General features: G+C 29.9%; 15 protein-coding genes across 26 annotated transcripts; 9 read left to right on the plus strand and 6 right to left on the minus strand.

The window, feature by feature from the left end:
• The first annotated feature begins 2,413 nt into the window (after nt 1-2,413).
• Nucleotides 2,414-9,211, plus strand: LOC8262039 (mitogen-activated protein kinase kinase kinase 1). The gene is made up of 9 exons (XM_015728463.2): nt 2,414-3,817; nt 4,756-4,840; nt 5,015-5,077; nt 5,931-6,088; nt 7,145-7,217; nt 7,312-7,371; nt 7,959-8,069; nt 8,290-8,540; nt 8,749-9,211. The coding sequence occupies exons 1-8, from the start codon at nt 2,652-2,654 to the stop codon at nt 8,500-8,502; spliced, it is 1,929 nt and encodes a 642-aa protein (XP_015583949.2). The 5' UTR covers nt 2,414-2,651; the 3' UTR covers nt 8,503-8,540; nt 8,749-9,211.
• Nucleotides 9,212-9,800: 589 nt separating this feature from the next.
• On the minus strand, nt 9,801-14,515 carry LOC8262040 (kinetochore protein NDC80 homolog). Its single transcript, XM_002534309.4, has 4 exons — nt 13,260-14,515; nt 12,315-12,561; nt 10,439-10,585; nt 9,801-10,202 (listed from the first exon to the last, which is right to left on the minus strand). The coding sequence occupies exons 1-4, from the start codon at nt 14,354-14,356 to the stop codon at nt 9,969-9,971; spliced, it is 1,725 nt and encodes a 574-aa protein (XP_002534355.1). The 5' UTR covers nt 14,357-14,515; the 3' UTR covers nt 9,801-9,968.
• A 1,426-nt stretch (nt 14,516-15,941) lies between these two features.
• Nucleotides 15,942-18,516, minus strand: LOC8262041 (transcription factor bHLH91). Its single transcript, XM_002534308.3, has 4 exons — nt 17,974-18,516; nt 16,931-17,839; nt 16,367-16,792; nt 15,942-16,257 (listed from the first exon to the last, which is right to left on the minus strand). Exons 2-4 carry the CDS (start codon nt 17,816-17,818, stop codon nt 16,162-16,164), a joined length of 1,410 nt encoding a protein of 469 aa, XP_002534354.1. The 5' UTR covers nt 17,819-17,839; nt 17,974-18,516; the 3' UTR covers nt 15,942-16,161.
• A 19,192-nt stretch (nt 18,517-37,708) lies between these two features.
• Nucleotides 37,709-43,424, plus strand: LOC8274868. 2 transcript variants are annotated; one of them, XM_048375791.1, is made up of 4 exons: nt 37,709-38,022; nt 38,651-38,726; nt 40,115-40,730; nt 42,031-43,424. In XM_048375791.1, the coding sequence occupies exon 4, from the start codon at nt 42,043-42,045 to the stop codon at nt 43,117-43,119; it is 1,077 nt and encodes a 358-aa protein (XP_048231748.1). In that variant the 5' UTR covers nt 37,709-38,022; nt 38,651-38,726; nt 40,115-40,730; nt 42,031-42,042; the 3' UTR covers nt 43,120-43,424. The 2 variants fall into 2 exon arrangements, with proteins under 2 accessions (XP_048231748.1, XP_002528624.2); XM_002528578.4 differs by lacking the exon at nt 40,115-40,730 and having other exon boundaries at nt 37,711-38,022.
• An 11,979-nt stretch (nt 43,425-55,403) lies between these two features.
• On the plus strand, nt 55,404-58,243 carry LOC8274866 (mRNA turnover protein 4 homolog). Its single transcript, XM_048376212.1, has 8 exons — nt 55,404-55,562; nt 55,683-55,848; nt 56,160-56,250; nt 56,353-56,411; nt 56,815-56,875; nt 57,159-57,249; nt 57,351-57,427; nt 57,916-58,243. The coding sequence occupies exons 1-8, from the start codon at nt 55,535-55,537 to the stop codon at nt 58,030-58,032; spliced, it is 690 nt and encodes a 229-aa protein (XP_048232169.1). The 5' UTR covers nt 55,404-55,534; the 3' UTR covers nt 58,033-58,243.
• Nucleotides 58,244-62,724: 4,481 nt separating this feature from the next.
• LOC8288421 (pectinesterase) lies at nt 62,725-65,082 on the minus strand. Its single transcript, XM_002528575.4, has 2 exons — nt 63,771-65,082; nt 62,725-63,624 (listed from the first exon to the last, which is right to left on the minus strand). The coding sequence occupies exons 1-2, from the start codon at nt 64,777-64,779 to the stop codon at nt 62,927-62,929; spliced, it is 1,707 nt and encodes a 568-aa protein (XP_002528621.1). The 5' UTR covers nt 64,780-65,082; the 3' UTR covers nt 62,725-62,926.
• A 1,632-nt stretch (nt 65,083-66,714) lies between these two features.
• Nucleotides 66,715-69,003, plus strand: LOC8288420 (pectinesterase). The gene is made up of 2 exons (XM_002528574.3): nt 66,715-67,880; nt 68,017-69,003. The coding sequence occupies exons 1-2, from the start codon at nt 66,905-66,907 to the stop codon at nt 68,712-68,714; spliced, it is 1,674 nt and encodes a 557-aa protein (XP_002528620.1). The 5' UTR covers nt 66,715-66,904; the 3' UTR covers nt 68,715-69,003.
• Nucleotides 69,004-74,419: 5,416 nt separating this feature from the next.
• LOC8288418 (partner of Y14 and mago) lies at nt 74,420-80,625 on the minus strand. Of its 4 annotated transcripts, none has more exons than XM_048376085.1 (4): nt 80,194-80,625; nt 79,790-79,952; nt 77,985-78,230; nt 74,420-74,984 (listed from the first exon to the last, which is right to left on the minus strand). In XM_048376085.1, the coding sequence occupies exons 1-4, from the start codon at nt 80,277-80,279 to the stop codon at nt 74,841-74,843; spliced, it is 639 nt and encodes a 212-aa protein (XP_048232042.1). In that variant the 5' UTR covers nt 80,280-80,625; the 3' UTR covers nt 74,420-74,840. The 4 variants fall into 4 exon arrangements, with proteins under 4 accessions (XP_048232042.1, XP_015580502.1, XP_015580504.1 ...); XM_015725016.3 differs by having other exon boundaries at nt 79,790-79,909; nt 80,194-80,605; XM_015725018.3 differs by having other exon boundaries at nt 77,985-78,212; nt 79,790-79,909; nt 80,194-80,604.
• A 10,117-nt stretch (nt 80,626-90,742) lies between these two features.
• Nucleotides 90,743-91,737, plus strand: LOC8288417 (Werner syndrome ATP-dependent helicase homolog). The gene has a single exon (XM_002528571.2). It carries the CDS (start codon nt 90,902-90,904, stop codon nt 91,577-91,579), a length of 678 nt encoding a protein of 225 aa, XP_002528617.1. The 5' UTR covers nt 90,743-90,901; the 3' UTR covers nt 91,580-91,737.
• A 307-nt stretch (nt 91,738-92,044) lies between these two features.
• Nucleotides 92,045-95,684, minus strand: LOC8288416 (transmembrane protein 87B). The gene is made up of 5 exons (XM_002528570.4): nt 95,281-95,684; nt 93,673-94,609; nt 93,433-93,528; nt 92,756-92,892; nt 92,045-92,473 (listed from the first exon to the last, which is right to left on the minus strand). The coding sequence occupies exons 1-5, from the start codon at nt 95,493-95,495 to the stop codon at nt 92,302-92,304; spliced, it is 1,557 nt and encodes a 518-aa protein (XP_002528616.1). The 5' UTR covers nt 95,496-95,684; the 3' UTR covers nt 92,045-92,301.
• A 147-nt stretch (nt 95,685-95,831) lies between these two features.
• On the minus strand, nt 95,832-99,331 carry LOC107262010 (GATA transcription factor 26). Its single transcript, XM_048376062.1, has 5 exons — nt 99,059-99,331; nt 98,799-98,929; nt 97,290-97,643; nt 96,497-96,815; nt 95,832-96,421 (listed from the first exon to the last, which is right to left on the minus strand). The coding sequence occupies exons 2-5, from the start codon at nt 98,836-98,838 to the stop codon at nt 96,322-96,324; spliced, it is 813 nt and encodes a 270-aa protein (XP_048232019.1). The 5' UTR covers nt 98,839-98,929; nt 99,059-99,331; the 3' UTR covers nt 95,832-96,321.
• A 12,202-nt stretch (nt 99,332-111,533) lies between these two features.
• Nucleotides 111,534-112,109, plus strand: LOC107262009 (basic proline-rich protein-like). The gene has a single exon (XM_015725023.2). The coding sequence runs from the start codon at nt 111,534-111,536 to the stop codon at nt 112,107-112,109; it is 576 nt and encodes a 191-aa protein (XP_015580509.2).
• A 1,192-nt stretch (nt 112,110-113,301) lies between these two features.
• Nucleotides 113,302-117,913, plus strand: LOC8288414 (protein SUPPRESSOR OF GENE SILENCING 3). 2 transcript variants are annotated; one of them, XM_002528568.4, is made up of 6 exons: nt 113,302-113,411; nt 114,187-115,154; nt 115,313-115,607; nt 115,986-116,230; nt 117,012-117,166; nt 117,452-117,913. In XM_002528568.4, the coding sequence occupies exons 2-6, from the start codon at nt 114,231-114,233 to the stop codon at nt 117,666-117,668; spliced, it is 1,836 nt and encodes a 611-aa protein (XP_002528614.3). In that variant the 5' UTR covers nt 113,302-113,411; nt 114,187-114,230; the 3' UTR covers nt 117,669-117,913. The 2 variants fall into 2 exon arrangements, with proteins under 2 accessions (XP_002528614.3, XP_048232098.1); XM_048376141.1 differs by lacking the exon at nt 113,302-113,411 and having other exon boundaries at nt 113,435-115,154.
• Nucleotides 117,914-120,348: 2,435 nt separating this feature from the next.
• Nucleotides 120,349-128,876, plus strand: LOC8288412 (sterol 3-beta-glucosyltransferase UGT80B1). Of its 7 annotated transcripts, XR_001535927.3 has the most exons (16): nt 120,350-120,553; nt 120,752-120,823; nt 121,990-122,083; nt 122,229-122,368; nt 122,503-122,573; nt 123,929-124,010; nt 124,198-124,299; nt 124,445-124,500; nt 124,970-125,004; nt 125,728-125,938; nt 126,152-126,364; nt 127,144-127,203; nt 127,307-127,346; nt 127,492-127,610; nt 127,770-127,833; nt 127,933-128,074. XR_001535927.3 is itself a non-coding variant. In XM_002528566.3 (15 exons), the coding sequence occupies exons 1-15, from the start codon at nt 120,470-120,472 to the stop codon at nt 128,636-128,638; spliced, it is 1,539 nt and encodes a 512-aa protein (XP_002528612.2). In that variant the 5' UTR covers nt 120,351-120,469; the 3' UTR covers nt 128,639-128,876. The 7 variants fall into 7 exon arrangements, 4 of the variants coding, with proteins under 4 accessions (XP_048231835.1, XP_048231834.1, XP_002528612.2 ...); XR_007216409.1 differs by lacking the exon at nt 127,492-127,610 and having other exon boundaries at nt 120,349-120,553; XR_001535928.3 differs by lacking the exon at nt 127,770-127,833 and having other exon boundaries at nt 127,933-128,069.
• Nucleotides 128,877-140,987: 12,111 nt separating this feature from the next.
• Nucleotides 140,988-142,650, plus strand: LOC8288411 (basic blue protein-like). The gene is made up of 2 exons (XM_048375446.1): nt 140,988-141,282; nt 142,149-142,650. Exons 1-2 carry the CDS (start codon nt 141,108-141,110, stop codon nt 142,343-142,345), a joined length of 372 nt encoding a protein of 123 aa, XP_048231403.1. The 5' UTR covers nt 140,988-141,107; the 3' UTR covers nt 142,346-142,650.
• The last annotated feature ends 1,216 nt before the right edge of the window (nt 142,651-143,866 follow it).

Here is a 143,866-nt window from a genome sequence, read left to right on the forward strand (position 1 = left end):
GATCCAAAATATTAGCTCAAAGATAGCTCGTGGAAAAGAACTTGAAGCTCATGATAGTCCAACATTGGTTAACTTGGTTCAAGCTATTATAAGTCAAGAGAGGAACTTGGTTTAAGGGGAGTATTCATTCATTTTATCTAACACATTTAGATTTAATTTTGTTAGAATTTTATTTATATCTTTAATTAGAATTTTTATTAAATTTGAGCTTTATATTAAATTTGGGCCTTATATATATTTGTTAAAAAGTATAATTATTATTTTTAACATTTTATGATGCTGGTTAAACATCGTTTAGGATTGGTAAGGCAGAAGATAGAATTATCATATTTTATGTATATATAGAATACTAATGTGCTAACAGGAAAGGAATCTGATTAGTCGTGGGTAATAGCTTTTGAGAAGACAATAATGAATTTTATGAATATATAAAGGATATCAATGTATACTGTATCTAATTTGTATCTCATTAATTGAATTTACAATTTCAATTTGTTGTTTCATTATTACACTATTCAATTTATACTTTCGTGTTTTATAAGGTATTTTACTTAATCAAAATTTGAATTTATTTGACTCTTAAATAAAAATTATGGAGTCTATTTATTAAATGGCTAAAACTTAACTCGTTTAGCCCTAATTTATAAGTTCATAAAAGTATTTAACAATTTATTTTTTAAAATTGTGTTAGACTATTTCCTTTTTAAAAATATTATTCTTAATTTTTAAAGTTTTGAATATTAATTTTAGAAATAAGCAGGTAGAATTGATTTTTAAATAAATATATTTGCTAAAAATAATTTATAAAAAATTAAATAATTAAATAAAAGTTCTGATTTATTATTTGAGGCCAAATTTTAAATAAAAATATAGTGTTTTATAATATATTAGTAGTTAATCCGTTTCTATTTATCAAAATCATTCACCTATATCAAATTTTTTTATATATTTGAACTAAGGTAAAGTAAGAAAGAAAACAAATAAAAGAAAAGCAAGAAAAAAATGATAACTTTAGAAAATAATTAATATTTTTTAGAAGTAATTACTATTTACCCTGTGTATTTTTCTATATTATACTAATTACCTTCTAACATTTAAAAAATATATTTTTTATATTTTTTATATGTTATAATTTTATACTAAGAACCTTTTTTGTCAGAATTTCCGTTAAATAACCGTTAACTAGATTTGATTTTATACTATTTGCCCTCGATCTTTGATGTAATATATAAATTTCTCCTTATATTTTATTTAGTATACTAAAACTTCCTTATCTAATTTTTATATAAAAAATAATTTTAGTATTTGTACAAAAATAATTAACTAGTATTTTTTAGTTACTCTAATTTTTAACATAATTAAATTCTAGTAAAATTTAACTTTAAATTGTTAAAATAAAATATCTTTTATTCTTACTATTAATTTTGTTACAGTAGATTTTAACTTTGATAAGAAGATTAAGGATTAATTTTTATTTTTATCAATTTAGTTATTTAATTATATTGACTTATTAAAATATAAAAAAATTTAAGTGTAATAAATAAAAAATAAAGAGCAATTTATATATTACACAGAAAAACCAAAAAGCAAATAGTATAAAACCAAACCTAATTAATGATTCATTAACAAAAGTTCTAATGGAAATAATTTTTAGTGTTAGATTATAAAATAAAATGATAAAAATATATTTTTCAAATATTAGAGATAATTAATATAATATAGAAAAAATAAAAAGTAAATAATAGTTACCCATATTTTTTATTTTTTATTTTCTTTTTATTTTAATAAATAAAAAAATAGCAGTAAAAAAATGGAAAACAGAAACAAGAATTCCTTTTCTTTATTTCCATTAACCCAAAGGAGAGAAATAGAAAAAAAAAAAAATTTTTCCTTCATAATTTCTTTTTTCTTTCTAAAAACATTTTTAATATATTCTTTTATATATATATCAAATTTTTTATTTTAAAGAGTTATGTTATAAAATAATATTTTAATACGTTATATATTTTTTAAATATAAAGTAGAGAGTCAATTTGACTCTCTATGTGTAGAGAGCCAAAATTCATTCTCTACTTTATATTTAATCTATATACATTTAATTTAAATATTATTTATAATTTTTATTTTTTATTGATAAAAATTAAAAAATTATTAATACTTATAAAAATATAAAAAAATAATATTATTTAAATAAAATATTTTATTTTTTATATATAAATATTATTTATTATAAAAATTAAATTTTTTAAAAATAAATACTACTGCTAAAATGCTCTAAAAAGTTGTCAAATTAAAGTCAAAAATTCAAAAAGACAGAGGTTTGAGTTGAAAAAGAAAAAAAAGAAAGTCAAAGAGACGCCATTTGGGTGCTGGGAGTAATAGTCTTATGCCGCGTTGAGTTTTTAACTTTATCCATTCAAACCAAACAAACATAAATTATTTCAAAAATTTAATTAGAATCGCATCACAGGCTAATTTTGAACTACACTTAGACTTCTTCTTCTTCAACCACATCCCCGCGTTGAGTTTTTTTTTTTTTTCCTCTTCCACTTGTTTTCACCACCCCGCCGTCTCTTTAAATTATCCTTCTTACGATAACACTAACCAAAACCTAAAAAACGAACAATCAGAAAAAGAAAAAGGCAGTCATAATGGACAAGCAGAAACGTAACAGATCGAAGCTCGACCGTCGAAACGCTGTCAGGAATATAGATTACGACGCTTCGTATTCACCTTCTTCATCATCAACATCTACATCTACATCGTTCTCGATGGAAGGCTCAACGACTCCCCGTACTCGGTCTCTTGATTTAGACCCCAAAACTAGCTTTAGAGTGGAGGGAATCGACGGTGAATTTGACCTGATTTGTCAGACTTTAGGGTTTTCAGGTCCTGATGATTTTGCTATTCCTACTGCTGTTTGGGAAGCTCAAAAAGCGCGGCGGTCGTCTTTCGATAATAGTGGTTTATCTTCTCCGTTTCACGGTGCTAATTATCGTGTTAATGATCATAAAGTTTCTATTTTTAAACGAGAAATTGATTATTCGAATGAGTTAAAGAATGGTGTAGATTTAGGTTTAGTCCAATTTGGTAATGGACCTAGAGTTAGTGATTTAGTTGGTGTGGAGCCAATTGGAAATGGTGTTTCTGATTTTAGTAAACGTCAATTAGTTCGTCTGAAGCCAATTGGAAATAGTGTTACTGAATTTAGTAAACTAGAAGGTGTGCTTGAGGAAGACATAGGTCAATTTGATAGTGGAACTAGGGCTAGGGTTATTGATGAAGGTAATTTAGTTAGTGCGGAAAGAACTAGAAGTGGTGTTAGAGATTTTAGTAAGAGTGTGAGGTCTGTTAGGGAAGGAGGCAGCAGTGGTGGGGGAGGAGCGCTTAAAAGTGACAGGCCACTGATTTTAGCCCCGCCACCGGTGATAGTGCAGCAAGTAGTTGATTATGAGAGCTCGACCTGGGATATGTTAAAATCCTTTGCTCCTCAGGATAATGAAGAGTCTTCAGTTCGAGGAGAGGTTAGCTCTTCGAATGAAGATGATAGAGTAATTGATGAGGATAAGAACGAGGAGGAGGAGAAAGCAGTTGGGGATAGTGATGGAAATAAAGAAACTGAAGTTCTTTCTGAACCTTGCTCCTCTCCATTGAATGATGATGGTGGGGGCAGTGGTGGAAGTGATGAGGACAATGTAGCTGCTATTAATATGCAGGCGGCACCGAATGGGAAAGTGAGAAGAAGTATTTTTTCGTGGATAAAGGGTGACGTTTTGGGAAGTGGATCTTTTGGAACAGTTTATGAAGGCTTAACTGAGTAAGCAATCTTTTCTGACACATACTATATATAGTACTCCATGCTATCATTATTTAACCATCTGGCTATAGTGGAGTTCAATTGGATATGAGTTTGAGGTAATTCTGTTTTGGGTCTGTCTATCTTACAATTTGTTATAAATTAATACAATATGGCATTCAAGTTAATGATAAAACTAGCATTTCTATCTCACTTTTATTTGCAAAAATGTGCATAAGCTCTTGAAGTATGTTTTACATTTGCATAATAGCAGAAAGTACTGAAAATGGTTCTAAGCTAGCATCATAATTAAAATATGAATAAGCATTTCTTGTGTGGGAAAAGATCAAAAGAAATTGTCCTAGCACCATAATATGGATGAAGGGTATCTGAAGTGGTGACTTAGGATCTAATGTTGGGTTCTTGCTGCTGGAAAAGACACTTTCTGCATTTTAAATTTAAACTCATGATCCGAATGAAATGAAGAGAAAGATCAGTATGCTAGTTGAGTGCAAATGATGAAAAATTTGTGTATTCATGGTCATGGGTGTTTCTGTGTCCATTGATAATCTGATCTATTCTTATAGAAAATCACAAAATTAATCCAAGCATGAAATTTTGTTGTCGAATATCTGGCGATCACGGGAACATAATTGCGCCCGTGCATGAAAATTAAAAAAAAAAATAGAAAAGGAAGAAGATATTGGGGTCATAGTACTATTGGACAACTGGGAGGTCTAGTCTTTTGTATCTAGCTGTGAATGCTGCTGTTTGTTGACTTCCTTTTCTGCTTGATAAGACTTGTGTACAACTATTTGTTGCTTTTCAGCCAAATTTGTAGAATCAGGGAAATTAGAGGGGAGAAGTGGACATGAACATGTTACTATTGAAATACCTTTCTTTATGCTTTCATTGACTTGGTTTAAATTCTCTGATGTTTCTTTTTGGTTTTCCTACAGTGATGGATTCTTTTTTGCTATAAAGGAGGTTTCTTTGTTGGATCAAGGAAGCCAAGGGAAGCAGAGCATTTTACAACTTGAGCAGGTGGGAAGAATCAATCTTCTTCATTTGGACTGCATACAGTTCAACTACTTTTCTGTACAGCAAATACTTTAAACTTACTATAGTTGTATGTTCTAGCACCACCTCTTGCAGCTTTTGCATAGATGATAATGACCATATTGTAGTCTACTTCTAATACCATGTTTATTGGTCCAGGAGATTTCCCTGTTAAGAGCATTTGAACACGAGAATATAGTTCGATATCTTGGAACAGAGAAGGTATGCTTATGATTTCTGAGTTTGATTATTTTTCTGTTGACAATGTTACAGTCATTGATATCCATTTCTTGACTGCAATAGGAATATTGACCTGAATAAGAACACTTATTTACATTATCACACATCTCACAAACTGCAGCACATCTGGATCCTTTCTGATATAGAGACATTCATGCATATGGCACAACTACCTCCAGATCCTTGTCCAGACATGTAGAGTTTTGATATAAATTCTGCTTCTTTTTGCAATTTCTATTTCCGCATAGAAGGAAATAAATACTTCAGCTTGTTATTCTTCTTGGATATTCTAGTTATGAACTTATAGCCTATCTTGACCACCTAAGGGCAGGCAACATTGCCCCTACATTGAATAATACAAATCTTTTAGACTGCAAAAGTTTCTGGCAGATACTGGGGTTTCAAATGATATATATGGCTTATGTCATCATTGTGTCTGTTTTCTCTCCCCCCCCCCCCCCCCCCCCCCCCCCCCCCGGCTGTGTTGAGCTTTCCAGTGCTTGAAAGTTGAAACTGAATTCATTGTGCGTACAGTATTTCATTGGAACAACTAATTGTTTGTCATGCACCATTCATGTTTTCTATGTTATTTTTCATAGACTATCCACTTATTCTCATGCACCTTACATTTGGCTCCTAATCCCTCAGGAACCATCTAATTGATAAAGAGTATTGTCAGTTATTTTGTTTTAGCCTGCCCCTAGGGAAAAGGGATTGAGATGTCTGCAAGTTGATAATATCCTAGCTTCTTATGTAGGTCTTATTGCTCTTCTAGAAATTGGTTTTGAACGGTTTGCTTTTAACTTGTCTGTCCTAATTTGTTAAATGGTTCCAGGATGAAGCTAAGCTTTATATCTTCCTTGAGCTAGCAACAAAAGGTTCACTTGCAAGGCTCTATCAGAAATACCATTTGAGGGATTCCCATGTCTCCGCATATACAAGACAAATCTTAAATGGTTTGAAATATCTACATGACCGGAATGTGGTTCACAGGTAATAAAAAGCGAGCTTAGTAGTACATTTATTGGATCACCCCTCTGATCGTGTTTGTTTTACTGCTTGGGAAATGTTTCCCATATTTCAATTTTCTGTTTTCTGGAACAAACAGAAATCAATTAATTGTCATCTTTCGCGCATGTTATATACACATCCCTGTCACCTTTATGTACCTAGTTCGATCTCCCTGTTCTTATGTGATACATACACGTGTATTTGCATATGCCAGAAGGTTTTGTTTCAGGAAAAATTGCACATGCTCAGTGTTGGCTGAAAAAAAAAATGTGATGTGTAAAGAAAATTTGTTCAACTTGTACTTTTTAAGTAGTTGGGAAAAGCAAGCAGCAGTATGCCCAATGCATGTAATTTCTCTTAAAGCTCAATGTTCCAAAGCTGAAAGCTTCATGCTCTTGAAGTGAGACTTATTTGAAACATAGCCCAAGTTCAGTGCAAATTCTGGTGATTTTTCATGTCCAAAACACCTTTATTTGTTATAATAGTGTTTTCATTTTATAACTTGAATTCCTTTATTAAGTCCATTTGATAGTGTCATTAGTAGCTGTAACTAGTAATAACACTGGCATTGTAATCATCTGTTTCAACCTAAAAGCTCACGCCTTCATTAGTTTCCATGTAATGTAAATAGTAATTTTCTGATTAGTACAATTGCAATTGGGTACCTGGTCTGCAGGCTTTGTGAGACCTTTGCAGTTTGCACTTTAAGTTAGCTTTGCACTTTTCGCGAAATTTAATTCATGAAATAAGCAAAAGCCTAAAGAAAATTCAGTAGCATACTAGACATGAGAAAAAGAAAATAATCCTTCCTGCTACTTACATTTATGATTTTATGAAATTTCATTATGTAAAATTGTGAATTATAGACTTCAACAAAGAAGATGCAAGAGTAAGGATAGAAGTTAATGTTCCTGGTGAATTTAATATTTCTCAAAATGAATAAATAAATCTTATCTGATGTGCATTTGAAACTTCTTCTGTATAGTTGTAAATTACTCTTTTCTAATGTTTGCCTTTTTTTAACTTTTCATTATCAAGGGATATTAAATGTGCTAATATATTGGTGGATGCAAATGGATCTGTAAAACTTGCAGACTTTGGGTTGGCAAAGGTGCCCTATTTTTACATAATCTCTCTCCTGATATAGTGTAAAAAAATCAACAATGTCTTACTTCTTACTTTATTATTTTTGGTTTGGCTCTTAGGCAACTACGATGAATGATGTTAAATCCTGCAAGGGGACTGTATTTTGGATGGCCCCAGAGGTTTGCCTCCTTTTGTTTGCCTGTATTACAGATTGTGTAGATGTTTTAAACTTTTAGCTTTTTTTTTTTTTTTCTTGCATCTTCTTTTCTTTTTTCTCCCATCTTTGTATCATGTAGTTTGTATGTTTTAATTTATAGTGTCTTGTAAAAGAACATCATGCTGGAAGTTTGAGTTAAAAAACAAATGTATTTGCATCCATGGCATTAACTGGTATTTTATGTTAACTTAATTTTAGCGGCCTTCTTTGCTTTGACATGAAATTACACACTCAATCGTGTTCATTAAATTTTTCAAAACACCTATATCAGAGTGATTGCAATGTGATCATCCTATACACAACCAATCTTTGCTAAGTAAGTTACTTATAGAGGAAAAATTTACACAATTGAATCCGGAGATTTACTTTCTCTAGAAAGTGTTGGCTTTTTTTGCTCTTTTTAAGCAGTACTGCAACAGCAATCTCACCTCAATGTTATGAAGTTTTAACTCTTCTTTCGCTTCATTTATAGCCATTGTATGCTTGGGTGTTTTTTGTGCATGAGGTGCTATAGGTTTACAACTTGACAGTTTAATCATGCAACTGTAGGTTGTTAATTTAAAGAATCGTGGCTATGGACTTGCTGCTGATATATGGAGCCTTGGATGTACTGTTCTGGAATTGTTAACTGGTCGACCGCCATACTCTCACTTGGAAGGCGTAAGTATTTGTTTGCTACTCGTCAACCTTGAAATGCTTCCTGTTGACTTTCTTGTGTAGATCACTTTTCATGTTCTTTTTTCTTTTTCCTTTTCTTTTTTCTAAAAAATATTAAGATATTCAATTTGATCGAGATGTCTGAAGTTAAAAGTTCATAAACTGTACTATTTCTGAAATTTATTGGAATTTAGAAATGTTATTTTTCTTATGTGAGTGACAGATGCAAGCACTGTTTAGGATTGGCAAGGGTGAACCTCCTCCAATTGCCGATTCTTTATCAACAGATGCCAGGGATTTCATTCTGAGATGCTTACAAGTGAATCCGACTAATCGGCCTACAGCAGCTCAGCTGTTAGACCATCCATTTGTGAAAAGGCCACATGAAACTTTCTCTACTCCTTCTTCTCCTCGATTTAGCAGCTTACAGCCTTGAAAAATTATGATCAATCTGTGAGGTACATATATGTTGAGGTAAGTTAGAAGCACTCATCCTGCTATTGACAATAGTAGATGTTCTTTTTGCTTTTTTTTTTTTTTTCGGTTGGAGTTATATCTAATTTGACATTACTAGAATGCATTTGAAGGAAACTTTTATTGTAATTACTCAAGCTATTGCATCAATTAGCTTCATTTGCTTCACTGTAGTACTGCTACTAAATTCATTGTTTTTGTTCTAAAGGAGCAATGGGACACAATGCCAGTGTTCATCCATGTCCGTATTAACTTGGGCAATATTTCCAAGAACAGCTACTGATCTCATACTATCCATGGATGCATCACCTTCATCTTACCTGTTGGACAATTCTTGGCCTAGGGAATGGAATGGTCATTGGACACGTTATCTTGAAGAATTAGTTCCATGCAAATGGTCTTTCTGGTGTGTAATTTCTAGCTCTAGTTAGTGATCAAAAGGCTAGTAATTTTTTGACCTATTTTTTTCCTCATGGGACAGATGTATAGGCACAGGGGGGCAATCAGGGTGGTGAGTAACTGTACATATAAAATATAATGTACAGATTGTACTGGGAAACAAAAAAGAAGGCAATTCTGCAATCAAAGAAATGTAAAATTTGTGCAATTATTGTATCCCAATGAAAATGTTCTTTAATGCATGTTTTCTGATGATTATGTTTGTTCTTTCATTGTTCATTTTTTGGGCAAAAGGTTAAAAAAGAAAAATATTTCATTAGAGAGTCGATTAAGCTTGTTATTTATTTCGTCTCAATTTTTATCAAAATTATACAATTAAACGTAAATTGATAACATTGCTAACTTCTCCATTACTGGTACAATTTAATTTCGAATTTCGAACTGCTGGTAGGTGTGGCTTAAGATTTTTTTATTTGATAATATTAATCTTTTATAAACTATTTTTGAATATGAATAAATTTATCTGTTTCCAAAAGCACTAAATTAAATATAATAGTTTTCTTATTAACTCACAACAATCAGAGTGGCGCAGCGGAAGCGTGGTGGGCCCATAACCCACAGGTCCCTGGATCGAAACCAGGCTCTGATAAACAGAGTGGCTTCCATAACCCCTTTTTGTTTTGGTTAATTTAAAGGGTAATTTCCCTGTGCAATTATTTTCAACTTTTGATAGCTTTTGTGAAAACTGAAAAGGGAGCCTAACAATATTGAATCACTTCACCAAATTTTCTTTAAAACAAGATGAAGGAAAAGAGCCACCCTTGAACACAAGCACCTTCAGATATTTGATAATGTAACAAGTTCATAAAACTTATTATATATATATATATTATATATTCCAAAATCAAGTTTCTGAGTCATATTGCTGGTCTAAACATATTAGATAAAGAAAATTAAAAGCAAACAGAGACTTAGAAGACATAAAAGTTTCACCATAGTTGGATTAGATACTCTTTACAATAATTTCTTTTAAGTTATTATAGCATCGAGGTTGATGCCAAATTGTGCTGGCAAGAAATGCTTGTAAGCATCAGAGACAGCAGCAGCAGTCTCTGAGAGCTTGTTTTTCATCTCTGAAATCTTGGATTCCATATGTTCCTTATATTTTGAGACTGTATCAACCACTGCAAATAGGTCACGAGCCTTCTTCTGAATCTCCTCTTCACTTTGCTTCGTTGCCTCTTGTAACTTTAGTTCAGAGGCCTGAATACAAATACATCAAGTTTAAGGGGAACTTTAAGGGACACCAGGACTTATCAATCAATCAATGATTTTGCAGAAAACAATTTCGGTATTTGCAAAATTTATCTATTTACTAGCAATATTCATAGATTTTTTATAGTAATTATCATAATATCAACACCAATTATCTAAATACACCGAAAAAAACACCATATTCAGAAACTGTTCAAAGAAATAGGCAAAATCTGAAGCCATACCTTCAGAATCTCTCCAGCTTCTCTTTCCAGAATACCCAAGTTATGAGCCTCCTCTTGAACATCCTCCAACAGTTTTTGAGCTTCTACTGCACATCTCTTAGTGTACTCCTCCATCTCATTTTGCAATAAGATTAACCGAGCTTCCACCTGACACAGATAATTTGTTTGATATTAACATAAATCATCTGCTCATCCATCAAAAAGTTATCAAGGATTTAACTGCCAACAAACAGCAGATAAGGTTGATTTGTGTAACCCTCCAAATTAAAACCCAACATCCATTAATGTCAGGTATGTCAGAATCAAAAGTAATCTCAGACAGAAGAAAAAAAGTAAAGACAGATAAGAAATAATTATATTCAAGAAGCTACTCTGTAACACCTCAGAATAAGATGAGCATTGTCCTATTTTACTTTTCCCATTTACATTATGAGTCTAAGGACGACCCTGTCTAAGATGAAGACAAAACATAAGGCAAAATGCTAATATCCTGAATTTGAGCAACCACTAGGTCACTTGGTAAGCAAGAAGATGTTATCGACTAATGCAAATGAATAAATTAGATCTGATGGAAGCAATGTGCTGATAAAGGCAAGAATATAACTAACAAATGCTTGAAGGAAAAATGTAAGCATTTTGATATTTCTCTTGGCTCAAATGCGATTGCAGCCTTCATATCTTTCCCCATTTTGGTATATGGAAAAACACACCTAAATTCTCAAGATAATGGAATCAATGATCTCAAGCCCTAATTACCCTTAAAATAATGTAAAAACAGAGAGAGATGATCATGATTAGATCAAGTTACCATGACAAAGTTTAGTTACTAGTTATAAACTGCATAAGATAATATCAGCAAACATAATCTGATGTGAATTTAGCAAAAACTTTAATAAACAGCACAACCCCTTCAAAGATGAGAAAAAAGGCCCCAGATTGCTTGGTTTGCTTATAGAAACTGCGACTTGGAACCTATAAATAAACCTTATTTCAAGCAGCTAAATAGCGTACAAGCTCAACAAAGTGCATTAGTTGCTTGTGAAATTTTTAAGAACCAAATGATTGATAGGGTATAAAGAAATTGGAATCTCCAAAAGAAAAGAAAAGCTAACAAAAAATATGCAAAACCAACATGAACATTAGAAAATTAAATCAACCAATATGATCTATGCCATTGAAGGCATTCCAAGAATATTTTTAATACGACAAAGGAATTTGTAGGAAATAACTCAATAGAACTTTTCATTTGTTCAAAAACCTTTCTATTAGTTCTAGAATGAATCCTCAAGGGGTCATGTTAGCCTGGACTTGGGTATGACTATAAGGTGTCATAGAGTAAAAATCCACTTTGGCTAACTTTTGCAGATTTTCTGGTACATGAATCCCGTAGGCAGTAGCCATCACCTTGCAAGTATCATATGTGGCAACACTACTACTAGAAAATGAAGAATCCAGGTAATGCAGTCATTCCACATTGCATTACAACAATGATATTTCTTTAGGATAATGCTTTACAACAAGGCTTATTTACACTGGAATAAGTTAAGAATGGGTCGGAAGTGATAAATAATAAATGCCGACCTATCACTTTGGGGGTGGTGATTGTAATTAAATCAAATCCTTTGGTCAAGAAGAAAAAGAAATAGTTCCATTTTGTACTGAACGATTATCTAGTAAAAGAATAGCATTTTCCCTTTCTTTATGGATAGTCATATCAATTGCAATGGAGCTTTATAAAAAAGAGAAGAGAATAGTTTGTCTAGATTAGAAACCAAAAGTCCAAAAGTTCATAATCGTACCAAGCTCCAAGCATACTACACCTAAGAAGTGAATCAAAACATCTTTATAAATCATAAAGTAGGTTGATAGGACATACTTCATCAATATGAGATTGAAGTGCAGCAATACGGTTCTTTTTGCCCTCAGTCTTCGCAGTAAATTCTGATGACCCTTGTTGAAGGGAAATAAACTCTTCCAGTTTTGCCATAGAGCTTCTCTTTACGTCATCAGCAAAGGATGCAAGTCCAGGCTTGACTACTGATTTGTAGTCAACCCCCATAACTTCAGTAGGTGTAGACCCCTTGGCATTCAACAGATACTGAAAGCCATTTCCAAGCTTTAATCTGGCCTCATCGAGATCAATGTACATCCATTAAATCAGAATTAGAAAATCGAAACTACCAGCACACCAAGTGGAAGCAGCAAAGAGTTCCAAAAAGGCTAAAAGCAAAACACATACATACACAATTAAATTGTTTATATATAAACATAAAAATATGATGTCACAACTTAAAATTTAGCAATTAAACAGCATGCAATAATTAATTATTTGCAATTTTACCCAATGATGAAATAAAAAATATGCTCCTCCACAGGTCAACTACCTCATGGAATTATAAATGACATATATTTTGGAGTCACAATTAATTCAATAAAAAGTGAAACTTTTTGCACAACAAAGATTAAAATCACAGGATCAAAGAATACAATATACTGCCGACTAAATTCTCCTCCTAATATCCACTCACAACCATGTCAATATTAAGAAAGGCAATTAGATAAAACAACTACGTAGAGAATGCATGTCACTGTAACATTAAATCCCAAAACATCAAAGCACCACCTAATTGAGGGTTAACTAGTTACATGCCAGAAAAAAGAAAAAAGTAATACACACTTCTCCTACTAGCTCGACTGATGCAAGGAGCTAAATCAGAATTATAGCACAGGCTGCATAATCAGCATAATATGACCCACAATGAATAACATAAATAATTAAAACAACAACAATAATAGCAAAAGAAAATTTCAGAAAACAAACCTCCTAACAGCTTGGTTACAATCCATGGAAAGTGTCTCAAGTTCCTTATACTTGTGTCCAATTTCAGTATTAAGATCCCAAATCTTCTCCTCCCATGAATTCCTGGCACTTTCCGCGTCACCAATATTTCTTTCGACTGCTTGTAACTCTCTCTTCATCCTCTCAGCGTCCCGTGCATTAAAACTCTGCTCTTCGACTCTCTTCTTCAAATCCTCATTCTCCAAATCAATCCTTTTCCTCTCCTCAACTTTCGTCTCTAACTCATTCCTTTTCTCTACCAAAACCTTATCTAAACCCTCAATCCTCGAATTAAACTCTGCAATTATAGCATTAAACTTATTCACATCTTCCTCCAACACATTCCTCAAATTCTCTAACTTTTCCCTCTCTGTAGGCCCCGTTTTCAGCCCCTCCGCTTTCGCCTCCAATTCTTTAAAATTCTCCTCCAAAACCCTAACACTTTCAACCACACTCTCTCTTTCTTTCTCCAATTTCTCCATAAACTCTCTATCTAAAGCATCAACAGAATCATCATCGCCGCGAATATAACTCAAATAACTGTCCAACGCATAAACAAGCATAGTATTATTTTCCACAAATGCCCTTGAATTAACAGCTAAATGTTCTTCGAACATAGCAATTTGCACCAGCCAGTGAATCAACGCGAGAAAAGAAGGCCAGTTGTGTGGGGTGTTAGGGGCACGAAGCGCAGATTTGCTCACTTTGAAAGGGCAATTTAGGAATTTTAAAATGAGAAAAAGATCATCTTCCAGTTTCGTTGTAGGGTAATCTAATTGGTGGAGTAGAAATTGGAGTACTTCAGTGATGTCTTTAGCGGAGGAGATAGGGTGTGTTCGTAGTGAGAGACTTGATGAGTGAGAAGAGAGGTAAGTGTTGATGGCGCGAACTGCCGAGTTTTGGTGGCCGCGATCTGTGTAAAGTTCGGAGGATCTGCCGACTCCGATTGTAGATGGGCGGGAACTAGCGAAACTAGCATCGGAGTCACGGGAGGTGAATTGACGGTGGTGGTCTGGCGGTGGTGGTTGTTGCGGAATTAAGGACTCTGTTGGACGGCGGCGCGTGTTGTTTCCTCTCATTTTTCAGGTGAGTTTTCTTTTGGAAGTTTGGTTCCCGCTCTGAGAAGGGAAATGAAATTGTGACGAGGGAAGTTATCAAATATAAAAGGAATTTGAATTTTGTTGCGGGAGCGCAGCGTAGAAACGGACTAAAATTGTGCGTTTTGTAGTTGGGGCAGCAATTTTTTGGTCGGTTTGAAAAACCAAGTATCAAATTAAATCAAAATTGAACCAAATTAGAATAGAGATTGAATCGGATCTAATTCAATTTTTAGTTTGGTTCGATTATCTGGTTCTTTGGTTTTCTCAATTTAATTTTAATTTTTATTAATAATTGACTTGATTGTATCTTTTGAAAATATAATAGTTTAGAGGTTGGCATAATTGTTTGTACCAATTAATGAGATAAGTCTGGTTTAATTCAATAAAATATAGAAAAATAAAAAGAAGAATTGATTTGACTTTTGTTAAATTCTCTTTAAACGACGGGTCCTTTTCCTTTCTAAGTTCAAAATCTAAATCCCATGCAGCTTACAACTCAGAAAAAAGATTTCTCTCCATAGGACCGCATTTACTAAGAGTAAAATAAAAAAATAATTAATATATATTGATGGTAGGATATACATGCACGTACTCTCTGCCCAAACCCACTTACAAAAATAGATTCATATTATTAATTTATATTTTTGAATCTTTCTTTATTTTATTTATAAAACTTTACTAATTTATTCAAAACATATTCACTTATTTGTATATATGTGTTTATATTATTATTTTATCACATTAAATTTATATGGATTTTTTTCAAGTCATAATATCAAAATTCTGAGATTTAGTATCATTATTTATTTAAATTTTATGAAATTTTTACTTATTTGGAGTCTATGAACGCTATAATTCTACTATGCTAATTGTCATGAAACATGAAATTTTCAATTGTATGACTAACTTTTTTATAAAATTTTTAGTAGTTTCTTTTAATTTTTATTTGTAATATTCTTTTAATATGATACATTAAATTTATAATCTATCATATTACTATTGGTTTTATTTCAGGTTATAAAACCCATGATATAAAAGTTCTAAGGATTGTTTAATTTTGGAGTTATGGATACTGTAATTGGTAATATTGCTGTTGTTGTATGACCTTTTTTTTTTTTTAAATCTATTTTCTTTTACCCATGGATACATACCACTTTCAATTATGTTAATAGCATGAAATTCATTTCCCACCAACAATCATGACATAATTTTCAGGGATTCACATTTATACTGACTTAATTTTTTGTCATATAAGGGGCTCTTAGTGAAGTTATGTTGAAATGGATTTTAACGATTAAACTTAAGTATAAAAGATATTATAAGAGCAACCACAGTCTTAGCTTAATGGTAAGTGCATGTAAGATTTTAATTTAAATATTTAGAAGAAAAAAAAAGTATCACTGCAATATTAAATCATTTTGTAAGATATTATATGAAATCTCAACATTATTCAATATAAATTAGTACTCAGGTATCCATTAAATTCGAACTTGATTTTGAAATGAAATTAATTATTTAACCATAAAAATATCATAGTTTATATGAGCAATACCAACACATCAAATAAAAATCCAGACTAAAATAGTGGGAAATGTCACTAAAATGGCCCAAAATATCAGTACATTAGCAATTAGCCTCTTTATATAACTAATCTCGGTTACTTACTGTCTAATTAATTGTTTCACACATATTATTTAAACCACTTCCACAATGCCTAGACCACATTTTTCAACTACTCAACTGCTATTCCTATATAAATACTATAATAATAATAATAACTAATATCAGTTTGTAGATGGAGTTGATGCATAATGCCTGTCTACCACCTCAATCAGCTTGTTTGCTATGGCACTCGCATAAACTGAAGAACCTTCAAATATCTGCAACATTTGAAATACATTCACACGTTTCAATAAACAATTAATCAAAAGTATGAAATGATTAGAACTTGGAATTAAACAAAACCAATTAAGGGCACAATTAAACAACCTTGGTGTTAAAGAGAAAGCTGTAGTAATCACCAATATGGCCACCAGCAACGTGATGGAGATCAAGCTGAAGTTCATCAAGGACTTTGGAGACAAACAGCAAGCAATTGATCTTCTTTCGTTGAACAAGTTTGATAGTAACTTCATCATCAATTATACGAACGTCCACCTCCGTATCCTTTGATTTCCTTTCAATCCAAGAGCTCCTTAATGATCCATTGTTGAAACTCTGATCAGGGTCGCCAAGAGGTTTGGTGATACAAGAACTGTCATGACCATTCCCTATAGAATCTTCTTCTGTCTTCTGTCTCTTGCTCCTTTCTCTAGCACATCTCTTTTTTTCTACTAGTAGTTTCAGCTCATTAACAGTTCTAAGAAGTTCCTTGATATAATCAATTGCATCTCCAACCACAGATGTTCTATCAGCCTTTCTTACCCATTAAACACAACATACATAACAATTAACTAATTATAAGCAACATATATAAACAGATCCAAATTACATATATAAATCTGTTAAGTTCTTCATTATATGTGGTACTGGTAATGGAGAAAGTAAGAGTACCTTTGTAGGATTAGGAACCAAATTCTGCAAAGCTTTGTACTTATCATTAAGGTGTTGTCTCCTTTGGCGCTCAGTAGCAAAGGGTTTAGTCTTTTTACCAGCATCTCTTCCTTTACCCATACAAGGCATATCCCATGTGAAGTCAAGTACCCCATTATCAAACTGCTGCTCTCCATCACCGTCTTGGTAAATGCCACCTCCATCTCCACTTCCCTCAACATGGTCATCTCCTCCGACGCCGGCACCAAACAAAGAATTAACCATTGAGCCAGGCAAAGAGTAGCCATGTGGTGGCAAAGATTGAAACAAGTCCCTAAATAAAGGAGGTTGTGGAGGAAGATTCAAGTGAAAAAGTGGGTCATATAGGATAGAAGAAGCGGAAGCTGTGTCTGCCATCGGAAGGTCACCAACAAAACCTAATGGAGCCGTATGGCTAGGGTTTGTGAAAGAGATTGAAGAATTTGGTAGCAGAGAAGAAGTTGAGCCTCTGGGTAAGTGAAAAAGATTGAGAAGGTCAGGTGTCTGAGCAAAAGTTGCATCTTGCAAAGAAGTTGATGAATTAAAGGCCATAACTTGATTCGAAGAATCCTGCATTAAATGGGTATCAAAACCCATTTGGTGATTTTGAAGTTGGGTTTCCATAGCAGCGGCAGCAGAAGCAGAAGCATCATCTTCTTGGTGGTGATGATGAGGATTATTGCTGTGATGGTAAGAGAGTTCTTGATCAGCTGAAAGCTTGAGATTCTCTTCATAGCTATTATGGCTATTTGTAGTGCTACCGGCCATGAGCGGTTGTGGCTGTGGTGGAATTTGTAGAACTTGGCAAAGTCCATCATCTGCTCCTTCTACCATGGAGTTGGGGTCAAAGCAACCTGTTTCTTCATACATCTTTTGGATATAGCTCTCTTCCTGGCATTAATATAGCAAAGAAAGACAAAACAAAAACATAAGCAGAAAAAGGAATAAGAAATTAATGAGTGCAAGAACAGAAAAGAAAGAAACAAAACATACTAGTAGAGGAAAACCCAGATGGGAAAACCAACCTTCAATTCTTGAAAAAGATGGGAATAAAATCAAGAAAGTGAAAGGATGAGATATAATTTAGTTTCAGTTATATGAGAGAGAGAGAGAGAGAGAGAGAGAGAGAGAGAGAGAGAGAGTTGGGATTTTGCTATTAAATGGAAATGAAAGGAAAGGAAAGGGAAGGTGGTAGCTAGGAAGGGTTAAGGGAATTGAAAGATTGAAACTGCAAAAACTGCATGCCTTATGTGATGATATCTTTTTCTTGTCACACAAAGGGAGGTTGTTACTCTGATTCTTGTTTCACTGGGCCCCACTTCTTAATCTCCTCTCCTACATACTGAAACTTTTGCCATTTCATTTTCAGGTTTTGCCCTTTTCTTTTTTTCTTTTTGTTCCATTCTCATGATTCTTGGCAGATGATTTTCAGGTTTTGCTTTTTTTTTTTTTTTTATTCCATTCTCATTAATTTTTATACTGCTAAAATTAAGAAGCTAAATTATAATTTTCCTATCAAATGGTAAAATGTAAAGTTGTTAATATACTTAAAAAGGAAGTTCTTAAAAGGATTAGAAATTCAGTATAATCTTTTTTATTTATTTTATGATTTCTTTTATAATTTAAAGGATAGTTATTGTATGAGGTCTACCCAATGCTAGATGCAGAGTCGCATAATAGATCGATATGAATATCACTTTGAATAAATAACACATATAAAATAATTATAAAATTTAAAATACGTTCCGTTCTTCTTACAATAAAGGTGAAATATTAAAAATAGATAACTTTTCATTTTGTCATATGGTTAACCCTTGTCTAAGTAATTGAAATTATGCTACAGTTCTTAATTCTTACCTGAAAAGGAGTTGGATTCAACAAATTATCTGCACAAATCCTTTTTATTTGCAAAAAAAAAAAGAAATACTTCCTAAAGAGAAAAAATGCATAAGGTATGAACATCCTTAAGCCTTTTTTTATGAGAATGTTGTAAGCAGTGGTTAGAAAATCATGCACATGAAGTACATGTTTTATCTAAATATATGGTCCTAATTTTAATCATATAATGAAAGAAATCAACCTGAATCACTGATTTTTTTTTTATTTTTTATTTTTTAAGGTTCATAGTTTTAAAAATAGTTCTCTCCATTCATTCATGCACATAGAACAATCTATCACATGTTAAATTAAATTTATAAAAAGTTGTTTTCCTTTTCTTAGTTACTGGCTTGTGACCCAGCAACAAAGAAGTACAAAATCTGGATCAAGTTGTTCTGTTGATCTGAAAGAATAAAACAAAAAACCAATAGAAAAGTTGGTCAGTTGTTGGGAAGTACAAAAATTGGACCAATAAGTTGGACCTTTTTCTTCAGGGGAGAAAATGTAAAATTGTATGAACATGTTATGTTACTCCATGAGTTGCTATCAAGTATAAACTAGTAAAGGATTGGTTGCCTTTTTCTATTTATGGTATTGAAACTTGGTAAAAAATCATATGATATGCCATTTACCCACAAGGGTATGTGATCAGAATCAGTCCATTTCTTTTTTCAACTTTGATGAAGATGTGCAATTATTGCTACCCAATATCCCTATGACTATAAGTCATCATGGTTTTTATTTTTAATTCTCCTTTTATTTGTAAGAACAAAAACAGTACCTTGAATCCACTTTTATATCATGTGACTACAACTTTAATTTAGTAAAACTATCTAAAAACAGAATGATATAACTTCAAAATCTTACACTAATAGTTTCCTAGAGCCAAGTTTTTCTTTTCAATATTAAAATTAATGAAAATACTTCACATTCAACACTGTTTGGCGAGAGCTGATGGCTAATAATTGATAGTTGGTAACTGATAAGTTAAACTATTTGGTAGAATTTTATTAGCTGTTGCAATTAATATGTTAAATGATAATTGAAAATATAATTTATTTTTAATTGTAATTTATTTTATCTAATTATATAAATTAAAAAATTTATAATAATTAAAGATTTTATAATAAATTTTATATAGCTCAATTTTATATTTAAAAATTACATTAAAAGTAAGGATTAAAATTTAAATTTCACTCATAAATTATAAATATAATGACTATTTTAACTCTTGTATTTTAATTTAAAATAATAATTATTTATCATGAATTATAAAAAATAATTATTAGAGATTAACTTATAATAGGTTTTTATCAATAAATTTTAATAAAGATAATGTTGTATAAATAAATAAAAGATCAAATCAGCTATCATATAATAAAAAAAAAAATCTAAAATAAAGCTTATAGAATCAACACCTGAGATTAAATAATCTATCAGTTATTAATTCTTAAATTTTATCAAATTAGTATAATATAGATATACACTTCTTAATCAAACATCCTCTAAATACATATAATGATTAATAAAAAAATCACTAAAAGAAATTGATTCAATAAAAAATATATAAAACAAATCACAAAATAATAGAAGCACTAATAGAATTTATTTGTGCTAATATTTTTTTTTTTTTGAGTTATAAAAAGGAAATTCGAATTTAATATCTAACACGAATTAAAATATACTTTTAATATTAGATTAAGATTGCAGGTGCATATTAATTCATATATATAATAATTATTTTTCTCTCTTATTCTCCATATACAGTAAGAATTACAAAAGGGCATAATAACGGGGCGGGGCGGAGCGGGGAAAACATGGCACTTTAAAACTTTAAAGTGCGACCAGCGGCGTGGGTCCTACTGATCCAATTTGCCCATGCAAACTGGCATGCTCAACTACCTCTACCACCTAAACAAGCTCCCAGGTCAGTGGCAACAAGTACACGCCAATACCCTTTCTCTTCCTACCTTTTCCTCTCTTTTTCTCCCAAAGAAAAGAGGCTTTTCTTTAAATGTAAATAATTAGAATTTTAAGACATCCATCCAATCCCATCCTAATATATAATGAGGGATTAAATTGAATTAATAAAGATATTATATATCATGTTAAATAGATAAGAATTTAAATAAATAAGAAAAATTTACTATTTACCTTCTAAAGTTTGCCAAAATTTACAAGTCTAATCTTATATTTTTTAAAAAGTGAAGTAGTACTCCCTTGACTTTTGTCTCTCTATTTTTTCTATTAGTAAACTGATCAAAGGGCTTAATCGATTAAAAAAAATATTCAATTTAGTCATTTAACTTATTATCAAGTATCGAATTTGTTCAAAATTAAGTTATTTTTAGATTTTAAAAATTGTTTTTTTTTTCTCTTAAAACAATTTAATCTTCTTTTTTAAATAATATTTTTCAGTTGATATAACAGTTTTGTATTTATTTTAGTTGCAGATTTTATCAATATGTATAACATTATAAGATTTTCTTAATTTGAATAATCTAAATTATTATTTACATCTTGATACTCTCTAATTTGAATTAATATAATATAAATTGAATTTATACATTAGAGTTTGACAATTATGATAAAGAATAAAAATAAGATATTTAATTATTTTGAGAAATTTAAAAATTACATATTTTATATTATTTTTATGCTCGTTATAAATTTAAAGTTGGATGTTACTTATGATGTTTTATGCTCGTTATAAATTGTCCAACTTGATTATTACCGGTGCCTTTAAACAATTAAATTTGAGTATAAATATGTCCTAGATTATTATATGTCATTATTTTGTATGTTGAATTATAAAATTTTACATGTCCTGTTAATGCCCAAAAGTTGAATCATATTAAAATTTAATATTTTTATTTTTTTTTTAAAATATATTAAAAATTAGAATTATGAATATTATACTAAAGATAAAATTACATTATTCTAGATGAATTCGATTCTTACATTATTTTATAAAATTTAATTTAATAAAATTTTAATTTTTAACAAATTTGATATTTAATAATGAATTAATCAATTAAATTATTTGCCCAGTTGAATAAAAAAATAGACGAAAAATAATAATAATTGATAAAAATAAACATCAAAAAATACTAATTTATTTTTAGAAAGATTGGACCTCAGCAGAGGTAATAATAATTTTCCCAATAAATAATAATAAGTTGTAGCATTACTTGTAGAGTTTGGAATGGACATTATTAGTAAAATCAATATTTATAATAGGTGGATGCAAATTTATATAGGGCAAATACTCACCCCCAGGCCTAGTTTAAGAAATTGGTGTTAATATTATGAATTATGATTTATTTCTTTACTTATTGATTTATGATTACTTATGTATTTTTTGAATATGATATATATATTATATATCTATATTAGTATTTACATTAAATTTATGATTTATCATATTACTATCAATCTTAGTCCAGGTTATAAAGGTCATGATATTAACATTTCAAGGACTAATATTATCATTAGTGAAAATTTCATGAAATTTTTACTATGGATAATATATTTTATAATTATTATCGAACTTTTAGTTACGACTCAATTTTGATTGAATTTTTAAATATAATTATCGTGGAACTTTTTAATTTTACGAATTGTATTTTTTAATTAGTTTAACTATATAGAAGGAAAATATTTGAAGGAGAATATATTATTATATTTATATAGTTATATTTTTATTTTATAATTTTATTTTATAATTTTTTAAATTATAAAATAATATGATATAATAAATTATTATAGATAAATAAGAATAATCTATGAGCACTCATGAGGAGTATTAATGGGGTTTAGATCATGTAAGGATATTTTTATATAGGTACAAAATAGATTGAGATAATGAAAGTGTGATTTGATGGTTAAATATTAAAATTAAAAATTATTAAATTTTAAATTTATATTATCATATATAAATAATACAATAATGATAGTTGATTGAAATGAAAATAACTAAATTTTTATAAATTAAAATTTTTAATAATAATTTTTATCATAATTTAACTATATATATTTTTTTAAAATTAAATTTTTATATTAAAAATTATAAAATATTGAAATTGTAAACCATAAAATCATATAATATTTGTCTCACAGCAAAAACAAGAGTTGGCAATTGACGAAGGATTCATTATTTGATTTCTAATAACTAAAAAAAAAAAATTCAATGATAGGCCGCAACCTTTTTAATATTTGTGTTCATTTAAATTGTTAAAATTACTTTTAAACGTATTTAATGAGCTATAGACTATACAACAGAAGATAATCATCTATTTACATTTGCTATAAAGATGAAATCTCACATAATACAGAAGTGGTAGTTTTAATAAATAAAAGTAAATCAACAGAACCTTCTTAAAGATTATACTTACAATAAAGGCGAAATCTCAGATAATACAGAGGTGATAGTTTTAATAAATAAAAATAAACCAACACGACCTTTTTAAAGATTACTTAATTAATAAAAATAAAAAAAAAATGTTGTTAAGTTAGAAATGCAGGTTATATTTTGTTTCCACTTACGTAAAATAACACAAGTTTTGGACGTTAGATTGGATAACAAGGCAAGAAATCAAACCAATGTTAATAAAACTCCTCCAAATTATTTATTATCCTTGCGTTTCAGTAACAAACTTACATGTATATAGTTTTCATTTAACAACCTTACATCTACTAGATTTTTTCTTGGCAGGCATCACACGTGAATTATAATAATCAGACTCATTATTATTAGTATATTAATAAATTAATATAATTTAAATAAAAATTTAATTTAATAATTTATTAAATTAATCTTATTTTTTAAGATATATCTTTTTATTTTCAATTAGTGCTATTCTTATTATCTTTTTATTTAAAAAATTTAATATTTTAATTTTAAGATCTTATTAATAAATTTAATAAAATTATAATACAAATATAAATTAAAAATTGACTATATTTTTATTACAAAAGTAACCTTCTCACTTACGCCCGCTACATGTAAATTTTAAGTATTTGACTCATAATATTATATTTTTATTTTTAAATTTATCATCATAAATATATTTTGTGTTAAAATAGTGACCAAATTCTTTAATTATAGTAAATTCATTTACAAATTAATCTATTTATACCTCATAAAATTTATATTGATTGTTTTTATAGCTAATAATAAAAAATCTAATATATTATTACAAAAATCAACATACATAAATATTGTAAAAGTATATTAATTTAAGTTAAAATTTTATACATAAATGACTTATTTTATCTTAATGAGATAAAATATAATAAACACTTTTAAAAGTTATTTTAATTTTGATAAAAATTTAATTTTATCATCAAATTAGAGTAAAATCTTATTTTCAGCACAAGTTAGTTTTAGTGTTTAATTAAAATAATAATTTAATATTCTTTTTATTGTTATAATTTTTTATTTTGAAACAATCTAATTCAAGCAAATTTAAATATTTTAAAACTACTTAGATTTACAATAATATTAGTAAATTATTATAATTTAATTTTAGTTATTAATATAAAATAAATATTTCTAGTTAAAAGATATCATTCTATAATTATTTTTATTAAATATTATAGTTAAACTATATAAAAATAAAATAAAATTAAACAATCATGTCTTAATTTAGTGAAACAATTTAGACACCAGTTGAAAAGTTCACTATCAATGAAGAATATCACGATAATCTTGTAGTTAAAAATTAAATTTTTGTTAACCATTCAAATGAGATTAATACGAGAATTTTTTTTTATTTTTATTATAGTTTAATTTTAGTATCTAATAAAAATAATAACTTTAACTATTTCTTTTATTTAAAAATTTAAAACTAAACTACATAGTAATTTAATAATAGTAAATAAAAAATAAGTATTTTTAATATATTTAATTTTTTAAATTAAATTATGCTAAAAGAAGATATAATCAAGTAAACCAATATTAAATTTATTATTTTAATTAAACACTAAAATTAACTCGTGTTAAAAATAAGATTTTGCTCTAATTTGATAATAAAACTAATTTTGGACGAATTTAATACTTGATAATAAGTTCAATGATCAAATATAATTCTAAATTACCAGTTTAGTCCTTCAACTTATACGGAAGAGGGTAGTAGTTAGTTTTATTAAAATTTAAGGAGATTTTTAATATAATAAAAATATGCAATGACAGAGTCATATATTAAACCAAATCTCATAGAGTAAATAATATTTATCCCTTTAAATAATTTAACTCGTTTATATTCAAATTTAAATAATTATAATTAGATATATAAGTTGATATTTTATGATTGGTATTGTAATTACACTGTGAATCGGCAATATATAAATGAAATAAATGATTATTATATAATAACACAAGATAGCGCATGCAACATTTGGTGGATGTTTGGCTTAGAAGTTTTGTGGAACTGTTAGTTATCTTTTATTCGACAACTATATTAAACCTGTTTGGTGCGAGTTAACAATCAATATATAATAATTATTTTACTCTCAATAAGTTAATGATTTTATTAGTTCTATTTTAGAGTTTTTTTTACTAGTGACGGTTTATAGCTGATTTGATTTTTTTTATATATTTGGACAACATTATTGTTATTAAAATTTATTAATAATAATTTATTTTAAGTTAATATCATATGATTAAATGATTATTGAACTTATTATTATTAAATTTTTTTATATATTTGGACAATATTACCGTTATTAAATTTTTTATAATTTACTATAAATGATTATTAGTTTAAAATGATACTTAATAGTTAGATAATTATGATATATGAGATCAATATTTTTGTATTAGTGATTTAAATTTTAGTCTCTACTTTTAAAATAGTTTTTAAATTTTTTTAATAACAAGTACAATTAGATTAAACAAAATTAATCATAATATTCTTAATTATTATAAGCTATTTTTATTAACTCGTATCATTACAAATAATATTATAAAATAAAAGATATATGAAAATAAGTCATAAGCTACTAGCTGCATTGATCAGCTGAACCAACACATACCTTTAGTGAGGCTTATTAATGATAACTATTATTTTACTCATATATGTTGTACATGAATTATAATAATTTGACTCGTTATTATTTATATAATAAAAATAAAATAAATTTATAATAATAAGAATATGATAATTTATAAATTAAAATCAGATTAAATATATAATTACTATGAAAAATATAATTAATATATTATTTGGTGTGATTAAAAATTATTGTACAATTAAAACTAATTTATTTTATTAATTAATATAATATCAAAGAATATAATTAATGTACTATAAACTAAGATTAGAATTATTAATAATTTCAAATTATAATAAAGTTAGACTTTTAGAATTAGATTTATACTAAATGAATTATTAGTTAAATATTTTATATATCAATAATTAAGTTAATAAATGACTAAATTAAAATAGTAAATTTACATAGATTTTAATTAAATAAATGATATTAACGTGTTATGCATATAAATATTAATAGTTTAATTTATCATTATTTACATAATAAAAAAATAATATAACCACTAAACTGATGATTGATATATTATCTATACCGCTACTATATTAATTGGTATTAATATATATGATACCAATAAAAACAAAAGACTCATATTAGCTAAAAATGGCATTTGAAAATATTAGAATAGGATTCAAATACTCAACCTTTATCACATAATCGATTTTATCTTCTTAAGCTTAAAAAGAATACTAATTTGTTACTTAATGTTAATGTTGCCGATTAAATCAATATTTCAATAGAATTAGATCCTTTTTAATAACTGAAAATAATAATTTATTTAAATCCAATTAATTAAATAATTATTAAAATCTTTTTAATAAATCTGCTTGTTTTTCTCTCATTCGCATATTTATATATATTATGATAAGATATAGCTCGTATATTTATATAAGTTATGGTATGAAATAGTTAGAGAAGAGAGGAGTTGGGTGGTTGTGATATTATTATTATTATTATTATTATGAAAAATATACAAAAATGTCGCATGTGGTTTAATACTTTTGCACTTAAGGAATTTTGATTTTTTAGTGATAAAAAAATACCATGTGATTTAATTTTCTTACATATTTACTACCTTATAAACTAATATTTTAATATTAATATAATACTCATTTTCGATATCAAAATCACATATTAAGTGATTTAGTATATAACTATCTATATTAAATTTATGTTAAATAAAATTAATATATATTTTTTAGTTTTATTATGAATTATTGAAATAATTTCTAAAATTAAATTGTAATATTTTTAAAAGTATCATGATATTTGATTTGATGGTAAATCACTTATAAAATAATTTTATTATTGAAAATAAATATTATATTAATATTAAATTATAAAAATTTAATAATATTAATAAGTAAAGTAGTAAAAATGTATGAAAATTAAATCATATGTTATTTCTTTGCTAGAAAAAAAAAAGAATCAATTCTCTAAATGCAAAGACACCTAACCATAATATATATTTTTTATACTTTATTTTTATTATTATTATTAAAAAGCTGATATATGTCATGGCCCGTAACATAAAGAATGTAACGGAAAAATAAAAATAATAGATGGAGATAATTTTATTTAATAGGTATAAATTAGATATAGTGGTATATATATATATATATATATATAGGTTCTCCAAGTACGTTGAAAATTCGTCCTAGAGTCGCTCCGCCAACTGAAATATTAAGAGGACCTCCTGTGTCAATCACTTCTATTCCTCTCATTAGACTATCTGTAACACTCATAGCTACAACCCAAGCTCAATTATTTTCTAATAATTTTTGTACTTCACAAGTCCCATTTAATTCTTGACCAACAGTATTCCGGCATTTAACTACCAGAGCGTTGTAAATATTAAACATCTTTCCTGAGAGAAAAGCTACATCTAGTACCGGCCCAATGATTTGAGTGATGCGCCCTAGGTTCTTTTTTTCAAGTGTGGAAACTCGTGGACCAGAAGTAGTAGGATCGATTCTCATAACAAAATAAAAAAATATGTCTGAAATATTTTTTAAAATTTTTTCTAGTCATGATCAAGATAGTCTATGTGGCATTCTGCGAGTCCTCCTTTTACAGTGGGAAAATATTACACCTAACAAGCTCAAAAGGCTCGCCCTGGGCAGTTTCATTAGAAACCGACCAACGGCATGGCATGGACTCCAAGTTCAAGCTTTCTACAGGTAATTTGCCAATGCAATCACTAGGCGACGGGTGATGTCCTCTTATGTGCATTTAAATTTCCCCTTCTTCCTTATCCAGTAGAAAAAGAAAAAGGCAACAGATAAAGAAAGCTCTCTTCTTTTTTTGTTTTTCATTTGAAATTCGGGAACTTCAAATCATCCCAGTCTTGATTTGGCATGACATCTATTTAACTGCATAAACATTCTTAAGTAGATAAGAAATTGATAAAACAAAATAAGACTGTAAATTATATCTTATTTTCTGACAATTATATGCTAACTTCAATTCTATCTTGCCTGAGAGTCCAGTACCTGTCTCGCTGTAGACAAACCATATCGGATGTCAATTTCTTTTTTCCTTTTTTTTTCGTTAAGGAAAGAGTCTTTTATCTTATGAATGATACCAAATAAAAGAAGAAGTAGTTTCTACATTTGTGGACTTTGCAGTATCAGTAGACTCCCTTAGATTTGATCTGAATGTACTTGCTGTGCCAGGTAGTTTGATCTCTAGTATTTGCTAATTAAATTCTGTACTCCAGTGATTGATAACTCTAACGCAGATTAAGTTTGATAGTGAAACGATAACAGTCTTAGGCCAGTGATCCAACGAAAATATGAACATGTCCTCTCCTTTCACAACTTACTTGAAAGCTGGGTTAGAATCATATTATTTGCTAGAATTGCTTCCTGGATTACCACTGGTCTATAGCTTTGAGTCACCCGCATGCTTGTTTTGACCTGTGTTGAATCCTTAAAATAAAAGAAGAATTATCTTAATTCCTTAATATATGGAATTAGTCCTTAATGGAAAGTGTCTGCCCATTTAAGAATATTCAAATCTAAACCTAATAAAAAGACGAATATTTGTATATTTTAAACTCAAATCTGTTCCAAATCCGAATAAAAATATCTGCGTATTACTCAAATTCGATTAAAATTTATTTAAATTAAATAACTATTAAATATATTTTATGAATATTTAAATAGGTAGCATATATTTTACTAGTTAAATACATGTTTATCTGAATATTTTGATAATTAAATAGATACATGTTTATCGAATGTGTTACAATAATTAAATTCTAAAATATATTAACAAAAATTAATGAAAATAAAAAATAAAAAAATATAAACAATCAAACTTAAGTATTCAACAGTAATTATTCAATATATTAATATAAATTCAAGCATAAATTTAATAAAATTTAAAATAACATTCTAAATAATAAAAATCAAATAAGATGTAATAAAATTTAAAATAATCAGGTTCAGGTAAGGGGTATATACGGGTTCAAATTTAAACCCGACACGAGTAGTAAAATTAAATTCTAAATCCATCCCAAGTCCATTTATTATTATATGAATCCATTCCATTAGAGTTCGGTTGAGTCAGATAATCAGAAATACCCACTAAGGTACCATCCTTAGTGATGTAGCAGAAGCCTGTACAATAAATTACAAATCCGTTGATTCACAAGAATACCGGAAGTGCAATCCTCAAAATTCTGTTGATTTAATAATGCCAAAAAATTGGAAGAGAATACGAATTTATTGAAATTCAAGATAAAACAACCAGCCCCCACAATGTTCAAAAAGAACAATAAATAGTCTTTAGGGAAAAACCCTAAAATACCAAAAATAAACCAAAAAGCCAAAAATACAAAAAATAAGATTTAAGGGCCAAAACGAAGGAATTTGCCCGAAAAGCAATGAACATCACGGCCAAAGGCCGTGTGTTTGAACCGAAGGCCCGTTTCCACCCAAAATAGCCTCTGAAAACGCTCGAATCCGACTTCGAGAAATTGCTCAAAATTACAAAACTGCCACTACCGTAATTTATCAAATTTGTTCAGGAATGCCAATGCTACCAACTGAACCGCATCACTCTCCCCTGGCTAGACAAAATTCGCCCTCGAATTCTCATCATCAGAAGAATCACCAGCATAAAGGATTAAGTGTTTAACATTAAACACATCAGAAGTACGAAGATGACTTGGCAGCTTCAACCTGTAGGCATTAGGATTAATTTTCACAACAATCTCAACAGGTCCAACCTTTTTAGCAGACAGCTTATTGTAATCACCCACAGAGAAGCGATCATTGGTCAACACTGCCTAAACAAAATCACCCACTTCGAACTCCACATGTCTGCATTTCTAGTCTACATGGTATCAGAGCATCGATCCTGAGATCATGCCGCCTAGAAGGAACCAGCGTGTGCAAGAGGTATATAAGAGAGACATGGAGCAGAGGATCCAAGAGATGATTGACGAACGAATGGATCGGGTGGTGGATCAGTTGACAAATAGACTGACCACGATTTTGGGTAACCGGAATAGAGCCTAGAAAAACAATTGCCTGAGCAGCTCGTTAAAGACGAGGATTTGGGAGATGAGTATTACGACGAGGTTCCCTACCAACATTAGTGACCAAATGCAGTTGGCAATAATAGGTGCTGGGAGAGTGGTATACAAACTGAGATTTCTGAATTTTATGGCAGTCTTCAAGCCGAGGAATTTCTGGATTGGTTGGCGACGGTTGAGGAGATTCTGGATTTTAAAGGGTACCGAAAGACAAGCGTGTCCCTTTGGTTGCCACCAGGTTAAGGGGTAGGGCCATTGTGTGGTGGCAATAGTTAAAATTGACTCGCACCAGGTTGGGAAGATATAAAATCGCTACTTGGGAGAAAATGAGGAAGCATATGCGATCTGTCTTTCTACCATATAACTTCCAGCGGTTAATGTACCAACGTCTGCAAAATCTGAGACAAGGTATGAGATCGGTGGATGACTACACTGCTGAATTCTATCAATTGATCGCGAGGAATGGGATCCAGGAGACGGAGGATCAACTGGTAGCAAGGTACATTAGGGGGTTGAGGCCACAATTACAGGACACGGTGAATTTATTTGATCCCGTTTTAGTGCCTGCAGCTCACCAGAGGGCTTTAATGGTTGAGAGACAATCACGCAGAGTTGCTAATTCGAACAATTGGGGGGTGGTAATAGTGCTGCTGTTAATAATAGCAGTGTTAATAAGACAACAAGTAGTAGCAGTGGCAGTGGTGTTTCCAGCAACAACAAAGGCCTAGGGCAATTTAATAGGTCAGCAGGGGGCATAAAGTGTTTTGGCTGTGGAGAGGTTGGCCATAGGCTATCTGAATGTAAGAAGACAGCAGGTAAGAAGGCCCTCTTCCTTGAAGCAGACGACTATGTTGAGGAGGATCGAGATATTGAGGGTGAACCTGTGTATGATGAGGACTTGTTGAAAGGAGATATAGGGACTGCTCTTGTTGTTAGGCATTTTTGCTTAACTCCTAAAGCGAGTTCAGAAGATGAGGATTGGCTTAGAACTAATATCTTTCAGTCTACTTGCACTATTAAAGACAAGGTATGCCGTTTTGCCATTGATGGGAGAAGTTGTGAGAATATAGTGTTTGTTGAGGCTGTAAATAAATTAGTTATACATACTGAAAATCATCCTAAGCCTTATAAACTGGCTTGGTTAAAGAAGGGTGGGGAGGTTGCAGTGTCTAAGAGAGCTCTGGTATCGTTCTCTATTGGCAAGGTGTATAAGGATGTTGTCTAGTGTGATGTGGTGACGATGGATGCCTTCCATTTGCTGTTGGGGAGGCCATGGCAGTATGATAGAAATAATGGCCGAACTAATACTTACAGTTTCGCCTTTGGTGGAGTTAGGATCGTATTGCTGCCTAAGCAATTGGAAACGTGCATAAACCAGTGAGTGGAACGGGGACGAGCACTCTGTTGTCCTTAGCTCAATTCGATGAGGAGCTACAAGAGTCGGATAGAGGGTATATGCTGCTAGGGAAGGAGGTGACAAAGCCCACTACCATTCTAAACACTATAATTCCCCTGGTTACAGAATTTAGTGACTTGTTTCCTGATAAGTTACCTGACGGTTTGCCTCCACTTCGTGATATTCAACACCATATTGACTTAGTGCTTGGAGCAGCATTACAAAACTGCCACTACCTTAATTTATCAAATTTGTTCAGGAATGCCAATGTTGCCAACTGAATCGCATCACTTAATCAACCGTAAGTTTTAATTGATGCCTAATATATGTAGTAATACCTCTTTTAGTTCCTTATGCCTAAAAGAAGAGATGTTGTTGGAGCAATCAGTCTTAGCACTAGGAATGTTTAACCAAATCGTAACCCGATTAATTCAAAAAATTCGATAAAAATTGAAATTAATTTATTGGATTTAAATTGTCTTGGATTGGATGTAGTTTAAAAATGTCTAAAATCGAGTAAAATGGATTGGGTTTTCATATATAATATATTATCTATATAAAATTGCATCATTTTAATATTATATGTGTATATATATATATGTATTTTTTTTCTTTCATAATTCTAAAGTTTTTGTAATGGTTTCTCAATTTTATTTTATTATTTTTTCTCTTAAATTCTTATAATTTGTTTTAGTATTATTTTTTCTCATAAAAAAATAATACTAAATTTTAAATTTTACTTATTTTAACTCTATATATTCATCTAATCTAACTATACTTACATGTTTGTTTGTTACTTTTCCTTGTTAAGGATTTTTTATTTTTATATAAATTTTAATTTTTTGAATTATATTTTAAAATCAAATCCGATTAAAAATAATGAACCCGAGTTTATTGATATTTCAATTTTAATTATTGAGTTCAGTTTTAAATAAATACAATCCGATTAATATAGTTTGAATTAGCATATAGCTTCTAAACTGATCAATTTGACCTACAAATACTCCTACTTACCATCACAACCTTGACTCGGCTTAAAGCTATATGTGCTTTCATTATTATTCACTTGCATCCAAAATGAAAATGATAGATTCTGTGGTAAGAAAAATAAAATGTTATTTGTAGTCAAAGTCTACAATTCTATTTTCGTTACAATGTGATGTTATCTTTCAATTTGATCATGATCGCTAAGATGGATCTCCTCTCTTGTTTTTCCAAGTCAAGCCAATCTAAAGGATTGATTATTAACGGAAAATTACTAATTACTATATTATTATAAGAATTAAAAATAATATTATTTTATTTATTTACTAATACAATATTTAGCGACACACTGTATATCACAACATGCTCAATAAAATATAAACTTGAATTTAATTGATCTAAAAATGATAAGTTATGGGTCTATCATTTTATTAGAGTATAAATCATTATACTGTCACTCAGAATTTACTATTTATACATCATCGATATATTAAATACAGAATAATCATTTTTAACAATGTTGACAAAATGTTAAATGGACCTATTTGTATAGTTTTTATACTTATAACTTTATCTTTATGGCAAAACTTGAAAAACTGCATAAATTTTTATTCAAGATAAAATACATATTTAAACACTTAAATTTCTTAATTATTTAGTCATTTTAACGTTTTAACTTATAATTAAATTTAACAAGCATTTAAATTATATTTCTTAATTTTAAATATTTTTAATTTATAATTTAACCTAAAAACACATGAATTTTATTTTTTATTAACATTTAAATACTTATGAGCATTATACGTAGATATATTGAATGAAATTATATGTCAAAAATTATTTAGGTATCATAAGAAAAAAGTTCAGATTATATAAAAGTTAAGATGTAAAGGCGATCAAATGGATAAAGTTTAGATATTCAAATATGCATTTAGTCTTTACTCAATTTATATATATGAAAGCAATGTTTTAAGAATGTTTTCTCTCTTTTACATGGCATGTTATATGACTTTTAAATTAATTTTTTAAAATTTTATTTTTTTCTATTTCTTATTATTTAAATAGTATTATATTACAATTTCCAACACATTAAATATGATTTTTAATCATCTCATACTTTCTCTATCTTTTTAAGTTCTTTTATATAATCTTTATTTTCGATAATTTATTAAATATTGTATAAAACATATAACATTTTAATTATCTTATAATCCTTTTTTTCTTTAAATTATTCTTTATAATTTCAAATTTTATTCGATTTTTTGAAAAGTTTTTATTTTCTTTTAAAATTATCATATTTATACTTATTTATATCATTCATCACTCTTCCCATCCTATCTTACATATATTCTATTGAAATTATCTCGACATGTTATTTTTTATATTATTTATAAATATAAATTTTAATATTTTAAATATTTAATTATATAATTTATAAATATTTGCAAAAAAAATTATAATAAAAATATACAATTAATCGCACATTTCCCGGGCATTAATCTAGCATATATATATAAGGAAGATTTAACGTCCTCTATCCTATATGGAATGTTAATATGACTTTTAAATCTAATTTTTAATTTTTAAAATAGTACATATATCTTAATATCTTTTATGTTAGAAGTTACTAACTTCTTAATTGTGATAATCGCATGCATAAGAATAATTGAAACTTAATAGCATATTCAATGTCATTTGGAGGTCTTTTAAACTCTTTTTCTTTTTCAAACTTTTTGTTATATTCTTCTTAAAATGTCTAAATTAGTTGGCACGTAATAGTTAATTTAATATTATCTGAAAACACGATGTTTTAATTTTTTTTTTCAAATTTTAGTTACAATTTTATTTTTAACTTTTCCTATTTCATGGGAATTAATTATTTTATTAATTAAATAATATATTTGTAATGTTTATATATTTACTCTCATTTTATACATTTTCTATTTGGATTAACGTATTAATATATAATCAAAATAGATGATAATATTTTAGTGTTCAATTAACTATAAATTAAAATTGAAATTAACATAATTCATACAATTAAACAACATAGTAAGATTTTACTATAGACTAAAAAATATTTACAAATAAAAAGAAATGGAAAATAAAATGCAAGAGAATCAAAAAAAAAAAAAAAAATAGAGGACCTTAGAGATGGATTCCTATTCCAAAGAATTATTCCAAGTTACCAAACTTTGAAGAAATTGCTAAGCTCTATTACTGAAAATGAGCTTCATCTTACCCTATCCATTCCCCTCTAGCCCTTGACGTGGATGTTAGATACACCAAAAGGTCCCGAAAAAGAAAAGAAAAAAAAAAACTAATAGCCTAACGTGAAGAGCCGTCACCGCCACGTGGTCCCGACATCTTAGGCTCGTATTCCCACTCTCCTCCATATCGCGTCATTTTCTACCCATATCTCCACTCCCATCGCAGACAAGCATGGCCATCCACGTGTCACTCAAGTAATTAGCGGTGCTGATTCGACTCACCTGAAGAGCGTAGGGTACAATCATCGCATACATCATCACTCTCCAAGATCCTGCAGTGCGTGAATCCACTTCCGTTTATGGCGCGTCTGAGAAAAATTTATTTCCGTCACGAAATAGTTAAAAGGGAGTAATATCAATCTTAGACCCAAAATTCGGATACTGATTTTCCTTTTTTCATTCGCGTCCTTAATTACTATGTATCCATAAAAAAGAACCCATAAATTTTAATTTTTATAAGCCTGCCTCTTGCTTAATTTTGGATAAAAGCTTATCACATATAGTATAAAAAACATTAAAATCCATAATTATGATCATTCATTACCTATTTATGCTACCATTTATTATTTTTATTTATATGCCGTTAAATTTCTTTTGAAGTTTTAGCCGAAATTAAATAGTTGGTAGATATTGAAAATTATTCTATTCAATTTCTTTGAGCTCGAACTCTAATTTTTTTTTAATTCTTTTTGAATGATCTAGCAATCTTTATCTCTTTTAAATTCATTTGATGCCTATATGAACAATTCATATACAAAATGTTCAACATTTTTAATTAATATTGGACTTAGTTAAAATCTAATGCACAAATTTAGATCGGTCGAACTTGAATATAGATATAAACAGTTCAAATATAACTAAGTTTAACTCAATTTGAAACTTGAAGGAGTCTATAAACAACGACTTTTAAGATATAAAATAAACATTGTTGAATAGGGAAAAAATAAATTGAAATTTATAGGTTAATAAAATATAGTAGAAAGTATAAATAAATTTTTACATTTTTTGTCAAAATATTATTAATTTTTAAATTTTAAAACTTAAAAATAAAGCAATTATATCATTAGAGTTAATTTTATCTTTTTGATCGCATTTTAGTTTTTTAATAAATAATGATAACACTGATTTTTTATTGAAGTGAAGGAAAAGTTTATCATTTTATGATATTACCAATTAAAAACTGAATTAATAATTTCTTACCCACAAAATATGTGAACTAAAAAGCAATAAATAAGTTTTTTTTTAACTTCTAAAACTAACTGGATTTCATAGTATTTTATAATAAATTAAACTGAGATAGTTGTGCGGTTATTATATTTTTTAAAATTTAGAAGTGTAGTTAAGCTATTTTAAAGTTTAAGAATTTAATTGTATTTTGATTAAAATTCAAAGACTTATATGTACTTTTCCCATGAAACATATGCTTGTGGATTGAATTTAAAGGCTATTTTGCCTCCTGAACTTGTTTGAGAAGTATGATTCACTCTAAAAATAACTTTTTAGCTTATTTACCCCTTAATTTTTTTCATATTGGCCTATTAGACCTAAAATTTAATAAATTTACTTAGTGTAGAAGACACACATCTTTAAATACATTAACATATATTTTTATATTATTAATAACTTTTCTTTTCTTTTTCAGTTTCTTTAGTGTATTTTCTAATAATAGATTAAGAACAATAAATTTACTTTAGATTACTCATCAATCCAAACATATAAGGTTCAATTAGATTAAAATATCAAATGCATGATTAATTTATTATAAACGAGATTTTTAAAGAAACTATGAATTAAATTGTTTTTGTATATAAAAAGAACTTGAAATATATTTGTTGGACATAAAAAGAAATAGAGTGAGAGCCATGTGTGTGTCACCATGTCAAAGCCAATGGTGGTGGTCATGTGTGCTCATAACCTCTGGTTTTGGTCAAATTGAATGATAGAAGTCAAATATTCACCTCGCTCCGCACATTACCTTTCATCGATTGTTAAGTTGTCCCACCAATCATTTTTGGGCAATTGAAGAATGCTCGTCATGGACACTAGAAGCTACAAATTCACCTCTTCGCCCATTACCTTTCATCGCAAATTTGTTGTCTCACCAGTCATTTTGGGGAGCTAAAGGATGCTCGCCATGTAGTTATTTATTTCCTCATCCGAGGTTAGGATCGTTGAAGATCAAAAATTAAATCTACGATTGAGCTTTTCCTCTTCTAACTTCTCTCTCTTTCTGTATCTCTCTCGATATTGCCATTATTCCCACTTTGATAGTAAAGATTATATATTTTATGATTATTATTTATTTGGAGAAGATGATTGAAAGAAAAAATATAAAAAAGAAATACTACAAAGAGAAAGAATAAATGAAGAGGATAAAGAGAGAATAAAAAATAATTTTTAAAAGACAATTTATGTATGTTAATACTTTTTACACTCTAAAATTTGGGTGTTAATTACACATGCTGATTTTTGTTAAATTTTAGGTCTAATTGGCCAAATTGGAAACGTCAGGAGGTAAATAGGCCAAAAGATCAAATTTGGGATAAATTGGACTTATCTGACAAGTTTATGGGGCAAATTGGAAATTAAACCCTTAGGGACCGCCACAGAAAATTAGATAGTTAGAGCGGAAAAGAATAGAAAAGGTACAATACATGGCGTACAAGTGACTCGACGAATCCGATAAAAGCTCTTTCTCTGTGCTTTTTTTTTTTTCTTTTGATTTTTTTTTCTAGAAATGATATAAATACCATATTGGTTCGTGTGTTTCTTAGATAAAAATGGTCAATGATGATGAAATCATGAAATGAGAAGATAAAAATTTTCACTCCCGCCCATAACTCTCTCTCTCGATCTCATCGCCTTAGCTTTCGATTCGATTTCCTGTCAAAAGAAAAAAAAAACCCAATATCTAACCCTAATTTCTGTCTTTCTATCTTTTCTATTTGTTTAGGTATGTATAATGCTTTCCTCGTTCATTATCCGTGTGTATCTGTGAATTAATCTAATATAATAAAATAATTTTACGTTTTGAATTCTTATTTTAATTTGATAAATTTTGTAATGAAATTTTTATTTTGTTTGAATTTCTAATGTTGAAAGTTAATTCTTTATTAGTTTCTGTTTTTGATGGAATTTTGAAAAAAAAAAAAAAACCGAATAAACAGTGTGTAAATTTTTTAAATTCTTTTTGAGAAAAATGATTTTGATTTAGCTTTAAGTTAAAACTATGGTTTCCTTTGCGTTCTTTTGTTATATATATTTTTTAATACGACATGGATAATAAATAATAACAATATTAATAATAAAATTGGATCTGAGATTAGTAGATAAAGGAGGTTGGGGGAGGCATGTGGTGGCAGTGCTATAGCTTTCCTTTGCTTGAATTCGTTTTTTTTTTTTTATAATTGATGAACTATCTGTCAGATTAGCATGATAGATTCTTTTTAGCTAAGCACGTTGTTTTAGTATTTGGGTATTTAATTATTAATTTAGCTGAATCTCTAACTTTGGCATTTTTCAAATTTTTTTTAATGGTGAATGTTTTTACTTATTTATTTATTTATTTCTTTATATATCAGATATACAATTGGGTGTCTTCTACTTTTCCATTCATCCGATCTAGATTTGCTGCGAAGTACTCGAATTATAATACAGGTATGGATATTTTTGAATTTTAATATCCCTTTGTGGATTCATACCCAGAAGTTGTTTCAATACACGAGTAGTGCAATTCTTTGTAAAATTAGTTTTTCATAGTGCAATTGGTTGTTTGTTCGTTGATTTCCAGTTCTTATATGTGTCATTATTGTATGGTTGTTGCATTTTCTGTTCATTTCTCTCTTTTAGTTTCATTGCAGTTTAAGCTTTGTCATATGAGTGCAATGCAGAAAAGGATTTTCTGGAGTTTTGGGATCGTTTTTGTTTGCTAAATTGTGCTATGCGTAGATGGTGTTTTGATGATTGGGTGATTGATATTGTTCAAATTATGCATCTAAACCTGTTAGATATTGTGGTTTTCATGTTTTTCTGCTGAATCATTTTCAGATTCAGCTAATCATTGCTTTTGTACTAATTTGGTGGGGAAAAAGGCTTTTGCAACATTTGAAGGGAGCAATTCAAAGTGCATTTTATTTTACCTAAATGCCAAACAAGCTATAAAACAAGATATCAGATTTGCATCTCTATTATACCTTCGAATAGGTACCTCCAGTTGCATCATTAGAAGCGTAAATACTAACTCCTAACATACTTAGCTCAATCAAGGCATAGGGATCCTTAGAATATGCTATAAATCTTAATGAGATAATTGCCTTCTTGTGGTACTTCCTGCTGCTTTTGTTCCACTAGTTGGATTGAGATTGGTTAGATCAGCTTAGGCTTAATATTGCTGCCATCTTTTATATCAGACAGAACTAATTAGGCTACGAGGCCACATTTTCACAAATTTTTAAAATGTTTGTACAATTCTCAATGATCATGGGGTGATAAAATATTGTATACTTCATTTAACACTTTGGTAATTGGGTTTTCTAGGAAGTCAACAGGTTCTGGGTTTATGTGGCTGTGAGACTGATAAAGGCAACAACACTACTTATTCTGTAGCAATTATGATGCGGGTTGACTGATACTTTAGTTTGTACGGATGAATATTTGTAAACTGAAGAAATTATGTCTTTTCGTGAAAGGATGATTTATTTGTCTGTTATAGTTCAATTTTGCCTTGACGGATGTGGTAATTGATCTGTTTTACAAGTTCTTTACAAAATTTAAATTGAAGCAGCAGTCTACTCCTATTTGATTCGTTGTCTGCCTGCTTTTTTTTCCCTTTTTTAAACTGATATTAGAGGTTTTAACTGTTCTGCCACTTGTTTCATCCTAGCTACTTTGAATGGCGTTTAACTGGTTGTCTTGAGAGACTTGATAGTATATTTATTTGCATGGCATCTTGCTAAAACTTCATGCTACTGGTTGATGATCCTGTTGGGCATTAGTGTGCTTACCATTTAAAAATGCACTTGTTATGACATAAATCTTCTATGCAGGTAGTAATGTGTAAGATCTGGGCTACTAGTGAACCCTTTCTTCAGCCAGTTTTTGCATCTTAAGGAACATAAAATGTTTCAAGAAGATTTTTCCCACTTGGTTCATCAGTGCCTATGATAAAAATGTGCTGGTTATGAACCTTCTACTGCATATGGGTTTTCAGGGAATCTTTTTTCCAACCTTTTCCTTTTGCATCTTAGGGATATGAAATGAGCATGCAAAAGGTTTCCATTTGATCATCTGATTGCTATGATGTGTGTCGGAATTTGGCATCTTTTTCAGATCCTTCCTTGTATAGTTACTCTCCGGTTGTGTTAAGTTTATATAACTGATTATATTCCCGAGTCATAAAATGTATGTCTGGGAAAATTGTAGAGGTCAAACTAGGTAGGTGTCTTAGGCCTCCATTGAAGCAACAGCTATCTAAATCTGCTTGGTGGGCTTTTCACCACTGTTGTTGGAGGTGTTTTCTTTCTCAGATAGATTTCAGACCTGTCATTCAGATTTAGCAGCTTAGCAGCTTAGCAGCTAACATCAATTGTGGATAACTTTTCATTGTTGCTATCCGTGGTTTGGGCATTATGAAGGCTTGTTGCCACCACTTTTCTTAGTCAGGTGAGTTGTAGGAGGATATCCATCAATGTAAGCTAGATGAGTCTTATCTATGTACCTTTACTTTTGCTCGTTTATTCTTACTGTTAAAGAACAACCCTGTTAGAGCTCCAACATTCGTTACAACAGGATAGGCATAATTACGGTGTAATATGTGGTCTCTGCTTGTTTTTCTGAAGGTCAATTGTGCATATCTCACATGAGTTGTGCAGCATATCCAGTAGTGTAATGGTTCGGTCTTTTGTCGATGTTAGAATGAATTAGCTGAAATAACTTAATTATTTTGCTTAGTCATTTGTTCTGAAAATACATGTTTACTGTGTGAAATGTTTTGAAAGATCAATTTACAAGCAGCTCAATGATAATAAGCCATTTACATAAAAATTTTATTGAATTAATTAATTTATAGGTAACTCATATTTATTTAAGTGATTTATTCAATATTGAAACAGAAAATATAAGTCGCTTGATTTCTGGTTGATATACTAATTTGTATACAAATGCAATTTATTACTAGAATCCTTTGTAGTTGTTCTCTCCCTTCAGTGTAAAGCTGACTTTTTTTTTTTTAATTAAAATTTGGTGTGGGAGTGCCTCTAAAGCAGTAAGGGATGAGATGGACTTTGACACTTCAATCTCATCCAAATGGAGCATCTTTTTTTTTTTTTAAATTAATTTATGTATTTTCTGGAAGCTTTATGATTGGATTTGTATGTCTTTGTAATTCGAGTCATCAAATTGGAATATGGGATAATGAATTAATATGTTATGAAGTGGGCATCAAGAAGTTCGAAAATTGAGTGTTGTCCGAATCGTTGTGCTAATGGCGCTTACCATGGTCTTTCTTGAAAAAGGTTGATTTGGATAACAAAAGCCATTAGTTGAGGGATCCTAATTATTTCAAAATGGAAAATTGTTTTTGCATAGGAATGATTCACTTTACAAAATACAGGGATTGTCAACTAATGGCTTTGATGTTTTGATAGGTTTTTTGTTTTAATTTGCTTTGTTGTTCTTATTCCATGTTGCAAAAATGAGAATGCAGTTGTAATTGATTGATGAATGTTGTCTTATAAATCTTTCAGAAGTTTGATTCTCAGATTATGTAGAAAGTTTTGATGACTGGTGCTTTTCTGTTCCAACTGATGTTAGAAAATTCAAAGCAGTCCCCAAGAGTTTTATTTGTTATTAATTCCAGACTTTTGTATTCTTATAATTGTTTTTTTTCCTTTTCTGATCCTTGTAAATCTTTTGATTTCATGTTGGAAAGGAACTCATCAATTTTTGTTTTGGGTTTTTTAAGGCTTAGTTGGAAATGGCAAAAGGTAGCAGGGCACGACGTGGGACTGCTTCCCGACAATGCAGGCTGGCACCATACTCGTTGCCATCCTGTGATCGGGATGTTTCAGAGGACTTGTATTTGAAGAAATCCTCAAAAATGTTCGACAAGAAAGATTGGGAAGATGTCACTTGTTCTGTATGTATGGAGTGCCCACACAATGCTGTTCTTCTGCTCTGTTCCTCTCATGACAAGGGTTGCCGTCCCTATATGTGCGGAACTAGCTTTCGATATTCTAATTGTCTTGATCAGTATAAGAAGGCTTACACTAAAGTTACGTCTTCCAATGGTACTGCTGATAACTCTATTCTGTTATCAGATTCAGGTTGGCCTGTTGACAAGTGTGAAGTCACAGAGCTTGCCTGCCCACTTTGCAGGGGCCAGGTGAAAGGATGGACTGTGGTAGAACCTGCCCGAGATTATCTAAATGCTAAAAGAAGAAGCTGCATGCAGGATGACTGCTCATTTGTTGGAACTTTCAAGGAGCTAAGGAAGCACATGAGGACAGCTCACCCTTCTGCACGGCCACGTGAAGTTGATCCAATGCTTGAGCAGAAATGGAGAAGGCTTGAGAGGGAGCGAGAACATGATGATGTAATTAGTACTATAAGGTCTACAATGCCTGGGGCAATGGTTTTTGGGGATTACGTAATAGAGGGAAATAATCATGGTTTTGATTCCGATGAAGAGAATGGGGGTTTTGATGCAGATGCTGCTGAGAGGAATGGAGGTTTAGATGTGGGTTTTGATCGAAACCTGGTGAATGTATTTTTGCTATTGCATGCATTTGGGCCATCAGGTGATGGTCTTAGCAGACGGCTGAGGCAGCCTGAGAGATCCAGCTACCGAGCATCGAATGAGAGTGCTACTGATACTCACCATGTCTCTCCAGTCAATGGTTTGAACTCCTCAGATGATGATAATGACGGTGACAATGACCATGGTGATGGTGGATTATCTCTTGTAAGCCGCCTGCGCCGCCATGGCAGAGTGCTTTTGGGACGTTCAGGTAGGAGGCGCAGGCATAGAGAAACCAGTGGAGGTCAGAGATGATTTGGCACAGTAGGTACATAGTTGTAGGAAGGACGAGATTTCTGAGATAAAGAAACACAAAGAAATTGACTTCAAATTTCATGTATTTATTTAAATTATGGTTTTGGTGGAAGGTTGGCAGGAAAATTTAATATGAGAAGAATGGCCGACCTTTCCATCCCTGTTATATATTATCTTTAGATATAGTTCCCAATTGCTTTCTATGGTAGGTTATGAAACATTCTTCTATTTGAAAATAACCTTTGTAAACATGTATGTACACATGTATTTTCTTTATTTGTACTCATAAAACTGTAATTTTCTTTGATCCCGGCTAAGTAAGTAACTGGTAGTGGCTTGTGTAGTTGACCCTATTTACTCAGGGTTAGACAAAAAATAGACTCGTGTTCATAGGAACAGGGAACCTTTCTGTAGTGGGATGTAGGCTTCAGTTCTGTTTGGTTTGCTTATCAATTCACCTATCTATAATTTTATGATGAAGCTGTGGAGCCTCTACTCTTTAGTTCAACAATATTTTGTTAAGAGTTCTGAAGTTCAGGGGGAAAATAGAAGCAGCAAGTACATAAAAGGGAAAAGCCCATATATAAAATACGGTCTTTGTTTTTATTTTACGGTATAAATAGATTAACTTTGTATATACATAAAATCAGCAGAAGAAATTTGTTTATACTCAGCTTCTTTTCTATTAAAATCAGTTGTTTTCTTCTAAAATTAGAACTCTCCCAAAACAAGAAACAAAATATCAACAAATCTATTGTAAGATCAATATTGCAACTTCAATACGACATCCAAAAGTGAAGAAAAAAGATTAATCAAACAAATAAATCATTATGATTGTCAAACAGAAAAATTAAAAAGAAAACATATTTGTATTGAAGTTGAGATTTAGTTTTCAATATTCAAAGCAATCTACAACTCACAATTCAGTAATAATAATTCACAATTCAGTAACAATGCATGTAAAGTAGTAGACCGAAAATAAGTTGCATCAAAATATTTGAAAATCGAGATAAACATAACAAAGCTTCAATTAAAGTTCACTATATTTGAAAATAAAAAATATATATTTTATAATTGTGCAAAAATTATAAAAAGAGCCATCGTATGTGTAATATTATAACAAAAGATTGAAGAGATTCCATACAATAACAACTTGTTTTAACTTTTAATTAAATTTTTAAAAATTGATGCGTTGGTGTATATTCTTACAATTTTATAACATTATAAAATATCTTTTTTACATTAAAATACTTATTAATTTATTATTTTACACATATTACTTTATATTGTAAAGATATATGAAAGATGCAGTAAAAATATTTTTCAACTATCTACATAGTATCGTTTTATACAACCGAGTAATAACTTTATATATTACAACTTTAATAAATACATAATTAATAGTATATTAACAGTACCTCACTGGTATATTGTAGTTGATTTCATTTTAAATTTTCTTTTCAGAAATGGAAGCAATACCAGTATTACAAATATATTTTTATTGTATTAACCGTATCTTTTAATATATATAACTTTAATACAAGAGGACCGATGAAACTTTTTATTCAATTTTCTAATTTTGCATAATGAATAAATATATGATACATTCCCTAAATATATTATACTCGAATACATATTTATTAATTTACAACATATCAAGTTAAGCAAAGAAAAAAATAATATATTAAAAATAATATATTGCTCATATATAAATCATTTAGTAAATAATTTTTATATTTTTTCACACTTTAAATTTCATTCTAAATTTCATATATATAAATATAAACATAAAAGATTTTATTGAGAAAAGTATACTACAAGTATATTTTTGATATACTAAATGTATCTTATAATATATAACTATAATACAAGAGGATTATTCAATCTTCTAATTTTCATAATTAGAAAATACATACATTTTCTAAATATAAGACTTAAATCAATGTTTATCAGTTTACGACATATCAAGTTAAACAAAGAAAAAGATATATTAAAAATATCTTTTTGAAATATTAAAGTATTGTATAATATATATTTAACTTCAATAAAAGAGAACTGATAAAATTCCTCGTTCATTGTATATAAAAATATAGAAAAAAAGAGAACTTTTTTCCTTTTCTTGTTTCTTTATTCAAACTTACAACTTAACTTGGCATAATAACAAAAAAAAAAAAAAAAGACCTCTTTGGCTCAAATGACTCATTATTCATTTAATCAATTCTATTCATTTTTTTTTTTAATTTCTAACATCAGTAAAATCATGATACTTTATATTGTTAAATCTATTAGAATCGAATTAATATTTATCAATTTATAACATATTAAATTAACGAAAGAAAAAATAAATTCTAAAAGTATCTCATAAGTATATTAGGAGTATTTTACAAAATATATATAATTACAATAAAAGAGAACTAGTATACATAATATAATTCTAAGATTTTAAAATTTTGTTGATAATACATAAATAATTATGTAGCAAAATGAATAAAACAAAAAAAGTATTTATTCAATATCATAATAATATTCTGCTAACAACCAAAATAAACATATTTGCAATAGTAAATGTCATATAAATCAAATACTCATAAAACTAAAGTAGATCCAAAGCTAGAAAACATTAATCTTCCGTTACTTTTTCTTTTTTGTCTTCACATCTTTTCTCTCTTTAGATCTTGTGGAATCATCTGATTTATTAACTATTTCATTAACTTCTTTGAACTTTGCATAATTATAGAGAGCAATAACATACTGGCTATAAAGATCATCAACTTTAAATTTCGCAGTAGACATATCAACACCAGATGTAAAATACTCATCAAAGTTAAGAATAAAAATACCACAATCACTGAAAAATAAAAAATATCAAATAACTAAAAATATAAAAATATGAATAAAAAAAATTATAAACCAAATAGACAAAAAGTATATTATTAATATCATACTAGTATATTTCACAAGAAAAGGAAAATAATAGTATATGATTAGTATACTATATACAAAAGAAAAAATAAAATAAAAAAATCAACAGTATATTTTAAGTAGGACAGTAAATGAACCAAATATCTCACGAGCTATTGAGAAGCTCATTTGAAGTTGTTCGTTAATTTAAACAAGCCGAGCTCGAGCTTGACGAAGTTTGATTCGTTAGCTCGCAAATCTACTTGTTTACTGACTCGCGAATAGGTTCGCGAACAGGCTCAGGAGCACGAGCTCGAGCTCAGCTTGTTTATAAAGCTAGCGAATAGGTTCGTATTCTAGCTCGTTTATAAAGTTTGTGAACATACTCGTCCATAAGCTTGACAAGCAGGCTCATGAGCAAGTTCGTTTATAAACTTGCTCTCGAATTCAAAATAATAATAATAATAATAATAATAATAATAATAATAATAATAATATAGTAATAATAAATTATTAATAATAATTATAAATTAATAATAATAATACTATAATTACAACATTTAAATGTAGCTACTATTATTAGTAAGGATTACAATAAAAATAATAAATAAGAAATAAATATATTCTATAACAATTTAATAAAATGAATATTTTTCTAATTAGATAAAATAAAGTTAACTCATTAATATGATTTTTATTTTACTTATGAATTACTGTATATTATGAACTTTAATTATATTTTTACGACATTAAAAATATTCTAAATGCATTCTGTAATTATACTAATTTAATAAAAAATTATTTATTATTAAAATCTTAATTAGTATATAATATGTCATGACTAACCAAGCACTAGAGTAGAAAGAAAAAAATTAAACATCGTGTCTAGATGAATATAGTTAATGGTATATTGCCATTATTACAAAACCTTATATGTATTTTAACCTTAATATAAAGTGTTTTCTTTTCAGTCTTATGTGCTTCAGTTTTTAGATCTCTCATATTTGTCTAATTCAAATCTTGGAGTCAATAGATGAAGTGTCGGTATTGGATCAACCGGTTTCTTTGAGAAAATCTTAATTTAATTAAAACTTTAGGTTAAATTTACGTTTATATTCATAAATGGTATTCAAATTGAAAACTAAGCTAAAATAAATCAAGACTGTAATTTATATAAGTTAATATATTATTATGAAAAACTTTTAGCTACTTTATTATATCACACTTCGACTACTTTATATTTTAAATTTTTTAAATATTATTCATTAAAAGGCCAGTGCCACTAAAAAATGAAATAATGGGACTAGTTTATATATTTTTTTAAGTGAACACAAACTTGTGATGTATTTAATATGGTACTCTTACAATTTTTATGCACCGATAGTCTTTACTTTCATTATTCATATTGTTTTAGTAATATTTTTTTTGCATGTTTTGCTATATTTGTAGAAGCTGATTTTGATTATTTTTATTGCAAATTTGAATTTGAATTTTATTTTTTTGCTAAATCTGATACTTTCACCATTCTTTGCTATGTTTTTAGATAATTGCTATTGATTAACCTAGTTAAAAATGTTTAATGAGCCCGAACTCAAGCTCTATTATCAAAGCTGGAATCGAGCTTGAGCCTCGACCAGAATTAAACAAACCAAACCTGAACTTGTTGATATTCGGCTTGGCTCGGTTCAATTACAACCCTAATTTTAAGTATCATATTTTATAAAAACCAAAACCAAAAAATACTTCAATTATTTTAAAAGTATTATAATATATAGTATTTTTCAGTATCTAAATAGTATTTTTTAAATATTATGCTCTAGAAAAATCAAAGTAAAATAAAATTTAATTATTTTAACAATATATTGATATATCATATGTTTTTAATATCTAAATAATAACTTTCTCATAGGTAACATAAAATTTCACACAAAACTAAAAAAAATCAACCACAACATCAATGAACTATAAAACACACGTAAAAGTAACAAAACCTTATCTACTAACAACTTAAAATTATAATGGAAAAGAAGGTAGAAAAATATATAAACAAAATAAAAAATAATACAATATATTGTTAAAGTATTATTAGTATACTCTATATAAAAGATAAAATAAACAAAATTAACAGCATACTTTAAGTATTATGCTTTACAAAAACTATAATAAAATATACTTTAATCATTTTAATAGTATACTAATGAATAGTATCTTTTAGTATCTAAATAGTATACTTTAAATATCTTATTCTAGAAAAATAAAAACAAAATAAACTTTAATTACTTTAACAATATACTGATTTGTTATATATTTTAAATATCTAATAATATCTTTTTCTAAGAAAAAATAAAGTTCATACAAAACTCAAGAATTCAACAAAAAAGCACACATAAAATAATAAAAATCTTATCCACTAAAACATAGATTTATCAATGAAAAAACAGGTATATCAATAATGTATTTTAGATTTACTGATATACAAAAATTATAAAAAAAAAATTTCAAATATTTTAGAAAAATATCTTCAAAATATATTTTAAATAAATTAAACAATAACCACAAGAAATTATAAAAATAAACAAAAAAGGAAATAATATATAAAACCTTCTTATACATATCTATTTATAATTTTTTTTTGAAAAATATACTTTCAAAGCATGAGAAACATGTTTCTCAATGGAGATTTACTCCTTTTTTTATGATTGAGATTTCTTCGAGTTAGGAACAGGGTATTCAGATACAACTTTCCTCCTTTTCGATCGCCTCAAGGGAGAAACCTCTCACATTTTTTTCCTTTTTTTAAAAATGATTTTAGAGAATCTTCAGCTATGTGCAACCTCTTTTTACTCGATTTTTTTTTTTCTAATTCTCCAACAATATCGTCTCTCTTTTTTTTATCTAGCCTCACTTACTTCACTCTCTTTTTTCTTAGCCAATTTCATTTTCAGAAAAATTAGGTTTAGTCAATTTTCTTAAAATCTAACTATTAGATTTCAAAATGAAAACTAAATTTATAAAGCTATTATCCATTTAAAACCTATCATAACTCCTTATTTTAAGCAACATATTGAGAAAAATCAAGTTTCAAATTCAAAATAAGATAAAGAAGGTAATATTTTAATTTAAAAAATAGATATACTAAAAAAAAGAGAGACACGTACAAAATAAATGAGTTTAAAATTAATAAAAAAAGTATAAATGAATGATAAGAACAAAATAACGATATAAACATAAAATATAAGACTCATCATATAAATAAAAATGTTAAGCAAAAAAAATAGTGTACCACGAAATTTCTTTTATATAAAATCAAGACAATCAGTGGATGTTAACTGAATCTTCTATGGAAAAATTGGGTCGTTATATTATACTTCTTATATTGGGTTTAAATTTTGCAATGATCTTGGCTTAACCAAATCCTTGGCAATATAGCAGAAAACAAGGCAGCGAATGACAATGCCAGAAACCCTTCTTTCTTCTTGTGTCTATAGGGGGCCCATAAAACACTAGAAATGGTCCAATCAAACAAGGGAGGGTGCAAGCTTCGTGAGCTTGATTCATGAATGATGCCTTCTTATATCTTTGATTACAACAACCACAAGTTTCAGCACTTTTCTTCTTCTAGACTCTTTTGTTGGTTCTAACTTTGCAATCCTTCTATTAGTAATTTGCATTGGAAGCAATCTGTGGAAGCACTAGGTCTTTCCTTTAACCATCCATCAAACATTGCCTTCCAAAATCGATTAATATCTTTATCTGTAACTTCTCAAAGATTTGATAAAGCCAGGTATTTTTTATTGGAGGAAGAGAGTACACAAAGAACACAATACTTTCTATTAAATCTTTTATTTTATTTTCTTCTATCTCTTTTACATTCTTCACAGAATGCTACCTCAATTTATAGACTCTTAACATTGAAACAGATCCTTAAATTCGTACCCAAAATTTAATTCTAAAACAGCTGTTCTTAACTCTGACCTTCAGTTACTAAAACAGTCATAACTTATTATAAAAAACTCTAAATGAGATGAAACCTTCACCATTAAAAATTAGACTTAAAGACCTATAGTTTGACAGGTTATACCCCTAGATTGAGCAACGTTTGCCCCTTCAACTTTGCTCATTAATTAACCTAAAAAAACTGTTCACTGTGCAGTCCCACCTTTAATGTCGGACTTTAATATCGAATTAAGTTTATTTATCAACATCCTTCCTTAACTTAATTCTCTTCTATCTTTCATCCGGAGTATCCTCCTATAATTCTTGAATAGCATTGTTGGTAGCGGTTTTGTGAAAATATCTGCAACTTGATCACGACTTGCGACATGAACCATTTTCACGCTTCCTTCCTTCACATGATCTCGGATAAAATGAAAACGAACGTCGATGTGTTTGCTCCTTTCATGATTTTCTGGATTTTTCGCCAATTCGATCGCTGATTTATTGTCGACTCGAATATCGCTTGCCTCATGTTATGGATTCTCCATCTCACTTAGAAAATTCCTTAACCAAATTGTGTGGCACACACACCAAGATGCTGCCACATATTCAGCTTCGCAAGTTGAGAGCGTCACAATTGGTTGCTTCTTCGACAGCCAGGTGAATGTCGTGTTCCCACCATAGAACACATATCCTGATGTGCTCTTTCACCAATCGCTGTCGGAATATCCTACTAGTTTGAAATCATCGGTTCTGGAGTAGAATAACCCAAGGGATTCAATTCCCCGAATATACCGCAAAATTCTCTTTACTGCTTTCAAATGTGTGTAGACCGGCTCCTCCATGAACTAACTTACTACTCCAACGCTATAAGAAATGTCTAGCCTTGTGCATGTGAGATAGTGGAGACTTCCAACTAGACTTCGGTATTTGGTTGCATCTACTCGTTCTCCATCGTCAAACTTAGAAAGTTTCGTACCGAGTTCCATCAGTGTCAATATCGAGTTGCAATCTGCCATTTTATTCCTCTTTAAAATTTCTTTCGCATATGCTTCTTGTGACACAAAAATCCCTGTCTTTCCTTGTCTAACCTCTAGACCAAGGAAATACTTCATCAAAACAAAATCTGTTATCTCGAATTCCTGAGTCATCAGGCTTTTAAATTTCTCTATCATCTCAGCATTGTTCCCCATAAATATGAGGTCATCAACATAAAGAACGACAAAAAGCAAATCACCTTCATTCTTTTTCACATATAGTAGATGCTCGTACGGGCATTGAGTAAAACCGTTCTTTTTGAAGTAGCTAACAATACGGGTATTCCATGCTCGGGGTGCTTGCTTCAATTCATATAGAGCCTTCCTCAACTTCAATACCTTACTTTCCTTTTCGGCTTTCATGTACCCGGGTGGTTATTCCACATACACCTCCTCTTCTAGCACGCCATTCAAAAATGCCGACTTAACATCATTTAAAAAATTTGCCATTTGAATTGAGCTGCTTGAGTAATTAGAAGTCGAATTGTTTCCATTCTCGCAACCGGGGCAAAGACTTCATCATAGTCGATCTTCGCTTTTTGTATATAACCTTTTACAACCAGCCGTGCCTTGTATCTTTCTATCTCACCTTGGGCATTCATCTTTTTCTTATATACCCATTTTACTCCTATGGGCCGATATCCTTTCGGCAAATCCACAAAATCCTAAGTTTTATTTCTTTCGATAGCCTTTATCGTACTGCTTCTTCAAACGTAATTGTTTCGGCATTCGCCAAAAGACAAATTAAATGTACCTCACTTGTCGAGTCGTATAAATCTTGCATGCTTCGCATCCTTAGTTGTCTCGGATCTTTATCATCATCAGATGTTTGAGTGATTGTTGGTGTTATTATCGGTGTAACGGTTGATGATTCTCCTTTTTCTTCATTTTGCATCACTTCCTTTTGATTGTTCCAGTCCCATGCACTTTCTTCATTCACTTGCACATCTCGGCTTACAATCACCTTCTTTTCAATCGGGTCGAATAGCCTGAAAGCTTTCGTCTTCTCATCATACCCGATAAACACATACTTCTTGCTCTTATCATCTAGTTTGGTCGTTCTTTAATTTGGTACGTGCGCATAGGCTACACTATCGAATACTTTGAAATGCGATACAGTAGGTTTCTGTCCGCTCCAAGCTTCCTGTGGTGTTTGGTCTGCTAATCTCGCATGTGGAAAGTGTTGAGTGGCATTTCTTAAAGTTTATCAGGAGCAAGTTAGGTTTCTGTGATAATTGGATTGACCTTGTTATGAGATGTGTGACCACTGTATCGCATTCCTTGTTGATTAACGGTGATGCAAAATCAATTTTCCATCCTGAAAGAGGCCTCCGACAAAGGGACTCTTTATCGCCTTATCTATTTCTATATTGTGTAGAAGGTTTCTCCTTTATGCTTCACCATGCTGAAAGGTCAAGCGTAATCCATGGATATAAAGTAGCAAGGAGTGCTCCAGCCGTGTTCCACTTACTTTTTGCAGACGACATCATTGTGTTCACAAGAGCAACTCTTCAGGAGTGTGACAAAATTGCAGAGATCTTACACTACTATGAGGAGGCATCTGGAAAAAAAAAAAATTAATCTTGACAAATCAGAATTATCAACAAGTGGAGATGTTCTAAAAAAGGTCAAGGAGCAGATTAGAGTCCGGCTGAGAGTTCAAGCGGTAGAGAAACATGCAAGTATCTTGGCCTGCCAATTTTGGTGGGAAAGTCTAAGAATGAAGTTTTCAGAATAGTTAATCATAGAATAGTGAGCAAGATGATGGGCTGGAAGGAAAGATTTCTATCCAAAGCGGGGAAGGAAGTTCTTTTGAAAAACTGTCATCTAATTATGCCAACATACGGTATGAGTTGCTTTTTATTCCCTATATCGGTACGTAGAGAGATTGAAAGGTCTATAGCTCGATTTTGGTGGGGTGGTAATGGGGGAGACTAGAAAAGTCATTGGGTTAAGTGGGATAACGTGTCTCGGCAACAAGAAGGTGGTGGCTTAGGATTTCGGTACCTACATTGTTATAATTTGGCAATGATTGCGAAGCAAGCTTGGAGGTTAAGAAGTGATATATCAACTTTGGCTTCTCAAATCATGAAAGCCAAATATCACTCGAGATCTAATTCGATGATGCAGGGATTGGCTATCAACTAAGTTATCTGTGGATGAGTATCTTTGTTGGTGTTGGGCCACGTCGGGTCCAGCCCAAAACTTGGCAAACCCTAACAATCTTGTCATTGAAACCTCTTGTGCTTCAAGTATCGGCTTGGAGAGTTGGGAACATAAAGAATATTAAGGTGTGGAAGGAGAGGTGGATTCATGGAGATGGTATAATCAAACCGCTCTCTCGCCCAAGTATCTTACCAGAGGAAGTGCTAATTAATGAGAATGATAAACAATGGAATGCCTCACCTAGTTCGCCAAATTTTTATTCCAAGTGAAGCAAACAAGATCCTGCAAATGCCTATTAGTATAAGACTCCAGAAGATAAAAATATTTAAAAAGTGCACAAAGTTTGGGAAATTCACAGTTCGGCCGGCATATTATTTAGCCACCATCATGGAATCAACTCCTGTCATTAGCAAACCTATCAGCTTCTTTCTCATATCCAATGTGGAAAAAGTTGTGGAATATGAATATCCCACCAAAGGTTAAACACTTCATTTGGAAAGCGTGCAACGAAACCCTGCCTACAAAACAAAATATTAAGCATAGATGTATAACAATTGATGCTGTATGTAGTGTTTGTGGTGAGCATGTAGAAAGTCTGGTGCATGTGATTTTTCAATGCCCTTTAGCTGTGTCCGGTATTATAGCCCTTTAAGAATGAATTTTAGGGGTGTCAACATTGGGACCTCTAGCCTGCGGCTTGGGTCAAATTTCCAGGATCAACCTATGGACTACGTGGACATTGCATGCATGCATGTATGGGCGATTTGCTGCTCACGGAATCAAACTTGTTTTAATAGCAAAACTTTGAAAGTGGAGGATATAATACATATGGACAATGTTGTCCTTCAAGACTACCGAATTGTAGACAGGTTGAACTTCCTACCTCACAGCAATCCGTAAAGAACTGTTCGTGGATCTTACCTGCTACGGGAAAAGAAAGCTTAATAACACTGATGCTGCCATATACAACGATGGTACTGTTGGTATGGGATTTGTGGTTCGAGATGATCAAGGGGAAGTTCCATTAGCAGGGAGCAAAAAGAATAAAAATCTGATTGCTGATATTATTTTGGCAGAAGGGATGACTATAAGGTGGCGTTAATGGCTTGCAAGCGGAGAGTCACAGTAAGTGCACGACTGATAGCATCATGGGAACTGAGAGCATCATGTACTAAGTGAACTTGTGCTGTATGATATTAAAGAATTGGCAAGCAATATAGAAGTGGAAGAGTACAGGTACATCAGAAGAGTAGCCAACATGTTGGCTCACCATGTAGAATTTATTTGGATTGAGGAGGTCCCTCCTTCAATTGCTGTTTTTATGTCCAATGATGTAGGATGTTTCTCTCCTTTTGATTAATATAATCAAAATTTCATTTCTTTAAATACAGTCTATCCTCTTATTTATAATATTAAATACTATTAGATAATAAAATTTGAAGAAACCGATTTCATTTCAAATTACATACTTAATAATTCTATTATTCAATAATTAATAAATTTTAATAACAATCATTTATAGTTATTAACTATTAGATAGGACATTCATGCAAAATTAGAATATGAGCAAATAAATATAGTTATATTATTATTATTAATGTAGAAAGATGTTAATTTTTTTCCAGAGTTTCTTTTATAATTACTTATTCAATTAAAGATTAAATATTTATTTACAATATAAATTGTTTTTATATGATTATTTTTTAATTTTAAACTTATCTAAGTTTGTTTTTAATATTATTCTAACCTTAAATTTTTATTTTATATTATTTTTTTAAATTTAAAATTTATATTTTAAAAACATAGATGAATTGATACATTTTTTAAAAACAGACTTGAAACTTTTTTTATAAAATATTAAAAGAATCAATATAATAAACTAAGAAATACTAAACCTGCTTTTTAAATGACACATATATATAACATGCTTTGAGTATATTGATTAATAACTATTTTAATTTATTGATCATTATAAATTAATAAGTTAATATTTTTAATATTTAAAATGCTTTTAATATACTAAAAGTATTAATTATTAAAGAATCGACTATATTTTGTGACTAAAATCCGACTTGCTAGTGAAGTACATGAACGAAGTGACGACCTTGTTTCTCAAATAAGTAAAATGGGCCCATAAAGACAAGTGCCCTGCTTAATATCAAGTACCAGCCCAATAAGGCGCTATTGGTTTGAGCTTAAGCTAAAAGCCCGTGACGGCCCATTTCTGCTCTCCCTTAACCTTGAGAAGCATATATACAAACAAGATAAAACCCTAAATTCAAAACCTCAACACAGAACTGAACACTAGCTTAAGCCAAGAAAGAATCAAAAGGACCCGCAAATTTTTGCCATTTGGTTTTATAAAATTATCAATCATGCCGAAGTCTAAGCGTAATAGAACAGGTTTGCTTCTTTATCCTCCTCCTTCATTTTATGCAAGCTTTTCTTTTTCCTTTTTTTTTTTTTTTGAATTTTCTTTTGAGGATTAATTTTGGTGGTGTTCTGTTGTTTGATGTGATGCAGTTACACTAACAAAAACGAAGAAGAAAGGAAGGGAACATAAAGAGTCGATAGTGAATTCTATAAGGGAGGCTGCGGAAACCTACAATTCAATTTATGTGTTTTCTTTTGAGAACATGAGGAATCTCAAGTTCAAAGAGTTTAGAGAGCAGCTCAAAACTAGTAGCAGGTCATTATTCTTTTTTGAAAAAAGTTGGTTAATTAAAATTTATGAATGTATGTTTGTCAGTAAAACAATTATTGGAAATTGGGTCTCTTCTAATCCTGAAGTTTAAATAAGTACATAAGGAATTAGGGTTCCGTATTTGGATGCATCAGCTTTTAATAACTGATATTAGAGTTCAGCTTTACTTTTGTTGTTGTTTGTATGTGGTTACTGAATTCAATGTACATTTTTCATTTAATCTTCAAAACATTGTAGCCCACAATATAAGCATGAATGATTTACAATTGATCATTTATGTTATTATGGTTTTTTAGATTCTTCCTTGGATCAAACAAAGTAATGCAAGTATCTTTAGGCCGTACTGTTGCAGATGAGGTTAGGCCTGGTATTCACAAAGTATCTAAGGTAATCTTGTCCTTTTATGCGATAGATAACATTTTCTTTTGGGGAGATTCCTTATAAAAGTCTCATGTTTTACTAATCTTTTTTGCTTAACATTTCTCCCAGCTCCTGCGCGGAGATGCTGGACTTTTTCTTACCAACTTACCAAAAGAAGAAGTTAAAAGGTAGCCTTTCCTTTGTTTTGAAATTGGTTCTTTTATGCTCTATATAGCTGTTCAGAAATAGGTTAATTATCTGCATAGCATATATCTCTTTTTCTTGGAAATTTTTTATTGGGGTAAATGAAAATGCGATGCCTGCTATGCCTTTTATTTGTTAATTTCTCGAGAGAAGTTAGAAGACCATAGTTGCTATTTCTTTTTGTCTTTTTGGAAAATAAGTTTTTCAATGAAAAACAGACTGTAACCAAAAGAATTTAATACTAGTTTTTTTATTGAATGGGGTTCTTCTTTTGGTCGATTGATAGTTATTTTCTGGAGTTCTTAAGAAATGCTGGCATTCTTAGCTGTTCAGAGACCAAAAAGACTACTTAAAAAAGGTATCCTTACTCTAGCTGATATGTCACAGGTTGTTTAATGAATATGAAGAATATGACTTTGCGAGGACAGGAAGCATTGCGACAGAAAAGGTACAGGAACACATGCTATTGATAGATTACATGCCAGCTTTCTAGGTCTAGCAGATACATCGGGCATGCATATGTTTTCCTTTTTGCTGAAAAAGGAAAAAGTTCATCAAGGATTATTTATTCATTGATTTGGAAGTAGGCAATCATATGTTCCCTAGTCTTAATGCATGCTGAGTTTGGTGTAACCATGCAATTTCAAGCTGCACCATACCACTTATAGTTACATAAATATACTGCATGGAGGTAAATATTCTGATATCCTCTATATATTTGAATGGTTCAGGTAGAACTTAAGGAAGGTCCTTTGGAACAGTTCACTCATGAAATGGAGCCCTTTCTGCGCAAGCAAGGGATGCCTGTTCGGTTGAACAAGGGTATATAACTGCTTCTGCTATTTGATCTCCCATGTCTGGATATATGTGTAAATTTACACTTAGGACCTGGGATCCATAATCAAATTATTAATGATCTGCAGGTGTTGTGGAGCTAGTTTCAGACTTTGTTGTCTGTGAAGAGGGAAAGCATTTGTCACCTGAGTCAGCTCGCATACTAGTTAGTCTAGTCTTACTTTCTCCTTACCTCTGTGCCGCCTTTTAATATTTTTGTTTGTTTTTTATTTTTTTTATTTGATTTCTTAGTTTAGTATCAAGCTGACCTTCATTCCAAAGAGATCAAAATATTGGACCTTAAGCTTTCAGTTTGCTCATTCAACCATTTCTTCCCTGGTTGTCAGACCTGGTGGTTTAATATGACCACTAAATGAACATGGTTGGAATATTTGGGTTTCCCAGCATGAACTTTTGGATTGTTATTATTATTTTCTGATATAAATGTATATGCAAGTCTCACAGACCAGTGCTATATGTGCATAAGTTTTATCCATGGCATTTTTGCTTTTATTGCTTTGACAATTTCCATATTACTGCATTACCATTACCTTTATGATCGATTAACTTTCATTTGACATCAGTGAATGAAATATTTGGTTTTGTATGAGAAGTACAATTATTTTATCTAAAAGCTCTCATGCTTATGTGCAGCGATTACTGGGGATTAAGATGGCTACCTTCCGGCTTCACTTAATCTGCAGATGGAGTCCTGAAGATTTTGAGCTTTATAGGGAAGGACAGGACGAGTCAGATGTTGATTCTGCATGAGATTTTGCAGCAATCACAAGTCTGTGCACTTCTTGAATCTGTGTAAAATACTGATATGATTTATCAAAATTGCTTGTGTAATACAAATTCATGAGTAGGCAGTGTGTTTGTAGTGCAAGTACTGCAGGAGCACAAGTTTTGGGTAATCAAAAGGCAGCATGGTGTTTTGACTGCTTTTTAAAAAGAGAATACATGATATGATTCTTGTTCACTCTTGTGGCATGATCTGGCAAACAATTTTGAGAGCATTCTTTTTAATCACTGGGGAAGGAGGATAAGCAATAATGGAAGGGAAATTTATCGCTCTTCTTCCCAGTATGGTTACTAGGCCAATTATTCACTTGTTTACTTGTTTGGTCAGTTCTTGAAAATAGGAATAAGGGTAAATAGGTCCTCAAAGTTTGAGGGGTCGAGTAGGCCTTTTGAATTTTTTGGGCCATTTGAAATTAAAATTTATTTATTTTAGTTCAATTTAGTTTTTCTTAGGAGATGGAATTACACGGTGAATTTAATAAAAATATAAAAGTAAAATTTTAAAAATTTAATTTTCTTAAAAGTTTTAAAAAAAGAAATCAGAAGAATATGAAATTCTTTTATCTTTATTCTCTTGATATATTAATTTATGTTTTTATTATTATAATACTTTATTAATAGTATTGTAATAAATTAGTTCAAGTAGTCAATATTGTTTTTATATATTAAATTATGTATCATAATATTCAAATATATATATAAAATTGAATTTTTTTTTGTTATAATTCTTTATTGTAAATTTAAATTATAGATTTTGTAGATAAAATCTTTTAAATTTTAAGGAGCTCATTCTTCCTTTTATTATTATTAGTAAATTTAAGACAACGTGTCAAATAACATGGAGGAAAATATTATTTATATTTGTTAATATTTATTTTTTTATTTAATATTTCATGTTATTTTTTTTTTATCATGACAATTTAAAATTTATCTCTTCTTGCATTCTTTTTTTTTTCTTACTATTTTTTTTTTGTGAAAAAATAAGATTACTATTTTTTAATTAAAATTAGATTACTATTAAGAGTATTATACTATAAAATAAAAATAATTTAAGAAAAATTATTGAAACTAAAATATTAATTTTTTTTAAAAAATATATTTTTATAGTGTCTTAAGTTGGTAAGACTATGAAGCCCTTCCTTTAGCTGATTGTGGGTTGTCTTGGTTGGAGCTATATAAAGCTTACCTTATAATTATGAAAAGGAGAAAGGGCTTGCTGCTTGCTTTCTCGCTTCTGAGAGGTAATAAGAGCCTGCCTTACTGTTTCTTTGAGCTGGTGTAGTGGTTGGTAGGGACCTGATTTAAGAATTATGGTTAGCTAATGTTGATGAACAAAATTAATCAATCTTTAAATTAAATTGTTTACTCCTAAATAAATTTGTAGATAAGATACTCCATTTCTTATCTTATGCTGCCCTTCCAGGATTAATAAACATGTTAGCTTTTCTTTTACCCAAATAATAGATTCCTTTGATGAATGACAAGAAATGAACCAGTTAAAGCTTACAAATACGAATAACAACTCTTGGCCAATGCTTTCTTCTCTCTTCTACGCTTGTTAGGGGTAAGCAATGGTCACTATGACTCAGTTTAGTTCTTAAATATTGAATAATTGATTAAATTGTATTTATAATCGAAATAAATAATAATAGTCGTGTAACACACAAATAGACGACTATTATTTTATAAAAATTATAATTAATAAATTATGCATTACATTCGAGACATAGCACAAGTAGCAAAAAAATTATTTTCTCTTGAAAATAAGAGGTTTTAGTTTTGAATTTTTTTCCTCTCACTCTCACTGAGTGACTTTTCACATTTATAGCCAATCATTCCGAAATCTAAAGAAGGATACATAATGAAGTTGACCAAATCTCATCATCCACATCAAATATCGGTTGAACAATTTATATGTCTATAAGTTACATCACAAATATATTGAGTTAATATTGTGATAATATATTGTCTAAAGAGAAATATATTGCCACTAAATTCTGAATTATGCAACTAATAATATTCTAAGTTAAGTTGATGAATTGTAGAAAAGAAAAAAAATTATTATTTCTTCAGTTGTAAATAAGTAATTTTTCTAAAAAATTGTAATAAAATATAAAAATTTCTTATATAATTATTAAATTTTAAATAAATACCTTATACAAGTCATGTAAGTAATGGTAGGATACATATTCCAAACTCTATGTAATAAACCCTCTTACGATTAATATATTTAGTAAATTAAAAATTAATAAATATTACAAATATTAATTTATTAAGTTCATAAAAAATGAAAATTAGAAAATAGTATAAGATTAATATAGTGATAGTAAATTACATATATAAACTTAAGATTAATAAATTACTATATAAAACAAAAGAATATATATATAAATTCTTAAAATTTAATTTTTTTGATATGTATGTTTGAGTTTTGACACATAAAATTTTATTTTGATACGTGTATTTATTTTTAACACATGAAACTCAAGCTTATTTGTAATTTTATAATTTTTTATTGATTTATTAATTTATAAGTTACATTTCTAATTAAACACTAATTCTAATATTAAGAAATAATATATTTATATTTTAATATTATATTAACTAATAAATAATTTTCTAATCAGATAATGATATTAATTCTATCCTAAGCGATAACATATTAATTATATTTAAATACTATATTTACTAATATATTAATTTTATATTTAGATAATAATTCTAATTCTAGAAAATAATATAATTTAATAATAAATTAATTTTATACTTATATGATAATATTTTAATCTTAAAAGTAGTAATATCGATTATATTGATATAATATTAAAATTGATTAATATTTAATTTTAAAATAATATTTATATTATTACATTAATAATATCTTAAAATCTTAAGAAAATTAAAGACATTTTAAAATAGTTAGTTTGTTAGTATTTTTTAAAATTTTATAATTTAATATTAAATATAAAAAATTTATTAAATTATATTTATTAATTTAATTTTAAAATTAAAATAATAATAACTTTCATACAACATACGAGTAAAAAATTAATTATTGTAAAAGTCCAATTAAATATTAAATTTTTAATTTAACAAGTGATTGCCTCATACTCTAAAATAATTGGGACAAGGTGCATATTTGGCCCTAATGCTTGGTGTAAAAAGCGGATTTGTCCTTAGATTATTTTAGGGGCAATTAAGCCCTTAAATTGTCAAAAGTATATATTTAAGCCTCTCAATATAACAGGAAGTTACTTTAAAAACTGACGTGGCTGATAGTCCTCCTGTCTTACAAAAAATTTGCAGAAAAAACTAATGGCTTCGTGACAACCATAAGATTCGAATCCATGAAATTAATCAACAATGTCACAAACCCAATATTCTGAAAAATAAGGCTATATGCACTACACATCAGTAGTACAATATTTTTGTTAAGATGAACTAGATATTTCCCAAACTTGGGAAACCAAGACAGATTCACACTGAGCATTTTTCAACTTTTGTCTGTGTCATTCCTCGATAAGGCTTCCAATACTAAGGGAAGTGTTGAACTCTTTTCACGTTCATTTCTGTCACATTTCCTTAATTTCTGTAACAAAAATTAGTCAGCCATTCGAGGAAGGACAATCCTCGTATCTCTTAGACTTTCCAATTTTTCTGTCAACTCGGCTTTCCTAAATTCGTCCACTCTCAACTCAGGTGACTCACTTCTCTTTATATTTTCTCTCATAAGAACACTCTTATTACACTTGGAATTATTCGAACAACCATAAAAGACTTTACTTCTCTTCAAAACCAAGCTCCCTTGTAGAAATCTTATTGGTCACCTGAGTTAGAGATCGAGTTAGAAAACTCCAGTCCCTCAATGACCCATGAGACAGTTATTTATATTTTAAAGAAGCTAGATAAAGACCCAGATAAGGCTTGGGATTTCTTTAATTGGGTTTGTAATAGAAATGGATTTTCACCCAGTTCAATGCTTAGATCTTTGGTTAAGAACAAAAAATGGCCGAGTCATGTAGCAATTCATGGGTTGAACAAGTTATTGAAGATTTTTAAAAGCAAAACTGAAGTGTGGCATATTTTTCTCGCAATGCCTTTTCGCAGTACAAAAGATTCTTGCACCAAATACAATAGACGAGTGCCCTTTGCTTCTTGAAAAGAATGAAGTAAAGCGAGTCACTATTTCAGATTATTGTTTGTGTGAATTGTTGATTAATTTCATTGATTTGATTAAAACTTGGTAAAATTATGACTGTCATAGAAGCCATTATTTTTATTCTGCAAATTTTTTAAAAGACCAGGAAAAAGAAGAAGAGTATAAGCCACATCAGCTCTAAGCAACGGTCTTAATATGTCTGTAACATTGAGGGGCTCCAAATACATGTTTTTATTTTATTTTATTTTATTTTATTATAATTTAAGAGTTTAAGTGTGTCTACGAATAATTTAAGGGCAAAATCGCTCCTTACAATAAACATTAGGCATAAAAATCAGTATATTTTTATACATAATTAATTTATATTTTGTAAATATTTAATGTATTACTATTGTAATAAATTATTATACTGATTAACTTTCTGACTATAATTGATAGCTGCGAATTACAAAAGCGAAAAAGATATTTTTATAATAATATCACATTAAGATGAAGAGTGATTGATAAAAAATTAATACAATAAATTCAAAACGATATGAGATATAAATAAATTTCTTCGGAGGTACACGAAGTAAACAATTAAACTAGTAAGATTAGGCATATTTTTCCATTTGCCTACTTCTTCAAACTCTATAGGGTCTCTACTGACCACTTAAAATACAAAATTAACATCATTATCATCATAATATTATTTTATATTAATCACTTTGTGAAGCCAAGCTTGAAGGGTATTCCTGTGCCATTCAGCCATTCACCTCCCTGGATGAAAGGTCCAACAGTGAATTGTTCAGCTTCCTTCTTGCTGGTGATGACATGGAAACCCTTCCATTTCACTCTCTTATCGGTAGCGGAAGCCGCACCAGTATTTGCATACTCGGCATAATCCAGGGTATCAAGATAGAGATCTCCATTCCATGGTAACCATCCTTCAGGTTGAATGACATCTGTTATTTCCGATTCCATGACAATTGTCCTGGAATATGCTTTCCAGGGCCTGCCCAAGTATGACTTGACTACTGTCCTCTCAGGGAATAGCAGGTCTTCAGCTATAATCTGGCAGTTTTGGAGGATTAATCCTGTTGTTTCATGCTTCATTGTCCTTCCATGTGCAGTGACTGTGTTTCCTTGGTTCTTCATTGGCTTCCTGACAACAATCTTTGAGTTCTGAATAACAACTGAGGCGTCGCCGAAGATGAAATCGATGGTGCCTGAAATGGAGCAACCGTAGTAGAATTGTCTGTGTGCCTGAGTGTACAATGTGTCTTGGTACCCATCAATGTTGCAGTCGAAAAATGCTGCCCTATCTGCCTGGACACGCAGTGCCACAGCCTGGTGACCTTCAGGACCTGCAGTGTTCTCGAATCCCATGGACTTGGCCATAAATCCAGGTCCAAGAGCCGCTGCAAGGTTAACACAGAAAGCAAAGCAAACACGTCAAGATTAGCCCAGTAGTAGAACGTTTGTGTGTATGTCGTGCATATGGTTAGAATTACAATATAAACAGAACGACGTAAGTAGAATAGAATGACTTTGATGCCAAACTCACCAAATGTAGCAGATCTCATGGTTTTCCAGCCAGTATGATTGCTATGGCTACCAGTGATAATGGTCTTCTTAGGGCCATCACCATACATGAAAACATTCAACATTTTCTTTTCAACAATCGGATACTCCTTATAAGTTCCGGCCTTGACATAGATAATGAATGGATTTTCGCTCTTCAGTGGAATTTTGGCAATTGCTTCAGTAACAGTCTTGACATCTCCACTACCATCTTGGGCTACAGTGATATTAGGCTTGATAGCGCTAGTATCCGCAGCCATAAGCCTGCGCTTTGCCCCATCAAACCAGATAGGAACGCCAGTTTCATCAACTGAAAGAAGCTTGCGGGAATTATCACCGGACTCAGATGTAAGATCGAACTTGAGGTCGAAGGTGGACAACATCTGAGACAAAGCATTAATAATAGCCAAGGCATTGCTTGTAAGCTGGGTTGCATCAACCATACCATCTTGCATTTGAGATTTATAATTGCTGTTAGGATCACCAAATTGTTCCAGGCAGGTATCTTGATAAGAAACAACTGCACTCAGCCAATTTTGTAGCTCAGCTATGCGCTGATCCATAGTGTTAACGGTGCTTTCGCCTACTGTAGAAAACGATGCCTGAAGCTCTTGTACTGCATCTTGCAACAAGTCTTTACAATCCTCTAATGACATTCTTGTGTCATTATCAGCATTTTTAGCGTCAACTATCAAATTGCTCGACAAGTTGAAAGATTTTGTCGCAGCTTCTACAGTAGCCAAGATAGCTGCCTTCACGTATTCTTTAGGGTCTTTCGTATCCTTTACACTATTAAGACTCTTCTCGCAAGCTTCCTTGTAATCGGTTGGTTGACATATTTGAGCTACAGACTTTGTAGAGGTTGAAACCTGTTGGCCGCTGCCACTGTTTCCGCCGCTGTTATTGCTCCGTTGCACGATGGCTACAACCCCAATCACCACTCCGACTACTAGAATCAGAGAAAATACTGATATAACAGCTTTTCCTACCATTTCTTTTCTTCTTTTTTCTTTTCAAAAAAATAAAATAAATAAAAAACCTCTTTTCTTTTTTTCCCCCTTTTTTTTTTTAATCTTTTTGATATCTCCCTCTTATTGGTGGTACGAGGATATTCCGATTCCAAAGGCTTCGAAAGATTTAGAATGCGGAATCGGGGAGAAAGATGAAATGAGGAAGAAGGATAATAAGCTTATCCTTTATTATTTGTTTTTTTTTTTTTTGGTTTTCTAACTCTGGATGAGAGTTATGGAGGTTTGCATGGTTGGAGCAACATTTATAGGGTAAAAGGTTTCCAAGAAAAGAGAGTTAAAGTTATGGTTGAACGATTTTCCAGTTCAAAAAGATGGGTATTTGTGGCTTAAAAATGGCAACAGTTATGAAGCTCAATAAATAGAAAAGAAGCTCAATTTAGTGGTTACAGAGAGTAACTAAAAATAGTAAGTCAAGCATATATGACCATCTTCATCACCTTTATTCAAAAAGAAAATTGAAAAACAAGAAGTATACATATGCTCATTAATTTCTAGGATAATAAAAGACTGTCCGAATCATGCTTTTATACTCATTTATGGGTTTGAGAAATGGATATAATTTGCCAATACATAATGTATATTACCTGTACAAAGTATTCTTTAAGAAAGTGACTCGGGTCATTTACAATTCTAACTAATAACTCTCTTCCTTTTCTTGTCCTTGTTGCTATTACTAGTATAAGATAGTATTGTGCCACTCACCTTCTTAGCTGTTGGCTTAAAAGTAAATAATTGAATCATTATTCCCCCTGACGTATAATCAAACATATAAAGTCTTAGATCCATGCAACTGCAAGGCTCATTCTATCTTCTTTCATTACATTATATATTTTATCACATGTGGTTAATTATATAATTAACTATCACATTTTAATTCTACATCTCTTAATTTTTTAAAAAAAAAAAAAAACTTCAATACCTAATCAAGTAACCACAAACTCAAACGCTTAAATTATTAGATAAAATCTTAAGAATTGTTTTAACTTTTATAATAATATAATCCTATCTAACAAATCACACCGACTAGTTTCGAATAAAATTATGACTAGTTTCAGATCGTTACACCGTATGCATCCTAAAAAAATGTTATAATAACACATAATAAGAATGGATAGCATAGGAACTAAAATTGAGAGAAAGAGAAAGAGAAAATAGGGTATTAAATACTATTGTTGGGTGACTGTCTTTTACAAAGTAAACTTGAGTTTAAAAATAATTAGGCTGAGTTGATATTGAAGTCCAATTTCATCTGATGGTGATATGAATAAGTGAAAACAAAATATATATATACGAATAATTACTTGATTAAACTCATCTTACTAGTTAATGTATTTAAGAGAAATAAGCTTTCTATGTCAATATAATCCATTTTATGTAGCTAAATAGTGTCGGAATAGATATTTGTTGAATTAATCATCATGTGTAGATCTTTATCATCTCATCCTCCGGATGCTTTATAAAACTAGCAGCATTATTAATTTGATTATCCTGACAATTATGCAACTTCCGAGAATAAGATACGTACATAAGGGTTTCTGCTATAATTGTTGACAGGTTATTATTTGAACCCAAATTTTTATATTTTTAATTTACTCTAAATGATACAACGTTCAGTCTGATAAAGATAAAGTTTATGTATGTCCCTGAGGCAAATTTCTCGTAAGCAATAAATTTAGTAATCAATATATAAAATCTTTTTAGCACTTTGTGCTATCTTTAGGGAAACAGAACTGACTTTGGCTAAAAATGGCTTGTTTTACTTACAGAGTTGGCATTTTCTTATCCAGAATATACAGCTGACCAACTGAATAAAAGGTCTACCGTTCAATTTTCTGAGGAGCATTCCTTGCAGACTGGTTAAATTTAGAAACTCACAAGCCTATATAAATCTACATTTCCAAGCTCTTCATCATCAACCGGCAGCAAATAGAGAATAAACATCTCTCATCCTCTCCGATTTTAAGCCCTTCTGCATCGGCCCAGATTCATCTGTCGGTAAGGGGCCGGTCATCGGAGGGAGAGATCAAGAAAAAGAAAATTTAAAAGAGAAGTCTGAAAAATCCGGAAAAAAAAAAGTAAAGTAAAAATGATTGGAAAAGTTGTTGTTTCAGGGATTTCCCTAATTCTTGTTGTTGGTGTTGTCATCGGAGTGGTGGCAGCTGTCAACCGCGGTGGTGGATCAACTAGCACTGAAAACTTGTCACCACATATGAAGGCTGTTACCCAATTATGCCAGCCTACGAATTACAAGGAAACTTGCACCCAAACCCTCAGTGGTGTTAACAGCACTGATCCTAAAGAGCTCATCAAGGCAGGCATATTAGCCATTTCATCTTCCTTGACAAAATCATTGAACTTGAGTGATGATCTCGTTGTCAAGGCTGGTAGCGAACCCCGCACCAAATTGGCCTTGGAAGATTGCAAGACATTGTTGAAAGAAGCCAATGAGGAGCTTCAGGATACACTTGCAAAGATGTCTGATATAAACCTGAAAACAATAGCTGACCAAGCTGATGAATTCCGTATTTGGTTGAGTTCGATCATCTCTTACCAAGAATTGTGCATGGATGGATTTGATCAGGACAACGAAGTGAAATCAGCAGTGCAAAAAAGCACTGAATTTGGAAGCGAACTGACAGACAATGTCCTGAACATTCTTGGTGGAATTTCAGATGTCTTGAAATCCTTCGGCCTTCAATTTAATCTTCCTGGTAGCAATTCTCGCCGCCTTCTACAGGCTGATGGGTACCCAACCTGGTTATCTGGTGCTGATCGTAAGCTCTTGGCAGCCCGCAACAATGCCAAGCTCCCACCAAATGCAGTTGTAGCTCTTGATGGTAGTGGTAAATTCAAGTCCATTAACGATGCTATAAATTCATACCCTAACGGTCACAAGGGCCGATATGTTATCTACGTTAAGGCTGGAATCTATCACGAGGCAGTAAAGGTGCCAAAGACCCACACTAACATTTACATGTACGGTGATGGACCTAGGAAGACCATCGTCACAGGAAAGAAGAGCTTCACCAGTGGCATAAACACCTGGAACACCGCCTCATTTGGTAAGTTCACCTTCATCAATTATACACATTATAAGGTTGGGATACAATTTAATCAGAATCTAGGTTCAAAATCATTACTAATTTATTTTCAAATTAAATGCACATTCAATGACTGTAATTTGCTTTATCACTACAGTGGTTGAGGCTGATGGGTTCATTTGCAAGTCCATGGGATTCCAAAACACAGCCGGTCCAGATGGTCACCAGGCTGTTGCCATTCGTGTTAACTCCGACATGTCAGTTTTCCACAACTGCAGAATGGACGGGTATCAGGACACATTGTTGTACCAAGCCAAGCGTCAATTTTACCGCAACTGTGTTATCTCAGGAACCATTGATTTCCTCTTCGGTTATGGAGCAGCTGTTATCCAGAACTCCTTGATCATTGTTAGGAAACCAAACCCAAACCAGTTCAACACTGTGACAGCAGATGGCAGGAAGGAAAGAGGACAAAACACTGGACTTGTTATCCACAATTGCAGGATTGTTCCCGAGGTAAAACTTGCTCCTCAGAGGCTAACCACCAGAACATACTTGGGCAGACCATGGAAGCAATACTCCAGGACTGTAGTTATGGAGACACAATTGGGAGATTTGATTCAACCTGATGGATGGATGCCATGGGCTGGAAGCCAGTTTCTCGACACATTGTACTATGCTGAATACGCAAACAGTGGACCTGGTGCAAACACTGCTAGGAGGGTTAAGTGGAAGACACTTCATTTGTTGAACAGGAATGAAGCTCAACAATTCACTGTCGGAAGATTCCTTGCTGGTGCCGGACAATGGATCGGAGGCGCTGGAGCTCCTTTCTTGCTTGGGTTTAAGAGATAGAGCGCAGGGAAATTATCAGTAGAAAGAGAGAACTAACATAGGAAAGGCATAGAAGATCATCTGGTATTCAATAAAATATGAGCCTGAAAGCCAAGTAACAGAACAAAATGGCTAATTTTATGTTCTCTCTATTAATTCACTTCTTTCTTTGTCTTACTGATATTGAATTTTTTTTTTTTATGTTTTATTTTTTGTATTCCTTTGAACAATTGAATAAAGAGAAAAAGAAATCGGGTGCTTCATATGTAATGATCATTTGTAACATTAATAATATATTATGTTATATGAAGCTTCATGATCTTTTTGTTTATTACTTCTTATGCATACACAATGACTACTTGTATTTATCTTCAATTCTCAAGTGTATACAATAAATTTATTTGCAATATTTTTTTATTTATGAGAGGGCAATGATCATTTAACTTACTAATAGCAACTGCTAATAAAATCTTACAAGTTGTCTAATTTATTAGCTACCATCTGCATTAATCGACCGAACTAAATAAATTTGTAGTAATTTTTTGATTTAGAAATTTTAATTGGTCGCTAGTTGTTTCTTTTTTACCCAATTTAAATGTATTTAATAAGAATTCTATTGATTATATTTCACTTGTTATATTAATATTATTCAAACACAAATATATTAAATCAAGGTAAGTAATTATATTAACTACAACTTATGAATTTGTTATTAGATACCAATAGATAGAAGGAAATAAGATGATCATTTATAGTATTCATGCATTGGTATATAGTATTTGCTTGTTTGAACGTAATTAATATTGAAAACAAATCCTAAAGGTATTAATTAATTAATTACATAAGAAAGTAGTAATGTGTTCTTTAAGACTTTAGTAATGAATGGGTCCATTCTATTTGTATGGTAAGGGCGTAAAAGTGAACCATTATTAGTGATCACCCTTCCGCAGGTCGCATTATATTGGAGGATGAACCAATTGTTAAATCCTCCTTCCATGTTCATGAATTCAAGTGATTTCACTTCTTCTTGTTTCTTTCTCCTTCTTGTCTATTTTCATTATTAATTTTAATACTTTTCTCCTCAATTTTTATTAATGTTAATATTATTTTATCATTATTATTTTTTTATATTTTCAGTTATTTTATATTTTTTAATAATATACTAGTATTTTTATAGAAAATATAATATATTTTTATTAACAATTCAATTTTTTCTATGAAAGTATAAATTTTAGCCCCCTTTAGTGTATATTCATATTCTAAATTATATTATATTATATATTTTTTAAGATTCTAATTTTAATTATCTTTATCATTATATAATAATACATTATTAATTTCTTAAAATTTAATAATAATAAAGAGATATTGAAATTAATAATTTCAGATTCGTAATTATATAAAAGAAATACAAAAGAAATACAATATAGGTTATGAATACAAATTCATAAGTAAAAACTATAAACATCAACTAACTACAAGTTCATAGGTTAAAGATAATAAGTTTATTATACGTATGTTCATATATTATAGTCCAGAAATATATAAAAAAACTACAAGTTCTTGGGTTACAGATAAATAAGTATAAATTGTAAATTATGGTTCAAGACACATACACTTGAAATTCATAAAATATTATTCAAAAATAATTTAAAAAAAATACTTATATGTTAATTGATAAACTCATAGTTCATAAATAACAAATCTATATTGTATATTTGATAAATCTATAAATAATACTTAATGGTCTTATTATCTATAATTGTATTTAATAGTAAATTTTTAACGAACCTACAATTTATCATACGTGAATGTGTGTATGATAGTGAAAATTCAATAATATAAATGATAAATATAATATTTTATAAAAATATCCTTAAGATTTATTTAAAAATCACCTATAAAATATTAAAATTAATAAATAAAAATTATATTGAAAATTTATGCAAAATAAATTTATTTTCTTGATATTCATGCTGGTAAAATTATGATAATAGAAATTAGACAAATATAAAAACTAAACCATTAATGTAGTTCTTTTAGAGAAATTATATAATTTTAATTAGAAATTTTTTTAATATTTAACATTAATTCATCATATTTTAAAAATAACAGAAAATTAGATACTTTTAATTTTCTTCTTAATTTTTTTAATATTTTAAAACTATATTTGTGTACTAATACAAAATTACTCTAAGAATATCTATTAATGCATGCTAATATTATATAAATTAATACTATCAATATAATTGATATTACTATTTTTAAAATTAGAAATTATTATATAATTAAAAATTAATTTAGTAGTAAATATAATATAAAAAATATCATTTTCTAGAATTATAATCATTATCTAATTAGAAAGATAATTTATTAGTTAATACAATTCATATATTAATTTGTAGGATAATCATTATCTAATTAGAAAATTAATTATGATCTAATTACGAAACTAATTTATTAGTAATATACTATTTTTTAATATTAAAATCAGTATTTAGTTAGGAATATAACTTATCAATCAATATTTAATAAAAAATTATAAAATTATATGTAAATTTGAATCTCATTTGTCAAAAATAAATATATATGTCAAAATAAAAATTTTATATATTAAAAAAAGATACATAAAAAAAATCTCAATGTGACTTAAAAAAACGTAGTCCCTTTTTTTTTTTTTTTTCTTTTATGCTAAGTTTGGTCCATGTACTCTCTTTAAAGCTCACGTGATCTATTATTTTTTTATCATTTTTTAATCCTAAATCCATCGTTACTAAGTAAATACTTTCGGTAAATCACTTGTAGGAAAGTATTTATTGACGAAAAAATATATCATTGGTAAATTATCAACAAGAAATTTATCGGTTAAAATGCTACCGTATTGTCAATAATTTAATAAAAGTAACAAATTAACAACAATTTATTTTGTCAGTAATCTAATGTTTGTCGATAATATTCCATCTGTTTTTTATATATATTATAGATAAATCGTCGGTAAATCATTGCTAAATTAATGACAAAATCTTGTTGTGGATAAATTTGGCGATGGGAAAAAAGTAAACTTTCAGCATTTGGTTTGTAAGTTATTGGAAAATTTTCTGTATTTCAAGTGCACTTACATGTCATCTTTCGTCCCATTTTCTATCTTTTTAATTTCATTTAGATGTTCAGAGAATTGCTGTCCCAACCCAAATTACTGTGACAACTGTAAGTTAGTGTAATGAACTTGTTTCTAATAATTTTAGCCAATTAGTAACAATTATAGACATTACTGAAGTTTCTGGCAATTAACAATGCATTTACTAACAATTTTAGACATTATTAAAGTTTTATTCTCAAATCAAAGATAAAAAGAACAAAAAAAAAACAGAGAGAATAACAAGGAGCCGCTGCATATTACAAATACATTATAATCCGATTCAATCATCCTTTAAAAGTTTACTTTTATACCAATTTTCGATCCTTTAAAAGTTTACTTTTATACCAATTTTCGATCAGTGATTCAGGTGACAGATCACATGAATAGACAAGCTCAATAAAATTCACATGGATGTCGTGTAAGCTCCACTAAAAAAAATATTCATGTACGTAGTTTATTAGGTAGAGAATGTTTTAAATATGAGAAGTCATACAAAAATTCTTAGATAGACTCGGTCTACCACGTTAGTTCAAGCAGCCCCATCGCCATCGCCATCGTACTAAAGACTGTAACCATTAAGATTATCCATTATAATTCGAAATCCTCTCAACCATTTACAGCACTTCACATTTGTTGTAATTTGTTAAGTAGTGTTTGGTTTTATAGTGGATAAGTTTAATGTAATAATTACATTTTTTTGGCACTTCTGTTGCATATAAGGATTCTGTATTGAAGCTAGATAGCAAGTTATCCAATCAATGCCTAGAGTGCTGAAATTATCTACTACAATCAGGTAAATAAGTAAAAGCTTTTTTGAAGTTATCTCTTTTTCTTCGTTTTTCTTACCCTCTGTACTTGGATTTGATGCCATTGTGGGTGAGAAGTTGACAGCTGATGGAGCTGAATGTTTCCCTTTTCATCCTCAGATTGGAATGGTTTATTGCCATTTTCATCTCATTGAATCGATTATTTTGGAGTCACATTAGGGAAAACTAATCAAGTAGCACAGTTAGTTAATTACTGTGAATCAAAGGGGGGATTCAGGGAAAACAAAACTGTGTGTCAGATCATGGACTGCACTGTTAAATGTTGAATTATTGATGGGTGATGATCAGCAGGTTGTGCGTCAACAAGCCCTTTTGCGGTTTTTATGCCTCATTCCATATTTACATAAAAGGTGTTGACAAAACAAAACGAAAACCCAAAGGAGTTGCTGTGTATGACTTTTTGACCTTGTTCGGTTAAGTTGCTCCTTCTGATAATAAATTATTATTATTAGTTGTTACTCACAATTTCCTCAATTAATAATATAGAGATTTAAGTAAATAATTTGTTTTAATAATATCAAACATAATTTAATGAGCTAGGTGCTTTTTATTTTAAAAAATATCATTTGTATAATAAAAAATATTTTAATTAATATTTAAATATAAAAATTAGAAAATATATATATAACTTACATTTTTTTAATTTTTTTATTCTTTATTTTACTTATTCTTTCTTAATTTTAGATAAAAGAATAACATTAAGATTTTAATTAATAAATTATATAAAAATTAATTTCAATCCAAATAAAAAATAAAATTTAACTCTCTACATTCAACTCTTTATCACTTTATTGATAAAGAGTATGTACTCGTTTTATAAGATGCCTTTTTAAAATAAAAAACTTAATATATAAATAAAGAGCTTTCTTTAAGATGCTTTTTGTTATATATGTTAAACTAAAAAAATATATTAAATTTCTTTTGTAATTTTTAGAATTATAATCAAAATATCAAATTGATTTTAAATATTATTTTCATTTCCTAAATAAAATAATAGAAAGAAAAACAAGTTCTACTCTTTTCTTAGTTAAAACAAGTTCTACTTCTTTTCTTGGTTTTTGAAGAAATTAAAAACTAGTACTTTACAAGAATAAAGAATAACCTTAAAATAATATTTTCTTGTAAAAAAATAAATTAAATCACCGTCAAATAAAAATAAAAATAAAAAGATAATTTAAATTTCATGATATGTTTATTTAAAATTTATAAAAAAATTATTTTATTTAAAAAAAATGAGAGATAAAACAAAATAGAAATAATAACATTTCAGATATTTTTATTTTATGAATGTATTAATTTACAAATATAAAATTTATTTAAAAATTTTATCTATTTTATTAGAATTTAATTTAGCTATAACTAATCCCATACATTTTTTATTATGTAGAATATAAAATTAATTGCTACTCCATTTAAAGCATATAAATTTTAAATTTTACAAATAAATTTCATAAATTTTATAAATTTCAACTAAACATTACGTAAAAGAGTCTCGAAAGGCTAAATTTATGCCTATTAAAATTTGCCTGATTACTGAATCAAGGTCAACAAATTACTGATTTCAACTATTATTTTCCCTACCCTTTATTATAGTTTATTGTTTACTAATTTAAAGAAAAATGAGTTTTAAGTTTTTAACTCGGTGCTCTTTATTAAAATTGTCTTTTCCTGGAGTAACACTTTAGTTGTATATTTCTCTAATCACCACTAAATATTCCTTGGAACATATATATTATGTGTGATATTGGTGCTATGGATGATTCAATCTTAAATAAATCTTCTTGATAAATAGTTGTTACATTAGTAGTGACCTTTTATACACAGTACAAATTCATGCATGATGAAGAAGATGCAAAAGACAACAAAATTTGGAGGTGAGTGATTTGGAGATCATGCATTTCTAAGAAGAGAAAAAAGAAGATAAAACACAGAGGAACATGGAATGATGCTAGACTAACCTTCAAAAGACCACAAATCCGGGAAGGTTTGGTTGGTAAGGCGCAAAACGAGGACTGAAACAAGAACGAACTGCAGGGTTTATAGGCAAACTCATGAACCATAGTTGGAAAATCTGGATAGAAGAATCTTGATCCCACAAATGCAGTAGTGTTCACGTCTTCACCAAAAGAAATTCAATTAAAAGCTACACAATTTGTTTGCTGTTGAAAAGATTTCCCCCATTCATGATGCTGCCTGTTCAGATTTTTTACCCTCTAATATCTTTAGCTCCTGGTGCCAGCCCTCCAGTTTTGCCAACTTCTCCAACTGCTCTGGCTTCATATCCTGTGAAGTAGCTTTCTGCTGCTGAGCTTCTGCTTGTCGAATCTGGATATAAAGTGAAGAGAAATCAGTTGAACGGAGATCATATAAAACATGAAAGTAGAAGTTCAAATGCTTTCAATCTCATTAAAATCCCTGCGAATTGGTGTTTTTGCAAAACCTATAGAGCCACTATCAAGAAGTACAGTTTTTGCTAGTTAATGGGTTTAGACGCTTAGCTTGTGTTGCGAACAATTTGTGACACTCTAGAACTAAAATCACACTGTAATCAAATTGATTTCCAATGATATCATACCCCAAAATATGTTTGTTGCTGTGACCGGACCAACACCCTTAAGTAGGTGCTATAACAGGACCTGAGGCACCTTTCTGATTGTTGTTCGCTCCGTACATTTAAGATAGCTGGTTTATTGTCCAAGAATAGACAAAGCTTATCGGGGCAGGCAAACATTCTTTGTACAATTTCTGGTTCCCTATAATTGGATGACTTCATAACTTCCCAGCCCTCAACTTTCTACTCCATTGACTAACTTCCTATAATTGTAACAAAAATCATACCCCAAAATAAATTTGTTGCTGTGATTGGACCAAAGCCCTCAAGTAGGTGCTCTGACAGGAGATAACACGCCTTTCTGATTGTGATTTTCTCTAGAGTGACAACTGTATAGTTAGCTGCTATAACATTCAAGTATGGACAAAGCTTGTCGGCTAATGCAAACATTCTTTGTACAGTTTCTGGCTCCCTATAATTGGATGACTTGATAACTTCCCACTCCTCGAGCTTCTACCCTATTGACAACTTCCTATGATGTAAGAAAACTCACGACTCTCTGTCTTTCTCACACACACACACATATCAACCATACACCTTTTGTTCCTTTTAGAGAAGGCTATAACAATGAGTAAGTGCGTACTAATTATCAAATTTATAGTAATGAAAGTCAAAAAAACTGCCTCTACTGGAAAGGAAGATTAAACTCAAACAATGCCATATTTTTGGAAGTAAATAAAATTTAAGCATCCAATAGAAAAAAGAGAAAATAACCAATTTTCAACTTTTGACACATTCTATCTATCTGATGTGATTTGGTTACAGAACAAGAATCAGAAGCTCTTTATATTTATTAAATCCAAGGAGAAAAATCGTGCTCTATACAAGAGCCTTAAAAGACAAAATATGTCATGTATTCCTAATAGAAACATATATGTTTGTTGGCCAGGGCTTCTAATAAACTTAAAGGCATGCACATCAGTAGTCTGAAAGTCTTCAAAACTCAGAACTGATACAGATCCCAAGTCAAAGAGAAAAGAAGAGCAAAACCAAAACTATCCTAAGGATCAAACACTAGTGGGTTGACATCTACATTAGAGGACCGGAACAAATTTATGAGTGGAAGCACATATTGCGGTATTAGCAAATTGTAGCTCCTGTCTAAAGAAACTGAACATTTAATAGAGAAAAGAATGAAGTCAACATATCTCCTTAGAAACCACCCTGCCTGGGGTCCTTTAACCCAAGAATTACACGTGATATAGAGCATTGCCAGGATCTTGAAACGACGTACCGGCTTATTCAGTGTCAATATATCAGAATTTATCAACTAATCATGCATGAAATTTAAAAATAAATTTAAAAAAGAAAAAAAGAAAGCATAGTGATTCAAATTCTTAGTTTAACATATTATTTAACCAGATATTTAAAATATGAATAACTCTTTAAAAGATCTACAATAAATAATAATATTTTAGCCATTATTAATTGATTGTGGTAACAAATATTTTCCTCAATGGAAGTAAAATGTTTAATATTGGAAATTAATATGAAAAGAATGAAAAATAAATCTTAAAACTAATAATAGTTCCAAAATGTAAAAGATGATATCTAGCCCTATCATTGGCTTTGATCATGGATAGACTATCCAAACATAATCAAGATTAGAAATCACCATAGAAGCTATTTGTTCATAAGGTCATCTTAATAAAGGAAACAAGAGCTAAATATTACCAAAACCAAATATAAAAGCAATATACTTGCATTACAAATGGGGACAAAGATGTGGGGACTATTATATTAGATGTGGCTCAATTATTATCTTGACACCCAAGTTAACAAGTAGGACGTTTGAGGAAGATAGAACCATAGAATTACAGCATATCAGTTAATTTGATGAGTGCAGTTAAGATACTAGGTGATATGTAATTAGAGAAATAACTTAGTTAGCATAGCTAGTTAAATCTTTTATGATGGATGTGGAAGCACTTCGTTCATAAACAAGATTATGAATGTGGCATAAATTAAAGAGATGTTAAGAAAGAGTCTGCTCAGATGATTTCACCATATTCAATGTGAACCTATAAATGGACCAGATTAGAAGAATAACTAAATTTAAAGACTAAAGGAAAATATTTGATTTACACCCAAATGATGTGAGTTGAAATGGTAAAAAACCATTTAGCCATGATTTAGCATCACAGCAGATTGCAAGAAGTTTGTACCAAATAGAATGGAGAAATATGAACTTATAGGTACATGAGACTTCAGTCAAAAAAAAAAAAAAAACAAATACATGAGACTTAATTGAGTTCACTTGCTAGTTTTCATTTATGAATACGTGTAGATACGCAGTACAGCACTAGGCATGCAACTAGATAGCAAAATCAGAAATATTTCCTTCTCCATTTTTACTTGAAAAACAGTCACCGACAAAATTAAGGTTCATCCAAAATATAATGGTAAAAGAAGGAATAAGTAATCAATAATCCTGACAAGTCGACAACAAAATAAATTTGACATGCACATTCAAAATAAAATGATTTGATCCAGACCACAGATCTATGTATATTAGGAACACTGTCAGTATGGAACTTTAAATATGTGTATCCAAGTGCAGATGTGCATGTTTTATACTGGAGAACGTTATTAGTTCTCAAATCACTAACATGTTTGGAATGTCTGAAAAAAGTGGAACTAGACAATTTCTTAAAAGTGCGTAATTTAGTGAAGAACAGATAAATACCAATCTCAGAAGGTATGACTAACTGTACCTTCTTTTTAAGTGCCCGGATTCTTTTATCGATATCTTGAGATGAAGCATTTGGATCTAAGGTCTCTGTCGAGTCTCCGGGAATACTGAGAACAGGATTTGCAGAAACATCTAGCTCATTCATCTGAGATGTCAATGATTTCACAGATTCTGATGCATGGCCTACATCTTCATCAGGTAACACTTCCCTTTTCATGTCCCCAGCTGCCGATGCGTCCAAGTTCTTACCCTTTTCAAGAGCAGCCTGCTAAATTAATATGTGAATCTTTCACTGAAATTTAGAGTAAAAGCGTCTAAAAGGAAAAATAATTTTCACTGCATATTCTCAGAGTTCTAATGGACTTATTCACAAAGTAGGAAGGAGAACTTTACAATTATAAAACTAAGCAGAAGTTCACATAAGTAACTGCATCCATAGGCATGACATAGTACTGACATAAACCAAGTAGCCTGCCTATTCATAAATTTCTTGAAGATACATTTGCGAGCAACTATCAGACTAAGCGTCCTTAGTTCTAGCTGGTAGAACAGATATCTAACAGTTGTAAGATGAATAAGTAAATAAATGCAGAAATAAACTTTAGCACATCCATGGAGTATTCGTGCAATTTGATTCAGGGCTTTTCACTTTTCCTTGAAACATTTTACTACTTAAGATGCCAAAATGCAGAATAAATAGCTACTACCCAGTTCAACGAACCCAGAAGTATGCATTGAATATGGATTGATGCTGTAGGAAGTTTGCAGAACTGAATAAATAATATCAGCAAAAACAATTCTTCTGGATACAATTTCCTCTTACATGTCTATTGTCCACCTATCATCCTACTGCAGAAGGTGATTTTTGATAACATCATTTGTCAGTTCATAGCAAGTGAATAGATCACTGGTTAAATTACAGCATTGTTTGCAGAAAACATATTCTCACTCTTGTGGAGCTTTTTACTACAATTAGTAGATGGCCACAGCAAAAATTTAGTTCCAAATATGAGAGTTGGATGTTGATGGTGTGTCCAATTCTCCATCTGTAACATTTTCTGGATAGAAAAGTAAAATTTAAGTGGAAAGGACAGGGTAAATTGACTTGATAAGCCTTAGCAATTGAGAATTCTTTTTACCCTTGACTACTTCCTTGCCAATTTTCAAGGCTACCAGGACTCTGTCTAGAGTGAGAAGGTACCTCAAATTAAGGACCAATAGAAATACTAACAGGGACATAGTTGGTTATTCCATATGGAGGTTAACAAGCATTGCTAAGACAAGTTATTTCCCATTATCTAGCCAAGCAGTATAAGTTGTTACAAAGGTTTGGTCTCATTTACCAATGGCAGGAGCGTCCTGGTATTTTCCCAAGAATGTCATTAACCCCATTCAAGGATGGAGAAACTAGGCTTGAACTTATACAATTTCCAATATTTCCTATCACTTGAGACCTCGACAAACAGAAATAATCAGGGCTTAGTGTTAGCTGTGGCTGGGATTGAAACCAAATTGTCAAAATGCTTTGTATTTAGAATTTATGAGTAGCACATATACTTGATTTAGCATCTGATGCTAGCTACTTAGTATTTGTCAATAAAATATATCTTACCAATAGTACATTTGGACTGCAAAGAATAATTATCATTTACTCCTAATTTACACCACCCATATATGTTGCAAGAATAATAAAACGCAATAGCCTAAAAGAGTTATAAAGTACAACAAACACCATAATTAGTTTCTTCCCTTTAAGGCACAAGGAAGATTAAGCTGAATAAACCTATAGTCCCTCAGTAAGACCATCAGAACAAGTAAGGAACGTACCTGTAACCTCTTCTCCTTCTTTCTTTCATTTCTCTTTACTGATTTCGTCTTTGGTTTTGCATCCATACCTGGATCATAACCTGGCGGCACTACGTGCAGAGATTGCATCTCCTTTTTCCACTGCGTCAGCACAGTAAAAGCAAAACCTGTCATATCTTTTTCCCTAAGTATTTTCATAAGATAAAATCCATGTCAATTTAACTAAACCTTTTTAGTTCCTTTAAATTCGCAAGTTCAATTGAATTCTTGCAAAATTATGTCACTTGAGGCAATCATGTCCAGTATGGACTTTCCGAACATGAGAATTGACTAAAAACTAAAGGCAAAAATCAACACATTAATAGAATAAAAAGAAAAAAAGACCAATCAATAATTAAGGGTTTAGGGTGATAGGGTATACATACAAGGGCACCTCTGGATTGGTAAATGGCGACTTCATCTTGAGGGACATAACCGGCGCGAATACGAATGGGTTTACGGAGGGTACCATCGGGTCTTCGGGTCGGAGCAAGTATTCTCTCTCCTTCTTTTAGGGTTTTGCTCAACTCTGCCATTTTCTTGATTTGCTCTTCTTCTCGTCCTCCTCCACCGTTATTATTGGTAGCCATTTGAAAAATATTCTTTTGCTTAAATTATTTCTGTCAATAAATCAATTTTGGGATTTGGCTAATTGATTAATTGATTCTGGCTTTTCAGTTCAGTCACTGGCTACTGCTAGTGCTACAGCTTGCCGCAATTCAAGAAATCGAAATCGTAGTAAAAATGAAATAACATTAAAAAAAAAAAAAGTTAAAAAAAAGAACAATATTTTCCTTTCCAATTATTTTAGTTGATGTTTGATTAAATCTCCAAATTTGTTATTTTGTAGTACTTCAGGAATTCACTCTAAGAGGAGATTGAGAATGAGATTATACAATCCTAATTTTTGCACATTATTAATTCTAGATTTTTAATTAAATTTGTTTATGCTCTTTTATTAATATTAGAGCAACCTAATGCGCAAAAGAAAAAAAATATTAAAGGAGCTAAACATTTCAGACTTTAAAATAAAGTAAAAATATTTATTTTTACAAATTTTAATCATAGTTATTTATATAGTCATTTACTTATGCGGTGTACGGTATTATCATTATTTTGATTATAAAATTAAGTTGATAAATATAATTTAATAAAAATTTAATATTTTATATTAATTTATAAAATTTTAAAAAATAATAATAAGTTAATTATTTTTAAATATTTTTAATTTTTTAAAATATAAAAATATTATTATATATTAATATCACTAATTTTTAAAATTAAAGATTTATAATTCTTAAAATTAGAGTCAATGCTTAATTAGGAATATAATTTATGAATCTAAAAATTAATAAAAAAAAGATAAAAATAGAATTAATATTATTATCCTGATTAGGAGAGTATTTATTGGTTAATATAATATTAAAATATAACTAATATACTATTTCTTAGGATTAGAGTGAGTGTTTAATTACAAATATAATTTAAGAATTTACAAATTAATCGAAAAAACTATAAAATTATATATAAGTTTGAATTCTATGGGTTAAAAGTAAGTATACATGTCAAATTAAAAATTTTATGTATCAAAAATTAAACATGTTAAAAAATTTTAAGTTTCAAAATATTAATATATATATATATATATATATTACTCTTCTAAGTTATATTTCTTTTCAAAGCTTGCATAATTGTTTATTAAATAAAAACTTGCTATTTGATTTATTCTTTGTGCATAATTTGATAACAAGTGTATGCTCTGTGCTTGCCTCGTTTGAGGATCTTGCAAATCAGAAATTTGTGTATACTCACTGGTATCAGAGCTTGAAAGGTTCCTGGAGTGAGAAGGTTGTTTACATCAAAGTATTTTAAACTCGTTTTATTCAACTGCATCATATATTTGTTGAGCAAACTTGTTCAGTTATGCATAGTAGTAAGACGCATTTTTTTCTTTTTTGAGATAAGGGCAGTAAAACTGGTGGCTTGGTTCATTTTTGTTTAAAATAAAGTTATTTTGTCTTGTTCTAAAATGAATTTAGAACAACTTTTATGTAGATCGTCTTCCTTTTCAAACTTTTCTACCTCTGACTCCTCAAGATCCAAAAGTTTGGTAAATAGTAAAGAAATCACTATTAAAGATTTTACAAGCATATTGATGATTGGGAAATACTTAAGATTCAAAAGAAATAAATTTATGAGTTTTCAAAGATTTCTATCTTCAAAACAGATTTTACCATCAAAACTGAAGAAATGGATATCCAAATTTCAAAGTGTTTTGAGGAAATCTATCTTCTAAAACCAAAAATCCTTCAGAAACATAAAGAAAAAGATTATAAATATATTTACATAGGTCTTGTCCAGATAGGAATAAAACCTCTTACCATAGAAGTATTATATACTTCCATCTTAGCAGTCCTTAGGGATGCTAGGTTTACAAATTTTTATGTTTCCTTATTATGCACTATTGAGTCAAGTATTAATAAAGGACCTATTAGTTTCAATCGTTTCTCAAATATTACAATCTTTCTATATGATAAAAATATTTTAAAGAGTGTTGTTCTCTAGATTTAAATGCATAATTACAAAATACTTGAAGAATCTATCCCGATAGTCTTGATTTTCAAAATCTATTACAAAACCATGATTTCTACTTTTAGTTCCAAACACAAGCTTCATTCACTAAAAGAGAAACCTTATTCCTCCAAACAGACCTCTCTAAAGCCGACACAACTATCCCAAAGACCATTTAATGGAAAGATATCACACTTCCAGAAGAATGGATACTCGAATGAGTAATCCAACCTGAATCTCCAAAGCAGATAGAGTCAAACACAAACCTTAAAAACATAACCCAGTTTCCAGATGAGAAAGTAAAGTTCACATTCAACAGAATATCAACTTCCTCTATATAACACCCGGAATTTTTTTTTTTTTATATATTTAATAGTGAGTTTTTATTTAAGTTAATTTTAGCTTTATTTTTATTCAAGTAAAATTATGGTAGAATTGTAAAAGATGTGTTTATAAAAGAATTTTGGGAAAATTGATTATTTAATTTAATTGTGTGTTAGGACTAAATTGGAAATTTATTTTGGAATAAGTATTGAAAGTATAATGTTATTTTTATGGGGTTTTAATGGAAATTTGTGAGTTTGGTATTTTCGTAAATAAATATGTCGGTCAGGGGTATTTTTGTAATTGTATATTTTCAATAATTCGGATTTAGCCCAAATTAAATAGTTAGGGGCTTAATTGAAAGGCTAAAAAGAAGTTTGAGGGTTAAATTGGAGTTCTGCAGGATGAAATTGTAAGTAATTAAGAAAGTTGAGGGACCAAATTGCAATAAGGAAAAGTTTAGGGGTCAAATGTCGATATTGAAGGGAAAGAAATCGGGGAAGAAGAAGGGAGGAAGAGAGATGTCGGGGAGAGAGAGGCCAGCGGAGGAAGGAGCTGCGTCGGGGCCGTCTGTCCGGGGTGGCCAAGCGGGCGACGGCGAGGAGGAAGATGGCCGAAGCTTCCTTGCCGTCATGCGGAGTTTCCGGCGTCGGTGGTCGGCCGATCTTGGTGCCGATCGACTCTTCTCGGCCTCGGCTTTATTTTGGCGGTGTCGACAATGGTGGCCGGAAACGGAAGATCCGGTGGAGAGAGAAAATGGTGGCCGGCGTTTTGGGTTTTTTTTCGAGATCCGGCCGGAGGATGGACGATCGGAGGACGTATCCCGACTCTCCTCGGCTCAAGCTTCGCGATGGCACTGGTTTCGTGGCGATCGGGCTTCGTTTGCAAATCGACGGCCGTGATCGTTCGCAAATCTCTCCGGATGATCGGGTGTCAGATCGGAAAATCGGAAGCGAGGATCGTCTTCAGCGCGTCGTTGTGAGTCCGATGGTGTGTTCGGATCGTCGATCGGACTCCCGGCTAGAAGTACCGAATCGAGCGCCCCTGTAATTATCTATGGCCCGTTAATTTTAGAATTCTTGGTTTAATTGTGTCTATTGGATTATATTGTGTATTTGATGATTTTTGTGAGTCATAAATAATTGTCAGTTTTGCCTGCCACAGTCGTGTTTTTATGCTGTGTGGCGGAGTCGGGAAATAGTGAAGTTTGGGGATCCGACTCCTATTGTTTGAATCGTTAAGTATTTGAAGTGTTCTTCTGGCAGGTCCTGGACCCGTTTTTACGGGGGGTAATGTTCGTGTTGTAGGGGAGGTTCTCACGGGATTTTCGGTAGAATTCTCCGAGTCGAGATTCTTAGGAGTCTAGACCTAGGATTAATGATGGATTGTCTCGGTATTGATAAATTGTTTTCCGTGATTAGATGATCTGTCACGGCTCGCTCCAACCGAGGCACCGGAGCGAGCTAGGAGGTCGCCCAATCCCTGTGAGTTAAAGTCATTTAATCTTTGCGCTATTGCTAGTCTGATTTTAATATGCTAATTAGAATTTGTGCTTAATATGATTATTAGTATCGCAAGATAAATGATTTCACTTGATTATTAATATTTGAAATAATATAAATATTATTATTAGTATGTTATAATAAGATAAGCGTTATTATTTTTCCCCTCACAAATTGCACGTTGTTTTACCTTAAATCTTTAATCTTTATTTCGATATGTGTTGGATGAGTTCATCAGATAATGATATTTATTATATGTGATGATTGCGAATTGGGAAATGTGGCTTGTAGAACATGCCACTTTGATGGGTTACATCGGACGCGCGCACGGTAATGATCATGGATATAAGGTTATTATGGATTTATGCATACGGTCGAGCTTGCTCTCTGGGCTGAGTTCAGTTGATTGCCAGAGGTAAGGTCCCTGGTCGAGCATTGCTCTCGGGGGGCCGGCTTATTTGGATACTTAAGTGACCAGACTGGAGGTAAGGTCCCTGGTCGAGCATTGCTCTCGGGGCGCCAGTCTTATTGGATTAAGAGAGCCGAATGGCTACTAGATTTCTTATTTGGATATTTAAGTGACTGACCGGAGGTAAGGTCCCCGGTCGAGCATTGCTCTCGGCCAGTCTTATTGGATTAAGAGAGCCGAATGGCTACTAGATTTTGGGGTTTAGGGTTCTACCGAGCCACTCGTCCCGTAAAAGTAAATATATATTTTTATTTATTTATTTATTATGGTATTTGATTATAATGTGATTTGTATTTACATGCATGGTTGATATTTTGATTCGAATGATTAATATTTTATGTGAAGGAAATAGTAGGGTATGATTATAGTATGATTTGAATAATCTATGTTTTCTGAGAAGAAGCAATAGTCCCTAGATTATTTGATTTTAACTCACTCTCGAGACTACTTGATCTCATTTTTATTTTTGATTCGTGATCGTTAGTTCTCCCGCGACTCTTATTCAAAGAATCCGACTCCTTCATCATCGGGTGATGTATTTGATTTGGTATGTAAATTGGTAAATCTTAGATTCTCCGCAGTAGTAATAGTAAATGTATCAGTTGAAAATTTTCTGAGCTTCTGGTCTCGCCTAGTTTTTCCCGCGCATCAAGTATTTATGTAGAATGTAGCTATTAAGATAATTTTTGGTTTTAATAATATTAATTTGAGATGAGATTTGTTTAAATCAGTGAGTGTCAGGCTTACTACGGGTTTCGGTGGCCTTAAGCCTACCCATTCCCTAGTGCCGGTCACGGGCCCACGGGTGGGGTCGTGACACTCTAGATTTTCTAATGATACTTTTTCCATTTCAACCATAGATATTGGAAGGGTTTCAAACAATACCCTATGTCATCTATGCCCTTTACAAAGAACCTGTTCCAACATGACGCTTGCCAAGATTTTCAACATCATATTTGCCAAGCCCAAATACCACATTAGAAAATGTTGATTACCAAAGCAATGTCCCAATACCTGTTTACAATGAAAGCCAATCAAAGAAAGAAGATGACATGGAATCTATCTCTACCCCTCTTCACCATCACCATCAGCAATAACCCAAAATCTAGAAGCAGAACTTACTATGATTTGAAAAAATTTTCAAATCAATAAAAAGCTTTTACATGAAGATTTCTATTCAAAGAAAAACCATTTCAAAAAACTCTAACATTTTTAAAAATTTAAAAGAAAAAGATAAAATCCATAAAAGATACTATAAATTTTGTTCACAAAATAAAATTCAAATCACATTTTTTTATCGGTTTCAAATTTATTGCAAAGAAAATGGTATTTCATACATTTTCAAAGATAAGATCATTAGTCATATTACCATTAGGAACAAAGCCTCGGGGTGGAAGGTCAGAGAGAACCGAACCATCCAGTCTGAACATCCTCATCTTAAAAAGATAACTATTTCTTATGGAGAAAAGAAAATAGAAGCCATAACTTACAAGCTAGTAGGTGATTATTTTAAAAAAAATTACATAGTGAGAAAAGAGTGTTGAGAGTGAGAGAAAAAACCTTTCCTCTTGTACTCTACAACTATACTCTTGTAAGTTATATTATATATATATATATATATATATATATATATTGTGTAATTCACAATATTATTGAATTTTTCATAAATCAAAACAAATATTAAAATAGTTTATTTCTTATTGACTCAATTATAGATAATACTTTATTTCTACCATTATTGTGCTTAACTGATAATAATATTATATTTAGCTAAAATAAACTCTTTAAGATTTTATAGAATTTTTATTTATAAATTTAAATTTGATGTATTTAGCTGAAATAAAATCTATTTAAAATAATAAATAATTAAATTTATAAAATTTATTATAACTAAATTAAATTCTAACGAAATATAATAAATTTTATATTAGTATGTCAATATAGTTATAAAATTAAAATATCTTTTTTAATTTTACTATTTTATTTTATTTTCTCAAACATATCTTTTATCCACAATTATTTTATTTAATTTATTTTCAATATAATATATTTTTTTATCGAAATGGATTCTGTAATTCTAACACATCAAATATAGAAATTCATTTTTAAATAAATTCTATTTAAAAGTCACTTATAAATAAATTAGATATTTTAATAGATTACAACTGAAACGTAAGCATGTATTTCCATTTAAATAAGATTTTAAATTAGAGCACTCCTTCTTTTATTTGTAATAAAGAAAAATCTTATTTGTGAAAAATATGTTTTTATTGTTTAGTTAAAAATATAAAAATCATAAGAAATTAGTGTTCAGTGTTTATCATATCTTAGAAAATAGTACTTGAGGCTGTTAAAATATTTAAATTTTAATATAATTTTATTTTCTTAATTCATAATAAATTGAAAGAGAATTGCACTAAAATTGCTAGGTTAAGAATTTGTATTAGAGAATTACTCTAACATACATGATGAATTAAGATTTTTTCATGTTCATGTTGAGCATGACTTGTTATGTTATACTATATTCATCTTTAAATTTCAATCAAATTGTTGAAATTTTATTAAAAAAAATTAAATTTCTTATAACGGGCAATTGTTTATCAAATAATAAAATTTCAACCATCAAATTTAAATTTAATGGTCAAAGTTGTATCAACATGACCTATCATATTTTATAAAATATGAGAAAATTTTAATATGAAATTAATATATTTTAATCAATTAGTTGAAAGTTTAATGAATAGTTAATTTATCAATTAATATAAAGTCTTGCTATCGTAAAATTTACTTTTAATTCTATATTATTAATTGATTTTATTTTAATTACTTTATTAGTTTTATATATCTTTTTATTAATTTGGATTTTAGTGAGAGAGCAATTGCCACTAGCGGTCAAATTCTTTAGCAAAACCATCAACACGATCTTAATTTCCTCTAGAATAAAGACGATAAATTGACCGAACAAAACACTAAAACAATACCACTTCTATCTTGAAAGTAAACATCTTGTAATAGGAATTGGGTACAATAGAATCCAAAAAATATGATAATCAGGAGTCTTGTGTTGATACTCAATAACATGCCTTTAAATAGGTATTTTTACATAATAGCAAACTAACTCGATAAATACAGAAAATATTAGCACTAACACATTCTATTCTTTCTCGTCCGCGATTCTCTGTCTACAAAGTCAGGTCCTTGAAAGACTTCTCTCCTTCCCCCTGTGACGCTCTTAAACCGATCGCTATCTTTTTCTTGTTGTCTTGAACTTTTATAGAAACGGCTTTCTATCAGGTATAGTTGGTAGGATGAAGTGGGATAAAGCATTAATGGATATAGCAAGTGTGTCGGGGATGCGGCTCAGGCGTAGTAGGTCTGGACGCCTAGTATGAAACAACCTTCTCTAGTATGGTAGCGGCACTGTACCTTAGTATAGTATCTCTCTAGCTTCCCTTCTATATAAAACGTAGTTAGTAGAGATGTAAGTTTGTCTGGCGTTCCCTCGCATAAAGGGCGACTTTAGCATCGGCTCTCTCTGGTTAGGTAATCGAATAAAATGAACTTGAATATCAATATGCTTTGTGCTTCCACGGTAGGCTAGATTTTTTGACATAGCAATTGCCGCTCTATTTTTGCAATAAATTTTTGTTGCTTCTTTTGTTCTTGATTAACCAAATTATTTAATATGGTGACAAAGTCGCTGCTGCATGAATAGCTTCAGATGTAGATAAGATTGTTGTTGCTTGCTTCTTTGAACTCCAACATATGGAAGCTGATCCAAGATTAAAAACATAGCCTCACGTGCTCCTTTTATCCTCCAAAAGTCTAGCCAAATTGCTGTCACTGTAACCAAAGATTCCAAAATCAATTATTCCTACAAGTTTTCCTTGCAAGTAGAACATAATGGCTTATGATTCATGTTTTAGTCTGTTAAGATTTTATAGTTTTCCCGCCAATTAATTAATTAGTTAGTTCAGTTTAGTTAGTTATTCTTACTCTCTTTCCTACTTAGTGATGTCAGTACATGCTTTGCTCCTGTATAGATAATAAGTTCTGCATTTTTTTTATTAAAATGGAATTCAACTGTTAAGAAATCAATTTATAACTTTGAGTTAGATATATATTTTAAATAGATTTAAATAACATTAACAAAATTACTATTGATTTTTCTTTAGTGTTATCTATTTAATATTAAATATATTTTTTAATTATATAGTAAGTATTTCCATCAAAGACTCAAAACGGATAAGCCTAGTACAAAAATCAGCAACAGCACAAAAGTTAATCTTACTAATTAATCAAACGGCATATATCATCCGTAGCAGCGAAAGTTACAATATAAGTAGAACTACAGGATTACTTCTCCTCCCTTCCCTCGTCTTCAGTTAGTTTACAGTATCAGTTTTTTCTTCTTCTACATTTAAACAGAAACCCAAAAGGAAAAAAAAGAAAGAAAGCAAAGAAAACAACAGCGATGGCGGCGCCGGGGGGAACAATCATCTTTAGAGAAGAAAAACCATTAGAAACGTTCTGCATAGTTAGCTTCTTTAACAATGCCATCAATGTCACCGTAACCTCCTCCAAAGAAATGGCAAAAAATTGGCTAAGGACGACACTCTCCAAGTACAAACGCTTTCCTGAGAATCTTGTAGTAGGGACTGGGGTACAGTGGAATCCAAGAAAAGGAGATCGTCAACATTGTTCTGCCGATACTCTACAGCTCTGCATTGGTAATCGTTGCTTGATCTTTCAACATTCTTTACACGATAGCGAGCTTACGTACATTTTGTGAAGCCTGTTAGAAGGAAAAAATAACACGTTCGTCGGGATTGGGAATGGCGCCCGCGCCAGTATGCTGTGGAGGTCGCGGCTCCGGGTGAGGATTGGAAGAGTCTTTGATGCGAGGGATTATGTGATGACAAAGGATGGAAACAGTCTTGCGAATGCTTGTATTGAGACAGTTGTGAAGGAGTATTTAGGGTATTCAGGAGTGAAGTTTCAGAAGCGTGTAAGTACCACTAAGTGGGATAATTTTTTTCTTGATAATGATCAGGTTGTGCAAGCTGCTGTCGATGCTTTTGTTTCCTTTCAGATTGGCAAGAAACTGCGTGCTTGGAATTGGGGGAAGTGAAAAGAGTAATCCCTTTTGCTCAAGAATTGATATGAACTCAGAGCCCATTTCTGCGTTTTGTGGGATCTAAGTTCTTTGATTTTGCAACTGTATGGTTCTTGCTGGGTATAATAGGATTGAATGCTAAATTGTATTCTTGGCTTGCTAGTATATGACATATTATAGTTGTTCATGTGCGTTGCTTGTGCTAATATTAGTGCTTGGTGCAACTGAAACCCATATGATTTCTTGATGATTATGCATTAGTTGATGTCTGTATAATGTGAAATAATCTAGCATTTGTTCGTTACTTCTGATTTGTGGGTAAAGATGAGTCCATGAGTTGAAGTAGTGTCTTTGTCTTTCAATAGTGTAAATTAGATGGAACAGGAACAGAAATAAAATTGGAGAAAACATAAATTAATTGGTTCAGAATTTCATATGATATTCAATACCCGCCAAGCAATAAAAATGGAGTTGGATTGAAAGATTGTAGCTTACAACTTTTTCAAGTGGGGAGGCAAAAATTATCAGTGCCAAAGCAGAATTTTAAAAGTTGACAAAAGTTGGCATCTCATTCCACCCAATTAAGCAATTCTTTCAATTTCATTCTCTGATTAAAATATAAAAGACCCATTTGTCAGCCATATCCATTTTATATTGGGTGGGAATTGGGCGAGTCTTGCCATCAATAGATACAGTACAGTATTCAACTTTGCTTGAATAGTATTTTACGTACTCTGAGAAAGTAACCCTTTTACTCATTGATATAATTAGACAATATGTCATTAATTGAATGAAATACATGATTTTAATAAAGGTATATTAATTATAGATTATAAATAAAAAATTATTAATATTATATATACATATATTAATTATATGTCACAAAAATAAATATATATAGTATAGGTATTATAATTATTTTTTCAAATATTAATCAGACGGTCTACGATCATCACAGCATCAAATTTTACAATAGAAGCGAAACTACCGCATTAGTTCCCCTTCCGTCCGTCATCTTCAAGTTAGTTACGTTAAATAGAAAACGCAGGGAGAAGTGCATTTTGTTCACTGAAACACAGAAACCCAACTCACAAGGACAAAGAAGAGAAACAATGGAAGCGCCGTGGGGAGCAGTCCTCTTTAAAGAAGAGAAAGAATCACACACATTATACACAGTCCAGTTCTTTGACAATATCATCAATGTGACCTTAACTTCCTCTGCTGTGGAGGCAATAGATTGGCTGAACAAAACACTCAGCCTACACTACAACTTACTTGAAAAAGAAGAACTTGTAGTAGGGATTGGGGTACAGTGGAATCCAATAAAAGATGATAATCAAGAATCTTGTGCTGATATTCTGCAGCTCTGCATCGGCGATCGCTGCTTGATCTTTCAACTTTCTGTACCCAACGCCGAGTTTCCTGTCAGTCTCCGGACATTTCTTTCTAATGGAAAGAAGAAAACGTTTGCTGGGACTATGAATGTGAGAGAGTGTGAGAAAATGCTGCTGAAGTCGAGGCACCAGGTGGAGATTTCAAGGCTTTTTCATGTGAGGAACCACGCGATATCCGCGAGCGGAGAGAGACTTGTTGATAAAGATTCTGTTGGGGAAGTTGTGGAGAAGTGTTTAGGGTATCAAGGAATGAAATTTCAGAAGGCTGTAACTGGTAGTAAGTGGGATGATCTTGTTCTTAATGACGATCAGGTTTTGCTTGCTACTGTTGGTGCTTATGTTTCCTTTCGTATTGCCAAGAAATGCCGTGCTTGGAAGTGGTGCGGCAGGAAGTGAAGTGAAAAGTCTCTGAAGATTTTTGGTCATGATCATCAGCTTCTTTTTCTTCTTTTCATGATTTGGGTATAACAAATTCTTGACTGTTCTTTTTCTTGATGATTCTTGCTTGCTATGATAGGGCTGAACGGTAGATTCACATTTTATATTTTCTTGAACGCCCATTGTTTTTCTTGATGATTTTTCTTTCTTGCTATGTGCTCATGTTACAGTAAAAAGAGGCCTACTTCTACTATAGGGAGATTAAGACTGCTTTCAGGTTGTTGTTGCCTGGTGAACTGGCTAAGGCTGCTGTATGCGGTTGTCCCCAAATTTACTAGCACCTGAATTAGAATTAGGATAAGGGTTTTCTTACTTATTTGTTTTTTCTTTTTAAATTGTGGAGCAGTTTTATCGTTAGGAGTAGACTAGTCATGTGATGCAACTATCACTAGTAAACTTTTATCTACTCCAAAAGCACATCTATACACTCCAAAAGCCACCCTTACTCATTGATACAATTACACAATGATACAAATTAATGGTATGAAAAAATACAAGAAATTTGGCAGTATATTCACCCTGGTGAACTAGCAGAATCACATTAAGTCAAAATTTTAAACCTCTGCAGCCCAAGTGGAAGTATTTGTGAAATAATAGGTAATGACCTCTTTGAGCTCATAGTAACAGGATTGTTCAGCACTGCTGTATGAGGTTCCTGTGAGAATATGTTTTTCCAAAAATCATTCTCTCTTATCTTCTTCTGTCTCATTCTCTTGATCAAAGACATCCGTGCTCCCTGCGTTCTTTTCTTTCTTTTCGACTAAACTGATATCACCGTCTGACTTTCCCCTTGTTAGAGATTGTGCTTCTTCATCATCAGATTCCTCTCCTAATTCTTCTGAGTAGGCATACCTGTAGGTTGGGAGTAACATTCAGCGTAAACAGGTGGCAGTAGAACATTAATGCCATAAAACGTTTTCCATGGAAACGGACAATGAAAGAAAAATATAGAACTAGCATTTGAACCAGTTTTGTCTTCTTTTTTCTTTTCTTTTAACAGGTCCAAATGATCAGTCTGACAATTTCATTGGCATTGTTTAGAAATTGTTTAGAAATAACTTATGTACGATCTGTGTCCAAGAATTTTCTAGTAAAAATTAATCATAATGAAGAACATCTCAAATCTATTATTACCGTTGTGAGCTTTGAGAAGGAGCCCAAAGATAGCAAATAACACACAGCAAGGCAAATGCAAGAATGTCCCAGAATGCTGTAATGATCCAAGCACCTTGCCACCTTTCATTGAATGGATCAGTTGCTTTGAAGTAAACCTGTGAGAAAGTGACTCAGATTCATAATAAGTTGAGTAATCAACATCAACAAGACAAACAGAGCAATTTATTACATATTATGCAAGCAGAAAAGCATATTCTTGGAGAAAAAAGTTTTCTCGAAGCAGTGAAAATCAATGACAAAAATGAAGAGTTCATATCGGAAGCCCAAAATGGTACATGTTATTTCTGGATGAATACGTTGTTGACTGTCTTTAACATCTCTTTCACACCTTTTATAGTGAGGGCAGTAAAGATAATCCTTGAACCATTATTTAGCAGAAACAGAATTATATTAGAATTAGATACTTGATTATTGATGGATGAAATTTAGATGCTTGAAGTCTTCAGTTCCGGTAAAAGTACACTACTAGATGAAACAGTAATAGAAAAAGTACAAGTGTACCATCTTTTATGATGAGCCACGGAGCTTTGTTGTCTTATCACATATAATTCCTCAAATGGTAAAGGAAGAAGATAAAGAAAGTAAATAAAATAAATTTGGTTAGAACCCAATGTACTCTTTTCCATGTACCATACCTCATAAGCTATCCAAGCAACAGAAGCTATCACTGCCACAGCTAGTGCATTTGAGAACTTCCTGTAGATATCCAACTTAACAGCACTTCTTTTTGCCTGAATATCAATATTTTTGGTGCAAGAAGCCCATATAAAACAAAATTTAGAAAGTTGACAAGATGAAAAATAGCAAGCATGCATTGATAATAGCAAGACAGTAAAATTCCAAAGAAAAATAGATGATTATGGGCACATTAATACCTGTAGCTGCTCCAATGTTCTTGAAAGAGATGTAAATATCCACAATATCAAAAATGCATCCAAGAATGCATCAGGAAGGACTAGAAACAGTCTTGCTCTTCCTGATACGTCATTGATGTTTCCCACATACTCAGTAATATCAAGCAACTCAGATGCCAAAAAATATGTAAATCCAAGAAGAATCACCTTCGATGTAAGACCACCAAGAGTGGGCCTCACAACTCCATAACCCATAGAAACTGAAAGTATAAGGAGGCGAGCAAGAGTTTTCCTTATAGCTCCAACAGTCACAACCCAAGTTGTAATTGCAACTGGCCTAATACCCATGCTGTTAAAGTTCGCATACTCAGAATACCAAAGAATCATCTCAAACAATCCTAGGGCAACAACGGCTGTAATGCAATGCTGAAGTTGCAAAATATCCTTCCAAAACCTCATATACTGTGTGAACCAAATGACAATAAGCAAAAGATATGCAAGAGACATGAACACATAAAACTTCATTAAAGGGGCCATCCTGCCAGGCAAATAACCATCAGGATTCTTCCAAACTGTCTTTCCACTCATTATTAATCCCTTGAGTTTAGGATCGCATGTGATGAAGAATAAGTTATACATTCCCGTCTTTGTGATATTTACAACCTCATTCCTTATCTCTGTTGATAAGTAGTTACCACTGAATTGCACATTCATAACAATAGGCCACTTGACATCTGTTGCTGAAGGTATCCTAATGACTTCACCTTGCTTGCAACCTTCTAGCTTAGCAAGATCGGGAGTGCAACAAATTGATCTTTGTCCACCATAAGCAGAACCACCAATATTATTTCGGTCAGCTGCCTCGAAAATCACAACCTGTATCAATCCTGTACTGTGCTCCATTTCTGAGTGCTCTTCAGCAGCAGCTTTAGTCCTCCAGAATGTAATATCCTTGAACCTGCTCCAAACGAATAGAAGTGCAAAATATCAACAATATAAATTTTTCTTCATCCAAAAATGACATATTACAAGGAACAAACGTTCTATCAAATTCAGGGACCAGATGAGTATCAAACGCCCTGACATACCCAATCTTCTCATTACTTGAATTTACATTTTGGTGGAAAGGATAATAATCAAGCAAAAACTTTCGGCAACGTTACTTGTGAAAAAGCCAATCTAATCTCTGGCAAAGCATCTCAAGCTCAAGTTTCCTAATTTACAGTGTCGATTTTTCTGCTAGTGAGAAAAAGCAAACAATAATTCATGAATCTTTCATTTCTTTATAAGGCCTTGTTTGGAATAAATTATATGCAAGAACTCAATTTCTCGCAAAATCATGTCAATTTTCTTTGAAAAAGACAAAATATCATTGTGCTTTTTAAATATAGTTCGATTGAATTGAAATGAAAGACTTGCATTTCTAGACTTTCCAAAAGACTGTCTAAATAAATTTCACTGGAAACATAAAGATTCCATTTAATGAGGCCAAGCCTAATCAGATCTCATCTTTTTTTTCTCAAAATAATCTTAATTTCGATATTTAGAAAAAGAAACATTTGAACATAACATAGAAAATTATTAAATCAATGCAAACAACAGATCCAATCAAAACGTCAGTGTATTTACCTGATATAAGAGCGGCCAGTATTCAGGAGAGAAGCGACAATGCCTTCGCTACCACCAGAAAGAAGGTAAGCATTTCCAACATCGCTAAACACTTCGTTATTGTAAATGTGAATTGAAGCATTACAGACTTCAATAGCTGAGCCCGTCACAATTAAAACGATAACAAAAAGAATATTAATAACGTTATAAGATCTGCCTCGGGATGCGAAATCCATGGCTACAGGTGGTGAATGAACGAGGTGAAAGAGAGAGAGAAAGATGTTAGCGGCGGTTTTGAGGAGGTGGTGGTGGTCAGGTGGTGGTGGGTGGGTATGGAGGGGAGTGTGAGAGAAGCAAAGATCACTGTCTGTCGGTGAGAGAGAAGAGAGGAGAGAAATTGTTGGGTTTACGCGCCAACTAGAACGTGTGGTTGCTGCTGCTGTTTTAGTTTATGAATTTATAATTTACTCTATGAAAGAATCTAAATTAGTTTTCTTTAAGATTTAATATGTAGTTTTTTTTATTATTATCATATCAAATTATTTAGTGTCGATTTAATTTTTAAGAAAAAAATATTTAATTAACTACAGTTATCAAATATATTTTAATATAAAAAATAAAAATAAAAATTAAATTTGCAATGGATTAATATAATATAAATGAAAATAATATATTTTTCACAATTGCTGGTAAATTGTCAATAATTAGTATATGGATTTACAATAATTTGAAGACAATTTGGAATAAGAATATGGTTACTTGGATATATCAAGAAAAGAATTGTACAAGAGAAGTAATAATATATTTAGTTATGGATAAATAATAGTTGAGACATTTATGGGTACAAAAGGTATATAGCTTTCAAATAATGCTCAAAGAAGAGAATTCTTTTAAATTATGAAAACGACAATATAACCTTAGTTTATTGACAAATTTAAAAAAAAAAAAAGAAAGGAAAATTACAATCTAAGCCATGAACAATTCATACATATTATTGTAGGATATGTGGGTCAGCCCAATACAGTTGTTGTATCAAATGCCAAAAGCTACTGTTCATATATTTCAACTAATTTGATGTTGATGATGACAGCTTTTTTTTGATTTCTTGGACTGACATTGGGCTAACAGCAGCAGGTTGTTTTTGTTGAGTTTAAGTTCATCCCTGTATCAATTGATGGCAGATCTCATAAATGGGGAAAAAGGAAGAAGGAACCACCCAACATGATGCTCTACTTACATGGGTGAGGATCTATTCTGAGACTCGTTGAAGCCAGAAATCCTGACATCTGAAGGAGAAGAGAGTGTCTCATCAACTGCTGCTTCCATTGGAGCAAGAAGAATGGTTCCAAGGCCTATCTCATTGCATGATATCTGGAGGTTATTTGCATCATAGATGAGCAAATCTTCAGACAGGTTGGGACGGCCCACCTCCTCGTACTTCAGAATATTAAAAAGATCTCTTTGGAATCTTTCTATGGGTGTAAGACTGCGATGTACCACTAGAGATCTCTTTCTTGAAGGTACACTTGTCTTCCACAAGCTTCCTTGGGTTTCACCTGCAGACAACAGTACCATGTATAAGAATTTGATCAGTTGGGTTAACCACCACCTGTTTGGATAGAAGTTTTTCAAGATTTTTAAGGACTTCTGTCTGAGAAGAAGGTAAGATTTTTTTAAGATATTTAAGAATCGTTCAAAACCACTTTCAGAATTCAACCTACCAAATCGGTGGATCGAGAACTTCCATTTGCGGTCAATTCAAACAAATTAAAATTAAAAATTATATTTTACCTCCTAAAATCTCACTTCCATTTACTTTAACTATGTTTACTGTAACAATGTAAAGATTCTCACTGAATAGTTTTCATTAAAGAAAAGTACTGGCTTAATTATAAGACTGACATAGTAAAGGAACTTTATGGAAGAAAGGAGATCATACAGATTAATGTGAACAAAGAGCAAAGTGAACTGAAGTTCTTTTATAGACTCAAAACTCTCCATATTCTTACCTAATAAACTGAAACGGTTACCTTGAATCCCATCTCCTTCCTCTTCTTCTACATTGTAACAGTTCTGAGAATATGATACAGCAGAGTCATCTGAGATAGAGTTATGGCTTGTAGAATCATCAGAATCAGTAGAGTAACAAACATTATCAGTAAAGCAATCTCCCTCCTCCTCCTCTTCTTCTTTTATTCTCAAGTTGTTGCCTTTGTTTGGAACTGGTGATTTTGAGCTAATTATTTTTGCTCTTTTAGCAAGTGGGTGTAATTGAGCATGTTTAGGTGCATAGTTTGCAAGGGTTCCTCTTATCCTATACCTTGATCCACAAGCATTGCATAACACTGGTTTTTCAGGTGGTCCATTTCGCCATAGTGGAGTGCCTATTCCAACTTGGTTTTGTTATATTATAATAGGCATTAATTGCAGATGAAGTAAAGCAATTACAAATTATAAGAGTAAAAAAATAACACTAACAAATCTAACTAGTAATTTTTATTCTTTTTAAAGGTTGGATGTGCCTTGAGCTACGTACCAAATGATAACTATTTACATATTATCGGGATAATAATTTTAATATTGGCCACTAAATTTTTATTTTATTTTGGTAGCAATAGTAGTTACTATATTGTGAATAAAAAAAATATATGTTTATGTGTTTAAATTATTATATAATTATGTGACAAGTGCCTAAGCTTAATCCTAGACACTAGCTCATTCCGATTAGTGATTATATCAAATAATGTAATTGAATTAATCTTAAAAAAAATGGTTATTACAAATAAAAGGACCACATGGCAATAAATGGCATAATTTAATGGAGGTATTATTACACTTTCATTAAAATAATGAGTTAAATCACTAATCTAACTAAAATAGTATTTAAAATTAAACTTTAGATTTGTGTCACACAATTATAAAGTAATTTAAACAAGTCATATTTTGTATATTCACCACATATAGTAATCATCAATGCTACCGAAATGAAAGATGAGTGACCAAAATAAAATAAAAAAGAGATTAGTAAATAAAATAAAATCTAAAGTAAAGTTAAGTGACTATTATATCCCTTATATATAGTAATAAACCTCTACTAATATCAGTGAATGACCGAAGAGAAAAAGGTATGAAAAAGAAATGAAAGCTTTTATTGAAAAGTTGTGCAATTAATTTTGGATTGATATCTTAACATAACAAGTCATGTTGAAAGAATCTTAATCATTAAATTTAAAATCCATATTGTGATTTTATTACCTAATAAATAATTACCTATTATATAAAATTTTAAATTATTTTCCTTTTAATAAAATCTCAGTCGGTCGATAGATATTTAAATATCTAAATTTTAAAATAAGATAGGTCACATAATCTCTATTAATTTTAAACTAAATTGTAAAGTTTAAATACTATTGCTTCTAGTTGTCTGAGTCAAAGCCACTTATTTGAATCAAATGTGGTCTTTCCTGCAGATAAGAATATTCAAAGTAATGAAATGTTTAAGCTGCATAATGAAGAGAAGAGGAAATGAGAAGACTTACTATGAGTCCCACAGTGGTAACAAGGCCCTTGTTTTCCCATATTGATAATGTTCTCAAAATCAAACGTTAGTTTTGCTCTCCAAAAACTTTCAAGCCAATGATGTATGTTCCAACACACAAATTCAACGAAACTACAAGAAAAAGTAAAGATCGATAAAAAAAAACTTCAAATAACTTCATAAAATACTATTCTTTTAGCTTATTTATTATTAAACCCAACCGAACCGACCGACAAACTAATCCGCTCCCTTATAGATTACCTTATTCCAACAAGCAATGAGAATAAAATGTCCCTCTAGAAGCAATTTGAGGCTGATCAAGAAGCAAGCAAGAAATGAGTTAATAGAGGGTCAAGGAATTGGAGGTGGGTTTTGGTTAAAGAGGTATAGTGGGTGTGGATGTCTACTAGAACTTGAAAGAGATTCAATTTAGGAGTTGGCCATGAAAGTAGGTGGTGGGTATGGTTAAATGGGAATTTTGGATATTCATGGAAGTGTAGAGGGTGATGCATGGACATGACTGTGATGCATATAAACACTTAGCATTTGCATAATGGCAATGGCAGAACACTTTTTTTTATATATAAATGCTGAGACCCTATAAGGAGATAACAACCAAGAATTTGTTGGTTGAATGATAATTAGACTTTGGTGGCTGAAAATGGAAAATCCTGACAAGCAATTGTCCTTTGTAAGCCAATTTCCTATTCAGATACTTCTTCTTTCTTCTATATTCATGCTGAATTATCACCTACCATATTTTAGGGTTAATTAATTTATCATTTTTAAGCAGTAGAACTTTTGATTTTTCAATGATTAATTTTTAATATCTTCTCGTTTAATGATATTAAGTATTAAATCAATCCATTAGATTCATATTTCAATTAGTCAAACCACTTTTATTTAAAACATCAAATCTACCTTTGTAAATAGAGTACTTGAATTTAATCAAACTGTACTAGTAATTCTTTCTGTTTTTAATAATTAATTTTAATATTTTTTTAAAACTATTAAATTAATTAATTCAAAATTATAATTTATTAGAAGTTGTATTATAGAAATATTAGTCATGCTATATTTAAAAATTAATTAGCTATTTCAATATTTAAGAGTTAAGAGTTTTAAAAATTAATATTTATACTAAGTTACTTTAACTAAATATATAATAATATTCACAAGATAATTTTTTTTATAATTATTCAAGATAATAATTATAATTTAAGTCAAAAGAATTGTATGATTTAATAATGTATTTTATTCTTTAGATATATAAATAAATTCTAGAAGGACTAGTAAGGATAAATTATGTTTTAGTTTTGTAAATATTTAACAAGAATATGTTCAAATTAAAAATAATTAAATTTACTAGTATAATTTGACAAAATTTAGAGATGTTAAAATATTTAATCTGTTAAGGGTGTTTTAAATATAATATTTACAGTTAACGCCTATTTTTAACAAAAAAATAATAATAATAGTTACAGAAACGCTAAAATTAAATAGTAAAAATATAACTCAAAAATATTAAAATAATTATAGGATGACAAAATTTAACTATTATAGGAATATCATAGGAAATTAAATTTTTATTATGTCCTTTGTTAAACGCTATTATTATTGAGATTTGAATCTATTGCCCGCTATTGGATATTCTTATAGGTTAAGACATTAATGAAAAAGAATAAATTCATAATTATATAAATTAGTTCATAAAACAAATCAATTTATGACAATAGATTCACTTTCTTCTAAAATGAACAAATTGCCATATGAGAAAAAGATCTGCATTTCTATGAATTCTTTGTTTAGATTTGCATATTAATTAACCTTTTTCTTCCCCTAATTGCTTTGGTTTGGACTTGCTTTTGGTATGCCAATTATTAAATTGTGTGATATTTTATGCATTGATCGCATTGATCTTAATATATAATAGAGGAATGTTAGAAATACTGGTACGAACCAAATTAGCACAACTAATCATACTCCAACAATAAGTCTAGATGATGCATATCCTACTAATTCAAAGAATTCTAATATTTTTTTAAATATTGTTTTTAGACAATATATTATATATAAATTTTTTAGATATTTTATTTTTGTTGGCGATTATACTATATATAATTTTTTTTTTAAATAATAAGTAAACAAATTACAAAGAGAGGATCTAACAAATTATAATAATATGTGGACTGATTAGATTTCCTAATTCAGTAACAACAATTAATACACAAATTTATAATCTCTCTTTATAGGATAGTATCTGTTTAATTTATTGAATGAAACTAAATTTAGTGTAAAAATCCAATAATTTTTATATAAAGTTATAGCATTAGATCACATTATTATAGGTTCAAGTAATAATTAGTGATACTCTATTTAAAAAGTGGAGCCAGCCACTAGATTATTTTCCTTTTTGATTAGAGCTGTAATGGATCATGGATTTTATAATAAAAAATAATTATTTATATTCAATATAAAAATAAAAAATTTAACTAGTGTAAAAAAAAAAAAAGAGTTGTAAAATTCAAGATGTCTCATTTTTAAAAGTAGAGTTAAATCTCAAGTGCTAGATTATTTTCTTTTTAATATTTTGATATATATATACTATGTATATGAAATAAAAAAATTAAAAAATTAAAATTACAAGATTTTATTTAAAATTCAATTGTTTAGGTTTTTTAATTTTTGTTAATAAATTTTATAATTTTATTATTATAAACGAGTTCGTAAATGGATACCCATTTAATTATCTGAATATTTTTATAAATAGGTATTTAACGAGTAGAGTATCCATTAATCACTTAAATATCCATAAAGTTTATTTAAGAACTATATACTAAACGAGCTTTTATCGGTTTCGGGTAGTGTACAAATATTTTTGTTAAGATTTGGGACAGGTTCAGGTATATATATTAATCAAGTTTAGATTGAGATATCGTTGTTAAATGGGCGAATACCCTATCCATTGCTACTCCTAGAAGCAATGCTACACAATCCATCTATTTTTATCTTAATTCTTACTTACCTGATGTGATATATAATACTTTTGCAAAACTATTTCTTAACTTCAAAATATTAAGAGATAATTTAGTAAAAATATTATATCTCACATGTGGTAGCTAAGAGTTTGGACAAAAATAGATGAATTGTTTAGCATTTTCCATCCGATAAAGATAGTCAGTTTTTAATTTACACATAGACTAAAAAGCATTGGTTTATTTTTCTAATATCATTAGTTTTAATCATTATTTCTTTATAATATTCTTATTAAGTTTTTTTATAAAATTTATAACCTCAAAATATAAAAAAAGTAAAAATTAATTGTATATGACGATATTTATTTTTAACTAATAAAAAATATTTTTAATAATTATTATTAAAGTAATGATTATGAAAAATTGGATTATAATTTAAGAGATTAACAAGAAAAAAGATACTATTTTTTTAGGATAGAAGGAATATGAAGTTTTTCTCCTTCCTTTTCTTTTTTTTTTCAAATTTATTTATAACTGGAATATTTAACCAATGAAAAAATAATTAGTGAACTTGATTGAGTAGAGAAGAACTTGATTTTAGTTACTTTAATATAATGTCAAAAAACTGTTTTATTTAAAATATAAAACTGTTATTTGTATCTCACTTAAAAATTTAAGTTCTTAGACGAGAGACTTTCAATAATAATTCTATAATTTAAACATAAATAAATAAATAATAAAAAAAGCTGTAAATATTTTCCATCAATATACTAATACATTAAAAATATAATTAAATATCAAACTTAGAATAATTAAGCTCAATAAAATAAAATATACCCTTTTTTTAGATCAACACACATAAGAATATACTTATACTTACATTTAAGTACTAAACTTTGATATAAATGACCATCATGGAATGTCAAAAATATTTATTTTTTCCAGTTCACATGTGAGTATTAACCTTTGATATAAATCATTAAACTGATGAGTAGAGAAATAAAAAGTCCAAAGGCCAAACTGAAGTTTTAAGTACTTTTGAAGACCTCTATTAAATCCTTAATTAAGATTAGTTCTGGATAAAATTGTGATTGATGAGTAATTTAATTCATTTTGGTTTTAAATAGGTGTCTAAATAATTAATGAGGTCTAATAATTTTATAATATTTATTTAAAACCAAAAAACTTGACACTTTAAAAGGACAAAGGGTCAATTTTACTCGTGAAGTTATGTCTAAGAGTCAAATAGATTCAATTTAAATTTTGTTAGCAAATAGCCACCTAACCTTATATTTAAAAGTTGCATTCAATTTAAACGTTTTCACTAAATAGCCCCTGAACTTGTAATCAAGGGTTAAATACATTCATTTTAAAAAAGTAAAATAATGTTAGATTTTTAGATTTTAATTTAGTTTTGAAAATTTAAAATAATATTTATTTCATTAATTTATTGATTCAATAGTGACGCACTATACAAGAGTGTATTCGATAAATTCTAAAATTTGAATTAAATTTATCCAAAAATGATAAGTTATGGATCCATTTATTAAAAAAGTTGAAATTTGACTTATTTAATTTTTTTAAAGTTAAAATTTGACTTATTTAATTCTTAGAAAGTTGAAATTTGACTTATTTAATACTTGTCATTTTTGGGTCAATTAAATCTAAAATTTAAAAATTTTCAAATACGCTTTTGTATAGGCATCACTAGATATTGAATCAATAAATTAATAAAATAAATATCATTTTTAATCTTTATAATTCCATTAAAAGCTAACTTTTTTTAAAAAATTTAAATTGGATATATTTGACTATTAGATACAAATTCATTGAGCTATTTATTGAAAAAGTTTAGATTAGGTGTAGTTTGACCCTTTGACTTAAGTTTAATAGATTATTTGCTGAAAGAGTTTAAATTGGATGTAATTGACTTTGAACATAAACTCATAGACAAATTGACTCTTTGTCCTACTTTAAAACTCATGAAAATGAAATTTAAACTTATTCTTTTTTATTTTCCTTAAAGATAATTTACTAAACAATTAATTATCCAAATACAAAATCATAAAAGCAAGAAAGTAAAGCTGAATTAACTAAATTTAAGTTTACTTTTCCAAATTACAAAATTAGTGTTAAATTAATATTAATGAAATAATTATTTAAATGTTGATATTTAATTAGTTGAAATTACGTAAACCCTTGAAATCAATGCGAATGTGACTAATTTACCAAAATGCCTTTAATAAGTTAAAAATAAATTAAGTTATTACGCACACAATATATATATATATTAAAATATTGATTTGTAAGAATATTAAGTCAAATTTATCATTCTCTCTTATTTATTATTTTTTCTTTTAATTGTCATTATTTCATCATTGTCATTGATTTATACATTAACTAATTAAAAGTTTGGTCTTTTTTATCTATCTTTTTATTTTCTTTATTCTAATCCAATTAATTATTTTTATTCTAAATAAATTCTATAATAAATAATTAAATATCTTTATTTTGTATCCACTTAGTAAGTACCATTATTAACTCTATTTAAATAAAAAAACTTAATAAATATCTCTTATACTAGGTTTGGTTGAGATTCATTAAAATATTTACTTCATTTAAAAAAATACATAAAAAAAGAAATAAAATAAAAATGATAAAGTTGAAAAGATAATTTAATATTATAAAATATATAAACAAACTAATATCGAATTCATTTTGAAATTCTATCTATTTTGGTGGAATTTAGTTTAGCTATAGTCAATTTTATATTCAACGTTTACCTATAATCAATTCTATATAAGTTTGAATATGTAAAACTCTAAACCAATTTTCACTTTATTCAAAGCACATAAACTTTAAATCGATAAATAAATTTTATAAATTTTATGAATATCAGTCAAACACAATATTAAATAAGTCTAAGTTCATATACATATTCGAAATTGGTCGATCATGAATTTCATAATAATTATTTCAATTAATGTCTGGTTTTTATTCACGTGTTTTGCCAATAATACGGTATGATTATAGCATATGTTAAGTTATTTATTATCAAAAATATAATTATCAAATAAATGTTATTAAATTTTAAATTAATTTTTACTAATTTATGAGGCGGGAAATAAACTCGAAATTATTCAAGCAATAACTCTACTATGACTAAGCTGATGGGAAGTAGTCACTTGGTTCTTGTTATTGTGTTAAAATATGAAAATCAACATTGTCGAGTTACACTAAATTTTAACAATTTTTAATAGTCTAATATACATAAAATATTATCTTCTTTTCATATAATAAAAATTTGATTTTATATTTATTGTTGTTAATAGAGTTATATTTCTAGAATTAGATTTATATTTAATGAATTTTTTAATACTATTTATTAATAAATTTAATTAATGAACGACCAAATTAATTCAATAACTAAACAATCATCTGTCCTTTTTCTATTTTTATTTTTATATATATTATTATTTGAAATACAACTAAATAATAAATTTTTTCTTCCCAATAGATTATTTTTCTTTTCCATTCTCCTTTTGTTGTAAGTGTTAGAGAATTTATTATAGCATCTTTTGTATAATAAAAGAATATCTTAAATAATAATTAAATATAAAGAGTCTCAAGTTTTATTTAAGTCTATTTAAATTTTACTGTATTATACTTTTTTTGTATAAATATTAATAGTTTTAATTTTTATTCATTTCTTTTTAACTTTTGTCAACAGATAAAATAGAATTACAAATATAATTAATAAAATATATAAGAATTTATAGTATATTTATTGAAATTAAATAAAAAGTAAAGTCTAAATTTCTAAATATAGACAGTCAAATAAATTCTTTATTTTATAGATAAATTTTTAATTAAATTTTCATTTTATAGAATATTGTTTTCAGTAAAAAAATTGACATATGTAAAAAGTATATTGGACATGTTCTTTTAAATATTATATTTGTAATACCCGTAATTTCTTTTCTTTAATAATAATTTCATTAATAATAATTAATAAATGAGTTTTGATTTAAATTAATTTTACTTTATTTTTATTTGGTTTAATTTGGAATGATGTAATGAAAATTTTAATGTTAGAGAAATAAATGAGTTATTTTCCATATCCAATTAGTTTGATTTTTAAGGAATTAATTAAGCAAGTTATTTCAGAAATAAATTATATTTTGGTTATTCAATTAAAATTATATTGGAAATTTTGAAAGAATTTGTAACAGATGTTTTTATAAAAGAAATTTCTTGGGGAAATTGGTATTTTAATTAGCTAGTGGTATTTAATTTTAAGTTGAAAAATATTTAGTAAATTGGTTATTTAATTTAATTGTGTATTAGAACTAAATTGAAAATTTATTTTGGGATGAGGATTAAAAGTATAATTTTATTATTATAGGGTTTTAATGGAAATTTGTATGTTTGATATTTTTGTAAATAAATATGTTGGCCAGGGGTATATATGTAATTATGTATTTTCAATAATTCTAATTCGGTCCAAATTAAATATTTAGGAGCTCAATTGAAAGGTTAAAGAGAAGTTTAGGGGTTATTTGGAAATTATGCAGGGTAAAAGTATTGTAATTTAAAAAGTTGAGGGACCAAAAGATAAGAAAGAATAGTTCAGGGACTAAATGTCGATATGGAGAAGAAGAAAAGAAAAGAAGAATCGAGGAGAGAGAAGGAAGGCCGGAGAAGAGGAAGAAGCTAGTGCTGCGTCGTCCAACCGGTGGCGGCCGACTGCCGGGCACGCTATGCCGGACGATGGCGTCATGGCCGACGAGTCCAAATAAGATCAAGAAGTGGCCGAAGGCAAGGCGACAACACGCGCGAGGAAGGAGGCAGCCGAAACTTCCTTGTATGGCGATCTCCTCGTAGAGCTTCCCTTTCGGCGGTGGCGGCGTCGACTTTGGTGGCCGAAGGAGGGCGGCGAAGTAGGTGGCAGCCGTGTTTTCCGGCTTTTCCGGCAAGCTCCGGTGGAGGATGGATGATCGGATGACATATCCCGACTCCCCTCAGCTCAAGCTTTGCAATGGCACCAGTTTTATGGCGATCGGACTACATTTGCAAATCGACGGCCGAGATCGTCTGTAAATCTCTCCGGGTGATCGAGGGTCGGATCGGAAAATCAGAAGTGGGGATCGTCATCAGTGCGTCGTTTCGAGTCCGATGATGAGTTCAGATCATCGATCGGACTCCGGCGGTTGAAAGCGAGTCGACCGAGCGATCAAGCGTCTCGATAATCCGTCTGTTCGGCTCGCTCCAATCGAGGCACCGGAGCAGAGCTAGGAGGTCGCCAAAGCTATGAGTTAAAGTCATATATCTGCTTACGCGTATCATGTAAATATTTTATATGATATCTCTGATTTAATGATTAATATTTTGACTAATTGGTTATGTACTGTTTATGCTTGCTTCATTTTCTGCATTACAATTTTTATTGATTTTATGTTGACTCGGGATGGGACGACAGTAGAACATAAGAGTTTGATGAGTGTTCCGATATAAATCTGAGAGTGATGAAAAAGGATAAATAGGTAAATTAAAAAGGAAGGTTTAGGATTTGCCTGGTCAAGCATCGCTCTCTAGGCTTAGTAGAGTGTGGTTGCCAGAGTAAAGGTCCCTAGTCAAGCATTGCTCTCTGAGCGCCGGCTTATTTAGAAACCTAAATGACCAGACTGGAGGTAAAGTCCCTGGTCAAGCTTCACTCTCTGGGCGCCAGTGTTATTGGAATAAGAAAGCTGAAAAGCTAAGGCTGGTAGTGAACATTAAATGACCAGACTAGAGTTAAGGACCTTGATCGAGCTTTGCTCTCTGGGCGCCAGTCCTATTGGAATGAGATTAGTCGGGATGTTAGAGTTGAGATTAGTTGAGATGTCAGTATGGAGATTGATCGAGATGTTTGTGTTGGGATTAGGGTTCTACTAGAGTACTCTGTCCCGTAGCGTGTGAAAATTATTTTATTTAATTTAAGCATGGTGTGACACGTGTGTTTTTATATGACTTAATGCTTATTTTAAATTAAATAAATGTATGATCGAAGTATATGCAAATGTTTTTAGATATATGATTTTAACTCACTCTTGAACCTGACAGTCTAAATTTCATTGTTTTTCAGATCCGTGACTGTTAGTCTTCCCACGACTCTTATCTAGTAACCCGACTCCTTCGTCATCGGTGATGTATTTGATTTGGTATGTAAATTTATAAATTCTTAGATTCTTCGCAATATAAATAGTAGATGTATCAATTGTAATGCTTTGTATTTTCTGGTCTAGCCTAATTCTTCTGGCAGACCGAATTAATTATGTAAAAATTTAACTGTTAAGATAATTGTGGTATCAGTAAAATGAGACGAGACTTAATTGAGTTAGTGAGTGTCAGGCTTACAACGGGATTCGGTGGCCTTACGCCTACCCATTCCCTAGTGCCAGTCACGGGCCCACAGATGGGGTCGTGACAATATTAAGGGGTAATTATTATTCGCATTCTGTATTTTTTCATATTATATCAGTTACTTTTTAATATTTAAAAAATATATTTTCTTGGCTTTCTATTTTATAATTTTAAAAAATCTCTTTGTCATAATTTTTGTTAAATAATCATTAATAAGTTTGATTTTATACTATTTGTCTCTTAATTTTTGATAATATACAAATTACTCCTTGTAGTTTACTTATTACACTAGTTACCTCTTATCTAATTTCTACACAGAAAATAATTTTAGTTTATGTATAAAAATAATTAACTAATATTCTTTTATTTACTCTAATTTTTAGCATAATTGAATTGTAGTAAAATTTTAATATTTTAAAAGTACTTATATTTATTAAAATATTAAAAATTCATATAATTTAACTTTAGATTATTAAAATAAAATAGATATTATTTTTATTAATTTTGTTACACTAAAATTATAACTTTAGTAAAAAGTTTAAAGATCCAATTATAATTTTTATCAATTTAATTTTTTATTATATTAAATTTTAAAATGTAAAAAAATTTTAGTACTATAAATAAATACAAAGGGCAATCAGTATATTATATTAAAAATCAGAAGTAAATAGTATAAAATCAAATCTAATTAACGATTGTTTAATGAGAATTCGGACGGAAGAGATTTTTAGTATAACTTATAAAATAAAAAAATAAAAAAAGTATAATTTTTTTTTTAAATATTAAAGAGTAAGTATTTGTAATACGGAAAAACATTACTCCTTATATTAATCACAATTTAGGCATTTGGATATGTTGTCTCAGGCTTTTGTCCCTCCATGTAGAAAAGCTGCTCATATGGCCAATGCACCACAACTACGCCTATTCGATTGTCCTACTAAGTTAGATTTGAGACTATTTTGGTTGAGTTTGATTTTTTTGAATTTAAATTTAATTTGATATAATTATTTAAATAATTTTTAATATATCATTATAGTTTTTTTTATATTACTTATTCAAACCATACTTTTTAAATTAAAGTATAACATGATTGAATCCATTAAAAAATAATTGTTCTTTTGAATTTGAACTAATGCTTACTTAATAAAAAAATTATAGGAGAAAGTATAAAATTTGACTATATGATTTAATCTTTTGACATAAGAAGTTCTCTAGATTTTTTGGTGACATTTTAATATTTTGAGAATTACATCACTAGTAATTTTAGCCTGAATTCATTAATACCGTTAATAGTCTTAGTAATTAAATTCTAAATAAAGTCTAATTGCTGCAAAATTGGTCTTGTCGGATAGATGGTGAAATATAAAGTTTTCTAATTGTCAGATTATCCAAAATTTATCGTAGCTTACTAAAATTAAAAAAAAATTGTTAGATTATTGTCTCCTTTTTCAATTTTTTTCTCTCTAAATTATGTAAAAATTAACATGATTAGTCTTTAGTGAAAGCTAAGTTGGTAAGCAACGTAATGGTAATGGAATCACAAACAATTGACACTAAATAAATATTTTTAAAAATCATCTTTTAAAAAATTTATTGCTTTTTTTCTTCTCTCCTCCTATTGTATTGGGGTAAAAAAATATATTTTATCTTTTTTAGTAAATGTAAGAAAATAAATTAAAAAGAAAATAGCATTTAATTGCTTTTCAATTTTTTTTTGTTTGATTGCATTAAATTTCTCTTACTATTTTTAATTTCTCAAGAAATAAACAAATTTTTTTAAAAATAGTGTTAGAAAATGGATAAAAAAAGAAAAAAAATATGATATTATTTTAAAAAAGCGTATTTGAATCAAATTACTGTTCAAAATAAGTAATTTAAGCACTTTAATATGTAAAATCGGCTAAAAACACTATATTGAACATTTTTAATAGGTTTAAATACTTAATTGAACAAAAAAATAGTTCAGCCACCAAAATGTAAAAAAATAAAAATAAAAGTTACAACACAAATTGAACTAACGGTGTTAATAAATTTAAATACAAAATTATTAACAGTTTAATTTTTATAATACTAAAAATGTCACAAAAGAAAAAAAAACAAAAAACTCTTTATATCAAAAGGTTAAACTACAACATTAAATTTTATAATTATATATATATATATATACGATATTTTAAAAGGGATGGATTCAGTGCTATTCATGCCCATAAACATGTTTAACCACAACCATGATTCTTGCCATCTGAACATCAGCATGTTTACTTAAAAATGTTTTAATTTTCAATGTATGAGATTTTAATTTTCAAAATAGCATTTGCACAAAAAAAAAGAAAAAAAGTATTGGATGCAAATAGCAATATTTCTTTTTTACTTTGTGCCATTCGAAACTAATATATTTTTGAAATTATTCAAGAGATGCGCTGATACTCCTTTTATAAATAAAATAAATTATATTTTAATCATTAATTTTTGAATTAGAAATGACTCTCTCCCATTCTTTTATGTTATGCATGGCAAAGATGGCTGAGAGGTGAATGTATTTTAGAGGAAATTAAAAAGAGTCAAATAATAAAGATATTTTATTTTTGTGTTTGACCATATAGGAAGTAATTATTAAAGGGAAGGAAAAAGAATTATTTAGATTTCAAATTTTTTATTAAAAATAAATTATAGTAATTAGTTAATTTTTAATACCTTTTTCTGAATCGCTCAAATTGGAATACAATTAATTTTAATTTCTAGAAGATGCGTTTTTTAAGTATTTAAAAGCGATTCTTTTTCATTCGCATTAGATTACTTTCCATCAATGCATACCTAAGTTTTTTTTCTTTTCATTAAAACTGAAAAATTCAACAAATTGTCTTCTTTTTACTTTTAAAATTCTAAATCTTTCTACAAAGAAAAAGCTTATACTAATTTAATATCTCACAATTGATAAAATGATAACAAGAATTAAAGGGTACATAATTTAGATAACAAGATGCAAGAGTGATATGCGGCTAAACTGAGCAGACTGAGAATAACTGGATCCCCACCTAACCAGAAAAATTGCAGGCATCCATATATGTAAATGCATATTCAATACAGGAAAAATGGATTCTTGGATTTTTTTCCAATATAGAATGAAACAGCATATTGCAATGGAAATCCAATAAATCTGGAGTATATGGAAGAAATAAGCTATTCATTTCCCATTTTAGATGGAACAGAATCACAGAATTAAAATGCCAAGAAATAAATACCATATACAGATTTCAATTAATTTCTTTCAATGCTCGTCGATTCTTATATAAAGGGATATAGGAAGCATTTCCTGATGCACCATTGTAGTGGAAGTGAGAAGGCAAGGGAAAAAAACAATGGCAGAAATCAGGGCGAATTGTTTCTGGGTAGTGTTGGTTTTTGCTTTTGCCTGTTCCCTTGCTGATGCTAGATTGAATTTTGGGATGCTACCTAAAGGTCCTCTTCCCCCCTCCGGGCCTGACCCACATATTCATTCTCCACCACCCCCAAAACTACCATTTAGTCGTGTGAATTTTGGGGAGTATCCCAAGGGAGAAGTTCCTCCATCCGGACAGGCTCCACCTATTCATGACCCCCCACACTTTGGAATATTGCCAAAAGGAATTGTCCCTCCATTCAGACAAACTCCTCCTACTCATGACCCAACATCAGTTTTGAAGCATTGGAATTTTGGGGTGTTGCCTAAAGGAGAAGTTCCTCCATCCGGACAGAATCCACCTATTCATGACCCTCCACACTTTGGGATGTTGCCAAAAGGAATTGTCCCTCCATCGGGACAAACTCCTCCTATTCATGACCCAACATCATTGCTGAAGCATTGGAACTTTGGGATGCTGCCTAAGGGAGAAGTTCCTCCGTCCGGACAGACTCCACCTATTCATAACCCACCTGTCGTTAGATCTAATAACTGAGATTTTGAAATGTTTCTGAAATTTTTATTATTATTATTATTATCATCCTATATGGGATATAATCCACAGAAATGCCCTAAAAGCTATTCAATAATGCCCACATTATTCATTAGAATGTTCTTCTTGTTGTTTGAATATTCTTGAGCATGATAATATTATATTGTTCTAATACAATCAAGCAGACCATAACGATACTTTTTTCTTCTTTTCAATGTATATTGACATTAGCAGTAGCTTTCAGTTGTGTCCAAAATGCATGTGTATTTAAAAACTCATACAACATTTTGAATTCTTAAACGAACTATATGAATAATTCCTTTAGGATGCACTCCATCATCATATTTAATTCTTAAATTAACTATCATATGATTTTTAGATTTAGATATTATTTTTAAATATCAAATTTACACATCCTCTTTTAACTCCTATAAAGAGGGAGAGAACCTTAAGAATATTTAACGACAACAAGTTATGTCTCTATAGAAGTAATTCTTGATTATTCAGTGACGGTTTTTTAATATCCTTGCTATATATTTGTAGAGAGATCTTATACTGAAATTTGATTGAAGCTTTTTTTTTAAATATATAAAAAAAAGAAAAAAATTTGAATTTGAAATTTTTTCTGACGTAAGTTGAAATATATATCTACCATTTAATTAAATCTAGAGATTTAAATCTTTTGTTACTTTAAGACACCAAGAAAATTACTTCTAGTTAAGAAAGTTATAACTCTAATAAACTAAATATATTACTTATTCAATTTATAAGCATCAGTAAAATGGTTGTTTGTTGCACCCTACCACTTTTTATATACTTATTTTTTTTTTATGTTCATTGAATTCTTCCTAAACTGAACTGAAAACATTTCCATATATATAATTACAAGTGTTATAGCAATTTTATATTAAGGTTTTTGAGCTTGGAGTTTCATATTGTAGATTAACTTATAGATTAAAACATAATCAAATTCAGGATAAGGATAATTTTTTATATACTTGTATAAAGTAAGGACTAAAATATAAAATTGTAAATTTTGAAACAACAGTACTAAAACTAACCTTACCATAAACCTCAGGGACGTTTTAGAAATTAACCAAGAGAATTTTGGGCGTGTGAACTGAATGGTGCCACAGGGACAACGCTTGCGGCCCATATAATAGCAAAGATAAAAAGAAATTAACAAAATAAAAATAAAATAAATAATTTTTTTTATTTTAACGGCGGCGGAGCTAAAATTTGCTGATGATGTGTGTGTTTTGATATGATAGTTAATACCCATTAAAATCAACGCAACAGCAATAGGTATCATCATCATCACTATCATCATCGTCTTTCTTATTTGTAGTCTTTTTGCATTTCTTTTGCATGCAAAACCATTATCAAAAACTCCTTTTTTTCTTTTTCTTTTTTAGCTATTTGCTTATTGTATAATGGATATGTTGATGGGTAGTGCCTTTTTCTTTTCTGTTTTTTTCTTTTAAAAAAAATTCTGATTTATTGATTTTATTTATTTATTTAATGACAGAGTCTTGATGCTTTCAAAGAAAAAGCTGTTATTTTTTTAGATTTATTACGTATTGTTGAAACAGTTCAGTTTTATGTTTGTTTGCAAGTTATATGACAAAATGTTTCTTTTAAGCACCAATGGATTTATAACTTAGATAATCTGTTTGTCAGGTAACTTTTTCGCCTATTGTTAACACCCATAAAATGTCAGACAAATTGTCACTGTTTTTCTTTTTAAGAAAAGTTATTCTTTTGGTTGTTTCTTGAATCTTGATACTTATTTTCTAATACATATATATATAAAAAGAATTGGTTCGGTAGAATAAACTATATGAAATAACACCACGTCATTGCTAGCGTCCTATGGCTTTCTTTTGTTCTTGTTTAATATTTAAAAATACTTGCAGAGTTTTTGGTTCTTAACTAATTCATTCTGGGTGGATTTTGAATAAAACTGCTTGATATTGTTGAGATAAAGATGGGTTCCGTTTGGCGCTGAGTTGTGAGTGGTGTTTTGTTTGAAAGAAAAATTATTGAACTGATTTTTTTTTCTTGAGAAAATGGTATCCAGGACAGTATTTGATAAAGAAAGTTTCTAGAAATCAAAGGCACTTAATGGCACACATAATGAATGATAACAGTGATCCTAATCCATTTCCTCTGCTGGGGACTGTGTACGGAAAAGGTTCTGGTGGTAGCTATGTTAAGCAACTGAGTATAGATGCAGCAAACATCAATGTGATAGCTTCACAGATTGGTACGCGGAGTTCTACTGCTAGCGTGTGGGGATGTCCTAACTTGATGCATAAGCTGCGAATGCAGTGTAATGGTAATTCCAGGACAACTCAAACTGCTGATTCTAAAAATTTATCGAGCTGTGGACATGAACTGTCCTCTACACAGAACAGAAACCTTGAGCAGGGATGCAGTGTGGCTGCTTCTCAAGTTGGCTCTACTCCGTTAAATACTGGGGAGCCGAGAAAGGAGAAGGATGAAAACCTTCCAAGATTCCCAGCTGGTGGTGCTGGTCATGATAAGAAAAGCATTGCTTGCAAGAATGATGACTACGATGATGATGATCAAATTGTGTTTGGCAGCAGTGATGATGATGATCTACTTGATTACAATTCAGATTTAGTTACAAGTGAAACCAGCAATCAGAGATGCAAGAGGAGGAACTGGTTCGAGTCATTCTTTGATGATTTAAATAAATTGAATATTGAGGAGTTGAACTCAACGGCAAGAAAGTGGCATTGCCCTGCTTGCAAAGGGGGTCCTGGTGCCATTGACTGGTACCGAGGACTAGAGCCCCTAATGCATCACGCCGTGACAAGAAAGACAAGAAGGGTAAAGCTCCATCGCGTATTTGCTGAATTTTTGAATGAGGAGACACGGAAGAGGGGAATGTCAGTCGCACCAGTTGGTGTAGCCTTTGGTAGATGGCAAGGTCTAAACGAGAGAGTAAAAGATTATGAAATAATTTGGCCTCCAATGATTGTCATCATGAACACAAGACATGAGCAGAAGGAAAATGGCAAGGTAATGCATTTTTTCCTGTTTCCTAAAAATTGATTCTATTTGTTCTAGGCAGGTTATCTCACAGAAATGTAAGTAGAATGAACAATGACTGCTTTATTTGACAGTATTTCACAAGTCTGATACAGCTAATAGTTTTCTACTAAATTGGATTCTGGCAGTGGATTGGAATGGGTAACCAGGAGCTTTTGGACCACTTCAAACCATATGCTGCATTGAAGGCCCGGCATTCATATGGTCCCCAAGGGCATAGGGGCATGAGTATGTTGATTTTTGATGACTCCACAGCAGGTTATTTAGAGGCTGCTCGCCTGCATAAGCATTTCAAAGAGCAAGGAAGAGACAGGGAAGCCTGGAAAAGTAATAGATTTCCTTTCTGTTCCGGCGGGAAGCGCCAACTCTATGGATACATGGCTTCAAAAGAAGATTTGGAATTTTTCAACCAGCACTCACAAGGTACTCTATATCTATACCCATCTCTGTGTGTGTAATTATGCAAGTTGTTCACTTCTATGATCTATGTGGGAGATGCATAGTGCCATAAATCCATACTTTTCAGCATAAGATGAGTCTGAACATATGTGCTAAGGCCACGTTGCTATCATCACGTAATTTCCAGAAATGTTTAGTTTGATAAAATGATTGAAAAGAAAGTAAAAGGAAATTGAATGTCAATATGTGAAGCATGTGCATACTAAGCTTTCCCAGCTGACTTTTCATAAATAGTTCTTGGAAAAAATGGTAGTGCAATAAATTTTAGTTGCTCTTAGCTTCTCTGCTTCCCCCTTCCCTTATTGATTTTGGTAACTTCTTTTATCGTGAATAATTTATTAGGGAGGTCCAAGCTGAAATTTGAGATGAGGTCATACCAAGAGATGGTTGAGAAAAAAATAGGGCAAATAAATGAGAATAATCAGCAGCTTGAGAAGTGTAAGGACAAGATGGCTAAAGAACAAAAGCATTTACAAATTTTAGCTGAATCAGTAATCTGGCTGAGTGAGGAATTGCGCAAGACTACAGAAAAAAACCGCAGTATGAGACAGCAAAATAGATTCCTGCTGGAAGAGAACAAAGAAGAGGTAATATTCTCGAACTGCAAGTTGTTTCTATTGTTGTTATGTGTTTCATAATTCACCTGCATTCTTGTAAACAAACAAAAGTTAATGAAACTTGTGATCTTATTGTGACTTCAATTGTTAAGTACCCCTGTCATGAGAACTCTGTTATCAAGAGCTTCTTAGACAGTCTTTGGCATTGGTATATTTGTTTTTTGTTTTTTTTAAATTGATGTGTTAGATGCAAGGAAGCTGTGCCAACCGTGTACTATCACGAATTCTAGGTACTAAATCTCTGCGAGGATTCATTTCTATGGCATATGTTTATATGGATATCAGTCTTACATGCTAACATCTGACAGTTAAAAGGCTTTTAGACAATTTGAACTCGTCTCTGAAAAGGATTAAAGTAAGAAAATAAAGAAAGAAGAAAACATGCTCAAAACACGCAAGCTTCTTGTTCCTGCGTCACCTCTCTGATCTGAGGAAATTGTTTATGCTGTTTAGGATAGCAGGCATTTCTCAAAAATCTCAGATACCTCATAGGCCATTTTCTGTGTTCTACAGAATTACTAATGCAACACATCATGATATTAATCTATTATTAATAGTCTCATTGGTATGTCCGGGTCTTCCAATTCTTCCATGTCCCCCCTTAGATTGTAATCTAATCATGCAAATGACACAAGTAAAATTTCAGCAAGATGGAAGAACAAGCCCAATTCTCCTTTTCTCTCTGCTTAATACTTCTGCACTCGGATTAATTTCTTAGTGTTTTATTTCTTGTTCATCCGTCCTCGTTCAGATGAATTCACAAGAACAATTTTTCATGGATCAAATCAAACTTTTTCATCAAGCTCTAGATGCAAAGCAAGGTAAATTTGAGAAGTTACAACAGGCAAATCAGGAGAAAGTTGGGCAGCCAAATGCAAATCTCTCTGCCATAAAGGAGACACACAAGTAATACTGCCTCCCCCTATTTCCCATGCTAAGCTAACACTCTCCTTCAATAATAAGTGTCTAAGGTTTAATACTTCATGGAGATATTGGTTCGTTTGTGCAATGATGGAGGTTTGGCATATATAGCTGAAAAGGAAAGTCTTATGCTACATTGCAATCTCTCATAATAGTTGCAACTCCTTTCTATCTGATAAGAAATGTATGCCTTTTCATCATGTTGAAAAAGTGGAAAATCCATAACACTTTTGAGCTTATTGCAATGTTTTGAAATTGCTGTGCGAATAGGACGGAGAACATTGTATGTAACGTCAGCCTCGGGGATAAAGAGATGGAAATGGAGAGGGAGAAGCTGATAAAAAGTCATGAAGACAAGAAGGCTGTACTTATAAAGAGATGTTGTGAGGAGTTGCTTAACTTGGAAAAGGAGTTTGAAAATGAGCTAACCCAGCTCATGAGAAAGTACAAAAACAACTCAGATCACCCTGAGGCCAACAACAGCTAGCCATCAGTTTTAAACTGAGGAGAGATAGTAGAGAAGATACAGAAAAACAGAATGTGTACATGCATACATTTCTGAACAACACAAAAGGGAGACAAATTCATTTTTTTACAAGAAAATATATGAGATTCCATATTGTTCTTTCTTTATTATGGAATCTTTGCAACAAATGTTAAATCTTTTTGTTAGTTTTACTTATTTGGAATTAGACGAATGAGTACTTGAATTTATGACAACCCATTTTCCTATGTTGTTGGTTATTGATATTGTAGATAGATCTGTTGGCTTTGTCTAATATGGTGGTGTTATATTCTACGTCTTTGTTGGTTAATCTTGATTGTCATCTATTCTTGAGAGCAAAAGAGAAACCTGTTTTCTCTAGTTTACCTAAAGAGATGCTCTACGTTCTGAAAAAAAGATGGTTCCTTTCCCCTTTTTGGTCCATCCGTCCTCAATTGTAATTTATTTATTTAACTTTTAGTTTAATAAGTAATTTTAAATGTATTCTTTTATTAATTTGTATAGATATTATCATATGTAACGATATTTGAAAATGATAGTTTTTATCGTTTTTTACATTTTAAAATAAAAACAACCCAAATAAAAGTATTTTAGTTTTATAAAACAATAGGCATATTTTCGAAAAATAGTAATAATATTAATTACTTTTTGAGTATGAATTTTTTTTAGGACGGAAGAAGTATTTTATTATATTAATAAAAAAATTTAATGTTTTAGGTGTTAAAAATTAAAAATTATAATTAAAATAAAAAAGAAAACAAAAAAATTGCATATGCAACTAATAACATCCAAATTCTTATAAACTCAGAGGTGGAACTAGACGTGCTTTGGCCTCTAAATATTTTCTAACTATAAATTTACCTATAAAGGTTTTTGATTATCTTTTAAAATAAAAAGTATTTAGCAGCCTCCCCATAAATTTTGTTTTTTATAACTATGCCCTTTATAAATTAATTAAATTGCAGTTATATCCTTCTAATTATTTAATTTCAATTTTTTTTATTCTTGTCGTAAAGAGATGATCAACCGAAGGAAGGGTGCTGCAGCAAGTAGTAGGGGGAACATTGACCAACTTACCGAGGATATTAAGGAGCTCAGGAATGACTTGCAGAATCTGGATCACGACAGAATCAAAGAGGAAGAATTAAAATTGAAGGAAGAATTGACTGGATAAGAAAGTCAAGGGTGTACTGACTCATAATGGGAGACAAGAACACGACTTTTTTCCAGGCAAAAACCATGCAGCAGAGAGCTAGGAACAGCATCTGGGGCTTAGAGAATGCTAAGGGTGTTTTTTAGAGTGATCTGAAAGCTATAGTGGCTATTGCAACTGATTACTTCAATTACCTTTTCAACTCCTCCAATCCTAATCTTTCTGGAATAGTCTCTCAAGGAATGATACCTTGAGTTTCGGATGATATGAACATGGACGTTAGTAGAGAGGTTTCTTTGATGGAAGTTCACCAGGGTCTTTCTTCTTTACCAGGGATAAAGCCCCTGGTGGGACGGATTCACTGCTGCCTTCTTCCAACAACTCCCAACAAAATTGGCCTCTCCTCAAAGATGACTTATTTTCAGTAATGAAAGTCTTTTTTTTCTTTCTCATGGCAGGATGTTAAAGAGTGCAAACCACACAATTACCTGTTTGGTTCCTGAAAATAAGAGTCCCAGAAACATGGACTTAACCTGTCAGTCTGTGTACAGTGTTTTACAAAATCATCTCAAGGGTCCTTTTGAAGAGACTCCAACCTATTATGTCAAATTACTAAAATGTCCAATAATGTGTCCATTAGGTGTTTGCTAATGCGATGAATATAAAAAAGATATACTAAATCTGGTTTCCACATCAGATAGAATTAGCTGAAATCCCCTTTTTTACCTCAAATTGAAACATAAATCAAAAAGTACAGTAGCATTTAGAAAAAGATATTAAAATAATAATACCAATTGAATATATGGTCCAAAATTTTAGTACATTTTATAATAGTTAAATTATCAAGTAGTGTTCAAAATCTCCGATTGACCAGTTTATCGATTCGCTCGTCTTTTTAAGAAATTATTGTATAGAATTGATTTACCACTTCATCAAAAGACTACTTATTCACTGAGTGAAATAATAATATTTTATTTTATTTTTTCTATTTCATTTTTATTTTTTAAAATAACTGTTTTATTAATTTTTTAATTATTTTATAAAAATAAATTAGGTGTCATTATTTAATTGAATCAGTTATTTGAGGACGTGATGTATTAGGACCGTATAATAATTCCTCTATATTTTAATCAAGCTATAAACAAAAGTTTAGCGTGGATTTTTTTCTTATTAAAATGTATAAACTTGAGAAAAAATAACAAAAATATCTATATTTCTTAATTTTTTATAAAAGATATGGTGTTAAATTTTTTTTTATTTTATTGTACTAAGATATCAACAATAGGGTTTTTTAACTTTTTTTAGAAATACGATTTTGATTGTTTTTTGATTTTTGTTTGATTGCAAAAAATAATTAAAGAATAAAAAAAATTAAAATAACTGAAAAACAATTGTACCATATTTAAAAAAAGTTAAAAAATAATATATTTTTTTAAATTAGACAGGAAAAATAATACTTTTTTTTATAATTAATTTTAGGATATCTTTGCAAACTTCCCTAAACTTAAATGGTCAATCCAAGCGCCGAACTGTATTTGGGTCCATAACAAGCCCACATTGAAATGTCCATAGCTCCGAAGGCAGTTACGGTTGTGCCGCAGTTCTCTTCGCAGTTTCTAAGTGCAAAGAAATGGAAGCAGAAATGGAAAAGAAAAGGAAACCAGTGGCTCTTTTTATGGCTTTTGGCACCAAAGGCGATGTCTACCCAATTGCAGTAATTACTCAACTTCATTTTGGTTGCTTAGTCAATAATATTTATGATCTTTTACCTGTTTTCAACGCTTGATTCTGATTATGTAACTTTTACCCATTTATCCATCTAGCTCTCATATACCAGTTTCCCAATTACTTAAATGATTTTGCATGTGCTGTTCACTTGATTGTGAGCTGACTAAAGCTTTTACCTTTTCAGGCCATTGCTGCAGCTTTTGCTTGTGATCAGAAACGACACAATGTGGTTTTAGTTACACATTCAGCACATGAGGTCTGCATCACATTTTCAAGCTCTTCAGTATTTGCACTTTAATTTTTTGTTCATATACGATGGCCTAATATGTTAATCTTATTGATTATTCAAGCCATGTGCTTCACTTTCTTGAAGTTGCGTTGAATCTTAATTGTTCTTTTTAAACCTTAATGTTCGTTCATTGGCTTATATAGGTCTTAATGAGTCCCTCTCACTCAACTTATCCTTAATTGATACTTACTTTTAGTTTCTTATTTACACAATCGTTATTTCTATATGGTTTTTTTCTTATCAGTTCTCACACATCTATTGATAACAATGCCATTTGTTTTAGGCTCATTTGTTATTACTTCACTACCCAACAATCACCACAGTTGCATATAACTTTCCGTAATTTGAGTTCTGTGAATTCAGTTTATTCTTCAATATGATGATTTCTTCACCATTGTGTAGCATCCCAGTTGCATTTCTTCATTTGTATCATTTTGCTCCTGCTTTGGGACCATTATTGTCCCCGTATCGCCCCCCTTTCAACCAAGAGAGAACAAGTACACATCCCCATTTGCATGTAATCCAAAAAATTTATTTATTTTTTATCCCTGGTGTTGTGGAAGTTCTAACATTGAACATTACAACAATATGTCTAGCATGTAGCTGGAATTTATGAACTCTTTTCCCTAGTCTGTTAACATTAGTGGCAGAGTTCCTTTAGCCCAGGATTAGGGTTGAAGCATCAAATTTTGTTTTCTGCTCTTGAAGAAAAACATCACCTTCTATGGCTAGTCTTTCTTTGGTTATTTGTATCTTGGGTTAGGCAAAAATAAATATATCATGAACATGATAAAGTGCAATTCAGACCCAACTTTGGGTTGATTAAATTGAAAAGCTGACCTTATCTGATATCCCCAGAATTTACTTAATCAGAAATAAGCGAATCATTTATTAATTGGAATTAAGAAAGTTTTGTTTTTTTTGCTAAGGTTTCTTTCCCGAATTGATGATGCACAAACACAACATTATATCATTATTAATCTTCACTGAAGAAAAGGAAGAACAAGAAAATTTCTTTTCTTCATACCTTCTTTCTTCTCTCTTTCTCTCAGGGTTGTGTTAATATAGTACTTGTTGGCTTAATATACACTTGAATGGACATGCAGGTAATGATTTTCTGACTCTTTTTGCAGAGCTTAAGGTCTCACTTGGAAGGAAGACATGTTACCCTCCTTCCTATTAAATCACCACCTGTTCTTTCTGTTCATAACAATCATGAATCCACAGGTTACATCATGTTTCAATTTCCATATTGTCCCTATATCTTATATAAGGCTACTATAGTGGAAAGAGAATTGACTTTCTTGTTAGAAGGATAAAACTAAGCATTCTGTTTCTTATTCATAGCTTAATATATATTTTTGCTTTATAGGTTCACAAGGATTAGCTTTATCACTTGACAAAAAGATTATTACAAGGGAGCATAGACAAGAATGCCATTCTGCAGTTGAAGGAATTTTTGGACATGGCTCAAGCATGGAGGATTTTATTGTGATCAATTTTTTTGCTTTGGTACTTTCTTCTTGAGAAATTTGCGTCCTTACTCTTTCTTTAAGTTATAAAGTACACCAAGATATATGTGGGTTTATTTATAAAAGTACTAGTATCACCTAATAAGGAGAGGATTTCTTTGCATACTGTTCCAGGAAGGGTGGAGCCTTGCAGAACTTTTTCATGTTCGTTGTGTTGTTGCTGCTCCTTATGTTATTCCATACAGGTGGCGTTAGATTATAATTTTACTTAGCTGAATTCTCTATATTGTAACTAATAGTCAACCTTCGTTTAGTACCTTAAGGACTTTATCACAGAGGTTCTTCTCCAGTTTATCAAAACTCATGATTGTGTTGTGGATGTACAAAATATAAAACAAACGTATATGTAATCCATATACAAATATAGATAAAAAGAACAGTCAGTTTCAGGTTTACTTGAATGGTGCATATATATGTAAGAAAGGAATAGGTGGAGTACACATGGATTTATTTTCACAAATATGGGCTTATAGTTTCATAATAAGAAGTTCTGATGAAAAGTAGATTTTTAGTAAAGCTGATATCTGAAACATATCAACCTCCTCTCTACAATGCCATTATGCTAAGAATTGATGATTTTCTAGGGACAGACATGTCATGATGAATGAGGGAGAAAACAGGCAAGCTAATCTCTGGGGGGATTATTGGTGATGGATGCATCTTAAAAAGAGTCTTTGAAGGAATTCATTGGGTTTGATAGGAAGGAACTGAGGTTGGGAATTGTAACGTAGAGTTGCAGACCTCATGAGGTAAATTTGCACTTTTTGGATCATGGAGAAAACTAGGAACAGCAAGTCTTCCATAGTATAGTTAAAAACTCATAGAAGATTCAAGTCCTGAAGCAAACATAGAGGAGGTGGTGGGGGAAGCAGGCATTGATATGGGGAATGCTATTTATATTTCTAAAAACCTTTACTTGAAACCATTTCAAAAAATAAAAGACCAAGGGTTATGCAATCTATGGGGTGGACCTTTGTAGTGGTTTGGCATTACTTCTTAAATGTCTATTAGAGAAAAGGAAAATCTCAAACTTCAACTTTTTCATGGGGAAAAAAATATGGTTTACAAATTTTTCATTGCAAAAGTCTCATTTGCATTAGTCAGCCATCTTCTATTGCATTACAAATGGGTCAAGCCATTGCGAAAATTAGCTTTTATGTCAATAAGTATTTCTTTTTTCTTTTTCCCCTTTTCTTTTTTCTTTTTTTCTTCATTTCTATCTTTTTAATTTGTGGATGGAGGTACGGAATGAAAATAAGCAACAGAGATTTGAGGGAGAGTTACTGTCCCTTATCTTTCTTGAAGACTGATAGCTCCTCATTTTTGGTCTCCAAGACTATTTACCATAACTACAAGCTATTGGAGCTTATAAAATTTGCTATTCTGAATGTTGACTTATAGGAGACATCTATTGATTGCTAGATTCATTTTAGTTGATCTTAGTTCTTCTACTTATCAAAATAAGGAAAAACAGTTTTGGTTACGAGCATCTATTTTTGAAAATGTTTTTTATGTTTGACTTTTTCTTTATATATTATAGTGCGCCCTCATCATTTGAGGTTCACTTCAGAAAAGAGCTCCCCCTTCTCTATGAATATCTTCAAGCAGCTCCTATTAACAAGGTGTCTTCAACTTGCTCAGTATAACCTTTTCACTCACTTGTGCAACTGTGCTTTAAAAACATATGGCTTTGAAGTATTCTTAACAAAAAAAGTAATTGGTCTTTATTCTTCTTTCTTCTATGTAATCATATTGGTTTAATGTCCAGCTCATTTATTAGTTTTCTTTTCTGTTCCTTTTTGGGCATAGGTTTGCTGGAAAGACGTGACTCATTGGATGTGGCCACTTTTTACTGAAAATTGGGGATCATGGAGAAATGATGATTTGAATCTGAGTTCCTGCCCTCTTACAGTTAGTGCTTTTCGGTATTACATTTCATAGTTCCATTACCTAAATTATCTACACTAGTTTCTTCCCAATCCATTGACAAGCTGATACTTGGTTGTTTTGCACCACAATACATTTAATTTCACTAAATTCCTTCTTATGAATGCAGGATCCAGTAACAGGTCTTCCTACTTGGCATGATTGGCCACCAGCTCCCCTACTCTTGTAAGTTGTCTTCTCAAGATAGAATACCAAATCATTCCGAGAAATGAATTAAATAAAATGCATTCTTTTATCAATTACATCGGGCTCAAAAGTCCATGTGAAATTCTAAAATAGAGTATGTCAAGGACCATGGAGTTCAGCTGAAGGATTTCATTCCAGTGTCTTGAAGACAGGAAGTAAAAAAGAAGCAAGAATTTAACTGAACTAAATAGTATTATATGAGCATTCTTGTGATGGCTTTCCTGTAAACTTAATTGGAAATGGCATAAATGTTTGTTGCATTCTTTTCAAGAATTCCCTCCCTCTTTTTCAAGAATTCATGTGTCACAACAGAATTAAAAGGAAGGAGCGACACTGTCCTTTATCTCTCTCTTTGCCTTCTTTTCCTCTCTCTCTCTCTCTCGCTCTCTCAACAATAGATCTAAACATTGAAATCAATTTCTAATTGTTGACTACTTCTGTGTAACAGGTATGGATTTAGCAAGGAAATTGTCGAATGCCCAGGTGACTGTATTTTTCTTCCTGCTTTATGCAATTTGTTGTGCACTTCTGCTTTGAACTGCAAGATGGAAAACTTTATCCCTTTCTTTCTTTGATTAAGTCAATGAGAGGTTGAAGGCTAGTGAAAGACTTTGAAGTATGATTCACATCCTAGGAATCTTACTGCACATGAAATCATTAAGGTTAATTCATAAAACATAATTCCTTTATAGTATTGCTGTGTAAAAAAAGGATATCATGAATATGTTTTCCCTTTTACTTTCTTGTCTCTATTAGTCTACTTGTTGCTTGTGTGAAGAACTTGAAAATATTAGGGCTTGGTCTTGTTGGTTAAACCTCAATTTACTTTCTGCTGTTACTTATGAACACTCTTGTTGTAAGAACAGTGTTCGAACTCTGAAATTTGTTATACAAGTGCCTTTTATAGGTCTTGTATCAGTAAAAGGAAGGAGAGAGAGAGAGAGAGAGAGAGAGAGAGATTCAGCTTTATATCTGTTCTTTGCTACAATTCTGGAGGTGGTCCTTTGTGGTGTTTCTTAGAGATAAGCAATGATGCGGCTTTAATGCTTCTGGACATTTATAGAAAATAAGTCGGTTTTCTTGATATGCTCTTTTCAGTCTGCAGGGCAGAGAAAAAATACCTTTCCTCCTTTATATTTTTTCGCCGCTAAGAATTCTTAGTAAAGTTTTTTCTTTTCCATTATCCTTCTGCTAACACATTAACAGACTATTGGCCATCAAATGTTCGTGTTTGTGGGTTTTGGTTCCTTCCTTGTGAGTGGCAGTTTTCATGTAAGAAGTGTGGAGATATTTCAGCAATTTCTTCTTCTGAAAGTCCTAGATCAGAAACTGAAATGTGTGCGGATCATATGAAGTTACAACATTTTCTGAAGGCATCAGTGCCACCTATTTTCATAGGGCTAAGTTCTGTTGGAAGGCAGGTTCCTTAACTTCTTGGTGCTTTTTTAAAAGCTAGTCTCTCGATATTGGGTTAAAGGGGGGAACATAGTGGGGTAGAGTGCTGATTTCAGCTAATTGCGGCGGGAGCCTAAATTTAACAGTAGTGTTTTGAATGGTCCTTTTCTTCTTATTGATTAGGAATATCAATTTTCGCCTTCTCTTGAACTGCTTTTCTCTTTGTTTTTTGCAGCATGGGCTTTCTGAAGCACCCTCAAGCATTCCTTTGGGTCATTCAAACTGTACTGGAGATCACAAATTTCAAATTTATCCTTTTTACTTCTGGCTATGACCCTTTAGATGAAGCAGTCAGAATTCTCAATAGTGAAACTTCCTGCATAGATCAAAGGCAGTACAGCAATGAGGGAATGTGTCTCTTTAATGGTCGGCTCTTCTGCTTTCCCGGGTGAGCATTTCCTGATTTGCTAACTTGAGAGGAGGAGATGCACATTGTTCAAACTAAAATAGTAAAATGATAACTGCCTGAAACTTTTGCAATTTTACAGTTCTTAGTAGCCGAAGATACATGTGAAATTAGAATGCCTACATTAATTTGAAAATGAGTCGGTCATTATTTTGGGTTATGTTATTTTAGAACTACTTTATGAGTTTTATATGAAGGGAAACATTGGATTTCTGTGTAAGGGACACATAAGGAAACTAGAAGGGTAAAATCCCACCAATTAAGTTAGTGATTCATCATATGTTACGCATTAAACTTTTAGATCACGTCACTGGTATTATGGGACTTTGATTAATCACACTATTTAAAAGTTTGTAAGGCCAGCCACTCTGACAAAGTGCAAGGCAACACCTAAAAATAATGGTGAGTACTGAAAATCTGAAGTTGTTTAATTCTCAACTGCATGGTAGGACTTGTAGCATGTGTACTGCCAGTCTACTAAGACATCCAGTAGAAGTTGGAAGTTCCTAGAGAACCTGACTTCAACTAGAACCAAAAAATTTCTTTCTCTGTGAAATGACTGAAATTACATATTTGCATCTGCTTGAGTAAACCTCTCTTATATGTGAAAACATATTAAGTCATGGGCTTCGTGGAGAAGAAACCCCAAACTGTCAAAATTGATTAGAGAGTGAACAATAGTTGCTAAGATTCCTTTCCATGACACTGTTATGGTAATTAAATGTCTTTCTGACTAGACATCTTCTTGTTGTATAAACCAGTATGATACCATACAATTGGCTATTTCCAAGATGCCTGGCTGCAATTCATCATGGGGGCAGGTGAGTGTTTTATTTACTTGATATAGAGTCCAAACATGTCAAGTGTACATCAATATACCATTGCTAATTAGTTTTGTATTACTTTTCTTCATTGATGAATTAGTGGTTCCACTGCTGCAGCGCTATATGCGGGAATCCCTCAGGTTTGTTGCTTCTTTCTTTTTAATTATCATTATTATAGATATCATAAATATGAAGCTTTTGTTTTCCAAATTTTCATTGTTTTGATGGGCATGGTCATTTCTACAAGTTAAGCAACCTAATATTAGACTTGCACTGAATTCTCAGGAAGAGTTGGGATAGCTTATTACTGGAAAAGAAATAAATCTTCAGTGGGAACCATTTGAGGCAAAATTAGAGGATTTTCCATCTCATGCATGTAGCTATATTTGCTACACTATCGCAGGGTGATTTTTTTTTATTAATAGGATTTTCCTACTCTTAACTTAGCCTTTTTCTTGAAGATATTTTTATGTTTCCTTTCTTACGGAATTATTAGATTATCGTGCCATAATGTATAAGAAATTGTATTGCTATGTTAACTGAAGTGACACTTTGTGGTACAGGTCCATTGAATTTCTACATTGTTCTTTGATACTGAACATCTAAATGCTGGAGAAAATACATTAAGTAATTTTGTTTGTCATTGCATTAACCAATTAGTTGTGCTTTATCCTGAATTCTGTTGCAAAACCATTTGATCAATCCCTCATGGATATTTGATGGCAGGTAGTATGTCCATTTATGTTGGATCAGTTCTATTGGGCTGAGAGGATGTATTGGCTTGGCGTTGCCCCAGAACCTGTTAAACAGAGTTATCTGGTTCCGGATAAAATAAATGAGATGAGTATCAGGGTTGCTGCGAATATGCTATCAAAATCCATAAATGACACATTATCTCCTAAAGTTAAAGCACGCGCGATTGAAATTGCTGCAAGAATCTCTCTTGAGGTAATGCTTGTTCCAGAAATTAGTGTGGTCAATTGTAAATAACGTGTCTTAAGGATATCTTGTGTTCTATATGGTACAAAGTGAAATTTACGAGCAACAGCACATTTTGTTAGTTGCGCATCATTGTTATTATTGCCAAAGCTAGAAGTTCCATCTCATCATTTTCCACTGTACAAGCAGTTATTAAACTTCTTTTATATCATGAAACTTTTCTCAGTAGATGAGTTTTAAATGGAAGTGTTTGATCTGTTTTCTTGCTCATTGCCTCTGAATCTGCAGTACTAAGGGCCTGCTCATTTTCCCTCCTCTTTGCGGACATGATGATTCTAGACTTTCTCGCATTTCGTCTTAAATTATCGTTTACTATGTGAGCTTAAACTGAAAGTGCTGCACTACTAACTGTAAAATCTTTGCCTGCAACTTTCAGGATGGAGTCATGGAAGCTGTAAAGATACTTGAACAAGAGATGAATTGTTCTGGTTAAATACAGTTGGTAGAAGGGTGAGGAACTTTGCCTGTTTGATATCAACCTTTTTCTTTTTGAACACTTTTTTCTGATACCAGCCTGAGTCGCTTTCTATTGGATGAACATTTTATTATCTTGTCGTTTTTAAATTGTATAGCTATATTAAAAGTAATTACAACTTAGTACTGGATGTTTTAATGTAGACAAGATTTGAAAAGTATTTTTAATAAATATTTAGTAATGTGTTTATCCAAAATCTTAAAGTATGCACACGTGTTTAATATTTCCGATAGGATATAAGTATCAAAATACCGAATCTAGACATATACTTTTTTGGAGAACTAGTTTTCTTATAGCACTTGAATATTAATAATTGAATTTGTTCATAATAAAATATATAAATAATTACTAAATTTAGAATAATAAATACTGTTAATGTAAAATTGTATAATTCTTAAATTATAATTGGTTTATTTAAACTTTATTTTTGAAAATAATTAGGCCATTTATATTTGTAAATGCATTAGTTAGTTGAGTTAATTTTTAAAATTTTAAATAATTGAGCTCAATATTCTCATAATTTAAATTAATTTTATACTAACATTAATAACTTATCATTAATAATTGATACATTATTGATCAAAATTGAAATTTTATTTCTCCAAATATTTTATCATATTTTTGTTTGGTAAAAATGACTCATTCAATTTAAATATACATAGTCTTCTAGATTAATATTTATTTTACAAATATGTTGTATATTCTTTTTAGCTATATTACATGCTATGATATGTACTACAAGATAATGCTAGCACCTTTTTTTTTAATAAGTAAAAATAGTTCATCTAGTGCTATTTCACTATAAAAATATATATAAATCGAAGAAGTTTTCATTTATAATTATATATATATATATTTAGTCCACTTGATACAAATCTCTATTGCACAAATTGGAGGAGTTTTTATGGATGAAATTTATTATTAGCATTCAATATAATCTAAATTACTTTTATGGTTTTATCTATTTTAAGTAAAGTTTATGATTGAGTCAATATTCTAAAATATTAAGTCATTTTCTTTAGTTTTAGATAAAATAAGTATGAAATTTTATATAATTTATTGACATTATTTAAATATCTTCTCAAACTTTGAATTGATTATATAACTTCTCCAATAGTCAATATTTACATATTTGTTCAATTTAGAAAACTTAAAGCTTTTGCCATTAGCCAAAACATAATATTATTGGTATTTTATTAAAAAGATTTAATATTTACTTTATTTCTCTTAAAAAATTATTTAAGAGATAAATATCAATAGTTCAGTTTTTAGTGATATAAAAAGTCTATCTAATTCATAAAAGAATATAGATTTATCATATAATTACTTTACTGGTTCTATCTTAATTATAATTTTTATAAAATAATTTATATTTTATATTTATATCTGTAACTGTTTTCGATAATTGGATTTTATATTTATAAATTAAATTATAATTGAGACTAATTATTTAATATTACTTAAGTAGCTAGACTTTTGGACAATTAGTTTCTATTTAAATACTTCTAATCCATTAAATTAAAATAAAAACACTTTTCTCCTATCTAACAGCAGTTAGACTTATAAATGATAAAATAATTATTAAATCTATATGGAATAAATATAGAGATTTTATATAATTTTATAAGATAGAATCTAAATCTACCCTGATGACTAATTGAACATGTCTAATATTTATTATATTATAAACCTTAAATAATTTAAATATAATTTTTATTTTCCTTTTAAGAACAAAAATCTTAGATTTTTTCTTGATTTTGAAATCAAATTTCTTTTGCTATTAGTTAATGCATGGCATATTACTTTTATTTTTCTTCATTTCTTTCTCTCCAGCCCATACACGATTTTTCATTAATTTTTCCTTTTTTTAAATAGAATTTTAGTTGCTTTTTGTTTTTAATATTGCAGTGTGCTATTTCTATATAAATTTTATTCTAATACTGTTTATATATTATCTTTTTCTATTAAAGTAGTAAAAATAATTTCTATAATTTTGCTATTATCTATTATCTTTTCTATTAAATGATATTAAATTAGTAAAAAGTTAAATTGGTCAATCTTAACAACAATAATTATAGGCTATTTCGGTAAATTTATACGTCCTCCATTCTTTATTATCTTTTTTATTAAATTATATTAAATTAGTAAAAGACTAATTGGTCAATTTTAACAACACTAATTATAAGGTTTTTTCAATAAATTTATCCGTCTTCCCTCCTCTTTGCCCTTTTATATATATGCTATGATATATAAATTTATTTTCAAACTTTATTTATTTAACTTTTTATACTTTTTGACTATTATGTTCTTCAATTACTTTTTTAATATATGACACCTCTTAAATATTATTTTTGAACACTTTTATTCATATACATATATTTTTATGTTTTCATGTTTTTATTCACTTTTCTATGCTACCATAATATAGGTCCATAAAAATACAAAAGTACATATAAGAAAGAAAGAGATAAAAAGAAATTGAGAGTTGGGGATTTGAGGGGTATTGGCAAAACTATTAATAGTCTCTAGATTTAAGTATGGATAAAATATGACATTGTCCAACTTATGCCCTACCCATTGCCACTCTAGCTGCTTTTTTTCTTTTAAAAAAAAAAAAATTCAAAATACTATATGCTAAAGAAACATTGAAACTAATAAACATCTAATGATATTTTTTATTTTTTTTATATGTAAAATCTATTTTAGTGGCTTATATATGGTATTTTGTTGAATATTCAATTTGTGATATTAAAAGAAAATAATATAAATGAGAGATATTTTTGAGAAATTAAGACATTAAATTAAAATTAAATTTTTTATCTAGACCTGTTCGATAGTCAAGTCGAGCTATATTAAAGTTCCTTTCGGTTGAATTTGAATATTTTCAAGTCTAGTTACAAGCTCAACACACGGTTATTCGTGTCTATATAATTTTGACCAAGTCCGATTCATAGTTAAAAATTTATGATCTTTCACATAGAATATTGTCAAACTTATTGAGCTAATCAACAGATGGATTTAAAAAAATAATTATAAAAATCTGAATTTCTTAGATAAAATATAACAGATCATTGGAATACATAGATTTATAAATAGGTTTACAATCATATCAAACATAAAACTTATTTGAAATAAAAGTAAATTACGAAATAAACTCTACTAAAATTTGTTTGAATTTCATGTTGAATTCCAAGCAAACACGATCTATGAGCAATTTTAATCTTACCCTAAAGTTTTTATTTTCTTTTTGTATCATAAAAGATTGATGTTACAACTGATAAATTTGTAAAGTGAAATCATATCCACATTTTAGGTACAATTTTCTCCTAGCTCAAACTTTACATGAATACAGGATTTTCCTTCACTTTCTTTAACCTTTCCTAGAAATATTTCTTTTGACATTTTCATTTTAAAATGAAAGATTACAAGAAGCCACCAGCTCTTTGACAGTGGTCCACCCGATCAACCCACCTTTTCGTTGAAAATCTTGATGAATTCATTGACAGGGGTGTCCATACAATCCAAATAATTCACCATCATAAAGGACTTTGGTGGGTTGTTAAGCCTAATTAGTGGAAGAAAAAGTTACCACCTTTCCTCTTGATTATGTGACCTTAATTATAGGATATTCGGGATACCTGTCGGACAGTAGCTAGTAGCTATTGTTTATATATTTGGTAATTTTTTTTTTATATAGTTTTTAGAACTCTTAATAACTGTAATTCATATCAATTTTAAATTAAACTTTTTGTAAACAGCTATATTAATTTAAATATAATGATCAAATAATTTTTTTTATTTAAATACTGTAAACCAAAAAAGCCTACAAACAAAATTACTTATCCTTGCTTTTCTTTTAGCATAAGAATTTTTGAAACTGTAAAAAACAAATGCAAAAAAGAAAAAACTAACTCGGAAAATTTTAAATTAAACTATTATTGTTATATATATCTTTTAATTATTCCACTCAATATTTTTTATTATCATGTTTCTGTTTTTATTCTTTATTGGATCAACTATGCTTCTATAAAAATAAATTTAAAATGATTATTTATCTATTAATAATAGATTATACTACATATAAAAGTCTTTAAGAGAAATAATAAATATGATATTTTAATTAAAAAAACTAATTAATGTCTAAATTAGTAATTAAACATATGATTTGCAATATAAATAATGATTTTATCATACCCAGTTATTAATTAGCTATTGACTATCAGTAACAATTTAGCCAAATATACCATTAGTCAGCTTAATTCTGTATATTTCAGACGACTTTGATTCATTTTTTTTTTTTTGGATTTATTTTTGCTCATATATGGTTCTTGCTTTGGGTTGACTGATATGGACTAACTGTCTGTTTGGTTCAGCAGATTAATACAGCTCGTAGTTGGTGGCTGATAAATTAAACCGTTTGGTAGAATTTTTTGAACAGTTGCTATTAATATGTTAAATGACCATTGAAGATATAATTTATTGTTAATATATTTTATTTTATTATATTATTTAATGATAAAAATTAATAAAAATAATATATAATAATTAAAAATATTATAGTTAATCTTTTTAACTCAATTGTAATTATTATTAGAAATATTTATAAAAATTATTTTAAAAATAAAAATTTAAATTTAAATTTTACTAATAAAAATTTCTAATTTCAAATACCATAATTTTAAATGTTATAATTATTTAACTATTAAAAGTACTTTCAAAATAATAATTATTTATTTTAAAATATAAAAATTTAATCGTATGAGATATATTTAAAGTAAATTATTATTAATAAGTTTTAATAAAGGTAATAATATCTAAATAAATAAAAAAATTAAATTAGGTAAGAAAGAATTCTAAAATATAGCTGATACAATCAACAGCTGATTGAGACTGAATCAGCTATCAGTTGCCGTTTTTTATGTCTTTACTAAACGCTTTATTATAACTATTAAGTGAAAAACAGCCGTGAGTTTGCATCAAACCTCTAAATATTGGAACTATTTTGGATGAGTCTAATTATACTGTATGGTCCCAATGCATGAAAGGTTTTTTAATTGGCGTAAGATTTGGCACATCATTGCTGGTTGTCAAACCAATATGGGATACTGATGAAAATGATACTAAATATATTGTAGGTTAAGGACTGGGATAGCAAAAATCACCAGAAAATTATTTGGTTTTGTAACACCTCTATTGCATCTATTCGTATTCAGTTTGCAAAATTTGATACTGCAAAGGAAATTTTGGATTTCTTTTTGTCTAATTAGTATAAATCGACTAGTCTTGCATATTATTATCAGTTGCTCACTACTCTTAATAGCCTCGAGCAAGACTCAGGATAATTTGTTAATGACTTTCTTGCCATAATTCAACCTATATGGAATCAAGAAAATATCAGAAATGATCATCTCCATCTTATCTAAGTTCTTATGGCTCTTCATCCTAAAAATGAATCACTACGTAACATTGTGATCCATTATCCTTGTTAAAGAAATTCTATTTGAGGAAACTCGTCTTACTGTAATTAATTAAGTCTCCTCCATCAGAAGTTGCTCTTGTTATCACTCAACCATGCTCTACATCTAGTCTCATCTTCTGTAAGCATTTTCATAATACTGACCAACCCACCCACCTTTGTCTTAAAGGAGCTCTGACAAAGTCCAAATCTTCCTCTAAAATTGGTTCTCTCTCCATTATTGCCGATGTGACTGGTTAGTCCTCTTTCCCCATTATTGTTGTTAATGATCTAGAAGCTCCTCTAACTCTTCATCCTCCACTACAAATCCTACTGGTTTTCTTCCTTCCATTCAAGCTATTGATCGTAGTTGTATGCACTGTTTTAAAAAATCAAACCAGATCTATTGGTTCAATTAGAAACCGGTGTCAATTCGATTGAATTGTCCTAAATAACCGGATTTATGTTTGAACCGGATTGAACAGGGTTTAGTCGGAAAATTGAAAAAAATCGATTCAACCGATCTGCTTAATATAATTATAAGAAAAAATAAAAAAAATAACTTATAACACCAAAACATTTCATAATCTTGTGTTTAATATCATTAGAACTTACTTTTAAAAGAAAAGTAGTAGTTGTTTTAAAACTTGGTGTTTATAATTCATTTACTTGCAAAATTTAAATAAATATTATGATTATATTGATATGCATTTACTTAAATTTATTATTTAATTATTTAAATTTTAGTGTCTAGGCTGTTTTGGATATTATTAAAAAAATTAATAATCTTATTATTAGCTTATTATAATTACTATTTTAAAATATAATAAAGAAAAAATAATTAATTTTCTTAAGACCAGTTTGATTAATCGGTTCGCTCATTAGTTTAGTAACATTTTTTCATAAACACTTTAATTTTAGTTTTCATTGTTCTTTGAGAATTTAAGGAGCTTTTCAAAAAGCGGAGACTGATGACCAATATTTTTCCTATTTGAAGAAATTCTGAATCTTAAGGGAGCTTTTTATTTTATTGTTTTATGTCTTTCTATCTAATACCATAATCATTGGGTTAAATATGTTAGACTAGTTTTCATAATTGTTTAGTTTAGTCTTTTTACTTTTGTATGAACCTTGTTATTTATTTATTTAATGAATGATTTCTTTACCTTCATATCTTTATTAATTTCAGTTATTATTGTAAGTTAACCATCGTATTAATTTAGCAATAGTAATTGTTATGAAAATATTTAGGTTTAAAAGTATTAGAAACATCATCTTTACTTTAATCGATGTTGGTATAAGAAACCTAAATTGCATCATTAGCTTGAGTGATTTAGGAAAAAGGCACATCACCATCTTATTCATTAGATCAGGCTTAAAGTAAAACAAGAAGATTACTAAGTAAATGGCTAGATTAAAAACTATTTTTAGCATATAATTTTAGATCATAAACATTTGCATTTGCATTTGCATTGCATATTTATTTATTGTTTAGTTACTTTACTTTATGACCATTATCCTCTCAAATATATAATTTAGAGTGTTTAGATTTACTTTTATTATTTTGTGTTGATAAGTAGTCTTTATAATAAGTGGCATTATAGTTCCTTGAGAGATCGACCTTTTGGTGAACTTACCCTTACTATAGGAACGGTTCGTGCATTTGCGAGTACTAAAAAAGACATATCAGGTATTCTTTCTTCCTTCCTTTTAAATTTCAATATTATTGTTGCGTAATAAGTAATAGTTATAATGGTGTTCCCTCTCCTTTCTTTCTTAATTTCAATTTGATGGACTCTCATTATATGGTTCGAGTAAAAAATTAGCTCTGATGGCGTTTTTTCTTCCTTTCTTTTTTTTTTTCTAATTTTTTAAATTTTTTTTTACATTTTTAAATTATGAATCAATTTATTTATGATCCCAATTCTTTATGGGTTTGCATGATACTGAATTTTAAAGATTTTTTAAAGAAAAATTCACTAGTATGGAAACAAAATTGAAATTAAGTATTATTTGATACCTACTTTCTATAAATGTGTGTGAAATTCACTTCCTTGAGTGGTAGCTGTAGTTGCATATTCTTTATCAGAGTTCAAATATTCAAAGAAAAAAAGAAAAAGATAAAAGACTCTTCATTATCAGAGAGGCCATGACCCTGCCCTTTAGGGCCTTGTTTGGCAATAATATTATTGCAGTTTAAAAATAATAATTACAAAATAAAATCTAAATTTATTAAAATTTAATAATAAAATGTTAATATTTTTATAATTTATAATTTAATATGTAAATTAGAAAATTATTAATATTTAAATTAATTTATAATTATCAATAAATTTTTGTAATTATCTAATTAAATAACTAGTTTTACATATTTAAATATTTTTAAACAGTTCTTAATAATATATATTTAAATGTTAATAATTTTGAATGTTATAAAATTATTAAAAATTCAACCACTTAATTATAAAATCTTACCAAATTTATACAAAACCTTTTTAATTATTTAACATATTTTTATTCTAAGATTCTTTTTCTCGTAATAGCAATGGATATAATACCAATATTCATGTCATATAGTATAATATATTCAATGTATTTTAATAAATTCCTTATATAACATACTTACTATTTTTGTATATTTAGATACAAGTAAAATTTATAGTAAATGGTATACATTTTACAGATTATACATTTGATATACATATAGTATATAAATGGTATCTGAAATTACTTTTTAGTTTATATTTTGTACCTTTAGCATCTATGCACCTATAAATTTGGCTACTATTCAAAAAGTTTCGCTAATTTCTTAAAACAAGCATATTATCAAACATCACTTGTGTAAAATATAATCTAATTTAATTAAATTTATTGACCAACTCAAATAACTATTTCATTGCTTGTCTATACATCCGTAAAACTATTACTAGAAAAAATCGAATTAAATTGAATAACTAGCTAGTAAATCTTGAATTAATACTCTGTGACATCTTCTTTCTTTGCTAGTTATATAATAATTCACTTACTCTTCCTCTAATCGTACTATAAATTCATTTTCTTTACTATATACTGTTGAACATAGAAATAAAAATGAATAATGATATCTATACCACTACATATTAAAGTTTCTAATATATTAAAATAATAAAGTCACAAATAAGATTTTTCTCTTTTTAAAATTATATAAAAAATAGTATTTATATATATATTTTAGTAGCTTTCGTGTACATATATAGTATATATATACTTTTCAGATATAATATCAAATCTATTAGCATCACACCTATTAAAACCATCACCAAAAGTAAAAAAAAAATTCAAGAAATTTATCAAATACCTTAGGTGCATGTTCAAACTAGGGTTGAGCACGGATCGGTCCAATTCGGTTATTTATAAATTACTAGTACCATACCAAACCTCGGTTATTTTAAAATTGAAAGTACCAGTACTGTACCATACATAAAAGGATCCAATACCGTATTGTACTAATTTTACGGTTCAATACAGTTCGGTTCGGTGCTATTTTCGGTTCTAAAAAATTTAAAAAAACACAACTTTAATCTCATCTTTAATCAAATACATTTAGAGAAAATATGATTACCAACCTAAAGAAAGTAGCATGAAAATCTAAATTAAAATTGCAATCACATTCTTGAACAACCTGTTTCGCAATTCAATCACTTGCAAATACAATAATTCATTCAATATTCAAATACAAACCATTAAAATATATATTACTGCTAGCATAAAAATATTTTACAGATGGCAATCATTAAAATAAATAAATTTACAAACTTTATGTAGCACTAAAATATATGTCCAAAATTAGCAAAGGAATGTTATTACCTCCCCTCAAAATTAGCACTCCACATTTAATCTTGGCATAAGGGACTCACAAATCTCAGGATCTTGAATAATTTCTGCAATAAAAGTAAAAAATTACATTAATAAGACTTAACAGCATCAACAATAAACAAACATATGTAAGAAGTAAAAAAATGTTACCAGACTCTATGCTTTCAATATTTTCTATTGATTCTTCTAGTTGGATAGGTTTATTTGAACTTCTAAGCCAATCTTGACAACAAATGAGGACCTCCGCTGTTGTAGGAAGTAAAGAACTTCTATATTGTTAAAAGATATTTTAACAATTTTTTCTCAAGTTTTGTTTGATCATTTTCAAAAAAAAAAATTAAATTTATAATATAATTTAATATTTTTTATATTTTAATATTAATCTATAATATTTTAGAAGTTAATAAATTAATTATTTCTAAATATTTAATTTTTTACGTTTTATTAATATAATAATATAAAAATTATTTTAAAAATATTTATTTCTTAATTTTAATATTTATATAAATTAATACTTTTAGTATAATTAATATTATTATTCTTAAAATAAAAATATTATATAATTAAAAATTAATTTATTAATAAATATAGTGTAAATAATATTATATCTATATAATAATATCTTCTATAAAATAAAATAATTTTTAAGATATACAGTATATAGAATATAGTAAATGTATAATATTATGATTCTTACTAAATTGTTTCTATTTATATATAAATATAGACATAAATATCTATTTTTCTTCGCTGTAATGGACATATGATCCATTGAGAAGAAATCGTGAGATATGTAAATTTTTTATGTAACAAATATTCTAAGGCAACAACTTTCTAAAACCATAGGTAACGATTTATTCGAAATTTATTTCGAACATACAAAGAGTATCATTGTAATATATTATAAATATATCTCAAATATATTATATACTTAACAATATATAGTATAGATTAGTGTAAAAAGCATATAAAATTAAAAGAAGCCTACAAAAGTAAGAAAAGAGTTAAAAACCGTACAAAAATAAGAAAAGTACCCAAGCGATATATAAAAGTAAAAAAAGAAAAGTCCAAAAAGCATATATAGGAAAGAGTCTAAAAAAGTATGAAAAGAAATTAGCAAAAAAATAAAATCTCAAAATGTAATATACAAAAATAAAAAATATATAAGAAAAATAAATCATGTAAATCCCTCTATTAGCCCATCACTAGTTATTTAAACAAATTAGCTTTTTTCACAAAAGTACGGGAAATAGGATGTGAAATTTTATTTTGACGGTACAAAAACGGTCTTTGTTTTGGAACTGTATTATGATATTCTTTTAATATTTTATCGATGTCTTTTTTATCTTTTTATTACTGTTAAATAAATTTTCTAGTTTTATTTAATTATATTTTCATATATTTTAAAATATATTTTGGATATTATAGTATATTTTTGAAATACAAATCTTTACGTTATCAAAACACAGTAGTTGCTATAGAAAATATGTAATATCATTCAATTTACGAATACTAAATATAGAGATATAAAATAAAAATAATAAATATACTCATTTGGTTGATTTCAAAATAATACAAGTTAAAATAATATCATTTAAATATCTTATAGATATACTTTTAATATTTTTTTCAGACAAAATTCTGAAAAGAAAATTAATAATAATACAAGTTAAAATAATAAATTTTTGATATTTTTCTAGATATATTCTTACTATCTTTTTTTTTTTACAAAATTCTGAATAAATAAAAATATAAAAATAAAAATTGAGTTAAAAATAATATTCTTTTGGTATCATTTATGTGCACTTCTAGTATTTTTTTCTTACGAAATTCTGAAAAATGAAAAAGTTATAAAATAAAAACTAAATTTATAATAATTTACAAATACAAATAATATCTTCTTGATATTGTTTAGGTATGTTGGTATTTTTCTTATGACGAAATTCTAAAATAAAAACATAAAAATTAAAAACTTTTGGAAAAGAAATCATAAAGGAAATACTTTTTTGTTTACCATAATTTTTTTAAACAAGTAGTACCTGGGAAATTCTTTTAACAAATTAATCACTTCAGGCCCATGATAGTATGAATAATATTGGTAAATATTAATGATGCACTCTTTCACTTTTAGCATAGTTTGAACGTTATCTCATATTTTCATATTTCAAGCATAAAATTCCAAATTCACGATGCACTAAGAATATATTCTATATTATAATATTTTACTTAACTTTTTTCTAATAATTTATAATTATAAATTTTTTAAATTTTATTAATTATTAAGTATAAAATTATTTTATTATTTAATATTAAATATAAAAGAATATAATACAATGTTTGTACACTGATATTCTATATAGAAGTAACCTCTATAAAATTATAAAAAAATTTAATTTTAATTTGAACCTGAAATAAATTCTATATTATAATAAATTATAAATTTTTTTAAATCTTGTTTTAAGAAAATACTTCTCTATATAGTAATATCAAGTTATAACATTCTCATAGTCTTAAATTTTATTTAGTCGTAAGAGCAGTACTAGAAGCAAGCAGGTTTTAGTATTTATATATAGGGAGAATTCTGAATGAAGAAACTCATATCAAAACTCATTCAATTTAAAGTATAGCCTAGAAGAACAAGCTTCTCCATTTTTTATTAACATATCGAACAACATTAATGCAAGATGTACTAGTCTATAACCTTCTTCCAAGCATCAAGAAAAGGAACAGTAAACCTAGCCTTTGCAAATAAAAGATCAAATGGCCAACTACTCATAGATATTCCTTGTCTTAGAAAATTCAAATGTTGAAGACTAATACTCCTTTTTGTTTTATAATTCCTGCCCCATGTCTCAATTTCTTAATACTATTCAAACAAACATAATGACACTGACCAAACCCACATTTACACCTTTGTGTCAAAATCTTGAATAATAGACCCCACTTTCTATCCTCAACAACCTCCATTAAAAGGGCCAACTCCCCAGCTCAGTCCTTTACTCCTCCCTTACTCAGAGACATATACATTACAATATATACAGACACACAGACACACTAAGGCATAGGCTTTAGCTAATACTAGTCTTCTTCTTTTGTGCATTAGATCATCAGAAAAGAATGGCTGATAAGGGAAGAGGCAGTGCAATGGTAGCTATGATGATGCTGTGCATGCTGATATTCCATTTTGAGATGGGTAGTGCAGCAACTTATATTGTTGGTGGTTCTAATGGTTGGACCTTTAATCTTGCTGCCTGGCCTAAAGGAAAGCGCTTTAGGGCTGGTGATATACTTGGTATAACTCTACTTTCATGTTCTATTTATACTTCTGTTGCCTTTGGCTGTTGTTTTATTTTATTTTGTCATACTCTCATCAACACCTCATCTGGTAATTTTAGTTTCCAAGAAGTTTGGACTAAGAGAATCAACCATATAAGAAGAGTAGATGAGTCATGTTTCAAGATTTGTGTTTTCCTATATTATCTAAACATAATTGGAACAAGTTTTAGTTGGAGCAAATTTTCAGAATCTTGAATATTATTTTGTTGCCAGTATCTCATAAAAGCTAGTTTGGCATAAATTTTATAGATCGATTTTTGATTTTTTTTTTAAATTTTTCTATTAGTTTTTTGAAACTAATTTTTTAAAAAAGGTTAGAAAATTCAATTTTTTAAAAGTCATTTCAAAAATAAACTCTAATGTGAAAAGCTGTGCCAAACATGAGTTTAAAGCAGTAACATTAGTTAAGCTTAAACGCTTGATTTTGTAACTATTAAAATTTATATATATATATGCGACATAAGGGGTTGCAAAGTCATCATCCATGTCTTTTACTTGATCTTTAAAAGAAATAATACAAAAAGAACTCTTCTAGCCTTTTCAGAGAAACAATGAAGGAGAAAAGAAAAAGAAAAAAAAGAAGAAAAGATCTTTCTGATTTTCTGTCTTTGCTATATGGCAGCAGATTTGTTTTTATTACCTCATTTTTACCAGTAAAAGTACAAAAACAAAAAGAATCAAATATGGTAACTTATGGTATCGGTGCAAACCCTGATGTCCTCTTCCCTCAAGTGGGGGGGAAAAGTTCCATATGAGCATATGATATGCAGTGATATATCACTATATAGTGGGCATTAATTGATATGTTGATTAATCTTGCAGTATTCAACTACAGTCCTGCAGCCCACAATGTGGTAGCAGTAAACAGGGTTGGTTATGATTCATGCACAGGTCCTAAAGGTAAAGTCTATAGATCAGGAAAAGATAGAATTAAGCTTGTGAAGGGACAAAACTTCTTCATCTGCAGCTTTGCTGGCCATTGTCAAGCTGGAATGAAAATAGCCATTAATGCCCTGTGATCGATCATCTCTTATGATTTTATATATGTGATCTTAGAAAAAGAAAAGGGTCAGTATTTATGTGTTTGGTGTGGAGGTGTTTACTATTTTGCTTTTATTTTGTGGGAGTGTGGTGCAATAATAATAATAATAGTGTTACAAAATAAATGGGGATCAATTAAAGATTGGGAGTGAACTTCATAGCTTTCATGGGATCTTGTATTGTGCTTCTAATTAAATGTTAGTTTTCTCCAAACTTTTAGAAACTTATAAAGTATATTCAGCGCATCAGTTATTCATAGAAATATTTACCCACAATTTGTTAATCATTATTTATTATTTTTGGGATTTCTATGATTCTCTTTTATCGATATTTTGATTTCGTGCTTAGAGTTTGAATATTCTCTTATGAATAGGTTCATATAATCTAGTGGATAACTTTAAATAGTGAAAAAATTTCTTGTTGACAATTTTGTAATTACATTCATCTAAAGATTGAAAAATCAGTTTATGATTTAAAATAGTCACTAAAAATATATTAATTATAAAATTATAAATTAAAAAATTCTATCAATGCCATTAAAAGATATAAATATAAATTTTTATTATTAGAGTGAAATATTTTTTTGATATATTTATTTGATTGTAATTATTCTTAATTTAATCATTGATCTAAATATAATTTTCTTATTTTGTAGATAAAAATAAATGGTATAATCAGTCGAATCTAGTTTTAAAGGATACAAGTTTGGGCTTGAAATTCAATAGATGAGCTAAACTTTAAAAAGTTAAAAATAAAACTCGAATTTAATCCAAATTAATGAGCTTGAACTTATTAAAACTTAGTTCGAGTCTAATGAAGTTTGAATAATAAATTTAATTTTTTAAAATATTTAATTATTAAATTTAAATTAATTAAATAATCTTATTATAAACACCTAATTATCTATATTTATATGAAATTATATATTTTTAAATATCTATTATATAATATAATGCACAAGAACTACATTTATAAATATAAACTTAAATATAAATATTAGTTTTGTTTATAAAATTATGTTAAATAAAAAAGTTTTATTATATATTATACACGATAATGGGATAAATTAAAAAGTTTTAAATTTTACTTATTACACAACAGTTATACTTTTCCTTTTTTTAAGTCTAAGCTCAATTAGGTACATGAAACAGCTCAAGCCAAATATTATGGAGTTTAAGTTTTAATCGAGTGGATTCTTATTTCAAATGGTACAAAAATTATTAAATATGTATCCAACTGGTACTATTTTTTAATTTTTTTTAATTGGTACCTAATCTTTAATTTTGATTTCCGTAAGAAATAGAAAATAGTTTTCTGCCAATTTTAATTGATGTAGTAACCAGAATCAGTATATTCATTTATATTTCACACATCAACATAAAAGGTTTGCCACCTTAATGGACAATATTGTAAATTGAAAACTTAGGTTATTATAAATTTACCTAAACTTAAAAACCCTAAGCTCGAGGTAACTGTCTTCTACCTCTCTCCATTCCTCG

This window comes from Ricinus communis, chromosome 6, assembly GCF_019578655.1.
Source record: "Ricinus communis isolate WT05 ecotype wild-type chromosome 6, ASM1957865v1, whole genome shotgun sequence".
NCBI classification, from domain to species: domain Eukaryota; kingdom Viridiplantae; phylum Streptophyta; class Magnoliopsida; order Malpighiales; family Euphorbiaceae; genus Ricinus; species Ricinus communis.

Coding starts and splice junctions, on each gene's coding strand:
- LOC8262039 (XM_015728463.2), top strand. CDS start 2,652: ATGGACAAGCAGAAACGTAACAGATCGAAGCTCGACCGTCGAAACGCT. Junction 5,078..5,930: donor GATATCTTGGAACAGAGAAG/GTATGCTTATGA, acceptor AAATGGTTCCAG/GATGAAGCTAAGCTTTATAT. Junction 7,218..7,311: donor CAGACTTTGGGTTGGCAAAG/GTGCCCTATTTT, acceptor TTTGGCTCTTAG/GCAACTACGATGAATGATGT.
- LOC8262040 (XM_002534309.4), bottom strand. CDS start 14,356: ATGAGAGGAAACAACACGCGCCGCCGTCCAACAGAGTCCTTAATTCCG. Junction 12,562..13,259: donor TGTAACCAAGCTGTTAGGAG/GTTTGTTTTCTG, acceptor CGATGAGGCCAG/ATTAAAGCTTGGAAATGGCT. Junction 10,203..10,438: donor AAGCTGGAGAGATTCTGAAG/GTATGGCTTCAG, acceptor ATTTGTATTCAG/GCCTCTGAACTAAAGTTACA.
- LOC8262041 (XM_002534308.3), bottom strand. CDS start 17,818: ATGTATGAAGAAACAGGTTGCTTTGACCCCAACTCCATGGTAGAAGGA. Junction 16,793..16,930: donor TGGTTCCTAATCCTACAAAG/GTACTCTTACTT, acceptor TGGGTAAGAAAG/GCTGATAGAACATCTGTGGT. Junction 16,258..16,366: donor GCTTTCTCTTTAACACCAAG/GTTGTTTAATTG, acceptor CAAATGTTGCAG/ATATTTGAAGGTTCTTCAGT.
- LOC8274868 (XM_048375791.1), top strand. CDS start 42,043: ATGGCAAAAGGTAGCAGGGCACGACGTGGGACTGCTTCCCGACAATGC.
- LOC8274866 (XM_048376212.1), top strand. CDS start 55,535: ATGCCGAAGTCTAAGCGTAATAGAACAG. Junction 55,563..55,682: donor GTCTAAGCGTAATAGAACAG/GTTTGCTTCTTT, acceptor GATGTGATGCAG/TTACACTAACAAAAACGAAG. Junction 55,849..56,159: donor CAGCTCAAAACTAGTAGCAG/GTCATTATTCTT, acceptor ATGGTTTTTTAG/ATTCTTCCTTGGATCAAACA.
- LOC8288421 (XM_002528575.4), bottom strand. CDS start 64,779: ATGGTAGGAAAAGCTGTTATATCAGTATTTTCTCTGATTCTAGTAGTC. Junction 63,625..63,770: donor CATGAGATCTGCTACATTTG/GTGAGTTTGGCA, acceptor TTAACCTTGCAG/CGGCTCTTGGACCTGGATTT.
- LOC8288420 (XM_002528574.3), top strand. CDS start 66,905: ATGATTGGAAAAGTTGTTGTTTCAGGGATTTCCCTAATTCTTGTTGTT. Junction 67,881..68,016: donor CTGGAACACCGCCTCATTTG/GTAAGTTCACCT, acceptor TTATCACTACAG/TGGTTGAGGCTGATGGGTTC.
- LOC8288418 (XM_015725016.3), bottom strand. CDS start 80,397: ATGGCTACCAATAATAACGGTGGAGGAGGACGAGAAGAAGAGCAAATC. Junction 78,231..79,789: donor AGAAGGAGAAGAGGTTACAG/GTACGTTCCTTA, acceptor ATATTAATTTAG/CAGGCTGCTCTTGAAAAGGG. Junction 74,985..77,984: donor TCCGGGCACTTAAAAAGAAG/GTACAGTTAGTC, acceptor CTTTATATCCAG/ATTCGACAAGCAGAAGCTCA.
- LOC8288417 (XM_002528571.2), top strand. CDS start 90,902: ATGGAAGCGCCGTGGGGAGCAGTCCTCTTTAAAGAAGAGAAAGAATCA.
- LOC8288416 (XM_002528570.4), bottom strand. CDS start 95,495: ATGGATTTCGCATCCCGAGGCAGATCTTATAACGTTATTAATATTCTT. Junction 93,529..93,672: donor GAACATTGGAGCAGCTACAG/GTATTAATGTGC, acceptor ATTGATATTCAG/GCAAAAAGAAGTGCTGTTAA. Junction 92,893..93,432: donor TTGCTTGGATAGCTTATGAG/GTATGGTACATG, acceptor ACTTTCTCACAG/GTTTACTTCAAAGCAACTGA.
- LOC107262010 (XM_048376062.1), bottom strand. CDS start 98,838: ATGGGAAAACAAGGGCCTTGTTACCACTGTGGGACTCATA. Junction 97,644..98,798: donor TTACCACTGTGGGACTCATA/GTAAGTCTTCTC, acceptor AAGTTGGAATAG/GCACTCCACTATGGCGAAAT. Junction 96,816..97,289: donor GGAAGGAGATGGGATTCAAG/GTAACCGTTTCA, acceptor TGTTGTCTGCAG/GTGAAACCCAAGGAAGCTTG.
- LOC107262009 (XM_015725023.2), top strand. CDS start 111,534: ATGGCAGAAATCAGGGCGAATTGTTTCTGGGTAGTGTTGGTTTTTGCT.
- LOC8288414 (XM_002528568.4), top strand. CDS start 114,231: ATGGCACACATAATGAATGATAACAGTGATCCTAATCCATTTCCTCTG. Junction 115,155..115,312: donor AGCAGAAGGAAAATGGCAAG/GTAATGCATTTT, acceptor GGATTCTGGCAG/TGGATTGGAATGGGTAACCA. Junction 116,231..117,011: donor TGGAAGAGAACAAAGAAGAG/GTAATATTCTCG, acceptor GTCCTCGTTCAG/ATGAATTCACAAGAACAATT.
- LOC8288412 (XM_002528566.3), top strand. CDS start 120,470: ATGGAAGCAGAAATGGAAAAGAAAAGGAAACCAGTGGCTCTTTTTATG. Junction 124,300..124,444: donor TGAGTTCCTGCCCTCTTACA/GTTAGTGCTTTT, acceptor TTATGAATGCAG/GATCCAGTAACAGGTCTTCC. Junction 125,005..125,727: donor GGAAATTGTCGAATGCCCAG/GTGACTGTATTT, acceptor ACACATTAACAG/ACTATTGGCCATCAAATGTT.
- LOC8288411 (XM_048375446.1), top strand. CDS start 141,108: ATGGCTGATAAGGGAAGAGGCAGTGCAATGGTAGCTATGATGATGCTG. Junction 141,283..142,148: donor TAGGGCTGGTGATATACTTG/GTATAACTCTAC, acceptor TTAATCTTGCAG/TATTCAACTACAGTCCTGCA.